Genomic DNA, 144,179 nt, shown 5'->3' with positions numbered 1-144,179 from the left:
TAGTATTTGGCAACGAAGACGAGCAACATAAGGGTACTGCTGAACACAAAAGATGACTACATCAGGGAACCTGCAGCTCCCACTGTTCTTCACCCCTGCTTTTGGTTGCCAGGGAGTATGGTGTTGGAGTAATGTTGACAGCAGCAACAGTGATTTGGAACTTGGTATCTGCTATTCAGAAGATGCCAAACACCACGTGATCAAGGTCACGTAGGTTTTGCTTGTATGAGCTTTCCTGTTGGGGATTGTGATGACATATAGTCCTTTCCTTGCCTTTTTACATTTGGTAACTATCTCACAACTATTGAGTTCAAGTTAGGAAATGGTACTGATTGAAAAGTCACTGCTCCTAAGGACATGTCTTCCTAAAGTGCATTGCAATAATACATTTTATTTGTACAATAATATTTGCATTTTTAAACAATCTGTATTTGTTATGCATATATTATTGTGTATTTAGTTATTAAATGATATATATAATTATTATGTGCAAAATTGTAATTACATATATATTTCAGAATAATCAGACTTGATAAGAAACATATTTTCAGTCTTTTCTAAAATACCTGTACTTTTTAGTCAGTAAAGGACAATGTTATTCCTTGGAAGTATTAATACTCTCCTATCTAACAGGAAGGAAAGTATCGATAAGCAAAGACACACCAGATACCTAAGGGAGATGACATAATTAGTATTCATTATTAATGAAGCTATTGCCTCATTCACATGAAATACAGAGCACTTAATACTCGATTTACCTCATCTTTCCATCAATAAATACATTCCTTTTAGAATGTGATGTTATATGTCCTCACTTGGGAAATCTGTTCACATGGAATGCACTAATTAGAAGTTTCATTTCAGTTTGACTTTGCCTTGCCTTTGGCTTTAGCTCACTTGGTTTTGTAATCCCACTGCACACCACCTTATAATATTTAACACATTAATCTATGTATCTGACAATAATCACAGCATTGAAACTACTGTCCTGAGGATAATAGGAGCAACAAGCAAACTCAGCCATGTAGGGTTTTCTTCTGCTTACCAGTTACTTAGAATGAGAAGCAGCATAGGAACTGGAGTAAGAGTGGCTGGCAGTCACCGCAAGAACGTGTTCAAGAAGCATTTGAACGATACTCTCAGTCACATGGTGTGACTCTTGGGGTTGGTGCTGTGCAGGGCTAAGGGTTGGACCTGATGGTCCTTGTGGGTCCTTTCCAACTCAGCATATTCTGTGATTCTGTGTTAGCAGAGTAGCTCTTACACATGGCTCATGGTCCCTCTTTCAGTTCCTCTTTTACCATGTTCTTTGTGGCATGACTAAAATTTTCATACTGCTGGGAAGAACTGAAGACTGGTTTTGTAAGATGTTTACATGGCAAGTGATTCCTATTATGGGTTGTTTTACAAGCTTAAGAACTAGGTATCCACCCCAGAAATGCCTTAAACAGGATGGACAACGTCTCTCAGGGGAGTTTTGAAGGGAGCTGCACTGACATTGCAGGACCAGGCAGTGATGACAGTCCCAAGTTTCAGAGAAAGAAGGCAGCAGTGTCCAGGAGGAAGGGAAGGAGGTGAGGAGGCACCTGAAAGGGAGGTTAAGGAAGCAGTGGCAGCAGTCACAGACCGTGTCTGATAATGTCTGCCAGTGGTCTGAAGCAAGATTGGACTATAAGGATATGAAGAACAGCTTTGTCCTCTTAAGTGTTGCAAGATCCTGAAAGGTAACAAATAACCACATATCCTACTGTCTCTAGGAAGAATTTCAGGTGATCCTGAATGATCAGACTAAGTGTAACTTAATAGTGTAACAGTTTAAATTAAAGAAGTCAAACATATTAGAAGAAAATTGGATATAAAATATGCTGCTTTCTGCCTTACTGCCTTTTCTTTTGGGGGAAATTTCACACAAACATTTATGGATTGCACTGTCTTAAATGTCACCTTGGCAGCAATGCTTCAATGAACAGGTGACAAATGCTAGATTACTGTATGTAGCATCCTGAAACTCATCTGCAAGTGAGGTAATGAATAAATGAAGGGATGAATTAGGGTGAAATCAAAAGATCACTAAAAAAAGATTAAAAAAATGAAGGAATTTTAAAAAATCCTAAACCAACAGGTAAAGACCTCAGCTGAGACCTGGAAATAACTTGTGGCTGTATAACCAGGAACAGCTTTGTGGTTTGCCTTCACCATATGAAGACTTGTCAATAGCATCTAACCCAAAAATAAGCCCTGGGCATGGCTGATAGCCTGTTTCTGTAAATAGGAAGAAGAGAGGAAGACTCCTTAGGAAGCCTCTTTCAGCAGGACTTTCCAGATACAAAAGAAGTGAGGAGATAGGCCCTCAGAGAGGTCTGTAAATCAACCAGTGATGTATGTAACCACAGAGAACCATTATCCACAGCTCCCCCTTCCCAAGTACTGGCAAATGAGAAGTGATTCAGGCACTAAGAGGGGCTACTTCACGACAGTCTAAAATATCAGACCTGGGCTCCTAATTCCAAAGAGTGTGGGTCTCTTAAATCCAGTCCCGTTTTAGACAAGGCTGTGCCTTTCCCTGCAAAAGTACCATGCAGTAGGATTAAAAGAATTATGATGAAGCATTTTTTTAATCCAAAAATGTAATTAAACAATACCTAATTAAATTGTTGGGTTTTTTGCTTTCCACCTTCCTTTTGAGTCATCAGCATGTCTGCATGGGCCATCCAGGAGAACACTACTATGGGACATGATCCAGTCCCACACTAACTTGATGAAATCTGGTTTCAGCCAAGGCAGTGGAGTCTGGCCACTGAATATCTAATGGCATTTCACTGCTGCTCACAAACGAGGGCCTGATCACACTACTAAACCAGTGGCTTCTAAAGTTTGGTTCAACTGGGTTTTAAGACAGCAACAGTAACATATACATTCACCTTCCATGAACACAGCTTAATAAAATACAAGATATTCAACAGTAGTAATTGGTTTGATAGATCATAGACTCGGAGAGGCAAGTGTTAAAAGATGGAGATAACGGCTCAGTGTCTGGCCAGGAAGACAGGCTGACAGGGAGTGACTCATCTGCCCACTGATGAAAGGGAAATTCATCTGTAGGTTAGCCCAGCAAACTGTCACTGCCATAATGGTTTAAATTATCCCATCACTGGGCTATTGTAGCACTCAAAAAACATTGAAACTTGGGATTATTTGTGGGGGAAGATGGTTTAAAAAGGGAAAGGAAAGAAGTTAGCCATGTTTCCTGCCAAGACACTGATAAATGGCAGTGGTGAGGGAGAGAGTAAATCAGCAGCAGGTATCATTTTCTTATTACTCGGTGCTTTGCATTTACCTTGGATGCTCTGAATTTGTGCTATGAATCAGAAACAGTACCACAACAGTAGTATTTCAACTGGTCTGATAAAGTAAAGAATTATCTCAGCAGTATCTGCCTTTCCAAATTTATTCTTTGGTTATTTACCTCATACATTTTGGTGGCTAGAACCTCTTTGCAGACAGTTTGAAAAAACATCGGTGCTTTTCTTCTGATAATATAGGAAAGATGGGCCTTTCTGAAAGCTCAGTAGAATGTCTCTGATGTCCCTGTGCCTCCTTTTCTTTGCTTCTAACTGGGAAACAACGCCCAAGTGGTCTTCTAGGCAGAGTGACCTCAGTGTGATTGGAGTTTTCAGTATCCTTCCTTGACTCCTTTGGGCTTTTGTTCCACTTCTCATGTTACACAAAAGGGAGAAGCGATCCCTCACATCTCAAAAACCTCTGCTCAATAAAGAAGCATTGTTCCACTTCATAAGGTGGACTACTTCTAGTCTGGGGAGTCTGAAGAGCAAACTTATTTTTTACTGATATACTATCTAACATATTGTCCCTCAAAAATTATTAACCATTCAGACACTACAAAAAATGATGGAATTCACTCTGCCTAAATTCTACAGTCTAGGTTTAGATTTAGGTCACTAAAACATATCTAAGTGGTAGATAGCAACCCAGCCATGCTCTTTCCAGGAAGTCTGGAAAGTCTCCAGGGATTATCAAACTTGTCCTAATGTGCTCAGACATACTGTTTTGAGGGCTGCAAGCTTGACTTGCAACCTAGTAAAGACAGGTGCTAAAATGTGGGAGGTCTTAGGCTCTCAGATGTCCTCAGCAAGAAGCACTTTGAACCTCTATAATTTTCTTGTTTCCTCTACTCCCAGATATCCCAAGTGAGACTACTCACTACCATTTCTTCTTGAAGGGGCCAATTCACAACCAAGAATACGAGAGAGATGAAGACACAAGGGTGAAATTATGATTACACTGCACCTTACACAAATCTCACTGATTTAAGCTTTAGCTGTTGAGTACTAAGGACATCTGCAAGCCAGACAAAAAAGTCAATCAGCCTCCCACAAAAGAATATTTAGGAAAAGGTCCTGCAGTTCTTGAGATCAGCTTGTCACATAACCTTAAACAACAAATTACATTAGATGAGGCCATAGCTACTGTTCTATAGGGATGTGATAAATAAAACAGTACTTCCAGCATAGGTGGATGAAATTTCTCTTGACTAATTTATCATTTTACATGGTAAAAGAATTCATGATGCTTGAATGGGATCCAGTAGCTATGTTCTGGCTTTGCACTGGCCAGCTAGTAACATCCATCAAACCAAACAGCTAGCAAAGAGGATTTCTGATTGTAAATGAGACCACCATGCAAGTGGTTGATGCAAAAAATACAAGTAGGAAGACCACCATAAACGTTAATAGCTCCAGTATTCTTGACTCTTCTCAAGTTTCAGTGTAGACACAGCATCTTGTAGGAAACTTCTGATTTTCTCTGGCAGTAGGTCATGGGGGCATGTCTCCCTTGACCTGGCATAGGTGTTGGTGAGAAGGAACGTGATGGGTGGCTCTGTGCTTTGGGAGGGAGGTGGATAAATTCCACTTGTTTTAGTTGATGTCATGTTCCAGTGGAGGAATTACCCCACAAGCAGTCTGGACAGTAATGTTTCTGTCTTTTTCCCAAAACCCTTAACAGTAAGCCAACTACTATCCCTACTATTCTTGTATCACTCCGGAGTACTTGGGCCTCACACTCCCTCAATTCTCTGAAATTTTGCAGTATTTTAACTCACCTGGTTTCAAGGGAGCTACTTCTAAGCAAATCAACAGAGAATCTGTTGTTGTGCTAGGAAGTCTCTCAAAGGATTTACTGTGCTGTAAGCAACCACTCTATTTTCTGTTTACCTTGCAGGTAATAACAAACATATTCCGTGGAGAGTCAAAATAGAGAAGAAACATACCAGTCAAGTCACTAAAAGAAAATTAAGGCTTACTTTTCCCTGTAAACATGTAATGCATTAATAGATTAATTTCCCATTAGACAAATGAGGTAGCATGCTACGGAAGATGAACTGCATATCAGATGCAGTAAAACTCTAATCACAATTAAAATAGCTGAGTAAACATTATCTGAATCAGAACCAAGCTGCACTAGGGAAGCTCTTCACCATGGTGCTATGTTTGAAGTATAGTTTATATGCCAGGGCTTACTGACTGCATTAAAGTTACCCTGGTTACTGAAGACTCCCATTCAATCACCTGAAATTTGTTGTCTCTGCAGTGGAGAACTGTGTGTTTATTACAGAGTTGGGTTTTGATAAAATGACCCAGAACACAAACACAGATATCTGAACCAGTGTATTTAAAATTGAAATTAAAAAACAGAAACAAAAATCTCTCGATCCATGTCTTCAACATTAGACATGTGACAAGGAGCACAGTAATCAAAGATGCAGCAAAATTGTCATGATCATGATAACATGGAAATACTTACCATAGCATGATGATAAATGACAATATTGGTAACTATGTTGAGACAAATAGTTGAACAAAATATAATTACATAGCTTTAGCATCATCATTTTTCTAAAGCAGTATAGTCATTTGGAAGGACAATTTGAATCATGTGTAATTCTAACTGTTACATGAAATAAAGGATAAAGTCAATCAAGCCTGCTCTTCTGCAAGATCATTCACTCTGGACACATGAACATAACCATACAAATCTTCAGGTTTCATCAGGTCAATCAGAACAGTCAACTAGGATAAATAGTCTTGGGAAGAGTTTAGAAAACTAAAAGCCACATCAGGCCTGCAGTACACATGGTCCTTAGCTTATGTAAAGTATGTGGCCCTTAAAGAAAGTATGTTCATTGGTGTCAACTCAGGTCCAGGATGAATCTATGAAATAGTTTGAAAACCATGGATACAATTGATAGAAGGGTGAAGATTCAGAAGAACTGCATGTTAAGTAATCGGGAAGATATACATGTTATGAGCTTGGATTTTTCCTAACCTCTTCATCCCAATCAAAATCTAATGTAGAATCATCTAGCTCTGCTATTGAGAAGAGAGATTTCTGTGTTATCACACTGGCCTTACCAGCATTTCCCAACACAAAACTCTTCCTTCTGCTAGGATTGCTCATGTGCACCTTCAGTGATGTACTATGGCTTTCCTTGTTAGTGCCAGTCCTAATGGCAGGTGAGGTTTCTGATTTTGACTCAGGACGTGACACAAAGGAGAAAGTTGACAGTTTGGCTAATGTGCTGGAGCGCACCTTCCCTGTGCTTGGGCCACCAAGTTTCTCCTCTCCTTCCCTTTTCTTCTCAGGGGGTGGATGTGACGCAGCATCAAAACTGACATCAGAGCATATTGTTGCCCTTCCTCTGATTTCTTTCCCTAAGGCCTGACTCTCCTGCTCTTCTTTCCCTTTATTATCAATTGATCGTTTTTCCAAACTACATTTTCCTAAGCGAGTCAACGTCATCTTGCCTTCCTCGGGGGGGCAGCATGCTTCTGGCACCTGCTCTCCCTGGAGCTGCTCCCCTGGCTTAAAAATAGTTTCATTGTGAAAAAGAGAAACTTCTTCATTTTTCTTCTCTGAAGAATGATCAAGTTTTGTCCTTGGTCTGAAAGAAAATTTAGCCAGTTTAGCAGTTGGGGGACTTTCACTGTCGAAGATTTCTGGCTCATGGGAACTTACATTTGTTTCCTTCACTACTTGACGTTTACTTCGTTTTCTCAGGGAAATTGTTGCACTTTTTGCTGCTACAGATATACTGTTCTCTTCTTCCCCTAGCACAGAATCTGCATCACTTGAAAGATTTGACAGGCCAGAGGCAGGTAATACTGAATGAAGAGCCTTTGCCTCAGGGTCCTGTGTACTTGTAAAGAATCCACGTGATTTCTCCGTGTGCAGCCTCTGCCACCTTTTAGAAGCATGTTGTGTAATAACTGAATCCTGCACACTAGCACTTGGTGATGCTGGGTCTGGAATACGAGCTTCTGAAGAAGAACAGTTGTGTTCTTCAGTCCTTTTCCTGCTTAACTTGGAAACTTTGTCCTGTTTCAAAGGAGCATGCAGATCCACAGCTGTTAGTGACTCTCGTATTCCATTTCCCTTCATAGGTACTGAAGCGGATCTTTCTTCAGAACAGGATATTTTACACGGGGTTTTTGAAGCCAAGTTATTTGGAGATATCTTGGGCACTGGAGACTTCTTCTGAGAAGTTTCTTCAGCATCAACTCTGCGCTCTTCCAGGCTGTCAAACCATGCCAGGCTGTTGGTATTTTTGTTATTACCATGTGCTTGGTTGCACAAGGTTTCTGGATGAATATCCCTGTCACAGCTGCCTTCAGGCAAAGGCTGTGACTCAGAGTTATCCTCTTGTTGCTTTGAAGGTTCTGACTGAGACCTTTGCTTTGACTGTCCAAACACATCCCCGTTCAAGCATCTTGTGGTAGCACTGAAATTTGTCTCTTCAGGCTGCAGCTGGGATGAATTTTCCATTTGCAATCTATAAAGTGAAAAAAAAAAAGGCCATAGTAAATTATTTTTCTTTCTTTTTCTTTCTTCATTGCATTATTGATACTTAATAGGTATGACTGTTGGAAAGCTACAAATAACGTAGCCCACAAAGGTATAGTGCTAAGTTTCACATACAGTTACAAAAGCTGGTGTTGCAGTCTGTGATCTTTCAGCACCTTTGACAGTAATTGGTAGAATTTACTGTCCCTAATTGATAGATGGACAGAGGAAGTAACCACCTAAACTGCATTTCCTTGGTAAACCAAACAGAAAAAAAATAAAAACTAAACAAACAGTTTTGCACTACTTACAACCATTTGCACTACTTACAACTACTTACAAAGTCCCTCGGGATTTTACATATTCTGTAAATCTATCTGCTAGAACAGGAACCTAATTAAATTTTATCCTGAACCAGACAAAGCCTCAAACAAGTTATTGGAATGGAAAATCTAGGTATTACTTGGAACAGTGGTTGTTGTTGGATTTCTCTCATAATCGCTATGTACACAACATGTCAAAAACTCCATATGATAGAGTGAAAGCATCTCAGATCACTTATAACACTTAATTATGACTGTCTGCGGCTATCAGTATTCTCATGGCCCACCAAAACAACAGAGGTGCTAGAATGAGGGTTCCCTCCAATCTCATTATAGCTGATATTCTGTTTATTGTACTTAAACATATAGTTTCAAAGGGAGACAGTATTCTGTTTTTTTGCTAAATAGTGATACAAACTGTGAGTGAAAAGCAGCCAGAGTCCATCCCAAAAGTAAATACATTTGTCTAAGAGAAATGATACTTATGCATTATAAACAGTTTCTCTGCTATATGAGAGAGAAAACATTACATTGACAAGTATGTTTTAGAGTAATTATCATAACTGTTTACTAACATGTTTATTCTTAAATTTTTTATGGGATATAGACTATGACTTGTCGTGAAGGGATGAGAGATATATGCTTGTTTTATTGAAATAGGGGGAATGCATGGAACAAGTCTTTCAGTACAGAATAGGTTATTTTAAAGAGGACATTAATTTAGTATTCCCTAAGCTGCTTAAGGGACAGAAGAAGAAATCAGCTTAATTTGCAGCATAGGGGGTTCAATGAGATATTGGGAAAACCTTTATGAGCATTAGGTGGAGCAATCATGGAATAGACTATACAGTGGCAATGGAAAATCCTCATCATTAGAAGGGCTTCAGAACAGATAACATGAGCCCCTGCCAGGAAGGTCAAATGCAGACCTGATCCTGTCTTTGTATTTGATCTCCCATCCCATCCTACATTTCTATGATCCCTTGTGAACACCTCTGTTTTAAAACTAGTTTTTGTCTGTCTCTGGAATATATCCTATTTTCATCTGCTTTTGTTGACTCTGTGGTTATTTAACATATCATTACTATGACTTACAAAATAAGTCTCAAAAGTAGTTAAAAGAAAAGTGAATTCTCCCAGCTGTTTCCATCAAATTCAACAACATTAATCTTTTATCTTCCTTTAACAACAAGAAAGTACAAATTTCTTTAGAGCCTAATCTCATTCCAGGAAACAAGTGTTATTTTTTTGTATTTTATTTCCTTTCAATCCTTGTGTTTTTCTCTCAGCCTCAGTACATTAATAGCTTTCTATTAAAAATGACAAATAGACTTTCCAAAGATTACTGCAGTGAGCTGAAAGCTAGAGATGAGACAGTGAAAATTCCAGCATGTCAAAAAAGAAAAATCACCCGAAAGAACAGAATTTTGATCCAGGCTTACATTTTCCCTTAGCAGAAAGGGAAGGATCCTGACAAGCCCAACACAAAAGAAGGCTTAAAAAATCATGAAGCAGATCTGCTGCAAGCAACAAAAGGTTATATAAAATTATTTGATCAGCTACAGAATCTGGCATTTGGCTCTAAGAAGCTCTGCTAAAATTTATCCGAGCATAGTATTGGGATATGAGTTGAGAACTGATTAAAATGCTCTTAAAATATTTGTAAATTCCATAACCCAGAGAGAGAAATGATCTTGATCTCAAAGTGCTACTTCAAAACAATCTCTCTGATTATCCATGTCCTCTAAAGAACAAGTCCCTTCCCAATGCCAGACCCTATTTTTAGACTCTCTCCAAATATTATCATGAAACAACTTCTTTTTCGCTTCTGAATTAGTTTGTTGCTTTGTATAGACCTGTCAAGTCTTTGTAGCTCTTTGTGCAGAAGATCTTGCAGCTCCAGCCGCTCCAATATGAGTTCACACTGTGTTCGGTACTGCGCCATTGGATTTTCGGGAAATGAGGTGTGTAAGGCATTGATGCCTCCAAGAAGTGCACCCCCCTATGTCAACAAAGAGATTGGAGAAAAAAAATAGTAGGAAACTACTTTTATTACTCAGCACCAAATTAACACAGTGCAGATCATTTTATCCAAAATTCTCCCCTACAAATTTTAAAGCTTAAGGTAAAAATATTTATTAATTGTATCCACATAAATAATCCCATTAGGTCTGCTCACATGGGCAAAGTTGCTCGTACACATAAAGCAATTACATGATCAAGCCTGCAGTTTACTTGTCCTGGTTTATTTTTATTGATACAAAGAATGGGAAGTCCACCTAAGGCTTGAGAACATCATGACTGAAAATGAAAATGACAGTTATAAAAGTTTTCCAAATACCTAGTAAAAATTCTGCCCATGTGAGGAACTTTTATAACAGAAGTAGTTCTGACTACTAGAAGTTTTCATTAGCTTTGCCTCATTTCTTAAAGGGAAAGACTTGGGTATTAAGGTTTATCAACACAGGGTGACTTGTCTGGCAGAAATATTTCTGAGTAGTTCTTTAAGAGTAACCATTTGGGAGTAATCCCAGTGACTTGTAAGTGATTTTAACCTGGGACAATTTTGCTGTGCCTTGTAAAAATTAAATAATTTTTATTTGGAACAGAGCATCTTGCACAGTGATTTGTTCCACAACAAATAATCTAGAATAGCTCTGTAGTTAACTGCTCTTTGGGAAAAAACACCTCACACCACAAACCCTCTATTTTGTCACAAATTAGTTAGTGTTTACCACTCCTGTCTAATCTATAAAATTCAGTACAAGTAATGAACAAGATATGTATCAAGTACCATGAGAGCAATAGCACAAGTCGGTGGAGTCTCCAGATACAGAAATTGCTACATGTGGCATCACATGTACCATACATTTTCAACTGTGGCAATTTATGGTTCTCCCATTTTGAAAAGTTTAAATTTTATATTAAAAAAATTACATCGAAAAACATAATTCTGTTGGCTAATTAAAGCCCTCTAACACTGCATACCGCTAAAAATAAGGCCATTCATGCAACCTCTAATGCATCTCACTGAAGTTACCACTTGGGGTTGTTTTTTTGCATATCAATTCAGGCACATGATAGATCTGTTCCACACAGAAGCACAAGTCTGTAGTCTCTGCAGTATTTGCTTCAGGAACTGGAAAGTTCATAGGTAATGAGGTGGGGACTCAGTGTCTTGGTTAGAACAGTTAAAAGCAGCCAAGGAGAACCAGATTCCACGTCTGACACTAAGTTCTAGTTCTTGTGACTCAGAATGAGCCAGTTAAGAAAAGGTTTTGAAAGACAATAAATCTGTAAGTGGGATCCTGATGTGGTGTGTGCATAGAAGGAAATTGCAGAAAACAGAAAATATACTCAAACACTCAAAGTGTTACTACTCTGAAACCCCAAACATCTCTCACGGGGTATGTTCCAGCAGACAATTTCTTCTCATTGTGCATAATTCAGCCTCACATCATAGAACAGGACTAGTACCATCCCATCACTTCACAAGGACTGTGTGAGGATATGTGAATTGGTATTTCTGAAATATTCAAGTACACTGGAAATGAATTCCACAGAAAAATATGTGAAGAAATTGAGAATACTGACATTAGAACAGCAGGCAATAAAGAAAATATTGAGCAAAACACTAACAAAAGATAGTTCCTTTTGGCCTGATTACTGTCAGCCTGTGACCTAAAGATCCAGTGGAAAAAAAGTAGATATATAGCCATGGAGTACAATAATGTCTTGTCCTCACTGAGTTTTCAGTGCTGTACTCGGCCATCACAGTGAGCTCCTTTAAAATAGTCTGTGTGTTTGTGTGTGAAATTCTAAGTGAATTTAAAATATCTGTGAGGTTTCATTCCTGTGCTGGTGCTCATGTCTCTCAGATATCTGCCCCTCTGAGATTCTGAGATATCATTTTGAGTAGAGGAAGGTAACCATATGACAAAATCACATGCTGAGGGCAGAGGATCTAGAACAGAGAAAGAAAAGAAAGAAAGTGTTACAGAGAAAGTCAGCAGAAAGGAAGGGCGTAAAATGCCCAGGAATGGGAAAATCCAATATAAAAAGGAGTAAAAGAAGAGTGATTGTAAAAGGAATAAAACAAGGATGGAAACATGACCAAGAGAAGGAGGGAGACAGTATTAACAAGAGGAAATGAGACAAAGAAAAGATCAAGTGGGGGAATTGAAATATGTTGACAAAGTAGGAAGAGAAATATAAGGGTGAATTCGAGGACAAAATGAACAAAAAACCACAATGAACTAGGTTGGTGAAGAAAATTTTATAGTCTTCCTTCCCAAGAGGGCTCACAAGAAATATCTGAACACTCGCAGGAGAACTGTAAACTTTAAATTTATACTGGCAAGAATATGGCTTATTGTAGAAGTTCCAAAGACAGTGTTGAAGATGGAGTTTGCTGAGGTAAAAGGTGGCAGCCAGTCCTTCAAGAAGGATACTCGTATTTCCCCATTTACAACCTCATTCTACAGACTGACAATTAGGTTGGAAACAGAGGATGTATCTATACAAAATGTTGTGGTTTTTCTTTTTCTAGAGAAGAAATCCATTTCTGAAAATAAACTTTTGCATGCTACTTTCTATCTTTTTTTACTAAAACAAAGAAATCTCTTCCATCAAAAAAGAAACAGTTTCAGTGAATCATTTATACTTTCCAGGAGGAAAGTAAAATTTGAACTTAAATAGCAGAGCACAAATTTGCAGATTCCTAGCAAAAATGAACACATTTGTCTACTTGCTCATAAGAAGTGAAGAGTGGAACAAATACAGTGAGCACACCAACTACTCCCAGGTAGTCTTCTGCAGTCATAATTCAGGTAAATTTCTCACTGACTCTTACTAGACAGATGCTTGTTATGCAAACTGCAGCCCTTGAGGGCAGGGCTGCATAAAAATGAAAGAATGAGCCATAGTTAAAACAATTCTTTTGCTTTTACTCATGCTGATGAGGTAGAGAGACACAGAGATGACATACTATTATATGCATACATTTCACTTTTTGATCTCTTACCAAAAACAAACAAAGAAAATTAGTATTTCAGAGTTCTTATATCCAAAACTGTATTGCTTCAAAATCACTGTCCCATCAAATTCCCATCTAGTTAATTACAGGTTTAATTGCAGTTAATGAACACTTATGTGATATCTTCCACTATTTCAGCAGCTTCACATTTTAACTTAGATGCAGTGCTGTCATTGAAAAGCTGAGCTCTTCAAAACAGTGCAATAATCTTTTCCTACTTAATAAGGTCAGGCCCCGTAGTATTTTTGAGATAAATTCCATTTGCTACACTGTGCAGTAGATTATCTGTGGCACAAATTGCAAGTCTCTCAACCCTCACTGAAAGAACAAGGGAGATCACAAGGGCCTACCTGCCACATATGACTTTGTGCATCTATCCTGAAGAGCTTTGTCTCCAAAAAGGAACATATCTACTCCTGCAAAGGTCTTTCAGGTCCATTGAGCTAATGGGTGCTATATAAAACTTTGAATATATTCATATCAACCTATACAGAAACATAGGAAATGCCATTTTGGATCAGACCAGTCAGCTGTGCAGTGGAGTACACCATCTCTGACAGAGCCAAACCCAAATATTTCAGACATGCTAAAAGCTCCTACGCATAAAACTTTGGATAATCTGCTTATGGTAATTTTTTTCCTACTCCGAAGCATGAAGGTTTATTTCTCTTAAAAATATTCTATCTGAAGTAATAGTGCCTATATTATTTTCCACATTTCTACTAAAAAAAAATCCCTTCTATCAGATTCACATTTCTTTTATTAATTCTAAATGTGCTGCCTTTTCAACATCCTAACAACATTACAGTAAACTAAAATCTAGCTTTCCACATTTATTTAATGCCTTTTTACATGGAAGCATTACATAAATCCACATGATAACTGGAATGCACAAATTTCTGTCCAACCACGTTCGGAATTTGAAGGTTTCTCAGAGTAAAATTAGCCTTCTACAAGTTCTGAGTTTTACTATTACCACCAACATAGTTCAAAATGATTTAATGGCAAAATAAAGTGTAGGTCTTGGCAATTGTTCAGACTTGCTTAAAAAAATTATTAGGTTCTCTCATACCTAGTTAATTAGTGACTACATAACATCATGGAGAAAAAACCCATCAGAGGCTATTAAACATGGAATTTATGGCTCAAAAGCTCTTTAAAATGTAGATTACCAAAACTCAATAGTATGCCAAAACTTCACTTAGACTGTGAAGTCTATAAAAAAAGGTATCAGGCCTTTATTGCTAATCCAGATTTTTCAGTATAATCTCTGTTTAAGGATTTTAACAATCCAGATGGACTAAAAAAGACTTGTCAAGATCCCTGATGACCTTCTTTCCATGAGTCTATAAAACCCTTTCCAAAGAGACGAAGGGATCTGGCACATGTGTACATGAAAAACTGAATCCCTTCAATGGGGTATTGCAGCAATGGCAATGTCTGCAAGAAACCTTACCTGCATAGAAGATTCCATCACTGACACCACAGTTACTGCATCTTCCAAAGTCACAGTATCCCTAAACATCAACCGGGCGTGAGCTATCAAAAATATCAAAAAGTGTTACCAAAGTCAAAACCAATTTTTTGTACTAGAAGGAACAAGATATTTCTTCAAATTTCTTCAGCTCTTCAAACACTTGGACACGGGCATAACTTACACATAAATATGATAATTTTTGATTTTAGGGTCAATTTCAACGGAAATTGGAAGCCTTAGTTTTTCTAGTAAACAATGTGGTGTGACTTTCAAATTACAGTTACACTGACAGTTCGAATAAACATGCTCAAAATTCTGCAATTAAAAAATGTAAAGTTCAGATAACACAACAAAGAGTGTGATATGAAACATCTCTATATAGGTACATGTCATCACCATAAAGTGAAAAAATAAAATCTAGTTTTCATCACAGGTCAGAAAAAATATGATTTCCTCTACACTGGTCTGTATTACAAATTTAGCATCATTTAAAATGCTTTCTTCTACAGTAGCTTAATTTTTTCTTCCTTCCCTTTCTTAAGTTAGCAAAACAAAAATGAATTTTCGTAAACAGATATAATGCAAATAATTTACCACGTGAAGCCTTTCTCCTGATTGGCCATGGAAACACACTCAAGTCTTAGTCATCAGGAGAAAAGCAGACTAATTAATACTATCTACATAATAGTTTAAAAGAACAAAATATTACTAAAAGCTCCAATCACATGAACTAATAAGAATGGAAGAAACACTGAATGTGAAAATTACATGTGAATCCCAGAAGTTAGGAATGTCTTTCACTTAAATGGAGAATGTCTTTCCCCCAAAATGGAGAACAAGATATAAACATCTGACACAGGAAGCACTACATTGCCATTTATGATTGTTAAACAAAATACAGTACATAATTTTAAATTCATCTTGAAAATATTTGATATGTCATTTTATAAAATAAAGTCATGTTAAGACAAAAACCTACTGCTTCCTTTGTTTTTGTTCTTATAAATGAAATATGATTTGAACTCAGAGTTGGAAATGCTGAAGTTGTATTGCAAGATACAGACTTGATTACTGATACTTACAGAAACAAAAAACATGTTATGTTTATGTTTATATTAATTTTGGGATAGAAATAAATATTTGACTCAAATGAAGCCAAGTAAATCCTGAGACTGCTTTTCATATAGGCACATAATTTCTGAGATTTTTCTCTCAAGTATTATTTCTTCCAGTGGTTTAGCTGTTGATTACGTGTGTGAGAATGTCAAAACTAAAAGTGCTTTTGATAATCTAAACGTAACACCTTTTCCCACATTCAAAATCTTCAACTCACAGTCTCTCAGATTAGAAAGATAAAACAATGCAATAATCACCTCTATAGAAAAGCTACTATTCTGCTTACTGGCTATAATTATACCCCTATTCATTTCATAAAGGTTAATTGTTAGCCCAAAAATAAAAATGCCGGGGCCTTACCCTCTGCAAGGCGGATCAAACTCTCCAATAAGCGGATGGTGGTCCGGGCAGCGTTCCTGCAGTCGCTCTGACGCTGCATTTGATAGTAGCGCACAAGGATCAGGTTACTCTCATCAGACAATTTCGGCTGTATGCTTTTTATAAGGCAGAAGTAGGTTTTCATCTTTTCCATGCTCCAGAGCTTTTCTGATTTGCTTGGGTAACCTGCATTAGAACTGCCTTATCAGTAATTCTTTAACAACAGACATCAAGTTTCTTCCTAAGAATTTCTGTTAAATAGACAGGTGACTATAAAAGACACATTACTGTACTTTTGGGGCACACTGGCTGGTCTGTACACTAGTCCTCAAGAACTTGGTCAAATTCCAGTGCAGAATTTTACACCATCCAATCCCTCTCCTATCAAAATCCACAGTAAAGCCTCCAGTCATTTCAGCAGAACTGCTCAGTCAGCCTCACTGCCCACCAGATGGTATAGGCAGTACCAAGTGCTTTGGAATTCCTTAAAATGAAAAATCCTACATGACTGTATGTACCTCCTCTGTCTGTTTTACCTACCTTCTAGGAACCACAAGCTACCTGCCATATTCTGAACACTTTTTGTAGGGAAATACTTAAGAAAGAGAAGGAAGCTAGCTGAAGAAGTTTCCTCTAATCACTTCTTATGGAATGGGGATCAAATTCATGTTCCTAAAGTGGATGAGGAAGGCACTGGTTAAAATTAAATCATATTGCCTTCCCCAAGTCTAGAGCACAAAGTTCCACATTGGGAACACCATTGTTCATTCTTTGAGCCCTGCAGCACATGCAGCTCCAATCTGTTCTGTCTGAATTAGGTTTCCCATTAACACAAGTACAATTGCATGGAGTTTAGAGTCTGCAGATCACACAATGTAAAGGTGCAGGATGGAAACCATCCACTTACTGAGCAGCCTGGGCTGAAATCTCTTGATGATCACAGGGTAAATCATAGTGTTCTCAGCTCACCCCTCCTAATTAATTTCTATCTTAGTCCTACTTGAAAAACAACCATACAGCAGAAAATCACCACAACAAAAATGTATTCACTGATTAGTATGAAAGACTCAAGAATAACAAACCAAAAGGCAGGGAAATAAAAGAAACCAAGAAAAAACAAAACCAGAACCAACCAACCAAAAAACACCTTACAATTCAAAAAGACTACTCTTACCTTTATTTTGCAAGATGAAGGATGAAATGATGCGGTCCCATTCCTCATTCTTTGTATCCAGCAATACTAAGACCAGGTCAAATCTGCTCAACAGAGGACTGCCAAGAGCTATGTTGACAGAGACAGACTCACTAGGGTCATAATGGCCTTTTGGGTTTGTTGCTGCCAGGATAGTTGTCCTTGTATTAAGCTTGCACACCAAGCTAGAGAAAAGAATGGTGAACATTATGGTTGAATTAAATTGGTAGGGAAAATGATTTCAAAATGTTTAAAAATTTTAATGTTTTTACACCATAAAGAGCATAAGAGCTAAACAATGTACACAATTATTGTATTAATTTTTATTATATGTACAGCTTATCTCAGTAGGAGAGTAACAACTAGATAGACAGTGATCAGGCTACGAAAAGTAACTGACTAATATTGCTGCAAGTAATCTCTATATACAGCTAGGTCCTTAAATAGTGAAAACATTACTTTTCAGATAATAAAATAAAATGTAACATACACATATGTTTTATTCCTACGTGTAAACATTAATATGAACCCAAGCAAACAATGATGGTAGCCATTTTCCTCTTTTAACCATGATGCCCTAGCATGTGCTTGTAGATGTGAAGTAAGATTATTTTTTATTCTAGTAGTCCAAATGCACTCTTTTTGGTTAAGGCAGCAGCAGGAGCATTCTAACTTTGGTTTGTCTCTGAGCTATTTCTAGTCATCTCCTGAGTAACTGCAGCCTCATGTCCAAAGTTCTTCTGTAACTGAGAAGAAGGATCACAGAGCTTCCACTGGCTCACACCCAACAGGAAAAAACACTTATCTCCCATGCACTAAGACCTAAATTAACAAGGTGCTTAATCTATCTGTGCTAAGTTACTACTCAAAAAACCCTCATTATATGTAGTCCTTAGAAGTTAGCAACTGAGGCTACATATGCAAGTTAGTAAACAGTGTTTGGGGTCTACGAAACACAACTCACCACAACAAGGAACCTAGCTAAAATATGTCACTGTCTTACTAAGGAGACAGGATCAGGTTGATTCCAAATATTTGTGCCCAGTTGCATTATTAGCAAAGGCTAGTAATCACCCAGGTGAGACTGACATCACTTGACTGCTGTCTGCCAAAGAGAGTGGAAACACTCAGAATAAGAAAAGGACATGATCAGTTAGAGAAGCCAAGATGTGATAGGAGCAAGAGCTGAGCTGAACGCAATATGAAGGAATATGAAAAGGGTGATTCCTTTTGAGTAGCAGGAATTGCAGCAATACCAGCCAGAAAATTATTTGGGCCTGGACAAGAGCTGCATATGACTGAGAGAATGAGATATGAACTCAAAGATCCAAGTGGTGGGCAGGAGTGTGTGTGGAGGAATAGCAGATTTGAACATACAGTACTTTGGAAAAAGAGAGGGACGAACTAAAAGTAAGCAGGAGTTTACGTCACGCCCAACACATAAAATTCAGCAGCCTGGAAGTCTCTTTATCTGTTTTTGTTGCCATGCAGTATTACTGGGCTTGACAGGGCAAGAGGACATAATCTCAAACTGTGCCAGGGAAGGTTCAGGTTGGACATGAGGAAAAATTTCTTCACTGAAAGGGTGATCAAGCATTGGAATGGGCCACCCAGGGAGGTGGTGGAGCCACCACCCCCGGAAGTTTTCAAGCAATGACTGGACATGGCACTCAGTGCTATGATCTAGTTGATACTGTGGTGATCAGTCAAAGGTTGGACTCGATGATCTTAGAGGTCTTTTCCAACCTAATTGATTCTATGATTCTGTGATGTTGGTGAAATGAAGTCCCGCTTTCTGAGTTGCAACAAAAAAAAGTTACTAAGTTCCTCATTTCACATATGATTAGTACAACCACTTGCAGCAAAGGACAAGGAAAAGAACACCAAGTCTTCTTAGGAAAGCACCTGGCCTAAAGTGGTAGATTGAAAACTCAACGTGAAGAGGGTATGTATTTATTCTGATCACTTGCAACCTCTGGTCCAGCGCACTGTCCTTGGAAATGCTGACTCATCTAGTTTAAGAATACTGCTGAGAACTAAACTCTTAAGTACAACAAAGAAAATAGATATATTTAATTAGCATGACAAACCTTGTAAGTATAAGACAAACATCCTATATTGTTTTATTGCATATGTTAACATGCCACTTACCCTGCCTTTGCAACACTGATGGTTTGTTGCTCCATTGCCTCATGGATGCTGGTTCTGTCATGTTCTTTGATACTGTTGAACTCATCAATGCAACAAAGGCCTCCATCTGCAAGCACCAGTGCTCCAGCTTCCAAATTCCACTCCCCGAAGTCCTTCACAGCAGTCACTGTCAAGCCTGAAGAATCAATTACTTTAGTCAGTCTTTTCCTTAAAATGCAGGAATGCACTTGAGTGAAAGAAAGGGACCCAGCGTACTGGCTTGTGCCATGGACAGAAGGCAGAGCAGCAGGGTAGCTCCACCACATACCTCTACCACGAAACTCACTTTAGAGCTACCGGTAATCAATCCCACTAGTGTTGCGGCAGGTTAGCCTGGAGCTGTGGAGCAGATTCTGTTAAACTTGCCATGTTTGATTGTGACTTGTTTTAGGACTTTGTTAAATGAACGAAAGAGATTAGGATATGAAGACTAGGTCTGCCAGATCATACTGAAAATTAGGGCAAATGCGAAGATTGCAAAATTATGCAATGGACCCATTCAGATCCTCTTCCTCCTCAAATACTAAAACAGACAAAATTTTGGAGCTGCAAAGTTTGGAAAAAGAAATATATTTCAGTCTCACATAACACCTTGCCCCAGGAGGCAGAGTCAAATTCTTCCCTTAAACTAAGGTAGTTACATTTCTTTATGAGATTTTGGTTTCCTCTAAGCATTAAGTAAAAGTGAAAATCTAAAGATGCCCAAGGATGAAATGGCGGAAGAAAAATAAAAAAAAGTTACCCAGTAAATCTACACACGATACAACATCGTATGGATGGCAAGTCAAAAAGCCTGCACAACTGTGGAAACAGCCACACATTAGCAAGTACGTGCAGCTCCTTTCAATCCTTCTATTCCCTATTTCCCAGCTTCTTCTCTATCTTTAGCCCTCATTTTTCACTCCAGTGTTCTGCTCAAAATATCCTAGTAGTTGACAAGCTGCAACCAGCCTAAAATCTCCTGGAATTCTATGACAAAGCCTGTACAAGAATCCCGCTCCCCGCCATCTGGTTCAGGGAAGAGAGGCTGCAGAAACCTTCTCGTTGCTGCACAGCCCATCACAGTACCCATTTGTTCTCAAGTGGCCAGCAAAAGGTTACTGGAAATATATATGTTTCCTGAAACTAATAAGTACTTCAGCTTGTTGTAAGGAATCTCCTTCACTGTGTCCAATCTTTCTCAGTTTTTGGGACTTTGCACCAAATAACCCGGGCAGTCAATCATACAGTAAAATTATAAACCAAAAAATAACCACATCAGGAAGTACTAGAGCCTGGTTGTACATTTATTTCCATGCAGAATCTTCACCTGTGGTAGGGGTACACAACTCACACCCCCCCGAGCCCTGGGCACTCTCCGCTCTCTCCCCACAGCGGTGTGAGGGATGTCGCTGATGCTGCAGAGCTGTGTCACTGCGCTTCTCCCTGTGCTCTGTGCATGGCAGCCATGAGATGGCCTCCCTCACAGGGCTCCTGCTGCCACACAAGATGGCCTCCTCTGCTGCACAACGTGGCAATCTCGCTGCACAGGGAAGGTGCATTGTCTCACAGTTTATTACGTCACCCAAGCCCTTCTTGACAAAAGAGGAAGGGGATGGTCTCCTGACAGCACAGCTGTGTAGCAGGCATGCTCCATTCCCTACACAGCCCCTCTGTGGGTGGCCTCTCCAGCAGCAGTGACACAGGCTCACAGCAGAACAGCCATGCGGACAGCCCGTCCCACCCGGGGCACCCAGCACCCCACAAGCAAACCCCCCTTTACTCAGGGGGCTCCCCAGCCAGCCCAGTGCTGCCACACTGCCTCCCGGCACGCCACGTCAGCCAAGAGGTTGATGCCATGGGTGCTGGTCAGGGCAATGCAGCTGCTCTGTGGGGTCAGACTCATGAGCCTACTAGCCCTGTGCAGCCCCAAGACGGGGGTGACACTGGCACTTGGGCTCCCATCAATACCCAGCCCCAACAAAACCAGCACAGAAAAAGGAAAAAACAAAAACAAAAACATAACAAAAAGAAAGAGCTGAAACCACCCCAACCCACAAGGGCCTCATGGCACGTGGGGGAGCTCCACAGGCAAAAAGGTTTGGTCTGTAAGCGAATCACTACTTTCATTCTTATTAAGGGATGTTGAAAGCCTCATGCACCTTCCTGTTTGATTAGATTAGTTGTGTGTAGTTTGACAGTAAAATTGCTTGTTCTGAGAGGTGTTGAGAACAATTTCATCACAAGTGCTGGACTGAGAGTAGTTTTTCACTCTTCTCAAGCAGCTAACATTGCAGTTACTGTTTATACAGTACTTCATATTGCACACTCTTAGCATATTAAAAATGCACCTAGAATTCTTTTAAACACTTGTGAATCTTCCTTTTTATAAGTAAAGTTAAATAAAACCTTAAAATTAACTCATTTCAAGCAGCTTTTTGTCTTGTTCAGATACAGTGCTTCTTTAACTTCTTGCCTAAAGTAGATTGATAAAAGATTATGTTTTGTTCATGTTCTACCTGTGGTTTTAATTTAGTTGTGATATTTTGCTCTGCTATTCTTCCAACCTCCATTTTCAGCTTAGGGCATTTTCCAAGGTGAGTACGGTCTTATATTGTTTACAACTTGCAGAAGATGAACATTTTGAAAGGAAATTAATTTCTTCTTCAGTTCATATAAACCTTTATGGTTAACAACTTTAAATATAAGATAACACACCGGCAAAAGGACGCATCTTCTGTATATGAACCTGAACCTTATAATTCCTTTAATAACAACAAACGTGGTAGACACAGTAAATACACTTCCATGAGCTACGTGCCAGCAGTTGAAATAAATTCACATCTTAGGATTTAAAATTTTTTCTTTGTAAATAAAACTCTTGCAGGGTGACAGCTTCCGAACTGATCTTAGTTGTGACGATCTGACTAGTTGTGGAGATCCGACCAGTTATGTGGTAAGACGTTTCCTTGCCTGAACTTGAATTTTCTTAATGCATACAGAAAAAAAATTGCTATTGATAAGCCCTATGTCTTTTTCCTGGAAATTTAAAAAAAAGAAAAAAAAAAAAAAAAGGCTACGGATCTGCTGCTGCTGCTTTTCCACACCCTCCTGCCCAGGCAGCCCCGACATCAGCTCCCGCCCCGCCCCTCCCCGGCCCCGGCCCCGCCCCTCCCCGGCCCCGGCCCCGCCCCTCCCCGGCCCCGGCCCCGCCCCCTCCCCGCGGCGCTGTGGCGGTTGCCGGCGGGCCGTTGCCGGCGCGCGCCGCGCGGGGGCGCTGCGGCGGGGGCGGCGCGGGGCGGGCGCGCGCGGGAGCCGCTCTGGCCCGCGCTCGGTGCCCGCCGTGCCCGCGGAGGGAGGGCCCTCGCCCGGAGAGCGGCCAATCCGGGCGGGCGCTGGCGGCGAGCAGGGGCAGAATGGGCTGTAGTTGAGTGAAATAGGGAAAGCGGCGAACAGTGTGGAGCGTTCCCGGTGTAAATAAAAGGGGGAGGAAAAAAAAAAAAGTTTGTGGAAGTCGCCGCCCTGCAGCCTCGCTCGGGCAGCGGTGCGGGGGCTTGTGCGGTGCGGGAGCCCGGCACGGAGGACTTTAGTGCGCGGCGTTAACACGCTCTGCCTATTGTTTGTGTTTTTTTCCAAAATATGGCAAAGGTTCAGGTGAACAATGTAGTGGTGTTGGATAATCCTTCTCCTTTCTACAATCCTTTCCAGTTCGAAATCACATTCGAGTGCATAGAGGACCTGTCTGAAGGTGAGTAGATTTTTTTCTCCCCGATACGATTTTGCAACCCCGGGCTCTGAGCTCGGGGCTTTTAAGGCTTAAACTTTGCACAGGCCTGCGCCTACAATTTGCCAGTCTTTCCTCCTTGGCCGCATCGCCGTGCCGAGCCGAGGGGATGTGCCGGCCGGGCGAGGGGATGTGCCGCTCCCGCCGAGCCCGGCGCCGGGGAAAGTTGGCGGCGTCCGCCCGCCCTGGGCCCGCCGCCTCTCCCCGCCATCGGCGAGGCGGCGAGCTGCCGCAAGTTGCGAGGAACTTGTTAGAGTGGAGGTAGCCATGTTGCCAGCTTTGTGTGTGCGTGGGGGGAGCGAGCGGGAGAGAGGAGGGTTGAACCGGGCTCGGCGGCCGCGCATCCCCGCGGGCACACGGGATGCTGGCGTGCAGCCCTGGCCGTACTCGGAGCGCGGAAAACGCTCCGCGGGGATGCGCCTCTTTGGCCTCGTGCTCCATTTTAATACTAAAAAAAAAAAATAATAAAAAAATTAAATAAATCGCGGGAGGAGGCAGGGGCGGACGGGTTGGCCCCGGGTGGCGGCAGCGGGCAGCCGTGGTGGGTGCGCGGGGCCGGGGGCAAAGCTGGGCTCGGAGCGGAGAGCTGGCTGCGGGAGCCCCACCAGGGTGGGGGAGGAGGGGGCTGCCCGCCTGCCACTATTTTTGGAAGTCACTCGAAAGTTACTGGCAGCCGTCAACCCGAGGAGGGGGCGGCCCCGGCCCCGCCGCCCCGCGGGGACCCTCATCCCGAGCCGGGGGCGCCGCCGCGCTCCCGCCGCACTCCCGCCTTCTCACCCCGGCCAGGCGGGCCGCGGGCCGCCCTCGCCCCGGCCGCGCTCCGCAGCGCCGCCCCCCGGCCAGCCGCGGGACGCGCCCCGAGAGGCCGCGCGTCGCCCCGCGGGCGGGAGTTTCGAACGGCTCGGGGCGAGGGAGGGAGTACGGGGCGCTCCTGCCCGCCCGCGGGGCGAGCCGGCGGCGGCCGCTACCCTCGGAGGAAGAAGAGGCCGCTCGGCTGGGGCTGCCTGTGAGCGGGAGAGGACAGCTGCCTGCCTGGCACTCGGCGGAGCCCAGCGCCGCCTGCTCGCCAGGGAGCCCCGCGGGTGGAGGAGAGGAGAAAGGGGGCAGCTGGGTGCTAAGCCTGGGTGCTCTCGCTGGCAGGCTCGCTGTCGCTGCGGTTCGGCTCGCTCACCCCGCCTGCCTCTGCAGCAGCGCGTACTCCTGCGTGCCGGCATAGGGCTGTGACAGCGCGGGCAGGGAGGGAAGGGCGACCGCGGTGGCGGGAACTTAGAGGAAGTCTCTCCTGAGCCAGGAGACTTCCTCTAGGCCTCCGCCGCCGGTCCCGTGCCCTTCTGTAGCTAACTGACCCGTTAGTTGGAGCTGTGCTCCATGCCGGTCTCCAGGTCGCTGGCTGGATCTTTGCAGTCAGCCTGGCCTCATCTGAGGTACAGCCCTGGACCCCTCGGTGGCAACTGCTGTGGCGGGTGGCAGTGCCCGACACAGGGGCTCAGTGTAAGGTGTTATGCTTTTCCTTCCAGTTGTGCACAGCTGTACGTGACGTGCTCCTGACACTCTGGATTTATGTTAAAGTTAATCCCGGACAGTCGGGATGAGAAGAATTATAGATAGTCCAATGCAAAATTCTCAGCTCCCTTTTTCCATCTAAATGCAAGTTAGACTACAGGATAAATTCGGGATGAACAGTGCTATCTTGCACGTTTAAAAATAAGATTAAACACAGCCTTTGTATACTTGATGAAAAGTCATTGCTTTAGCTTTCCTATGTTGCTAGTACATCTGTTTACTGTGCTGTTTTCTCTTCAGCCAGTCCTGTGCAACACTGATCTTAAAATTAAATTCACAAACTCCAGACCTTTCTTTCTTAAAGTTGTTGTTCTGTATCAAGATACTTAAACAACATTAGGTTCACTATTAAATTTATAATTTAAAGCTTCTAAAAAGTCCAGTTTTAGTACTAAATACTACTGGTTTAGAATGAGCTTAATACTGTTCTCCTAGAATAATGGTGTAGGGTAGTGTGATAATCTTAAGCAGTTTAGCCTAAAGTCCTCAATTCTTGTAAGTAGTAACTCCTCCTCAGATGCAGACAAGAAAGCTCCTTAATTGTCCTGGATGAGTACTCAGCAGTACTGTCAACAGCTAATACTACATGCTTAAAAGGTAAATAAAACCTCTGATACAGTACCTGGCTAATTTTGCTGTGCTGTACAGAGTAGTAAAATCACTTCCCAAGCCCTGTTTGTTAAACCCGCAAAACCTGCGTTGATGATAAACATAAGCAAGAAAAATTAACTAATGAGGAGAAAGAGTTGCAATCTTAAAGCAGCCGAGTTCTGTTAAAGTGCCAAGTTTTTTCTATAGTTAAGTACTGTTCCTGCATCAAGAAACGGTGATGCGGACCTTTGGATTTTGCAGTGTAGTAATCAAGTAAATGTAATAGAGTACAGGTTTGTGCTTTTGCATAGGCTATCGGGCATTATTCACAAGGGGATAAAAAGAAATATACCATGTAAATTTTCAAGGTACAATCTGAAGCAACAGTTTCATTAAGAAAAAAGTCTTAGTCATAGTTTTCTGTAATGTTTATGTCTTTTTCCTCTTGTTTAAAACCCAAAAAATCTGTCTCATCTTAAGATTAGTTCCATATGTGTATTTACACATGTGTTTTTGAATCAAAAAGGGAAGGTGAAAAGCTGGCCCAGGAAGAGCTAATGTGCAATTTCAACTTTCAAACACCTGTCGGGGAAAGTGAATTAGGAAAAACTGAATTATAAGAAATGTTTGGGTTTGGTGCATTATTTTAAGAAACAAAATTGATTTTTTTTTCTGCCTATAATTCCATTTCAGGATGTAGATAAAATGCAAGCACCAATGTCTTCAAGAATATGATCTTGAATGTTACCACAATTTTACATACTTCATGGGTTACACAAGTGACTTGTGAGGGAATGGGGACATACAGTTAGTGTGCCTGGTGCTTATACAGTGGGTTTTCTTACTCAATTAACTACCTTCCATAATCTGTGTAATTTAAGGTGTGAGGTGTATATGTGGAAGGCAGGAATTTGGGTTTTGGGAGGTGAGTCAGTATTCAAGGCATGCAGTGCGTTATAGGTGTATTTAGGCATCATCCCTCTGCTGCAGCCATTCAGACAGACTTTGAGAAGGTGCTGAACAAGCTCCCAATTAGTAAATGGGCCGTGTTCTCTGTATAAAATTTGAAAATTAACCTCACCATGAAATTGAGGGATTGTTGTTGTACCAACTGACTAGAGGGACAATGTGGGATAAGATTTGTGAGGATAGGGTCAAGCATCAGTAAATCTCCCCCATGAAAACAGGTTCTTCTTATTTTAGGCCTGTTTACAAAGAAGCAGTTTTAGGCCTCAAAACTGTAGATAGGCAACAGTTGAAGACCCTTAACTGTAATGATTAAATAATGGTTTTTTATTATTATTTTGTTTTGCTACAGATTTGGAATGGAAAATAATTTATGTGGGTTCAGCTGAAAGTGAAGAGTATGATCAGGTGTTAGACTCTGTTTTAGTCGGACCTGTTCCTGCAGGCAGACACATGTTTGTATTTCAGGTAAGTTTGATTTAATGGTTTCTAAAAGGGTTGTGCTAATTTGTTTAGAGAGGACTGTTTCAAACTAACAGGCAGTTGAAAAATAATGGTAAGCTAGAAAAAAATATTTGTCAGCTCCTCAGCTGTGATACACCTGCCTTTTAAGTCTGTTCATAAGCTGATATTTCTTGCCCCTGATATTTCTTGGCATTTTTCATTGGTGGTATCAATAATTAGAGATAGTGACATAAGCACAGTTCCCACAGCTACTGATAATTTTAGCCAGTCTGGTTTGTAAATACATTCTAGATCACTCAGTAATCAACAGTGCCAATTACCTGGTTTACACCAGCACCATCAGGCTCAATGCAATTGGTGGCAGTTTCAGACAGTCAGGAGCACTAGGTTAATGTAGCCAACACTTTCAGAAGATCAGTGTAAAAATCAGCCAGAACAATCAAGAAGTTCACTTCTATTTGGCAGGACACATGTTCAATCATGATGTTTGGCTAAGCATGCTAAATCATAACAAAATACAGTGATTTCTAAAATAAAGACAGAAATCCAGTGGTAGATAGTAGGCATTTAGGAAAAACGTGTGGATGAAGACTGTCCAACAAAGTCTAGAGAATGTGATAGTCCTATAATATACTGCTGTTAAAGCCAAAAGTTAATGAAGGGAAAGAAAACAAGGAAAGAGCAGCACTGAGATGGCTTACTAGGCTGCTCTGGTTTCCATTTTAAGTCAGGGAGGGGAAAAAACCTGAGGTGAACCTGCCCAAATTCTTACAGAAGCTTTTGTTTGTTTGTTTGTTTGTTTGGGGTAGTTTCTTTTGTGGTGGTAATTGTTTGTGGTTTGTTTTTTTTTTTTTGGTGGTGTTGGTTTTTTATTTTTTTTAATCAAACCTGTAATTTTAATTAAAACTAACACTCTTTTCCCTGTGAAATACAAGAATTTTTCTTGTAAACTGAGAGCAGAATCCATCAGATGAAAAATCAGATAGAAACTGAGTATAAGGACCCTACTACTTTCTCAAATAGTGCAAATTCAATTAACTATTTAATGGCAGATGCATGCTGGAGGATGAGCATTAAAAAACCCAAAAGTGCTAATGAATACTTTTCTCACTATTACTGTAGCTGTTTTAAAATGCTGTCAACGTTTGTGAGGCATCTGTGAGTTCCAGGGAAGTTTTGTTTGGTTTTTATGGTTTGGGGTTTTTTTTGGTGTTTGTTTGGCTTTTTTTTTTCTGTAAAGGACAGGTTAAAGGAATAGGATTAGGCTGGAGGTTGCATTTATCAACCACATATGTGCAAATCAGTCTTGAAACATTTTTGTTTGGTTTTGGAGCCAGGCCTAATTTTTTCCACACTACAAATAAAGTAGATGTGTAACAAATGCATCATTTATTAACAGTTCTTCAATTAGCAGGTTATTATAGCTTATGGCATTAATTGGTCAGAAATAGGTGATCCTCAATTGCCCTCAAAGGGGCTACCTTGTGGTAGTGTATGCAGAGGAATCAGCTGGCATTTACATTTCTAATTTAAACGATGTTCTCAGTTACAAAGACTCATTGTTGATGGTGATGGGAAGGAGCAGGAAGCAGGTGCCTAAAAAGGCATGTTTTGGCTGTATGATTAGGAAGGTCTCAAAAACTAAATTTACTGGTCTGGTGGTTTATGTAGAATGGAGTCAGTAATTGTATCCTGGTTATAAATGACACTACAGCTAAATTAGGAGGAGATATGTAGACACCTTGCTTAGATTCTAGCAGGTCCTGTAAGAGATTCCTTCTGTGATATATTAAAGTATCCCTTTTATTTCTTACGGAAGTACCCTTGGTCTGAGTGTATTATGCTTCAAAAGCTCTGGATTGCAAGTGAGGGTAGGGCTGAGCTAGTGTGTACACAGGAGACCACCAAAACCCAAAGTGCTGCAAGAAGCCTTTGCTGATGACTGAAGCCATTTTATTCACCAAACTGAAGCAGCCTGGAATATGGAGAGATCAAGCAAGGGAAGGCGAGAATGGGGCAAGGCACAGAACTGCAGGAGGCACGTAATATAAAGAAAAGAGATTGTGTTCACCAAGGACTGCATAAGGAAAGGACCTTTGCAGAGGTGTATAAAATTTTCAGATAATATACTTTAGATTTTTCGAGATAGGAAAATGGCTGAAATAGCAACTAAAATGGAGTACCACACAGACAGAATACCAAGGATGATAAAACCACCTTAGTTGAAAAGAAGCTGTGTATCAGGTTGGGAATTCAGCCTTACATACAGAAAGATGGAAAATTATTGTGCTTTTCAGACTGACACAAGCAGCCCCCCCCTTTTCTTTTTTTTTTTTTTAACCATTTAAAAATGTTTCAATAGTAAAGGCCCACAGCTTGACCTATTTATTTCTAAATGCCAAGATATGCATAGTGAAATCTGGTTCCTTCTCTCTATGAATGTGGGTATTTGTAATAAAATCACAGAAACTTCGTTTTTTGAGAATACAAGCACATAAATAATTTACTGTCTTTAAGTGGGGATATGACCTTTGCTACCTACTCTGCAGTAATAACTATGTTTTGTGGAAAAGCAAGATAACTTAGGAGAACATACACATTGAGTGATTTCATAAAACTCTTAAGTAATTTATAGCATAAGAATGGAATATTAAGACTGATTTTTATGCAAAAAATAATCTACTGCCTCTCTTTGCCCAAATATCAAACATATATATATATATATAACAAATACCAAAATATCTGCAGCTGCGTGTTTATCACTTGATCATACCAAGCTCTTTTTTTCTTCCACCTTTGTATGATCATTTGGTTCCTGAGCAATTAAGAGCTTTGACATCAAAGGTGGGAAGTTCAAAATTTGAGAGAACTCTTTTAAACAATCTTCAGTGTCTTTTCCATGCAGCAAAACAATGCTGGAGAGATAAGAAGGATTAGAACAGAGTATTTCCTTGGTTTCAGAACTGTGTCATGGGATATTACAAGACAGGAAATGACAGTGGGAACCTGGAAAACTAAAGTCCTACATTAGGGTGTGAGTTTCACAGGGAGATAAACTGAACAGTGTCCATTACTGTAGAATTTAAAGTAATCAAATGCTTCTGGGCACAGAACAAGATTATTGAATTAATATAGTGATTTAATCTGTATTGGCAGTTCTTTTAATTTCCTCAAGCTTCTGTGCTTGTCCTGTTCCTTCCAGACATCTTTTCCATATCCATATGCAAGTTGTAAAGCCATTTGGCCATTTTCTATTTACTTCAGGGCTGGAGGAAGTTGTGTTCTACTTGGTTCCCTGGTTTCTTCTCCTCTCTCTGGTGTCTTTCTGCCTGAGAGGTCTGATCATCTAATCCTTCTGCAAAGTATCTACAGCTTCTTACAAAGAGCAAGACTGCTTTGAAGGCTTAGAATTGAAGTTGCAAAGAGTAGAAGCCAATGCTGCATGAGCTGTAGCTCCCAAATTTCACTGTGCTGGAGCATATAAATACTACAGAAAAGTAGGGATGAGAGGGACATCAGGAATTAATTCCATTCATCCTCTGTCCCTAGGCAAGGTTTGTTACACCCAAACCATTTGAACACACCTTATTAATACCAACTTGTTCTTGCAACCTGGGTGTTTGTTATTAACTTCAGATCTTCACATAAAATTGTAAATATGAAGTGTTTCACTATGCCTTGATTGTTGTTATTTTAAATCCCGCAGCAGAATGAGGCAGCACATTTAATCAATAAATGTCGAGTTAGGAAGCATTTTAAGGAACTGATGTGAGCCACATTTTACAAGGCAAATTTTATTGAAAAAAACCTGCAGAGATGTAGTAAGTAGGGACATTAAGGAAGATCACTTGAGTTGCCTATTAATTAGGTTTGCGTATTGGCTGAAAATGTCAGGTGTCTTGGAGAGATGATGCATTTAACTGCATAAATTTTAACAAATGTAGCTATTAGGAAAGAGGCGAGAGAAAGTAGTTTATTCCTTTCCTAGAAGTCTGTGGGACAGCTCAAACCTCACCATAGCCCATTTCTGTAGTTTTAAAGATTCAGTCTTGTTAAAAACACACATATAGACCAAATCAATCTTGAGGGTGTAAAAGAAAATAATCTTGCTCTAATGAATTACCAAGATGGGCTGAAGAACCATAGCACTGTAGAATTGGAGTGATATTAGTACACCTGCTCAAACAATGGTTCAGCTGATTTTTTTTTATTTTTTTTTTTTATTTAAAAGCAGTTTGGGATCTAACTTGCCTAATCGCCCATGAGAAATGTCAGACAACAATATTACTGTACTCTACATAATTCTGTCTCTACAGGATAGTGTCCTAAATCTAGGATTGATGTTGTGAAAGCAGGTATATTTTCTGGTTAACTTGAACAATTTTAAATATAGTCACTATTCAACTGCTAAAACATACTGTTTAAGATTCCCCTGCTAGAAAGTCACGTAGTATCAATTTTATTTTAATTTATCTTTCCCTTTCACATTTAGGCTGATGCACCTAACCCAGGGCTTATTCCAGATGCAGATGCAGTAGGTGTAACAGTTGTGCTAATTACATGCACTTACCGAGGTCAAGAATTTATTAGAGTTGGCTACTATGTAAACAATGAATATACTGAAACAGAACTGAGAGAGAATCCACCAGTAAAGCCAGACTTTTCTAAGGTAAGGCATGTTTTGTTCTAGTCATGTATCAGAGGTATGCTTAGAGGTTTTTAAGAAACAAAAGCAAACATCAAGTGATTTCATAAAGTGCATGGAATAAGGCATTAAATAATGGAAAATACTTGGGGAAACAAACTACAAGTACCATGTAGTTGTCATAAATTTGGATAATGCTGAGAAACCATCAACAGTTTCCACCATCTTGAAAACTTGGCTGCACTTTCAGGCCGACTGTGTGAAATAAACTGTTGGATTTATTTCTACCTGCACCAGCATTGACAAAGTGGCTCTTTTCTTCAAAAAAAGAGAATAATGCTTTTCTAGGCCCATCAGCCAGGAACTAAGTAGTAGATATTAATTTACCAGAGTTGTTACCCAACTGTTCTAGTGTCAGAGCTGCAGTTTCTGCAAAACTGAAACAAACAAAAAAACCTGAAGAACAAGTTAGGTGTAAAATGAGAGAAGATGGGTAACCTGGTTGGGTGATTATCCAATGAATGGACAACTTGACAAAGGAAGTATGCAGATTAAGTTTTTTAAAAAAAAAGATATCCTTCATGGTAACAACTAGCCCAGGACTAGAATGAAAAGTGAAATGAAATAGTATGTTTTTCTATGCTTAACTTAATTTTCAGGGCTCAGATAGTCAATATGTTCTCAAAATTACATTTCATTTTATTTTGAGGATTCTTGAACTTTTGATATCTTCCTTTCTTTTTTCTTTCTTTCATTTAAGTCATAACATGTTGGTTGTAAATGCCAAAAGGTGGCTTCCTTTAAGCACTTGAATTTAAAAATGCCTAGAACTACTTGTCTTCATTCTCTGCTTATATAAAAAGCTAGATTTGCTCCTATGAAAAAGAACAGCAAAAGCTAGCATGTTTGTATAAGAAGTCCCCCTCAGAATAGAAGCACACAAGTAGAAGGTTAATAAATTAATTGGTGGTAATAAACCCTACTAGGTTTTAAAAAAGTAGCGATCTTGTTAGTTTGCATGAGGGATTGGGAAATACTTAATGAGAGCATACTTTCTAGGAGAATAAAATCAACAAAGCAGACTTTTCCTGTTATCAGTCTTAACTTTCATAACGAGTATTCAGTGGTGATAACTTGCCATCCTCTAGGTAACTGTGATCTTTTACCCTCTCAAGATAAAGAGAAAATGAGCATTTTTTTTGCTGCATAAATAAACAAGTGCAATGTGTTTTCAAAAGAAAATGAAGTCCAGCATGAGAATAAAATATATAACTAATCATGTCCACTGCCACAATGATAGTATCTTCCAAATCTAAGTAATGTTTTTACTTTTACTTGAAAACTTTAGTAGATAAATCTACTTAGTGAAATCAGTCTAATGTTTGGTAACTTAAGGATAGGTTGTACTCTTAAATGAAGATGGGGAGTTGATGGAATTGATAGTTATTGCAAATACTGGAAAATTGATGCAAAATTTTATGAGTACAGTAGTTTGCAGAATCTTTAAGGAGTAAAAGTAATTTCCTTTACTAAAAGCTGGATAAAATAATAAACACTTGCACTTTACTTGTGGAGCTCTTGCACAGCCTTGAACACATGGAGGAGTTAAAATATCCTCCTAAGAAAGCAGTTCTTTTGCTGAGCAGGATATTAGAGTAAATGACTAAGTAATGTGTACTGTAAGTGCATTTCTGATACACAGGTAGTAGCTATATATTCACATTTATATAAATTCCCTTTTTAAACAAATTGTTTTACACAAGCAAGACTATGGGGAGTAAAAGGAGAAAAATCTATATGCATGTGAACTCCCATTTGAGATGTACATATTACAATCCATATATTTTCTTCTTTCTCAGCTTCAAAGGAATATTTTGGCATCTAATCCCAGAGTCACAAGATTCCACATTAACTGGGAGGACAACACTGAAAAACTGGAAGATGCAGAGAGCAGTAACCCAAATCTACAGTCTCTGCTTTCCACAGATGCGTTACCTTCAGCATCAAAGGGATGGTCAACATCAGAAAATTCACTAAATGTTATGTTAGAATCTCATATGGACTGCATGTGACTAACCACCATCGTTTTGGTACTGTATATGTGTTAAACTGTAAAAACAACCAGAACTATTTCCCTCAAATTCCATAAGTACATAGTTTGATGAGCAATGTGAAGAACTTGTTTTAAAACATCCTGTAGAAAGTTTATAAAAAAAACCAAAAAAAACCAACAAACAAACAGTATTTGAGCAAATTGTGGAATATAAATACAACTATTTTTAAGTAATTGCCTTTTTTTCTAATGTGTTATTCTATGTGGTCTGAACCAAACCTGATTAAAGTATATGTATTCTCCCCCCTCCCCCTTTACTTTGTAAGCACTATTAAAAGCTAAAAAAAAAAAGTTTAAAGGTTAAAACATTCAGGCAGAGTGAAGGAATAATGCCATGTCCTTGTCTCTGATACCCAGATTGCCAAATATAAAGTGCCCTTTAATAGCAGCTTAAGAACAAAACTGTCATTAGATGAAGTGCAAAGAAAAAAGTATCTCTGATTAAAAAAAAAAAAAAAAAGACCAAAAATGTCCTTTTGCTCTAAAAGCAGACAGCACAGTATAATTTTAGGTGCAAGATTCTTTTTTTTTTCAAGGCACATACTTGTTACTTAAAGCATGCAATTTGAGATTTACCATCTGCTATTTTGGATTTTAGGACTTTTTTTTTTTTTAAATCTCCTCCTGCTGCTCTTTAGTCAAACAGTGGTTTGTTCAGGACAGTATTTTGTGGGGATTTGAGTGGGTATCTCAGGAAAGAACCCTTTTTCAGCCACCCTAATAGCAATTGGTTGGAAGGATGCAAGCAATTACTAAAAAGTTCTAAGTGTGAAAAGCAATGGTGTGAGTATCCCAAAAATGGTCTTCTGTAAGATTATTATGTACCACTGCTGGTTGGTGTGGTTATTTTCAGGTATGCTTTGTTCTTGTAGTCTTTTTCACTAGTAATAAGGAGTTTAGATGTTGTCTTTCATTTTTTTTTGAAACACCTGGAATTGAAAACTTCTGTTTTCTCTCTACTGTTTAAGGCAACCCTATGCACTGGTATAAATCAAGATTCAAATCCTGTTGTGGCAGGCAGAATACATTACTTGCCCTGAAGCTCTTGCACTGAGATGTCCCTATTACCTGAGGCATCCTTGAAGACAGATACAAAGAACTAAGCAGTAAACTGCAAAGACTTAAGACATCATTATGACACTAACAATTTAGTTATTCTTCCAGTCCTCATTAGCTTTATACATATACTCTTGACAGTATGTGCATTTACATTTTAATCTGTCATGCCAGATTACAGGAATATAATTCTGCTAGTTACAAGTAACAGCCCAAACTGTGAACCCTTGTAGGTTCCAGGCCCTTCAAAAAAAGGTAGATTTCATGATGACTGACAGTAGAGCTCTGAATAAAAATAGAATGCTTTCTCTTCTCTTTCTGCATTCTCTAATGTGGATGAAGATGTGCCAGGCAGTTAGTGCTTCTGTCTTTCCACATTGTTAGTGAAATTATCTTCATTTTGAACATGTATATTTTTTTATATTGGAAAGGAGTTATCTGAATGTACATGCATATGGAAGCTCAGCAGTACATAGGGTAGCTGAATGAATTACTGAAATCCATTAATATTTGGAACCATAGTTCTAATGTGTGCTCCTAAAAATCTCTCTGTAATTGTTTAAAATGATGACTAGCAATTTAAAAGTATTAACACTGTAATATTGGTATGACTTAACAGAATTGGTTCCCTAAACTAACAGTTGTTTCACTTGAGGGCTGAAGTTCTGTGAACTTTTAAGAAAGGTCTTTGGTTTTCAATTATATTGCAACTTTCAGGTCTGTAGTGACATTTTGAGATTTTTCATGCACTTTATTGTTCTATTTATAACTCTATTTTAAAGATCTATCTTAAATGTAAGCATGTAAATAACTTAGTCATCTGCTGAAGCACTGATGGGCTTGTGAAGTCTGCCTTGAACTTAGGCTACAGTAGTAGCATTTCAAACTCTTGCACCTGTTGAATATTCAAATGAAAACATGATCAAGTACAAGCTTTAACCAGAATCTATCCATCAGTAGCATAAAGGCTTCTTAGAAGCCTATGCCACAAAGTGATGAAAGCAGAACCTATTGCTGCTATTGCAAAATCAGCTACAAAATATATAGTCTCACCCAGCAAACCCATTAATTTAGAGAAATTGGAAAGTGAAGCTCTGTTGTTCTGTTAAGGAGCAAAAGAGTCAACTGTGCACATGAACTTGGGTGCAATAAACTTAAAGCTCAACTGTATGGCAGATGCTGCAGTAGAATTTGGCACCACCTTACCCGACACACTAACATGTCCTATATATAGCTGACCCATCAGTTACAGGAGAAAGAATACTGTGCTTGGTGAAAATTGGAGAGGAACAACCCTACCTCATCATCTTTGCAAGATAAATGGCTTTTCTATGCCTTTTGAGAGGTTGGATGCCTTTCAGCTCTTCTACAACTTTGTTCACATCTTAGCAATCCATACACACTGCCTTATGAGTATCATGTTTCCTGATAAAAATCATAATCCAGATGCATGGAATTTGAGAAACCAAGTTCCAGTATTCCACAGGTTCAGGCAATATCACAGCACAAACTTAGTGTTATTAAAAGGTAGAGTGCATGTAGGGCATCTGTAAAGACCTATCCATGATCTCTGTAAGTTTTCAAGCAGCAGGGTTGTCCATATGACACACAGCCATTGCTGACAGCACAGCACTAGAATTTCAAGGTTGAAGATGAATTCGCTTTCCCACGAACTTCTACTCGCAGAGACCACCAAGATACGAGGAAGTGCTACAGAGTCTATTGACAGGACTGGTGATGCATCTTGGTGTATTTTTACCTCAGACAGATAGCTAGTTTCATTAGAAGACTGTCATAATGCTTATCAGAGGTTAGTCATGTACAAAGAAGTAAGTGGATCAGACAAGGTAACATTATGGATGAAAAACAGGAGTGGGGTTTTTATGTCTAGCTTGAAAAAAATTGTCCATCTTACTGTGATTTATTCAGGTGTCACCTTCAGTCTGAATTTCTATGACACTTAAGTTTGATGGGGGCAAAAAGGCTCCAGCTCCATCATAGTGGTGAAAATTTCAGTGGCTTTTACAAAGCCAACCCTTATTACCAATCTTCAACAGCACAGCAACTCAGAACTTTGCTAAAATAAACACAATAACTTAGTTTATAGCCTTGCCAGACAATCTGTTCTTGAGATGTGAGTGACAAAGTCACAAAGAGAAGTCTGGTATTTGACAGTCCATTATTTTCTTTGTAGTGCCTCAACTGCTGGTTTTCTGGAAGTCAGTTCAGACTAGTCTAGACTAATACTGTCCATGCCATCTGAAAATGCTGCAGGGAAGAAAAAGGAAAAACCCAAAATGTACTATGCACATCCACTCCTGGCAAATCTTCATTTACCAGAGACAAAAAAAGAGTAAAGTTAACTAAATCTTGTGACTTCTGTCTGGACAGCTGCAGGAGATCCTTCACATACTTAACTACCCTACTCCTTATCCATAGCACGATGGTCTGCAAGCTTACAGATTATCTCATATTTTGAGAGCCACAGAAGTTTGGTCTGAAGATGATGGGTTAATTGTTGCTGTGGTGGGTAGCTGGGGAGCTCTGCTCAGTGCCAGCCAGGAAGATGCTGCAAACCTGACAACTGTGTATCAGCATTGGCAGTGTGTGTGGGACTATTCATGCTAGGCCTTCCTATTTGTGTTTCTGTTTCCAGTTACAGTTCTCTTTTTAAGAGCTGGTCTTGTAGTGTGTGATATGAAAACTGGGCTGGAGAAGATGGGTGGAGGGATTTTTTCTTAATTTTTGGTCTAGGCAGTGAAGACAATCTAAGGAAGAAAAGCCAGCTGGAGGCACTACAGACGCTTTATTAAAGGCCAAACCCAGGCTTCTACATGGAACTTGACAAGCAAAGGCTCTTTCAAGAGGAGATGGAGGGAGGATACACTTGAACATTTCCAGCTTTAGCTAAAGCTTTTTTGGAGGCATGGCTGGGTACTCACTGTCTGTAAGATAAAGGTGTGACTGGCCTATCTGCAGATAGGGAAAATCAGAGGTGTGTGCACTGCATGAGACAACAGCTACGAGTCAACAGCAGTGTTAGAACTAGCTGAAATGTCAGGAACTTTTAGGGAGTTGTTGGGGTCTCCATCCAAAACTTTCCTGGACTATGAGATAAGGAAGCCTACTTTTCAAAATAAGGGTGTTCTTCAGTTTGTCCCATCTCACGAGAAAGGTGGGGCAGACCTACTCTGATCCAAACTGGAAAGAAGCAGGGACTTCATGGTGCAGTAGAGGGAATCCTGAAGACATCTGATATCCATCCAGAAATCAACTGAAATGCCTGCCATTTCAACAGCAGGATGAATAAGTCTGATGAAGGCTGGCCTGGATGTGTGAAAGACCTGAAACCTTCAGCCAACACGATGAAGTTGCTGCACTGCTCCTGCAATATTTGCCATCCATCCTAACTATAGGTCTTCAGGTACAGATGTATGAACAGACCAAAATTTTTGAAGACAGGTATATACTTGGCTAAATAATCCCTGGCATGCAGGAGGTGAAGGTAAGCTGTCTCAGGACAAAGCCATCTTGGAGCAGCATTATTGGGAGGAAATTAAGAGATTTTAAGAATCTGCAATAGATGAGACATTGTTACAGATGGAACATATCTGACGGTGTTTGATCACAAGTTCAAATTTTATTCCTGCAGGAAGTCTAGCAGACTTCCTACAGAGTTAAGGCCTCTTCAACTTGAGGCCCAACTGTTGATGGAACAGCCAATGAAGCCATGCTCTCAGGAAAATATTTTCAAGGTACATGCTGATAGAAAATACTTCAAGTTCATGTACAATTATAACTGTTCAGGAAAACAATCCCCTGGTGGAAGTGAAGATCAGAGAAGAGTGGCCTAAAGGCTGCATCTGTATTAATAACTTTATCAGGGACAGGGAATGAATCTACAGTGGAAAACTGTTCCCTGCCACTGCCTTGGCTTGTAGCAACTTGGGAATGCCCAGGGACAGTTTGGGATCTACAAAGAGGGAAAAATATCTCCAGTTTCAGTGTCTTGCATACCTCAGGATACTGACACCATGTACTCTATTTATAACCACAGCTGGATGGCTCATGTCAGCCACTTTGGATTGGTTTCTAATGGATCAGAGGAGAGACAGCCTTTAGCACCTGAAGACTGCCTAGCAGGGCGACGCTTACTATGACAGAAAAAAAAGAAGAGGTGGTTTCCCCTGGAGTCAGTTCCCTTCAATGAAAAGAAAGAAAATCGGTAGCAAACTGCTGTTGGCATGATATGGACAATCTCACACAGTGCAAAATGTCAGCAAAAAGGCAGCACTCACAAGGCTCTGCAGAGGCTGTAAGAGGAAAGGCAACAAGGCTGCATTTCATACAGCTCAGAAAGGCATGTTATACAAAACTGGAGAGCTGGAGAAACAGCTGATAGTCTCCCAGACTTTTAAGCAGGCTGTTTTAAATACAGTTCACAAAATTATTTAAGCAGTCCATCTGTGGAGGGACGTAACACCAAACGAAACTTTCAGAAATGTGAACGACCAAATATGCACCAAGAAGCAGCAGAATGACTGGCCCAGATGTCCCTGAGCTCCAGACCTGCCAGAACAGGCATGTGTTGGTTCCTGTCCCTATGGAGTTGAACATACCAGTCAATCACTGCAGATCTCAAACTCCAGGGTAAATGAAGTATTTTCTTACTAGTGATCATCTCATCCAAATATGCATAAGCAGTGCTATGGCTCTGGGGACTGCAAAACAGCTGGTTAAACTCAGTAGTAAGGTGAGAACCTACAGAGAGAGTTTGTTAAGCCTCACTAAGTCTCTATGGAAAACTATGTATCAATTTCTAAAAATAAAAGGAAGCTGAACGACTCTCTGTGATTCTCAGAAGAGAGACTAGCTGGGAAGAATGAAACAGGCCTTTGAAAAAACAGTGTAGACAGAACCAAACAGTGAGACAGATGGTTACCCCATCTTTTATTTACAAATCAGAAAGTCCTACACTGGTCAAATAAATTTCTGGAGTTGTTGCATGTGGGCTGGTCTTCTAGCTGCCAACTCTCATTAAAGAGATTTGCGGGAAAAAACCCAGGTTCCTCACTGAAGTCCTAAACCCGTAGAAAACTCAACAGAAAATTTCTACTAAGTGCTTGCAAGAAAGGCAACCTAATAAAACAAGTAAACTCAGAAACATATTCACTGCGTGGAGGTAAAGTTCTATTTTTTCAAAACAGAGAATAGATTATTGGTCATTTGTAAGGGCTGTTTGCAGCAATAAGGCAGCTTGAGCCTGTCGGTGAGATAGGAAGATGAAGGTCTTCCAGATCTTCAGCAAGAAAGCAGGCATTTTCCTGGGTCACAGTTTCTGAATCATGCAAAAAGTGATGAAGCACAGGCTTTGTTTAAAAAGTGAAGGGGAAGGCAGCAACCTGATTGAAAGAGCAGAGGCCCAACAGCAAATTAAGCTGCAGGAGTTAGGTCAGTGTTTTCTGAAATTCTGCAAGGCAATTCCAGTTAGGACTGGATGGGTTAATGGGCTGCAGCAGGAACATGACACTGAAGAACCCCAAAGGGTCATGGTGGATCCCAAAGTAGATGATATCTAAGATAGAGCAGGAAAGAAAGGGAATTGTGGCACAAGGAGAATGTTAATGATCTAATATGTTGTCCTGGTACAAAGAAATGCTTGTGCAGAAAACTAAGGAAAACTGATATGACAGACAGTTTAGGAAGCAGAATTCTAATTCAGTGGTTGTTAAATAGCTTGTGTCCTAAAACTGTACCAGATGGGTAAAGGGTACAAGATATGTTAATGCACAGAATCTTACCAAAGGTTGGTTAGATATCGGCAGTTTTCTCTAAAAGAGGGATCCAAATGTAAACAGCTTTTAGCACTTCTCCAGGGTTTACCAAACCTCAGGTGTGTCTTTTGGCCTATGTGGACTAAAATCCCAGACCCAGCAATTAAATGTAATCTGGACTGCTTTTTATAAATAGTCAGGAACTAGCTGAAAATGAAATTTACAGATTTAATATTTGTACATGGAAGGGAAAAATATGAATTAGGACTGTCCTCTCATGAGAAAGCATAAACTGGTACTTCAAGGTGTGCAAATATGGTAAGGAAAGTAAAGCAGTTTAATAGTTTTTCAAACTCATGATTTGAAGCTTCTGCACAAAGGGCAAGTTGACAAAAATCAGTGTTAGGTACAGCTACAAACAGATTCATAAGTAAGACACACCTTGCACAGGAAGTGCACTGACAAAAGTGGGCAAAGTCACGCTGAAATGTATGGCAAAATTTCACTCCAGATCACTGTAAGTCCCCTAGCAAACCCGCAATTATCCATTCTGTTCTCAATTCTTAACACGGAAAAAAAAGACTTCAGAAAAGGTTATGCTGAGCCAAAATTTTCTCTCTGGCTTCTCTCCAGACCTATTTGTCAACAGTTTAAATGGAAAATTAGAGGTATATATGTTTCATAACAAGTTCCCTGCACACAAGTGGGTTTATGTTTGACATCACATTCCAGTTCCACTGCTACAGAAGACCCAGTATACACACAGCTATGGAACTGGGAAGGATTTATTCTCTGGTTGTCCCATGTATAAATAATGCTGTTTCCCAGACATAAAATGAAAAGCAGCACTATCTGAGAAATATTCAATTTACACATGCTAGTTGAGACACTGGGATTTGACCCTAATTATTTTGTGATTTTGAACATACAAGTAATATATTCATTTGTTCAAATAAAGCCATTGGCAGAGGTAATCTGACTCTGCACATTGTCCCCAGAAGAGTTTGTAAAAATGCCTAGCATTCAGAGCCAACTGGGACATACTTAAATTTAACAAAAAGGAGAAAGAAAAAAAAACAAAGAAGAAAAAAAACCACTTGCTCTCTAAAACCACCTTGAAATCATCTTTACGAGTAAGAAGTAATTCCTCAACACAGGGGTGAATTTCAACTGCATCCAGACAGAATTTATGAAAGAACAGAAGAAAGGAGATATCTGGTCAGGATGCTAGCCCATCACACAGTGTGAGCTCTGGAAAGATGTCGTATTTGTCATACTGGAAAGCACTAAAAATACAGGTCCAGATCACCCTCTGCAAGTAAAGCATTGAGAGGTGCCTCTAGATGAGGCCTGGAAGGTTCCATTACAGTCCTCCACGGATACAGCTGAAGGGCAGGACTGCCCTTCTGCAGAGTTATATCAGGCCTCATATGCCTCCACAGTAGTTCTCTGCTTCAGCTGTGCTCATACAACCTGAGCACATATGTTCATATCATGTAGAAGGCTTCTATACAAACATATTTGAGTGAGAAAATAAACCTTTCCAGGTGAAGAAGCACATACCTGCACTTGTAGATCCAATTCCTGCGGTAAGCACGGAGCGTGGCATGATCTTTACTGCATACTTCAGGAACTGAGATTTCCCTGTACCTGGATCTCCAACCAACAAAAGATGCGACTCACCTTGGGAGAGAACATTGACGTAGAGCAGACAGTACAGATAAAGACACACATATACAAAAAATGCTCAGATTAAATAATACTTGTAATTATTCACCTGACATTTAGCGCTACATATACATGACAATATGTGATTCTGTTTAAGACTGCACTATTTATTGGATGTGATAAATTATTGTTTAATAAAAGCATCTAGTCATATTCCTGGACACAAATATTTACAGTGAAATATTTTTAAAGTATTAGCAGGTTTCTGCACATTTCCTGTAATGAGAATTCTTACATTTTAGAATACTCATTTCTCAGGCTCATCTCACTCCTGAACTTGATACAGAAGGATACCAGGTTTTAGTTATCATTCCACTACTTGGTTACTTAAATTATTGCAAAATGGACTAATAAAATCAGCACGTTGTTTTTCTTAACTAATTCTTTGCCAACAGTTACATAACTTCATAATTTCAAAACAATAATTTGGCTACTACAATCTCACTGAAGTGCTCTAAAATTATTTCACTGTCTACAAAATATCACTACAACTTCAATCATAAAGTCTATAACTTTATTTAGCTGCTGGAGCATTAAGAAAATCCTGTATGTGTATAGAGAGACATCCTATTTTAGAATTATTATGACCTACATAGATTATGACCTGCATACCACCTGGCACATGGCAGATTTGCCATCTAATAACAACAGAAGGAGAATCAGCAGGCAGATAACTTGGGAGTTACAGAACTAAGTGAGATGTGCTGACAATCATAGATGGAAAAGTCTGGCATTAGGAAGCAAAATGAATCCTTTAATTTTTCCTTTCAATGAACTGTAGTGATTGACATTAAGGGAACATTAAGATTCCATCCTTTGATGCCAATACTGCTGGGAATAGTCTACTAGAAATCATTTAAAAATGTCACTTATACAATAAAAAGTGAATTTATATTTTAGATAAAACAGCTGCCTTTAATATTGTACCTAATGGAAACCTGAAAGTCTGCTTCTACTGGGTTTTTTGGGGGGAAAAATTTATTTGTCTGAGATTCTGCAATAATACTCGGGATTGATCAAAACTGTTCTCACTCAAGAAAATGGGATCATTATGCTTCCAAGACCTTACTGGTTTGATTTTGTAGGGGGGAGGGATGTGGGTGAAGACAGGGATGGGAATGACTGTTAGAAAGGATCTGATACTGTTAGAAAGAATACTAACCTCTGATTCGAGTTCCAGTAGCATCTGTTCTCTGTACACCACCAGCAAGCACCATGGCTACAGCCAGCTTCACCAGGTACAAGCCAAAAACTTGAGGACATAAGCTAGCCAAAATTTCATTCCTCCCTAAAACAGCAAAAATGGCACTCAGCACTGCCCCTGGAGTAAAACTTGGTTTCCCACAGACTCCTGTGTATACTGACAAATAATTTGGGCCTCCTTCTTGAACAAGAGGAACAGAGTAGGGAGAAAATTTTCTTTAAAATTATTTTATTTTTTAAATGGGACCCAAAGCAGTTGTTTGATCCAAACAGTCACAAGCAGCAAAGCCAATCCTATTGCAATTTAAGGAATGTATGGTCTGGATAGCAGGAGAAAAGGGCTCTAAGGAAAGAAATACCATCATCCAAATTCTTTTGTTTCATAGCTAAAAGTGTAGGGGCTATGAAGAATAAAACCTAAAAATTTCCAGACTTCGAAATAGCCCTTGAAAACTGGTGTGTTGTACATTTAAGAAAATAAAGAAAACTTTTAACACTTGAATTATTTTGTCTTAAACCTGTGGACACATAGCATGGTTCATTTTCTTGTTGTTACCTTCAATTTCCTTTTCCTTTTTGACCCTTCTGTGTCACAGATCCCTTTTTTCCTCCCTACCATAGTCTCTTTCCAGCACAATGCTGATGGCTTGCAAGATATGTAACAGAATTAATTCTGTCCTTTAATATTCTAACACTACCAGCACATAAGGGGTCACAGGTTTAACGTGATGTGTTACTCCCATTGCTAGGGAATAAAAGAGAGTGACCAATTTTGAGATCTTAACTTCATGTTTTAAATTTAGATGCAATTACATGGTACTGGCAAAATATGTAAGCCCCTAATAGATGACTTGAGGCATATGTGTTTCTTTTGGAGGTTTTCTGAAGGAATTAACACATCTTCGTCCATCCAAAAGTGAAATTTTAAAAACTTTGGTCAGCCATGGCATAACTCAAGAATTAACTCCACACTTAGGAGTTAGCATCACAAAGTGACTGACACAAAATGCAGTAGTAGCTACCATTATCTCTTGAAAAAAAGCAAATGTACACACATTCTGTTGTGCAATGGCCTATACCTTAGACTCCTCAGTCAAATTTGATCTCTGTCCTCCATTTCAACTCAAATTCAGACTAACAGCCTGAAACAGACATCTTGGGCAGTCAGGGTCCTTCTCATTTCCACCTCAATTTTCTTGTACCCTCTTCATATTTATTTGTTCAGAATGAGTAATATTGCACAAAATCACATTGCTCCCTGCAGGCTTCCAAAAATTGTCCTGAGAATGAAAGATTAAATGGAACCTTCAAAGAAGATCCTGAATTACTTTCTGAACAGTTCTAACCAGAATGATAATAATCTTGTTCCAAAGAGCAGAAGGATGAAATGTTATTCCAAACATTGTATTCCAAACATTCCAAACATGTATCATTCCAAACAGCAGGAAGCTAGCAATTAAATTGCTTTCTGGGAAATGCAGTTCTGAAGAATCTTTAACATTGACAGGATCTACAGTTTCTTATGTGAGCAGGCTAATTTGGGGGATATTCCCACCTCTTTTTCCTCCTGTTTGTCTTTTAAGAAGAAAAACTAAGCCCTTTCCAGGGTTTTATAAGATACAGTGTCAGCCTAAAAAAATTCAATGATGGAGACCCTAAAGACTTCATTGAGATTCCACAGAGTTGAGGAGAAGGCACTCAGATTATGGAGAAGGAGAGAGTTTCAGGCACAACTCCCAGTTACTCCAAGGTGGTCGACTACAGACTACACTAAGTTTAGGACCCAGCACTGACTGTTCTGGAAGCCACTGTGAATTGAGAGGTTCCACTGCACCTAAGTCAAGGGTCTAGGCATCCAAGGGTTAGCTTAAAGATAAGATGTGCTAAGCTCTATGGTGAAGATTCACAGCTTAGTTTGGGATGCAGAGACCGCGAGTCAGATCTCTCGTCCCAGAGGCAACAGCTACGCTGACTAAAGGCTGATCTGGTCCATACCATTTCTTCTAAGAAGTATGCTTCGTCTTTCTTGATTATAAAACACTCCTCTTTTCCCTCACAGTAATTATATTGTTTCTTATTTTTTGTTAATAAATGTTCCACAAAATACTTGACTAGAAAGCTCAAAAGAAGGAAGATCAATGCAGTAGTTTTGGTACTTCCTCCCCCTCAGTAATATTAAAGTAAAAATTTCATATTCTTGTACGGGAAAAAAATATATTCTTGCATTAATGGGTGGTGGGATAGGATAATGGGGGAAAATGTGTTCAGTCACTGTATTTTCACTCCTGATTTCATCTCTATCCGATCAAGTGCCCTACATAAAAGCTTTCAACTACTAACCTGCTAAGGGATCATTCCTATGCCTTTCCCAGAAGTCTTCAAATTCCCTGCGAACTTCTTCATCAATTACAACCCCTGCTAGCTGCTCATTGTTCACTTTAACGTAGTTGGCTTTCAAAACAATCTCCAAGTCACAGCGTGAACCCTCATGGAAAGGTTTCCACCTCTGCATTACCACGCCATACACTGTGATATCATCTCCTGGAGGTAAAAACAAAAGTTAGCAAAATAACATCTGACTTGAGACATGAAGCCATTTTAGTTAGCTGTAATGCATAATAATGCAATGCACTTACAGGAAGTCTAAAACAAAGATAAGGTAGAGTGCTCACATCTGTGGTAGGAAGTTGCTGTGTCTTTCCATTTCTGTTTAAAGGAGGTGAATTCTTACAGCTATACCTCTGTTTGTTTCCTCTTTTAGAAGAGAGGAATTCACAGTAAACTGTAGAAGCTTTCTCAATTAGATTGACTATACAAAAAATTCAGTCAAAACTTATTTGATTTCTGGTAACTTTTATGAACTCCAGAATCACTCATTAACATTCTGGGTACAGTGTTCTTCTGAGAAAGTATGACCAGAAATTAATTTCTTGTGGAGATGTGCCTATCTGAGAATTAGTAGTCCATTCTTCATTCATCCTCCTGCCAGTTAGCTTCTTCTTTGAATGCCCAGTAGCTTTTTCCACCTGCAGCACTCCTTAGATAGAAAGCTGGGTTACCCGGCTCTTTGAATCTAAGAAGGGGCAACACATGCTGGGTGATGGTGTGAACCAATTTCCTCAAGAGGTTTGGTGTTCTACATTAACACGATTTAATATAATTTCTGTATATCACAACCCATTACTTATTGAAACTGAACTGTTAAAAAGTTAAGATGTAATATGGGGGGTCATGACATTCTCTAGAATAGTCTTCAACTGCCATGCTACTGTCCATCCTGGAACAGCAACATGACAGATGCAGACACCTCATTTGACAAGCTCTCTGCACTAACACAGCCTCCTTGACAAAGATTCATCTCAAATGAAAAACTAAAAATGCTTGTGGTACAAACATATGTGATATATGCTGTATCCTCACCAGACTTGCAACTGTCCACCAAGTCATCTTCCAGAACAACCACCATGCAACGAGGGATGCTTCCCACAGACAGCCTTTGAACCTGGGAGATGGGAAGCAAGAGAGCTTCTTAAGAACAGCACCTTTCAAAAGCCTTTCATTTATAGCTGCTCTGGCTTAAAGACCTACACTCCTTTCTTTCCTGGAACTGAGGTCAGTTCTTGCCTTTTATCACAAAACTTACAGTAAAAGAAAGATGCCACTGCTGCCATGAACTTAACAATGAAAGTTTAATGCTGATATTAATGGAAATGGGATTGAGTATTAAATTAGCAGAAGGTGCTCAGTGCTGGGAGATGCAGTGTGATTTCAATATTTTGCTGAAGAAAGCTCACTAAAAGAGGTCATTTGAAAGAGCTGATCTTTTTTTTTATTATAAGTTGAGCTATTATTAGATACTTCAATATGCAAAGTTGACTTTGGGTACTGAAGCGTGTCAATGCGTTAGATAACCCTTCACGGAAGTACATCCTGAGAGAATATTCTCTGTATTTTTCTGGTATTTAACCATAATTTGAGAGTTTGAGATTAAGTGTACACCTAGGTGTCAAGGATTAAATCAACAACCGGAAAAAACAAATATATATATTGACAAATGTGCCAGTAAATCCTGTAATTCTTTTTCTTTTCTCCAGGGCAAAGTCTATGCAATCTGGTCAGAATCTATTTCCAACCAGCAATCTTCCCATTTACACTTAAAGCTTGCAATAGTTTTTAGAGTATCCACTGCACAAGTACAACAGTCAGAAGTTGCTTTTCATTCTGCAGCACAGGTCATACATGCTAGAATTCCAGACTTATTCTCTCTCTAGTGCCTAGGAAGGTTAATCCACCCTTGTATATTATCTGCGTGGCCACAGGCACTTCACATCACTGTCAGTACTGGTAACACACGCACAGTTACTTGCAGAGCTCAGTAGTGAAACGCAAGTGAAATTCAATCCTGGTTTAATTTTACTGTTTTTAATAAGCCCATGGTGCTGAAAATTCCTTCTATCATAGAGATCTGTGTGTCACACAATAAACCAAAAAGTTATAGAAATCTCCCATATGTCAGGAACAATCATTATATGAACATGCAACACAGGGTTTATTTCCTGGAAAGTTTTAAACCCTTACTTTTTTTTGCTATTCTGAACTTTCAAGAGCTTCCTTTCTAATTTCATACATCTTGCATGTAGATTGGCACCACTATCCTCTCCATTTATAAAATCAAAACCCTGAAACAACTGAAGATATCTTAGAAAAGACCTATGAAATAAAGACACTGAGCATATAAATAAACACAGAAACATTGCCTGCAATATACCCTGCTTGTTCTCAATTTTCATACAGTGTAGATTTTCCTTTGCCAGTTTTGTCTTGGTTATGTGCTACCACAAAAAGAGGTCCAATTGTTTCTCACTCCTCCAGCTTGGCTGTACTTCCACCCAGGGCTACCATCAGAAAACAAATGCAAATTCTGTAAGGATCACATGTGCAATAATTGTTGAATTCAATATTGGCTGAAGGGAAGAGACATTTGCAGACACCATGTGTTGACCATACTGCACAGCTACAGCTGGCCTTGGCCACCACTGGGTTAGCTCTAGTCCTCAGAAGCTGTGCTGAACATCAGCATCATGTCCAGTAAGTGCTCAGAGAAACAATGCACACTTGATGTAAGGATTCAACATGGAATGGAATTTCATCTACAGAAATTTCATCTGTGCACTGATCCTGGGTGTTTTGTACAACATCAAATGGAGTTACCCAATAACAGAAGCCTAATCAACATGTCGCTTAATTGTTAACTCTTTGAGAAATCTCTGACCAACAGGCTGCCTGGCTTCTTTTAGTCTTCTCAGGCATTTGATTTAAACAACAGTAGAACCTGTAAAACTTTTCCACTTACCTTAGCATGTAAAACTTAACGATGAAAATGGGATAATCTTAATTCTAATGTAAGCATGAATAGTCTCACCAAGATTAGCAGAGATACCTTATTTCAACAGGAAATTAGACCCCCAAATGTCTTCTTTCATAAGTTAATTATTTTTGTACTTGAGACATCTATACTTTAATACCTTTCCCTTTTTCTCCATCTTTTTTTTTCCTTACCTGTTCCTGAATTTTGATTTCTTGATAGTCCCTGCAGCAGGTAGGAGAAGAGGCTGTTCCAGAGAGACAAGTGAACTTGATTGAGTTGCAGCCTTCTTCATTAAGACAGGCTGATGGACGACAGAATGCATAGTACTGTTCAAAGTCAGCCTTGACAGCAAACACGTGCTTGCACTTGTTGCAGATGTAACTCCGTTCAAACTCCAAAACTTTCACCGAGCTGGTACGTATGACAGTCCCAGTAACAGACAAAAAGTGACCAACATCCTTGGTTTTAGGAATGTGCTCTCGAGTCAGCTCTGGGCAAACAGGCAAACCTGTTAAACAGAAATATGTGCAGCATAAGGCTGTGCATATAAAACATGGACTTACAGTGCAGTTAAACAGAAAGGCTAGAAAACATGCCAGACATATGAACAGTAGCCATTGTTATTACTGTTTCATAAATGTAACTCAGCAATTCATCTGTTGTACCATAAATCTGATTCACTGGCCTCATAGATAGTGAAAATCATCAGACACTGAGCATTAACTGAAAATGTTGCCATTTTACTCTCCCTCTCTTGCCAAGGGCTGAATAGTCATGAACATTTTCCATTCATGGAAGAGGATCCTGATGTTCTCAGATCTATTTATTAATTTAAATGTTCTTTTTGCAGAAGCCATTTATTCTACAACTAGTTTATCTGCCTTACAAAATTTTAGTTATGCTACTTAATTGTAGTTCAGTGTTATTCCATAGTTAAACAGCTGTAGCTCCTAGTCTTGTGTGAATTCTCAAGTCTAAGCAAATTTAAAATTCGCAGTTAGTGAGCATTTGACCTTAAATCCACATTGCATACCAGTAAAGCTCAAGCACAAGGAAGACAGCATAAAAAAAATGTAAAGGAGTTTTGAACACAACCAAAGCAAATTCACTTGTAAGTTCAAGTGAATAGTGACAGAACACTTTCCACCTGCCCTCCTTTAATTCCACCTCAACAGCCAATTCAGTGGTGTCCTGATTCTGTTCCAGCATTCACTCATGCAGCCATCACTTGGCACCACAGTGGCTAAAGTCCTCAGGAAAATTAATCTACCTCAACCTTACATATCTCTGAAATGATCACCTGAGCACAATATTGCCTCTTCAGAAAGTAGTAATGAACTACAAGATACTAATATTTATCAACTTAAAAAGATATTACCTACTCCTAAAATAATTTCTTAGCTTTAAAACAGAGCCAGAAAATAGAGATGTAAAATTACAAATCTGTTGGGAAATGATGTTTCTAAGGGGACTAAAACTATTTGTGCATCTAGGTCAAATCTTCTTAGGAGCTTTGACTGCTAAAAAAAAGATATCATATGTTTATATCAGTGTTTTCAAAACTAAATGCTTTATTTCAGACACTCTGAAACACTCTGTTTTGATGCTTTTAAGCAACGTTTAACCTTTTGCTTTTGTTTAAAGAAAATAATTTAAAGAAAATAAAGCTAATTTTAAAAGGTAAAAGAATAAAGTTAAGAAAACGTAGAAAGGAATTAAATAATCTGTAAAACTGCAAACAATTTTTTCCTAGTTGACTCTAGCAAAGTTATTTACATGTTCTACCAAACCTGTTGAATTTTTTTTCTCCCACAGGTTTACATTTCTAATCAGTTCAGGGGAAAAAAATCCATTATTTCTCCAACTGTTTTGGCATTTTTTTCCCAGCTCAGTATTGGTGCCCCTCAAGAAACTTTGCAAAATACAACATATCTTACACTAGAGAGAACTGCAGCACTGTTGTCAGGATATATGATGATCATCCCTGTGAATTTTGAAGAGACAAGAGTCTGGATGTGAAAAAAGAGCCTTTGTTCTGATCATATCAGACTGCTTGATGAACTCTTTAATTGAGTATGTGCCTCTTTGAATCAACTTTACTGTATCAGTCACAAAAACGCTGAACTATTAGAAGCAGCTTGGCCTTCAGTAACAGACACAGCAGTGCTCAGGCTAATGGTAAGGAAAAATCATTTCATGGTTTTGTAGCAAAATGCAGAAGTTACACAGTCAAATTCCTACAATGCTAAAATTCAGATAACTTCATATTTTACCTTCTTCAGTTAACCCAAGGTAATCATCTGTTATTAACTGCTGCACACTCACACTCCCTGAATCCCTCTTTGAACTCCTAGATGTACTGGTAGCAGTGTGTTGAGATTGCATTCTTATACCCAGCATAAGCAAAACCACTTTTCCTCACTTCATTCCATGCCTGACATGAAGATCCCCTCAGCCCTCAGACAACTCCAATTAGTTGTCTGCTGCTCTCACCAAAAATAATGCCCCACCTTCTCATTCCCTTCTCATCTAATGTAGGAATGGGAAGTGGCACTCCAAGAGGAGAATCCTGAAGGTAATCAAAACCCAGAATCCACTTGAAAGGTAACAGTACCATTGGAAAATTGATGTGGAAAGAAGGCTACAGATCCCTTAGCTTATTTCTTCTGTTTCTTCCAAAGCCAGCCTTTCGGTGGTACAGAACATTAACTAAACTATGTGGACAGATGTTATTTTGATCCAGCTGGACCACTCAAGGATAACCCCCCTGTTCATCAATTTCCCTCCAGCTTAGTGAGAGGGTTATTTGTAATCTGCTAACTTCTTCTGTCAGGCTTGCTTTTATCAGTTATTAAAACTACTTGATCAAACGTTGCTAATTTTGCCTGAGGTTTATAAGGGAATATTCAGACAAAACACCACTGTGGGAGGAATGATCAGCTCCAGTAACAGGCTGATAACAGGAGCAGGAATGTCTTAAAGACACCGCTACTCACGCAGTGATCATCTGCCCCTTGCTGTACTTCTTCTAATACTTCTTGCTAGCTTTTAAAATAATCCTACTTGGAGTCTTTTTCTCATGCTGAAGCTCTGAATGATGCACATGCATCCTAGAACACTAGGAGGAGAGTTTTAATTCATTCCTGCTTTCATAGGTACAGGGAGACGCCCAATGACAAATTTCAGTAAGCACAGAGGCCATCCTTTTACATCACGTACTCAGCAGTTGTGTACAAGCTCCTTAATAACTGAATTGGTAGCAAGCCTTATTTTTTTTAACTTCTTTCCCTCTAAAAATCTTGAAAAAATAGCATTGTGAGAGCCACAGGCTAATTGTATTTCTGATGGATGTGTTTTCATTACAACATTTTTATTGAAACTTACTGGAATGAAACACAGGCCTATTTAACAACTGTAATTTATCCAAGTCCAAGATGTCAAAAGACTGAATGACCACAATCCACTCCACAAGAGGGCAGGGGAGGGAAACACAGGTTGCCACCTCTTGGCTTTGTGGACTATTGCTCCAAATAGTTACGACGAGAAATTATCAGAAGGGATGATGCCACCACTGACCCAGTCTCCCAAAGCAGGCAAAACAGACATTTCAACTCCTGAATCTGCACTCCACACTTACCAGCCCTCAAAGCTACCAGAAATTTCTTATTAATAAGGAATAATGGCATATCAACTTGCAGTGGAAAAAATGACAAAGTTCCCTGTTAACGATCATGCCTTTCAACAGTTCATTCCAATTTTATAACAAGCAATTTTATTACAGCTAAGCATAAAATTCAACAATTTCAAATGGAATTGTTACAAGACAACTCAAAATTTTGACTTTGCCTCTTCTGGGAGGTGGCTGGAGTGAAAAAAGACGATGAGCCAACTGGCACAGTAGCGAAGTCAACCTGCAATTAAACTTACAAACCATATATCTTCCCCTAAAACTCTTCTTTAGACCTTCTGTCTAGAAGAGAAATAATGTAAGACCAGCTGCTGATGTGAGGAGACTTTGCCACGGAAAGGCTTTAGTATAAGCCCTGACCCAACTAATGCCAATCACTGCATGCAGGCCAGTGGCAATGGCCATAGCTTTTTTGGGGGGGTTGGTCTACACACCTCCATGTATCTGCATGTGTTCTTTCCTGTTTAATAGACGCTAAAGATTCCCTACCGCTTCAAACAGTGAAACGGCAAGAATTCAACTTGCTCATTCCCATGGCACCCCAATAGTTTGTTCCAGAGTAAGGAAACTTGACTGGGAGATGCAGCTCACTGCAGCCCCTGCCCCGCCACTCACCCGAGACCCTGGCGTGGAGGTTCTGCTTCAGGCTGAGCTGTGCTGGGTCCGCGGTGTCCTGCAGCGCTGCCAGGGCAGCCCGGCGCAGGGCGCTGTCGAAAATCGGGAGCACCTCGCTGGGGAAGGCGTTGAAATACTCCCCGATCTCCATGTTGGTCTCAAAGAGCGTCAAGGCATCGACGACGACGGGGTAGTGCGCCTGGTCGTCCGCCTCCCTCAGGATGCCCAGGATGTCGTCCCTGTGGTGCTCCAGCACGTAGGACTCGAACACCTGCCCGATGAGGGCCACCTGGTCCGCGCTCAGCACCATGTTGCGCCTACACGGGGGCGAGGTGAGGGGAGGAGGTTACACGGCGAGGCTTCCCGGTGCGGGCACGCGCCGAGCGGGAAACTTTATCTTTCTCTCGGGGAAGCCCATGGCGGAGCCGGGCGGGAGCGGGGCGCGGCTCAGGAGCTCGGGCAGCGGCACCTCGTTACAGCGGCACCTCCGACCCGCTGCTGCCCGGCACCGGCACCAGCGCCGCGCCGGGCTCCGGAGCCGGGACGGAACCGCCTGCAGTCCCTCACTGCCGGCTCCCGCCAACTCGCCAGCCCGCCCCGCCCCCTCAGAGGGTCACGCCCGCCCGCCGGGGCAGGCGGAGAGCGGGCGGAGAGCGGGCGGAGAGCGGGCGGGGAGCGGGCGGGGAGCGGGCGGGGAGCGGGCGGGGCGCTCCGCCCGTGAATGCCACAAAGCGAAAGCTCGAAGGCACCCGTTCCGTCGCTCTGTGGGCGGTGACAGGAGGAGGAAGCAGCAGCGGCGTGTCCGCTCCGCCCCACCGGCGGCAGGGCGGGGTTCTCCGCAGCGCGCAGTCGGCCGCCGCCAGGACAGCAGGTTTAGAGCGGTGGCGAGGCAGGGGTGGGCCGGACCGGGCCAGCAGCACGCTGCCTCCCGCCCGCCTGCGGAGCGCTGCCCCAAGCGCGTCCCGTGCTGCGGGTGCGCCCCGAGCGTCACCCCCGTGCCCGCGCCCGCCGGGCGGAGGCGGGCAGAGCTCTGCGGCCGCCCCGCTCCCGCTCGGTACCTGCAGCGGGCGCCGCCGCCCCTCCGGCCGGGTTCCCGCCACCGCAGCTCCCTCACCGGCAGGACGAGCGGCTCCGTCCCCGCCCCCTCCGCGCCGCTCCACGGGCGGGCCCGGGGGCGCTTCCCTCGGGTGCCTCAGCGGCGGCGGGAGAACCGGCCCTGCCGGGAGCAGCTGAGGGGCGGTGGGCCGGGCTCCGCGCCAGTCAGCGCTCCGTGGGCTCGGGGGGGGAACACTGCAGCTGCTCGGCCTCTCGGGAAGAACAGATCCACCTACGGGTTCTCCTTCCAGTATTGCCGCACTTTGTTGTTTGCCTAAATATCTCTGTTCCCTCGCTGCAAAGAGGCGCCGCTCCTGTGTACAGGGGCGGAAGGGGGGACTGTACGGCAGGGGCAGCCCCCAGGCAGCTGGAGCTGCTTTTTACAAGTCCTCCCCCGCGGTTTGCAGGCACCACAGAGTCTAAATTGGACTTCTTAAAAAGCGGACTGCATAACAAACCAGCCATTTCTCCCTCCCTCGAAGTCTGAGGAGTTTAGGGATTATATTGTTAATATAACCAGAAAATAGGGTTTCCTGGAGGCACTAAAGCTTTCGCTTTTGCCCAGTGTTGTTTTGAAAATTTCGTGCCTCTGTGTTCTCCCCCCCCCATCGTGTATAGTGACGCAGTGACATGCTTTAGCTATTTGAAATATTTTGTCTTTTAATTGATTCTATTTCAAAATTGTGTTCCAGGCATAAGGAGTGAAACCGGTTCCCAGTTTCTCCAGCAGCATGTCTGTCTCCTCCAGTTACTTTGCAGCACGTGTGCACACTTCTAACAACTCTGTGCTTGCATGTTTGAGTTCTGTCCTCACTGGGTTCAGTGTAAGTAGACTGTCTTCTGAATTACTACATGTATTTTCTTGGTACCTCTGACAATGTGTTTGAGTATCGTTCTCATACACCCATTCAAGTCTTGCAACATCACAGAGCATAACTTAATCTGCGTAACTTCAAAGTGTTGAAGAATTCTACAAGTTCTCCACTGAGTTCCTCAGTCCCAGGACCTCCCACTGTTGGCCTGTATTAATGGTGAATTATTGATAGGCAATCAAAACAAAAATCACTGCTCATTTAGAACACTTTTTGTTTTAAGATATTACAATATCACCAACATATGCTCTCTAATAAATGTACACAATTTGTATTTTAATACAAATTTTTAGGGTTGGTGGAGAGGAAAATCAACACTTTTCAACCAACCAACCGCAACAACAACAACAGCCCCCCCCAAACCCCAATAAACTTTAGATCCCTTATTTTCATGTTATGATGTATGACTTCAATGTGTAAAGTAACTGCCTTATCAGCCCTAATAAAACTAAGTTAATAAATTTGAATGTCTAACATGTTTTTTTTTTCTCCAAGTCATATTTGAATGTGTTATCTTAATGAATAAGAAAGCTGCAGTGGTTCACCTCTTGACTATATTGAATATCTCACTATCCATGAGTTCATCCTCGTGTGGAACTTTACAGGTGCTTTAAGTTACAGATCATATTTCTCTGAATTGCTACTTCACAAGCTATTGGAAGAGGATTTCTGCATCTAACTCCTGCTGGATGAACCCCTGGATGGAACTTCAGTTACCTCTCCTGCATTGTTTGCAAATATATTCTTCTTCAGGCTATCTGTAGATGTTTCCTAAACCCTTACCTGAAGGAAATAGTGTTTACAGTAAAAGTCCAAAACTGCTTCAGGTGGTTATAAAGAGGAAATGTTTTAACTCCTAGGTATGTCTCTAGAAGAAAAATACATTGGGCTTTATAAAATGGTCCTGTTGTAACAAATTTAATAGATATGGTTGCAAAAGCACTGTTGTAACTAATACTATGCCACTTTATGCTAACTCTGTACCTCCTTACTCAGAGTTGTCTGTTGAGCTTGGAAATGCTGCACACATGTGTGAGGAGAGACTTTGCAGAATTGTCTGCACAACTGACTGGACTCACGAATATGCACACTTCTAGGTTTTTCCAGAATACCAGATACTACAAAGATCAGGAGCACAATAGCATAGTGATCATCCAAGTTACTGTATTAATCCCAAAATCCAGATATTACCTTCTTTTAGGAATACATTTTACAGACTTCTCAATGCCATTTGGTAGAAAATAAATTTTTTCCAAATTTCTTCTTTTTTTTTTTTTTTTTGTTTTGTTTGTTTGTTTGTTTGTTTGTTAGTTATTTTTTTTTTTTTTTTTTTTTTGGTTGGTTTGGTTTTGGGTTTTTTGTTGTTTTTTTGTGGGTTTTTTTTGGTTTTTTGGGAGTTTGTTTGGTTGTGGTTTTTTTGGTTTTTTGTTTTGGTTTTTTGTTTGTTTGGTTTTGGTTTTGGTTTGAATAGACTGATTTGGCAGTGGTACAGCTGCTGACTGTGGCAGACACAGTAACTGTGTCCTTCTTAACTTTCTTTTCTTTTCTAGTAAAAAAACAATGGGCACAGCTTTTACTGAATAAGTAAATGTAGATATTATCATCTTTGTATTAGTGTTCAGTTATTCATTCCATAAGTACAAATGCACAAATGAAGTGGAGGACAGGAGAAAAAGGCTGATCCCTTGCACAGCATGCAAGAAAAAATACGCGACACTCACTTCAGAACATTGTAACAAAATGATCTAGTGAATTTTATTTTGGGTAACAGCCAAGAAATCTGACATTTTGCCCAATATGGCTTTCTTCTAAAATTAAAAAGTTGCATATACCTACAGTTGAGTCCACCAGCTACCGAAAATCTGCTGTATACATCTTTAATCCATGGCAGCATCACCAGAATACAGCTTTCAGTGGCGTTTTCAAGCTGAATTATAAGATAGAAGTTTTTAAATGTGCATTTAGAAGATTTTTATATTATTTATATGAAAACATACAAATTTTTCATTTATACATATACTACATATAAAACTCATTTTAATTAGCAAGTATCTTCATCTGGGTATTTATCTTTGTGCATATAGCAAAAAAAGGATGTAGTTAGGGCTTCAGATGAAATATTAAAGTTCAAGACCTTTGTATATGCTAACTAGAACCTTATTCAAATAACTCAAACTTTTTTTTCTTGCTTTTAAAAGATAAGAGATTCAGCTTAAAAATACATTCATAAAACAAAGACTATGTTCTCCCTGAGACTACCAGTGTGAGTTACTTTGTGGTAATCTTTGAATGAAAAAATATAAAAAAGACAATAAGCTCTGGTTTTCTATATGCTACAACAAATTTCTCGAGCAACACTGACATCATAAAAGGTACAGACTGGAGAATCATGCTCACTAGCTGAAAAAACATTTTCATATATCAGATTAAGAAGAAGAAAAGAAATTAATATAGACAAAGGAAGGTGACTAATTTTTAAGGAAACATCTGTACTGTAGTATGAATAAATGGGAAAAAGTTGGGTCGTTGCTTTTGATTGTTTGTTTGGGACTTTCTTTTTTTATTTCAGACATGAATTTTATCCAAAGCAGGACTATATGCCCAAAATGTAGATTCTTGATTTATGCAGAGATACTTAGCAGAGTTTTCTAAATATATCGAGCATTTGTTTTTGTTAATATTCATAAAAGAAATATAGAACGTGTGAAAACAGTTTCTGTTTAAATTCAGTGATAAAATATTTGATTATAATGAGATGGCAAAGCCTCATGAGCAATAAGTGAGGAGTCAACCCCCAACCCCAGTGAACAGCTCCTGGTTTGTGGCTTTTTTCATCCTCTATCAGAATGACTCTGCTTTGAAGGCCAGCAGCTACGCTAGTTTTATTTAGCATTCTTCCTTTTAAACGTTAGAGACAATTTTAAACTGCTACAAAGTAACAGAATTGGGATGCATTAAACATATCCTGCTCAAATCTGAGAGAGAGTGCAAGATACATACCTTTTCCTTTTACAATTTAAGTTGTATTTATAGTAACCATGCAATTATGTTATTCAGGGGGAAAAGCCTTACCTGAAATCAAAGAAAGCATTTATAGGAAAAAGGGGGAAAGCATTGTTTGTTCTACCAAAATTTATTATGTAGTAATTACAAAGTTTAAAGATTCTTCCATTTTAAATAAAAATAATAGTTATAATTACACATATTGTATAGTATCATGTCAAGTGATTTCAACAAATATAACATGAAATACAGTGCAGTTTCAAATCAGAAAGACAATTACTTTCTCATTCACAGTGTTTGACAAATTACAGGATAGCTTGTTCACATGAGGGTTTACTTAAGGTCATGCTCTTATAAACAGTCCACATCACGCTGTGCCACAAAAAGAAATCATCTCTCAGAACGTGAAGTATCGGGCAAACCACTCCTGGCGTTGTGGATCTGGTGAAGCCACTGGTGAGGCATCAGTCGGAGGAGGGCTAAATTCACAGAAAGAAAAAAACCACAATTATCCCACAACTACACAAAAGGTACAACTATTAGGAGAAAAAAAAGAATCACAGAGAATATTCAGTAAGGAACACAGTCTGTTTTTCCATGGATTAATTATCAGTGTGCCCCAGGACATGATTTAATGTCTGCCTATAGAATCTGTGATCATCCACTCCATTGGAGAGCATCAGCAGCACAGACAAGTCAGTTCAGAAACCACATTAGAGACTGGGCAAAGAATGTTTTGGAAAACATAATTTAGAATCTCATAAATAACTGTAGGTTTTCAGGAAGAATAAAAAGAGTTTTCTTGGAAAAGCGTGACTGTAGAGGGTCCTCTTTTAGCATCCTTTTCCTGTGGTAAAGTTAATTTTGAAAAATATGATGCGAGCATCATATTTGTAGACATGTGCTCACAAAGACTGGCTGGCAACTGAACAGAAATACACACTATTTTAATAGTTAACACCGATCATGAATATCACTTGCATTGTTGCTCATGCACACAATTAGAATATGCTCATATACTAGGAAAAAGAAACTACTGTGCTACAAACAGGATTTGGTTTCTCTTTTAACATTCTCACAAAATGAGCAGGAGAGAATAATTTATAGTAGTTTACACAATTAAATTTCCTTTATCAATAAAAATTGGTAATAAAAGTAATCTTGATTATTGGATAATACAGGGCAAAAACCAATTTGGAGTGAAAACTCCAGCATCACAGTTCATGGGGTCATGCACATGCATGTTATAGATATCTGAGCATACTCATGCACATCACATGCACAGGAAAAAAAATTAGCAACAGTACTTTTTTCTTTTTTAAATTGTTTTCTTGAAAAATATTGTTTTCCCTTATCTATTTTGGATTCTATCATTTGCTTCCCTTTATAATTAGCAGTTGCTAGGTATGTGATCTTTTGCATTACATCAAAGGAGAGAGCAAACAACCAACAGTGGAACCACTAATTAGACATCATTTTAAGTTGTCAATTTAGAGGTAAGAGATCAGCACCTACTAAATAGAGAGTACAGCACTTCGGTGCATTTAATATGTGGGCACATCAAGCTAAAAGATTAAAATCCTGCCTCTAAAATGCCATTTTTAAGTTATTCAATTCAATAGGTTATTTTGTGAAAGAATTATTTGAGACTTTAATTCTGGTTTTGATTACTGGAAGCTCAGCATTAAGCACCTAAGCCTACACATTTCCTGTTGCTGTAGGAAGGTTATTCCTATGAAACAATTTGATACAGGTGAGGAAAGGGGAAACATAAAACATTCACGTAGCACGGAAAATAATTTTCTTACATAAAACTCATTATCACATAATACTGAATAAAAGAAATTCCGTGCTCGTATCAATTCCTAAATGAAAATCAGTAAATAACACAAACATTTAAAACAATTGTTCATATATGTAAACAATTGAAAGCACATGAATCCTGTTAGGGTATTTATAAAGGTTTTCAAAGTTCAAGGCTTAGGAAAAAGTGAGAGAATACTTCATATTTCAACAAGGTCTGCAATAAAAAGGAATACTATAAAGAGGTTATAAATACAATGTAAAAATTAAAATGCCGTAAGAGTACTTGTACCTCTGAAAGGCTGATAAAGCAAGTGGGATTCAGCTCAATAGGAATGCAAAATTTTTCTGAGTTAAGCAAAAAAACAAAAAGAAAAAAAAAGATTGGTGAGGCAGTGCTCACCTCAAAAACGTCTTGGGCTCTTTGGGTGGCATTGGCTGTGGTAGTGGTTTGCTGCTGTTGAACTCAATATCGTGGATGGGTGAGTTAGGAATGGGGTCCAGGCGATTAGGATGTCCATTGCCCACCACTCCGCTAGATTCCAGAGCACTTAGATTGGGGACACTCACAAACCTGTTTGTTGATTTATCGTTCTTCTTCTTTTGCTGCATTAAAAATAACAAATGTAAGGAAGCCTTCTTGCACCTGGACAGACAAGGACATTGGCAAACTTAAAAGTTTTATTGATGGCTGGTTTGGAGGTTTTTTTGAAGGAGAGATTGGGACAGACTGGCCCCTTTTTCCAATTGTAGTTATCCTGTTTGCTTTGACGAGACCTGAACGCCACAGATTTTCACAGAAAAATCAAATTTCTGATCAAGATGATTAAATTATTGTGACTTAGCATAATAATCAATGAGTATGTCATAGGAGGTCTTCCAATATAATATTTTGCTCTATTTAAACATTGGACATTGACAATCTTGTGGAAAACTTCCTCTCAGTCTGCTAAACCTTTCATGTTTACTCAAAACTTTTCTTGATATCTGCAAACCTTTCACAGCAATCAACACCCTCATGGTCAGCAAGCATTACAGCAGTATGGCTGAAGATATAAATATTACTGTACAGGAGTTCAGTTTCTTGAATAAGGAAAAAGCCAGGCTTTGATGCCGTTATAGCTGTCACTTCTGGACACCAGGTGGCACAACTGAACATTTTTCTTTTTGTAATACTCTCTATGCTTCTCCTGATAGCATTTCAAGGGACTCAAAATACTGAAGAAATTTATTTTTATATCACTATTCTACATTCCAGAACACATCACACAAAATAGTCAGTATTCAACCTCTCTATAGATGTTTTAATGTAGAAGGATGTTTCAAATAATTCTATAGCTTTTTTTTTTTAAATGGCTGTGTGACAAGAAACCTTGTGTATTTTCTGACTTCTATCAAATATTCCACATCCACAATAAAATATTAACATTAAAAGCATCTCATTTCTAAAAATAGGATTTTTTAACATACCCAGAGCAATGAAAAAATACCTCATAAATATAATGAATTATGTATTATTTGAATATATAATAAATAATTTCCTTCAATTACCTACATGCAACCCTAACAAGGCAGCTAGGAGAAGAACCCTTAAGGGCTTATGAACTACACAAATCTGAACGAACGTGAAAGACGAGTGCAATCTCGTGTTGTTTCTATATTACATTTTCCAGCAGAATTCCACTTGAAACAGGAGAGCTGCTCTGTTCAAGGGTGGGCACAAGTTCAAATAGAGACAGACAGAGAGTCCTACTGTTTGTTTGCACTTTCTTCTCTGTAGCTCTCTGCTGGCTTTGATTTCAGTGCCCAGCCTCTCTGGGCTGGCAGATGCAAATGCTACTAATTGCAGCCACATTGGTGGATGTGGTTTGTCAAAATATAACTAAAAACCCTCAACAATTTAACCAAATGCTATAATAGAAAAAATTCTTTTCTAGGCATCACAATGAAAGATCATCAGCTACAAAGGATTAAACTAAGATTGTCCCATACACTTCTGCTTTAGTAGCTGAAGAAGCAAGAAATATTATGATGGAAGAAACAGTTTGGTAAAAGTAACCAACTGCACATAAAATACACTTGCAAGGCAATATACGTTGCAATTAAAACAGTGTGTTAAACAAACTGTAGTTAAATCTGTGTGCTCCACAGGTGGCCCATTTCTGGAAAATATAAGTTATCCACATAAGTGCTTAGAAAAATACTGCAATTCATATAACATTCTCTATAAAAAAAATCTGTGCTTCTGAAGTGGTCAAATCTGGAAAGAGAAAATTGTGTGTATTGTTTCCATGAAATTCATGCAAAGTATTAAGAAACTTCAGATGTAACAATATAACACTAAACAGATCCATTGCATAAATTAGAGAAGCAGTAATACATACTGCAATGGCTGTAATTTTGCATTAATGTGCAAAGCCTGTAGTAATTCATAAATTCTGTCTTTCCTTTTAAAAAAGGAAAAGAGAATGAGATTTTCAGTTTCTCTGTAATTCATTCTCCAATAACACAGCACATGCTTTGACAAAATAAAGTAACATAGTCCACGACTCATGAAATGAGAGGTCAGAATGTTCTGGCATACAAGACAGTTTTAAAGTCTAAACAGTTTTGAGTGATAGAAGCATATTATAAAAATATATGAATTATCACTACGGAAATCTGATGTTAAAAGTACTTTTGCCAAACACTTCAGATTTCACACAAAACAAGCTTATATACTAGATGGTTACATTTCACATCTTTATGAATGAATGGTTCAGACAAACTTCCAAAATTTTCATAAAACCAAAGCATTCAAATTGTATCTGGATGTCCTGGTATTGTCTCTACTGGGTCCGAACTAAGTTCTTTTATGCAGTTAGGATAAAAATTAGGCATCCACAGATAAGCTTGTGAGATCTGCCGGGCTCCTGAAAATCACAGGAGAATATTGACATTTTGCAGCTGAGCTTGTGCAGAAGTGTGAAATACATTGATCTGATGTGAAACTACAATAAGGCTTGGCTAAATAGCACAGCCTGATCCCAAATAGTGGAGCCAGAACTCCTTTTAAATAATGGGAGCCTGAACCCTGATCACTAAAGCACTCAGGCATCTGAACTGCTCATGTTGTGCCCCTTGGGTTAGCCTCTGTTTCAGAACCTTCCAGAGTTCTTCTGCCTCTACAGCTGGGACAAAATCTATTCCCCTTCCATACAGGTGAAATAACCTATCACAAGGAGGAAGGAAATGTCAGAGGACTCATTCTTATTCCTGAAGTGGTGAAAAGAAACAGAATTAAGGTACCTTACTACAGTCTATTCACGTTCCTCATGACGGAATGCTGCTGGTATTTGAAATGACAGGAAGGCTACTATGCTTACGTGTACAGTAGCCTTCCCTGGCTGCTATTCAGCAGGACGGAGAGAACTGGAAAAGGTGGCTACTGAAGTGCTTTGACTTGTATAGGTGGTGACAACAACTGAGAAGGCTAGAGACTGACTTCTGCCTCCTGCTGCCTCCACTGTCCATACCTGGTTTGTCACTCCATTGCTCCAGTCTTACTCTACACCTTTCCTCATTCAAACTTAGCCTATGTCCTTCTCATACTCTTCCCCTTCCACTTTTTACCCTTATTCCCTTCCTTTTAGTGTCACCTGTCCCTCTGTATTTCTAATGCTCTTCCATCCTGAGCACTTTCTCAAAATTGCTAAGTGCCCTTGCACTTTCCAAAATAACCAAGAAAAATTATGAAACTAAAAAACAGTTAGGGGTGTCACTGCTTTCTATTGTATGCTACAGTTCTGCCCTCTGTTGCCTTTCTGTCACTTTTCAATTTTGATTTTGCAGTTTTGTGAGAAGGAACTGTGTTTTATGTCACACACGTCAAGCAAACCAGGGCAACAGCATCACTGGATCTCTCAACAACACAAAAGAAACAGACCTACACAGAAATAAGTAGAGACAAATGGAAAACTATGTTTCTTGTTTTGAACATGTCTTTTAAGAGTGATTTATGTACAGATGCAGGCACACACACATACACATATATTTCTTCCTTTTACTGTATCTTAAGTTTAGATGTCTTTTTCTTTACTTTAGCAATGAAGTCCATGGAACATACCTTCACCAATGGATTAATAACACCAACATTAGGGCTTGCATTAAACATTTTGTTGTAGTTAGTCTCCCTGTCAACTAGTTCCAGCTGATAGAACTTTTTGTCCTCCTAAAAAGAACAACAAATAGAAACTTCTTTTTATGCATTTTCAATCAGTTAGTGGCCAAATCTGCCTATAAAATGTTCTCAAATAAATTTATGCTTACATTTTAAAATAAACTGGTAATTCTAAAACCTGCATTTCATGTTTTATATATTATTATATGTCATAATTTAAATAATTTCTATTTCCGTAGTTCTACGGTCCTGAAAGTGAGCATAGCCTAATGTGTTATGTGCTAGGAAAGACTCAGTATAGTTAACTTTTGATCTTTAATTAATTTTAATTTCCTCATTCCTTCTTGCTTCTTAATTAAGATCTAATCAGACTAGCCTGAGTTATGGTGCTGTGCTCTGAATTTGGGAAGCTCAGTGGATCAGGATATTGGTCTTAAAAATCTCAGAGAAGAGACTATTTCATATATGGTTTGCATGGCCGGCTTAGTCCAGGACTGGAGACAGAAGACATCTGATCGAGGACACACCCAAATATTTCTGTAATAATGTATTATGTTTGATTGTGGAAAACACTCTGTATCTTATTAGCTTTACTATCATGAGTAATTGGAACCACAGGAATAAAGTGTTAAAGAATATGAATAACATGCTAGCAGGATTGGTTCTTTATACACGTTTCAAACACTCTGAATTAGATTAATTTTTGTATCTGTCAAGATAGTACACCAAGAGAGCATAGAAGTCTTACAATCAATTTCTTTATGAGCTGGTCCCGCTCTGCAATTAGGTCTTTCAGTTCTGAGATAAGCTGCAAGTCTTCTGGTCTTGATTCTCTGTTTTTATATTTTTCTTCCATTTCTTCTAAACTTTATAGAAAAGAAGAATACCCTCTTTAGCCTGATCCAGCGTTAAATGATGAGTGAACAGTCGCATTTTTGATTAGTACAAAAGACAGTTCAAGGAGTAAAACCAGAAGATATCTTTCTTATCATCCTGAAGAAAATTAATTTCTATGTTTTCATTCAGCTTTAGACAGTTAAGAAACAAAACAAAACATAAAACCCCAATAACAATAACTTTTTCTCCAGCAACTAATAATCTGGGCAAAATTCTAAAAACTTAACATCCTTCCTGTGCATGCAGTACTATGTGTTTGAAAAAGGCCTCTTGGAAGTCAGCCTGAAAATAAGGCATTCAAAACCACAATATGGACAGGAGAGTTACAGAAGACATAGCTAAAATCAATTTTTATGTAAAATATAGGGACTACATAGCACTATATTTAATATTAATGTAAATTTAAAAAGGTGGCAATTCACTTTCCTAATGAGGAAAAACAACAGTATATTTTTCTTTTTTTTTAATTTTAAAAGAAGACTACTCTGATAAAGATGCATGCTTGTGATAATGGAGAAACTGGATAGACAGAAAAAGCTGGCAGCATCTTCCTCAGTTCATGTGGAACATACTGGAACAAAGATATCCAAGAACACTGAAGACTAACAGGTAACTAACTCCTCTCCACAAAAGCAACTTAGTACCATTAGAGATGAAATAAAGGAATGAGCTGCAAAACAAAAGCAATAACACTTGGATATTAGGATATCTAGATTAAGAGAAATGTAACAACTGATAAACATTTGAAAAAAAAGAAGAAATTTGAAATGCCTGGTGGGAAAGCATTAAAGGAGAGAAGTGAAATAAGCCAACTCAGAGGAATTGTACAAATAACTGCGCAAATATCCTTTTTACTTAAAGAACAAGTTTTGAAGACAGGACAATTTCAAATGACCGTGTCTCTTTTAAACAAATACAATGTTCATGATGCTAAACGTTGTTTCCAAGGAAAATACTAAAATACTTGTCTCACATATTCAGCCTTCATGTAGATTAGAGAGCCAAGTTTCAGAACAGATTCAGGAAATTTAACAAACTTAATGAAAAAAGAAAAAAAATCCCAATCAAATGTTGAGAAAAATCTATGAATTTAAATCATCTAACTCAAGTCAAACTTAGTTCCACAAGACACTTGGAAGTAGACATAATTTCTCACTTTAAATAAATATTTTCTCTTCAAAATCAACTATATGATTTTTACTTTGATTTGCAACTGAAAATGCAGCTAATATTAAATTGTATTGATAACCTTCAAATAACCTGTACATATTCTGATGAGATTATATAATGTATTTACATAAAACAGTATGAATGAGAACAACATGACTGTTTTTACTTGCAGAGAAGGCATTTCACTCAGCAGAACAGAAATAGCCACAGCTGGCTTAATTTTTGTGTATATGTTTTATGCTGGGTTAAGCTATTGTATACAGATCTCCAGAGTATAGCACATAGTTATGCATAGCTGTCATTTAATTTTCAGATACTTCAAAGAACTGGGTTTATTTTTCTATTTCAAATAGATAATTTGTAATTTAAGGACTCTAGTTGCACAGCCTGATTAATGACATCCACTCTCAATTATTTTAAGACAGATTCTCCATTTCACAGAAGTTCTTGAGGCCATGCTTTAGGTGAGGCTGAACCTGGAAACAGTTACTTGAGAAATAGCTACATAAAACTCCTCCTTTTTTTTTTTTTTAATTTGTTTGCTCTTTTACATAGTTTCCTCTTTGGACAGCTTCTTGCTTCAGTGTAAGTAGAGAGATAACACACTGGAAGCCAGGTCAGGGCATCTTGGATGATGCTTCTGACTTTAGGCCAGCAGCTGCTTCCTTGCAGCTCTAAGTTGAGCAAGAACCAGGAGTAAGGAGCCAGCCAATTCAGAAAATTTCTGGACACTCCAAAGCAAACAACTAAATGTGAAAAAAACCTATGGTAAACAGTTCCAAAGCCTAGTTCTGGTGCTCATAGGCCCCTTTCTCATACAAAATAAATGCAGCAAACAGGAAGTAGCTTACACCTAATTTACTGAATGGCAAGTTACCACATTTATCAGGGCAGCACAGTGTGCATGTGGATGATTACAAGGCAGTGAGAACTAGAATTTTATACCCATCTTATGTGAGGACAATTTCTGAGTGCTCATTATCAAGAAAAAATTAGATGCATTTGGGCTTTATTGTTAATTTTTAACTGATATTTACTTTGAAGACTTAGAACCAATTCTTTTCTCTGCCATAAATCCTTTGTGCTGCAAATACAAATCCCTCAGTGACAAATTTGTGGCAGGAAGCCCTCAGTGCAGTATGAAAACTGTGACCAAATTGGTTACACATCACAGAGATACAGAATGATGTGAAAGACAGGAAAACAGTAGCTAGACAACATACTAACATGACTTCTGCCCAGACGTGGTCTAATCTCAGGTGGCATTTTGACTATGAGAAACACTAAGTATTCTCTTTATGTTATGCTCATACAATCCATTTCAGACACTAACTTTCCTTTTCTTAGCAAACCTGAAAATGTTTGCATTAGTCATGCTATAATCTCACTTCTCAGTAGCAAATTTTATAAACTGTTTATAAACTTGTAGAAGCTCTTGTGTTCTCAAAAAAGATGTATTGAAGTTTGAGAAAAAGTATTTGAAGTAATGTTTTCTCCAATTTTCTAGGACTTTTTGGTCTCAAACCCCTAACAATTTATCTCACTACATTCCCCTAAAGCTTACAGAATTGTGTTGCCTAAAGAATGCAAGACTGGGCCCCATACTTGATTGAGGTATTTGTACATCTGCACCTCTGCAATATCTTCAGGAACTTATGGATACACTCAAATGCAGCTACATACAAATTTTTTTAATGCAACAAAACTTACGAAATCTGTAAAGCTGAATTAATTTCCTTGAGCAGCTCTTGGGTCTTATTAAAATCTGCCAGCATGCTTTGTTTCTCTCTGATGTGATCTGCTGTCAAGACATCCAGCTCTTTCTCATGTTTCTTGCTTAAATCTTGCTCATGCATCCTGTTTAATTTATTTTTTGTTAAAAAAAGAGTTATTCTAAAATCAGACTTGTTTGTTCATCATGATTTTCTGCCACGCTTCTAATGGCTTTTACACAATATCAGAAAACAAATCAGAAGGAATTACTCATTCATCAAACCCACTACTTACTGTTCTCCAATCTTCTAGCTTATTTCATGGAAAATGCATCTCCTTTAATGCTTTTTTAAATAAACAAACATAATGAATTTGAAAAAAAAAACAACACCAAAAACCAATACTTGAGCGAACTGTTACTAAAATATGCCAAAATGTATCACTGAAATGCAGCTTACGTTTATGGTAATATTCACTAAGTTTACTACTAACAGGCATAGCTTTTCCTAAAGAAGACTAAATGATATGTAACATCACTTGATTAAGAAGATAAATTAAGAATTGCAAATGGTAAAATTTCTTAAGTAAAACGATAAGCGAAACAATACACATTTGAGTTTAGAGTGAAGAAATTCATACCTGATCTGTTGGTTGGATTCACTGTGTATTCTAAGAATTTCTTTCCCTTTAAACTCTAATTCCTTTGTCAATGCACTTATATTTTCATGAAGATGCAAAATCTCTTTGTCCAGTTCAGCTATATGATGGTCTCGGTGTCTCAGTTCATCTTGCAGTTCTGATATTCGGCATAAAAATTCTTTCTCCTATAAAAAATATAAATATAAAATATTTATATTTTATATATAAATATAAAACATTTAAATATAAAAATATTTTAGATAGACTTGTGTCTCAGAAGCACAATACTTGCTTCTGTATTGTGAGCTGAGCAGAAGTTTTCATTCAATATACAATTTTTTCAGTTTTAGATGCTGATACAAATTATAATTAAAATGAAGGGGTTCTTTTTTATTGTGTACAAGTGCAAAGAAAGAAGAAATAAGAGTTATGTAACAAGCAATTTCCATTTGCCAAAAAAGTTAAAACCTGTCATTGTCATTGCCAGTTAAAATTTGTGTAGCTCATCACATTTTCCTTCTGCCCACACACACAACAAAAAAACCAGGTATTGCTAAGAACCAGGGGCCCAGGCATTTAGCGTTTTCTGCCTTGTCAGCACACACTCCAGAGAAACTTTTTTTCCTTTACAGACCCATTCAATGGGAGAAAATTACTCAAGATGTATGCCCTGCACGAACAAACACTGATTCAGAGGTCTCTTATCTCACAAATATATACAAGGGTCATAAATATTTTGCAGCAGAATATGTACTAAATAGTTTATGTAATATTTATATTGCTTTCAATAATAAAAGTCATTCTTTTTACATAAGAAACTACAATAAAGTTAATATCTGGGAAACGCAGCTGGAGCCCATTCAACTGGCTTTGATAACGCTTCTCATCAGTTAAGAAATGTCTGTAATGAAAACAATCTTTTCCAGAGTTTTCTGTTTCCACCTATTCCACTTCTTACAGTTTCAGAATAATTAATAACCATATAGTTTGTACAGAGAGAAAATCAGTAGATATTTCAAAGTAGTTTTAGGTGTAATTGTGCCTTTCTGTCTCCAGGAAATACAAATATATCCCAATGCACAAATTTTACAGGGCATCTTTAAGAACAGACCATTAAAAATAACTATCTACCTCTCTCTACATAGACTATGTTAAAGTTATAGGAAAAAGTAGTGGAAAAGTTACATCCACATATTTAAATATTTCAAAAAGTAGACTACTCTACATCTATTTCAACTCTGATCCTGTGAACTGATAAGCATTCTAACACAAGAAAACACAATTACTTGCTTTGCCCTCAGTACAACTCGAGCTTGTGCTTAGCAGATCATTATACTGAGTCCAAAAGTACAGGGTATGTGGTTGGATCAAACATTGGCTCTTGTAATTTAAACTTTTTTTTCTGACATCTCCTTTAGATGTCAGACTCTAGGCTTAAACAACACATGACTGAAAATATATCCTCCTAAATCCTTCATGACAGTACTACATTTTTGGCTCTGGTGCTAACACTTTTAAATCAGCAAGGAAGAGATAAAGAAGGGCTCATCTCTGACTGCCTCTGTTTTTCTGTAAAGGCTATGTCCAGCTAAGCCTGCTTACTCTGTTAAATATATTTCTTAAACTACTTCTCCTCCTTGGTGCTGGACTACTATTAAATCAATCTTGAAAAGCCTATTGTATAGGCAAATAAAGAGGTAGTTTTCTGGTCCTCTTACTTCCAAGAGTCTGGATTCCTCTCAATAGAGATTAAACTTTGAATTTTTAGTTACCAGTGGAAAAACTAGTAGTGTATAAAATGAAAATGAAAGATAAAAGTGAATGAATTAATTTCCTACTGAAAGCAAAGGTAGTCCATACTGTCTCTGGGGTTTTGTTCTAGGGTTTTTTTTTGTGCCTTTATTTTTTTAAGAAATAGTTGCAAGCTGTTACATGATATTCTGTTTTCGTTATATGTTAATTAATCTTTTCTAATTTGTCTCCTGAGACAGAAAGAGACAGATATCTCTTAAGTATGAAACAATCATGGTTGGTTATAAGTAACCACTTTTTTTTCCATATCACTTAGACTTCAAAGAGAAACAGCTCTTTCCTTTTAAGTCCTGCTGGCAGTTGAGGATAAGTACAATTTTGCTAGAATGGGCACTTGCATCCCACAGCAAGCCACTGTGCTCCCAGAAGGCTGCACATTTCTGAGACGAAACTGCCTTGATACGGGAGACTTTAGTAGGCTTTGAATGAAGTTTGTAGAAGGAAAAAACGCTAAGCAAGAAAGTTCAGGAAACTGGTAGGGATGCATTAGCTGCTGGTGTCAGGTGACTTGGAAGGATTACATGTTTGTCACTTGTTCACAACAGATAGTGATCATGCCGTCTTACACTCAGTTGCCAGCCATGCCCCTTACCTGTCGCCTGCCAATTTCTATGCTTCTTTCCAGCTCCAGTTTGGCAGCTACCAGTTCCTGTTGATGGTTGTGCCTCAGCTGGTCAATGGCTGCTGCATGTTGATGATTGAGCTCTGAGCGCAAGGAAGCTGGTTACCGGCAACAAACAGAAAAGTTTATTTTGGAAATCTTTACAGTAACAATAACAGTCCAGCTCCCTCTAGTATTGTGACTGACCAGCTAAGCAATTGTCCTGTCATTCTATTCCTGTTACTTTCTGAAATGTTCTCCATCAGGAACTTTGGTCGCTTACTCCTTCCAAAAAAAACTAGATAAGATAGGATAAGGGTGAGATATTTCAAAAGTGAACAGTTTGGACTTACCTGTTAATGCTTATACTGATTTTAAGAGGGACATTTAGGTCAACACTGAATGACTTTCAGATACACTATAGTGTTATAACACACACACATACACACATATAGATGTGCATCTATATTTGCATGAGTAGAAATAAAGTTTTTGAACCCATTTTCAAATTTGAAAATAGTATACCTAACATAGCTTTTCCTTCATCCTCCAGCTCAAATCGTAGAGTCTGAAGTTCCTGTTCCATCTCCAATTTAAAGCCTTCCATGGCTTGTTTATGTGTTTCTTTCAGTGCATGAAGTTCTTCTGAGTGCTTCTGTTGTAAACGTTCTTCTAATTCCTACGAAATCAAAATTGACAGAATTTATTCTATACAAACTTAAAAAAAGTATAAAGTATTACACAATAAACAACTGAAAACAAAAAGCAGGCATTGATTTACTCTAGAAATTTTTAAAAATGCACTAATTTACCTCATATTTTCTTATCCTACTACTACATTTCTTTTTTCAGTGGCTCATGGTTATCAAGATGACCTGGACACAAAAGCCCTGTTCTGCTCACAGCTGGAAAAGATTAAAAAACCAATCTATGGATATATGTATAATAGCAAGCACTGTAGTGAAGTGCAGATCCATAGATGGGGTTAGTGTGCACACAACACACATTTGGAGATTTTGCTCCCTGAGGACACCCACGTTTACTCCCTACTGAATTGTATGAAGCATAATGTTCCTGGTGCACACCTTCTGGTTTGATTTTGAACAAAAGGAATCCACCTTGCGTGCTCCAAGACCAGTCTACAATGTGAACCAAAATACATTAAGGGTGGCTAATGGGAAAACTGACTGCAAAAGTGCACTCTAGATCTGAACTTAAAAAACCTTAAGACATCCCCTCATTAAGTACCATGCACTGCCAACTTTCATTTTTAAAGATATTTTAGTCAAGGTTTAAAAAAAATATCTTGGGTGAGACACAAAAATTATCTTGCAAGTCGCAGAACATAGCTTATACAATTTTTAACGTAATGAAAATATAAAATACATGCAAAATTAAGTAACTGTAATAGAAAATTCTTAGAGTATACTATTAAGGGTAACAATGTCAAACTACCATAAAGAAATACATGTGTTGATAATAATTTTACACATATATATATATATATATACACACACCTACCTATATACATGCACATAAAGCAAGACATGAAACAATGCTAATGTCAGAGATGATTTTAAATATGCCTTGCTCAGATTTAACTGGACAACAATATTACTGTAATACATAATCTGAAACAGAAATTTAGTAGTTATGTGGATACTGTTCTTTACTAATTCCAACTGTGTACATAAAATGCTACAATGGCAACATTCTCTATAGAATTTGGAATAACCATATGAACATGCCTTTTGTTCTTGCTCTTTTGTTTCTTCCATGTTTTGAAAGGCAAGGATATGGGCTTCCTGAAGGGACTTATGCCTTTGCTGATGCTCCTCTTCTAATTCCTGGATCTCCTGAGTCAGCCTCTGTCGCTCCTGACTGAACTGGGCTTGTAGCTGTTGTAAAGAGCTCTGTGACTGGGAAAGCTGCATCTCCAGATTCTGCTTCAGTAAGGAGATCTAATCCACAAGAGAACAGCAAATATCTGTTAGTCATTAATACTAAAATCAACTGTAAAGAAAATATTCAAAGAAGACAACACTTGAAATTTTAAAGCCATTGTTAGCTGAAAGACAGACAAGCAATGTCATCCATGTATGAATTTGTTGTTAATATTATATGTCAGAGATATAATAACTACATTTTAATGATTTTGTAAGGATTATCACATTGGTTAGTTTACACTACAGCACTGCCTGTAACACAATTTTTCATGGCCAGATTCTCAAAAATTATTTCTAGGTTTTATATAAAAGATAATAAAAATGACACTATCAAGGTCTGAAATCAACCACTTGATTGTTAAACTATTCTTCAGGGGAACATCCATTCTCCAAGGATAATCTTGTGCTTGGATAGGTGAGGACAGCCTGCGACATCAACATTGATGGATTTTTGTATCCTTTTTCACAGATATATCACAGAATATTCTGAGTTGGAAGGGACCCACAAGGATCATCGAATCCAAGTTTTAGGTGAATGGCCCATAGGGATATTGGACCCACAACCTTGGCGTTATTAGCACCAGGCTCTAACCAACTGAGCTAATCTCATATATTATGGTCCTATCTTACTGGTAGTTTTCTCATTTAGAAAGAAATGGTATCATAACATTCTATGTCACAAATAAAAAGTAACACTTCTTTGTTAGCTCAGTAAGACTATGAGAGTGATTTTTATGCTTGCTCTCAAGATCTAAGATCTAAGCATTCTGAATCACAAATAACTCATTTTCTTAGAAATACCTGATTTTACAAATGATGTTTTTCATCCAAGTAATATAGAACACTGTATTCCTTCGAAAAATCTAATTTTATCTTTATAATAATATTATACTTTGTTCTGCACATCAGATACCATCTTTTCAGACTGAAAGTACTAAACTTGTATTCCCTTTAGAGCTAAACACAGGAGAGATATTCTCCAATTCTGGAAACAAGATTTAACCAAAAGAGAATTTTGCTACAGTGACTCAAAGGAAGGAAAATAAAATTGCCCTGTGACAAAGAATTTGAATCAGTAAGGATACTTTTCAAGCCTCAGAGCATTACATAATAGGGAATTATAAATTAAAGTCTGATAGTGTCATTTGGTTCAGCATATCGTAAAACTAATTATGACAAATTAATAACGACATTGCACATCAATTTATTGCATTAGAGAACATTAGTACCCACCACTTAACAAAAAATTAATAGCAGCATACCAAGTACAACTTGCAGCATAAACATTATTGTCAAACACATGAGTTTAGTTTTTTTCAGAAGAACACAGCTGAAGCAGATTTGAAACAAAAAAGCTACACAAATAAAAATTAGCAGTAAAACAAGAAGAACAAAAAAGCACTGAGGTGATGTTTTTACAGAATTATATACTGTAGTCCCCAAACCTACTTTCTAGTTGTAACAGGTCAAGGTAAGGCTCATAATTTTACACAAGAAGTTACAATTTGTTTTCCCTTGTGTGTCACTTTGCATTTATCTACACTGAATTTCATCTGCCATTTTATTGCCATGTCCCTTGGCTTTTTACAGCCATTCTATAATTCTTCAGTGCTTTTCCCACCCTGAATAACCTTTTATAAGCTGCAAAGTTTCCCACCTTACTTATCAACAACCTGCAAAAGAAAATATGCCGCACATCTGTTTAACTCCACTGAGAATCTTTGTTCACTGTGGTAACACTCTATTTAATACCTATTTTTCAACTAGATATTTATCTATACAAAACCTTCCTCCCTTCTTTGTATAGCAGAATTTTAGTTTCCTCAGAAGCCCCAGAAGTTCTTGGCTGATCTCTTTCAGCAACTATGGCCAAAGTTGCCAGGCTGGTCAGACAAATCACCACAGACAGTATTTCAAAAAAATAACAACTCACATACTGTATTTTTTTCTCTTTACCCCTAGAAACTTACTCCTCTGATGTGGTGAGTTTGCACCATGCAACTGCCAGCATGGCCAGCTTTGAATTTTCATATACGCATCATCTTCTAGTCATGCAATGTGCTATTGTCTTCCTTCTCCAGGAAAAAATAATCTATATTACCTCAACTTCTATCTACTCTTAATTCATTCCACATTCACAGCTGGGCCCTTCTCTCTTTCCCCACCTTTCTGAGAGTTCACACCTACCTGGGTCCTTCTCTTCATCTGTGAGCCCTGCCTTTATTTCCTGGTTCTCTTCCAGACTACACCTAGCAAAACGCAGACCCTGTCTGGAGGTGTTTTTCCCCTGTACTTTTAGACAACTTATGCTTCTTTAGGTTACTTCTGTTCCTATTTAACCACCATCCGTAAACTCTCGGGTTTGTTCGGATTTTTTTTTTGTTTGTTTCCCTGAGACCACAACTGCAACTTGGCTCTAGAACCTCTATTCCTTCTCTTTCATCCATCCCATACTCCAGTATCTCTTCCCCTCCTCCTCCCCTCCTTTTCTCATTTTCTTCTTTCTAACTCCATTTTTAGTATCGTAGGAATCTGCACTTAGGATAGGCTTAAGAGATTATCCAGTTCAATTTATTGCACTAGGTGGGAAATTTATACACAAATTACGGTTTAAAAATCTCATCTGAAGGAAATTCCACAATTTTCACTCACATCCTGTTCTTCCTCCTCCAAGTGCCTTTAGCAGGAACACTGAGACACATTCACTAGAGGAATGCTATGCCCACTCTTACTTGTCCCTTTCACCATGTTTCTCATGTCCCTCAAGTTTCTCACCATTGTCCTGGTCCATTCACCACGGCCACCAGGAAGTACAAGTCTAGGGGAACTCCTGCTCAGTCCTGCAGAACCTCAGGCCATTTAATCACCACACTCTAACAAGCCTTTCATGATAATATTCAAATGGAGTCAACCATGGTAACTTAGCCAAATTTTTAAGATTACATGAAAAAAATGTATTTTTGGCTTGAAGTTAAATCTATCTCTCATTTACGTTCCTGCTCCAAACTCTGATAATTCTTAGTATACCATTTATAAACATTTTGAGCATGGGCCAAAGGCAAAACAATTTTCTTTTAATTTCCTTCTTGTAAATGCAGAAAATATTTTAATTGAGATGACCAAGAGTAGACTGACATCTGGCCAGGAAGCCATCTTAGAAGAGACCAGGAATACGCAAGAGCAGTTCATGCTTCCACCAGATTAAAGTGACTGCAAAACCACAACCTGAAATGAGTCAATGTCTGGAGATGTCCTATTTGCATCAATAGACTACACAGAAAATAAAGGACAATGAGGATTAAATGATTCTAACAAGTAAGTCAGATAAATCTACCCATCTAATAATTTTTTTGTTGTTCAAAAGTAAAAAAAATGTTAAAAATCTGAGTCTTTTTAGAAGACCATATAATTTTCAACATTAGTTTGATTATTCAGTACATACACATATCCTTAAGAGAAAATTTTTGAGAACATTAGTGCCTTCCTTTGCATGTCTTTGTACCACTCCTTCTATACACCTCTGTACTGAGGATTCAAAAGAAAACAGCTCTCACCGCTACTCTCTGAACTTCCAATACTTTTACCCACGGTTTTCAGTGCACTAAAAACAATAGTGAGAATTTTAAAAATAAAATTGAAAAAAAGAATATTTTGGCTACAATTAAGACTTGCACTGCAAAACTGCAAATACAGCCTCAATCTCATGCTTTGTAGAAAGCTCTTGCAATACACGTTTGCGCTGCCCACAAGCTTGCTTGCGTTAACAATGACATAAAAATGCTGCTTATGTTATGAGCACGTACACAGTGTCTGATGCCCAATGATACATATACAGTCACACAGATGAATGGATGCAGTACACAAGCTTTTCATAACTAGTGGCACACGTTCTCCTCTCAAATATTACCATGTTTCCCATTTCATGGGCTAAAGCTCCAAAGCAGTATTACAGGATAGGCAGGTTGATTAGTGCAAGCATGCCCTGTTCACAAGCTGTAAGTGCAAATCACTTACATTGCTGATAGATTTATGCAAAGCTTCACCGAGACAGTGCCGCTATGAAGAAAAGATCACAGGAATAAAGGGAAACATTCAGAAATCAACTAAGTAAAAGAAAAAGGGATAAGGCAGGAAGGGTAAACATAGAACATTAATTATAATTTGATCAGAGAAAAATAAGTTGAAAACCATCTGGAAAAAAAAATGAATACATTGCTTTGACTCAGTAGATAAGCTACTGAACACAGAACAGAATGATGTGGTTTCCCATGTTATGTTTTGGACACACAGAATAGCATTATCTCTTTCACATAATGTTACTAGATAGTCACATACTACACAGCTGAACACTTGAAGTTATCCACTTGTTTTCTCTTCTCCCTTATGGTAAATAATTTTGGCAGAAATCATTAAGTATATCAATTTGCATTCCTATTAGAAAAATTAGGGCGCAATCAACAATCAGCTGTGCCTCCCAAATATCACAAGCATATCAAACACATCATATTAAAGAACAAATTTCACTGCTAAAGAGCAGAAAATTAGTCAGCAATGAAGACATTTCTATTAAAGTACTTTTATTTTTCTTGAAATTCAGAATGAGATGGGTACATAAAAGACTCTTCTTGCAAGTCTCCAGCAATAAAATGACTTAATGTACCACTTATACTAGTGTTGATTACTAATAAAAAGCAAAAAAACCCCAACATATTGCCAAGTACATGCTCTATGAAATATTATTGATCATACAAATAACATACATCATTTCACCGTCCCTGGAGGTTTTTAAGATGAGACTGGATGTGGCACTTAGTCTAGTAACCACGGCAGTGTTGGATCAAGGGTTGGACTTGATGATCTCGGAGGTGTTTTCCAACCTGGTTGATTCTATGATTCATTTATATTTTTATATATATATACATATATTTGCCTGTGTGTTTTTATATATTAATCACGTGGATAAGCAAACACACATGCATAAAACAGTCATCAGAAATTAAGTGAGAGCAATTTCAAAGCCAGCATGACCACTTTCCCCTTTTGGCATAGGTCAGTCAAGAACATGGCTTTCTCCAGGAGACAGCAGGTATTTTGATACCAGCCTAGAAGCATACAGGTGGGAACTATTATCTAATACTTTGTCAAAATACAAAAAGAAATTGTTATTCATCCTCATGAATCTACAAAAAGGCACAACACAAAAATACATTATTGTGAAATATCCAAAATGAGCTCGTTAAAATAGTAAGAGAGTTATAAGCAATAATTTTCTATGCAAGAGCATAACACTAGGAGGCATCATACACCAGCAGACAAGACAACAGACTGGCATCTAACAGCTCGGATTTCAATACAGGATTTTGACAGTGCCAGTCTGAACAAATCAGTCTAATTTTGCTGTGCTTCCTTTCCCATCTGTTTGGTGCTGTTACAAGCAGGAATAATCTCTTGCAAAATAAATGTAAAGTCTATAGAACATTTTGGACTTAATATTGGTGGACATATCTAGGCAGCACTGCGGTACAACTAAGAAGTATTTAGATTTTACAACTGAAGCAGAAGGGTTCATATTGTTCTACACTGAAGAGAAGTTCCAAGTAAAAATACTTTTAGGAAGCTGTATTCTGAGTTCTACTCTATCATAAAAAAGGCCATTTAAGACAGTTCCCCTCTGCCACTTGTAGAATAACAGATTTCTTTCACCAAGAAAGAAACTTGTCTTGCTTTGCTGTCAAACTGATCTTACAATTAAAAGTACACATAACATGGAATAACCATTTTAATACATGTGATTTCACCAAATTTAAAAGTTTTCTAGAGAATTAAAATGAACTCTTGGTGAAGGTTCTGCACACTAAAACTTTCCAGTTAAATTTGTCACAGATTTTTTAGGCTACATCACTCGAAGTAATCTTTCTGCAACCCACATTTCCTGACTGTGAAATGAGATCAGTAAATATCTTATCCAAAAAACATTAACTACTAACTGCTCAGATCTTATTAGCAAAAAGGAAGTCCATGCAAAGACCAAAAAAAGTTATATTTTAATAAAGTTGAACTTATATATTTTGCATTCCTACATATTCTAAAAAGACACACAGCAATGCTGAATACACAGTAAATACAGCTTATTTATTTTTAACAAAACCTGAAATACACAATCTGGAAGTCTAAGTATATCACTATTCAAAAGCATTTAATTATAGGGCAGCTGGCTAAACATCAGTCTGGTAAAAAGACTGGAAAAGATGACTTAGAAGTCAAACAAGAAAATCTTCAAGTATGAAAATAAGATGATTTGCAGTCAACACAGCAATGGAATAAAGACCTTTGATAACAAACCTGGGCAATAAATGCTCCTGTAGAGAAATAATACTTAAGAGAAATTTTTAATGGTATTCAATCTATTATCAAATGAGATTTTAATAAAAATGTGTGCTCGTACAATATTATTGAAGGATATTTGAAAAGATTAAAACTAGCCTACTTTATTTCAAAAACAGTGTTGTTTGATCACTGAAATCAAACATGAATTCACTAGGATTATTACTAAACCAGACCAGAACTTATTATTTTCATCCTTTATTAGATAGTAAATCATTTTCCTAATAACCATACACAATAGAATAGGACTATAGAATTATATAGGCTTGTCAACTGGTATGGGGGCTGATTCCAGCCAAATATGTAGCAATATAATCAGATGCAGCTCCATATTGAAAAGTATGCAGGACACAATCAGAATGCAGAACTCCAAAATAACGCTGGTTTCAGTATTATTAAAAAATTCCATAAAAATTCAAAACAACCTTATGAGTATTTCCACAACAAGGTCCATGTTCTGGAGAAAAAGTGTTAAAAACCAAAAAGAATGTAGGCATAATTATTACTGTCTGTATTTCTATGATGGGGAAAGTGATGAGAAAAAAAACAAGGGAGAAGGTGGGTTTAACTATCACTCTATTCCTACAGGCTGGAATTCAAGGTTTGATTTGTGATGTTACTGTGGTACAAGAAACCCTTGCTCACTTCTCTTCGAAATCAGACTTTGTAGTTATGGGGTGTACAAGTGAATCAATTTGCTTCTTGGAAGTACAGGAGCTCCTGAAAACACATCACTATGTGGTATGCATGTATTAGCTAACCTGACTTTACTTGATTTTGCAGTCTCAATTTACAGAAGTACTATCTTCTACACCTTCAGCATATGCACAGATAAGCCTCAGGTGTAACTAAGAGAACTTCATCATGATCCAGAGGGACAGCAGAGAGAGATGCAGCAGAGAATACAATCTGTATCTTCATATGCAGCGTCTTTAGAACTCACTGATCATTGCAGGCTACTCGGCAGGACCGAAAGACCTTGCACACAATACATGGGACAAGATTGGTATTCCAGCCTCTTTTTCAACATTTCTCATGAAAGACTCCAATTTTCAACTTAGTTGGGCCCATCTTGCTGCAGCAAAGCATGGATTTGGAGATTTGAAACTATTCAAGGTTTGGGTTTGCTTATTGTAATGAACAGTTGCTTGTTTTCCATCACAGGGGAAACTGTCACAGGGCCCATACTTGGTGATGAAACAGTGTCATTTTTCTCGAGGAGGACATTTACTGCACCAGTTACCCTGCTTTCTGCAGGACACCAACCTACTGAATGCACAGAAGTTCTCTAATTTGATTGTTTCTCTGGGCTAAAAATTACTTTAAACTGGATTATAGAGGTTTGACACTGAGTTTCGGCATTAGTCTTCGTATCGCCCAAACATCAATTATGTAACACTTTTTCCTTACTGACAATATCAATGTCAAATTGTGTCACAATCCAATTTTGCTGTACGGTTTACTAAATTTTCAAAATACTGCTGGCAAAATGGAATTCTTGCATAAAACCTGAGACCTTAACTTGGAAAGGTCCTACTTTATCTGTTTTATCAAAGAAGATTTAGATTGGCTACACAGTCTTTGCTTCACTTTAAGAATGACCTCCCATAGATGCTGCTTACCTTTCTGAAAAAGAAACCCTATGTGCCTCATCAGATATCAGTAAAAGAAACTAGTTTCTGAGGTGCCTAGCAAAGAAGCTGAAGCAACCTTTGGTTTAAGTCCATTTTATCCAGCTAATAACGACAACAAGAACCCTAAAACTCTCCCTCGAGATACGTCTTTCGTTTGAAAAGAAAGACTGATTTGTCAGCAGATGTGCAGTCTCTGGCTGTGCAGTGCTTACACGACAGATGACTCCACAGAGATTTGGAAAGCAGCTGTTTCCTACTACAACATTTTGTACTTGGCTCGAGGCTTGTGACACGCTAGAAATTGAAGAGCTACATCAAAATTTGTCCCCTATGACTGGTAAGAAAAAGCAGCATTTAGAGCATTTTCTCTGTCTCAAGACCCAACAGTTTTCTGATGAGGAAAATGAAGTATATATAGGCCATTCTGAAATGTGTGACCATCTCTGGGATCTAATTGGTCCTGATTTCCTCCTGGTTTTGTAGCAACCATGAGGGAAGGTGTTGTCTCCCGGATATCATAGGGTGGGGAGCTTATCTTGTTGTTTTAAAAAGATGGAGCTCTTCTCTTTTCCAGCTGTAGGAATCTGTCAAACATCTAGGCAAAATCATAGAATGGCTTGGGTTGGCCTAGGTGTTTTGCATGTTTGTATCCATGTGGATTTTGGAATACATGCTTTTAATCTGACAAACTGTAGGTTTAATGATCAGGGGAAAACCAGGACCATTTGAACCTCCTGATAATTTTTAAAGGTTTTGGAATGATACTAGAGCTTCAGTTCATTTATTTGTCATAAAGCTGTCAGGATCTTAAAGATTATATACACGCCTTGACTAATTCTTCCTGGATTACAGAGGTATCATTGCCCTTAATCTAGAATTTCATTCATCTGCTGAATCTCAAACAAATTTTGCCCCACCTGGTAAGTTCCTTCCAAGGTGTGCTGTTTTTATAGGTTTTGAACCAAAAGGAAAAGCTACTTGAGCATGTATGGAGCAAAGAGGCTAAGGATAATGTTTTAAAACTAGATTCTTACCAGTGTCTTTATCTTACATTTAACAGAAAAACATATACAGATATAGGATTAAAATTTTGTTTGGGGGATTGTATTACTGTTGGATCTGACTTAGATTTCTATTTTCCAGCTTTGGAAGTGTAAACTTCCAAATATCAAATTAAACTCTTTACTCATGCATCATTTATTACATACAATACTAAGAATTTAATGTTCTTTTCATCCATTGACATATAGAATTACAACAGTCTTTCCATCTCCTCCAGATTTACTGCCAAAGGAAAACTGGTGACATTAAATTTCAATTAGAAGTTTAGGATCAGATAGACAAGTTTCTTTGGATATGAAGATATCAACTTCAAACATAGCCTACATAAATTTTTAAATTCAATTAAACACAACACCATGGGAGAAAAAAGTAAAATCAAGAAGAAATCAAAAGAGAGATGAAAAAGAAGTCCAGTAAAACATTTATTATATAACAGAGTAACAAACTCACATTTGTTAGGATTCCCACTATATCCTACTGAAAATACTTTGAAAGCACTGATTTGTTCTGTTGCTTTTGTTTGTCTGTATTGCTGAGCAGCTCTTAATTGTAAATGGTCTTTAATGAATTTCCTCTGTTATATTCAGAATCTTTTAAACAAAGAGTAAAATGACAAAGGCGCAGTGTGGGCTGAATGGGCTCATCAAAACTACAGGCTCATAACAAACAGCTGAATGTTAGGCATTTGTTATCATTCAAGCTTCAGATAAAACTACAGTGACCAATGTGGACAGAAAAATGCACCAACTAATCTCTGTATAGAATAGGGAGGCCAGAACAAGGGGGATTCCCTATTGAGAAGAAGACAGTGATGAAACAGGGGAAAGCACCCTCAATAGCTGGTGCTCAGGACTGCAGCGACTCTGGACTGTGTGATTATCCACATGCTCACATACGGTAATTTCTGACTTGCTTAAAGCATAGGTTTCCCATTTAGAATACAGGAATACCATTCTTCTAAATCAGTGGTGAGTGGAAGGATGCACACAGACATTGGATCTAGGAAGAAACTCCCAAATCTCCACTGATTCTCTGTGAGGCCGCATGAGTTGCAGCACAGTCCCATTAAGACCACAGTTTTGAGAGCTGTAGTAACTTGTCAAAGTTTTCAAGAGTCAAAGACAGCGTGCTCCTTTGGAAAAACAGGTATCTACAGATGAAAGAAGGGCATAAAACCTTATCCTGAACTGCATTCCAGGTGCCCTCTGTTCTTTTCTGCCTCTTTGCTATGATGTTTCTTTTTATTCTTTTGCATTTCAGCATTTTAGATTTTTAATTGCTTTTTATATCTTGCCCAAAATCCCTTACCATCCACTAGATGTCATGGTAACCTTACAAGTATTCTTGAATACAAGAACTGCCAAAGTGAATTAGAGGGAGTTACTTGAAATTTACCTCCACTCTGTTTCTGACAGACAAGCCTTTAGACAGTGTGTTCAGGACAATATCAAGTGCAAGGAAGTTGAGTAAAAGGATTCTGTGCCGAAAGTTTATCTCCCTTCTTCAGGAAACTGATAAAGGGTATATACATGTTATTTCTTGCAGAAATTTCCAGCACCCATTTGAGAACAATTCTTCTCAAGCAAGGATTACCCAGGCTGTGGAACAGGCCAGTAATCCTTGTGCTGGGGAAAGAAAGGAGCATTTCCTGATTCTGATGATGTGGATGCACATCAGTTCTACAATTAGCACCTCCACATGGGCAAGTAAAGACAGAGCAGTAACTGCCTCTGGCTTGAAGGCTGATCAACAGTCATTTACAGGTGTGTGCAGGAGTTCAGTGACTTTTCTCAGCATTCCACTTCATGAACAAGAGTATACTCAGGATTTTAAGGTCAGCATTTTAAGACTGAGTTTGAACTTTTCCAAAAACTAGAATTTGAATAATGTCTACATCAGAAGGAAATATTTATATTTTGATATGTCAAACTTCCTCCTATTTACTTTGACAGTTTAAAAAGGAACACACCATCACAAAAAGAAACTGAATAGGAAACTTGAACATATTTTGCAGAAAAGTAGGAAAAATAAACAAAAGCTACCAAAGCATATGTAGTATACTTTTGTCAATTCTCACTGTACTACTTCTGATGTTTCCATTAATAGAAGACGTAACTTCCACTGTGAAAAGTTGGCCAAGTTTAGAAAGAAGAATGTCCCACTAATGCTTGGTCATGTATGAAGCTACATAAGAATGGAAAAGCTACTTATGGGAAAAAATGCCGTCAAAAACATTTAATTTACTGTAATGTGTTACTGAAAAGAAAGGAAGGAAGATGAGAGAATGAATATTTGTTCAAATTTAGAAAAGCCCATACACAATGAAGATAGTTGATTCAGTTTACAGGAAGAAATATTTATCACAAGAAGAATCAGATAAGAAGAGTACAGGTCTTAAACTGTATATTTCAGTGCTCAGAACTGAACATTGCATAAGACACACAGGCAAAAGAGAGAACATGCTCATGTTTTAAAAAAAAGAAAATTCCTCCTATTTTGTCCATGGTTGAAGTTTTCTCAGCAGTAAAACGTTTTTAAGAAAAGTGTTAAAACCCCACTATACAGATAAGAGGAATGGAAACGAGCAAGCACATCCGAATTCACTGCATATTTCATGACAAAAGTCTCTCATGGATTGATGTAGAAGTACTTGGTGCCATTTACAGGGGAAAAGAAGGAAAAGCACTTTCTTTTTTTGTCTTCTAGAATAATATCTCATATCAGTGATAAGACCTACACACCTGGTCCCAGACACTGATCTAGTTAAACTACCAACCACATTTAACTGTAGATGGTAAGTGATGTATTTAAGCACCTAATCTGCTGAATAGCATTTTATCTCAAGAAAATTATTTTACTCATAACAAAGCTATACTGTTAGAATAACAATAATCCTACGTGCATTCTGTGAGGCACCACTTAGCATTACTGGTAAAACTATTACCTAGCTTTATGCATCAAGCGTGCAACAAATAGAAGAGGCATACATTTATAGATTAGTATAACATAATTAAAAAAACCCAAACCAGCTTAGTACACTTTACGGGCATAAAGTTTTTTGACTGAACTGTTTGGGATTTTTTAATTGTTAACATTTATAGCTGTCTCTTCATTCAGTTTTTCCAGCACCAGTCAGCAGCATTCCAAGGTGGGCATACTCTGTGTTGTATTTTTCTACAGTTTAAGGAACTATATTTAAACTTGCTTTTTCAACACTTCGATTACATAACCATTCCTGTACTTCAAGTTAGGCCATACACTTTGTAGCTTGTTTTTAAATCAAATCAGAGATGCATCAATACATAATAGGAAATTAAGTACCCATATTGATGAGCATTTTATTTCTGAATTCAGTCTTTCTGAACAGCATTTATGCAACTAAATGTTGAAGCTCTAGACACTTTCTCAACATAAAGAATGCACATAGGCCACATTTGCTGTCAAGGCAGGAGTTTACAAATGATTTAGCAGAGACTCTGGTCTTGCATTATTTCGAAAAATCATTGTATAATACTACCAGTATAGACCAGACCACTATTTCAGGTATAAAAATCTGAATTGCAGAATGAAGAGCTGGGTCCCTCCACTCTTCCAAATTTTTACATGGGCTTCATGCCTTTCAAATGGGTTTTAAATGCATCTTCCCACGAATGAAAACCAGGGCTGGGTGTAACAAATACACAATTTTACAGCTCTACTTTAGTATCTCAGGCTGTTCTAGTTCAGTGTAGAGTTTCTAAGGCGTCTTCTCCAGGACCTGCTCATTTCAGTACCTCCTCTAGTATCTGGAGGAGGAGATAGATAGTATCCTAATGAAGTTTATGGATGACACCAAACGAGGAAGAGTAGAAGGTGGAGAATGACACAGTGGAGGGGACACAATACACTGAAAGATAGGGCTGCCATCCAGAGGGACCTATAAAGGTTATAGGTTTGGGCTGATGGGAACCTCACAGAATTCAACAAGGACAAGTGCAAAGTCCTTCCCATGGGACGGACTGAACCCCTGCACCGGTCCATACTGGGTTACAGATGTGCTTCACACAACCTAGTTGATGGTAGGCTAAATGTGAATCAGCAGTGCGGCCTGGCAGCAATGAATGCCAGCAGCACTCTGGGCTGTAACAGCAACCAGTAATTTGAGGGAAAGGGATCAGTCCCTCTGACTTGGCACTTGTTGCATATCACCTGGAGGGCATATTCCATTTCCTCCTCCAGTTCATTAGTCTTTGGTGCAAGACACATATTGATAAACTTGATCATGTTCAGTGGAGAGCTACCATCAAGATGGCTGGGACTGGAACATATATCCTTCTGAGGAAACTGTTCAGTCTAAAGAAGAGAAGGTTTTGTGGGACTTAACAGCTTTCCAGTACCTATGAGGTGGTTATAGAGAAAGTGCACCCAGCCTTGTTACAGTGCTGTACAACAGGACAATGAGAGACAATGATCATGAGCTGATACAGAGAAGGTTCTGCCTAAATTTAAAGAAAAACCTCACTCTGAGAATAATTAAGTCCTGAAAGATTATTTAAAGAGCCTGTAAAGTTTTTAGAACGTATGTCAAAACTACAGAAATTTTACTTATAGGTAGAAGTAAAAAAAGTAAATGAAGCTTAAGGCTTGTGTAACTTGATACTTAAAATCAAATGAGTCCAAATCTTATTATGTTCATGTTGTAAAAGAACTTTGAAAACCTCCAGGTTTTATGAGTCTAAACCACAAGACTTCACAAGCTTAAATTCTCCTGTCAGCAAAATATATTGTTATATGCTCCTATAAGAGGCTGTATAATCAAATGGGTGTTCAGTTATTAGACTTCTCAAATTAGACAGTAAATTAAAAGCCGTTCCCCAATAATACCCTGAAATCACAGTCATTTAATGAGTTGCAAAATCTGTTTCTCTTACTTTAAAACGTATTTGTTCATTATCAGCTATTCCTTCAAACTGGAGTCAATAAAACCAGTCCTATAGAATTTATGGTTTGGAAAAAGTACAATGCAAGTATTTTCTTTGAGTTATCTAATGTAACTGAGATTATAAATATGAGTTGCCAACAAAAAACCTCAATATTTATACAAAATTATCCCAAAATATCCCAGACATTTTGATTTTTCAGTGACTTGTACAGTGTTATTCTTGTACAGATAGGAAATTATTATTTTTGTAAAGATAAGGGATAACTCTAAGTCCAACCAATTAGCATTGGTCGATATTTAACAGCAGAACAGGTGAGCAAACAGAATCAAAAAAATGTTGTAGTGAAGATGTGAGATTGTCAACATCCTCCCACATCTCCCCTCAAAACTGTAAAAAGTTTTACTCACAGTTAATGTAAAGAAGAACATTCATATAATTAAATTATGTTCATATATTATTTAAAATATTTTATAATGACTAGGTTAAAAAGCACTATGCTAAGAAATTTCTTTTCAAAGTCAGATATCACAACCAATTCAATGCAGTTAATTAGGAATAAACCACCTGCAACTAAATTGTAATGGCTTTTCAATTCTCAAAGACACCGTAGTTACCTGGTCTAAAAGATCTTCAACCTTTTTTTGCCATCCATCTCTTGCTGCATTTTTTTCACGTTCTTTCAGCTGCAACAGCTGAGTCATGGCAGCCTTCTTATCCTCTTCATGCTGCAGCCTCAGCTCTTCACGAAGCTTATTACATTCCTGTCTAAAAACAAAGGTCAAATAACCACAATGCAGTGGACCTTGTGCAAGAAGTGAAAAGGAATTAAGATTTCAGTAGTAATTGGAAAAATCTTATATAATAGCAGAAACCTTTGCTTTACATCTCATTTGAAAGTACATTTGCATATAATACATAACTCATTTGTTATTAAAGAATAAAAGAGGAAAAAAAATACTCGCCGAAGATTTTCTGTCCATTTTATTTCCAAGTCACGTGCCATTCTGTCAACTTTGAACTTTTCCTCTTCTCTCATGGCAGCAATCATTGCCTCGTGCTGTTGTCTCTCCTGATCTAGTTCCCCCTGCAAACACAAACTTTACAATAGAGACTGATCAGCAGCAAAAACATATTTTAAGCCTTAAATGAATATATTTATAATAAAAATAACAGTTACAACTGACTCATAAAATCTGAACTACAACTTCTTCAGTGTATAATTCCTCATTATGCACAATTAATGCCTAAACATCTGCTGATATTTCATACTTGTGAAACAGAAGTCTACATTACTATAAAAAGCAATTTTCCAATAGGTCATTCTTCAGGTAGCCTTTTCAAATACCATTACATCGAACCACAGAACAATTTATGTTGCAAAGAACTTCAAAAGGTCATTAAGTCCTGTTCACTGCAGGACTAACTCCAGAACTACAGCAGGTTGCTTGGGTCCTTGTCAAGAAGGCTTTGATTGTTTTTTAAAATTTTTAAAGCATCAAACATTCAGTATTCGAATTTCAAAGCTTGAGCTATCTGTATTTGATACAAAGTTCATATAACTTATTTCTGTTTCTTGATTGGACAAACCTGCTAGAAACAAGGTTTCACAGTCTGAACACAGAAAACACTATCTTTAAAATTCCTATCAATTTCTGTTCAAATTTTACCATACTAGAATAATATTAGGTACTACCTAGAAAGCCTTACATGAATTTTCTTCAGCAGTGCTTGCTTCATACATGAGATGCAAACATGTCTCTCTAAATTTAATTAAGACTTTTTAAAATGTAGCATTTTTATATATTTTAAAATCTGTTAAGATAAATGTTAGTGTTAGTAACCTGCTATTGAAACTATTGAAATATTTTAATAGGTGAAGAGAGCAATACAAGTTCATAAGGACACTTACAGAAATTACAAAAAATACAAAGAAAGTTATAAATTGTAATATGGTGCACACCCAATGACCACAGCTGAAAGAAATTAAAAAAATATACCAATATCCTGTTTCCAGCTGGTTTTGTTATGAAAATAAGAAAACAGGTTCAGTGAAATTTTTTTTTTTTAATATTTGCTACTCCAAACATTTCTGGGATCTTGTAAAATGTACATTATTTACTGAGGAAAGAAAAAGGAAATGTTTACTTAGCATTACAGTCAATGAGTTATTGACAGACTAACTGACTGTTCTAGTTTCAACTAAGCCAATTAAAATGACAATACATTTGTGCCTAGACAGATTAACTGCTTCAATGGTTCAAAGTGGTCACATTTTCTAGGTGACAGTCTGCTATCTTTCAAGATATCATAGCATATATCTTTAAAGTATCCTCAAGTCTCTACTGAAATTCTAAATTTGAGACTAAAACGAAGACTGTGCCCATTACTCAAAGAAAACATTAAATATGTTTTAGTGAATTCTAGCACTAGTAAGCTCTGGATCTTATTTTGCAGCAAGACATGAACTGTCTGGAATAGCAACATTGTAACACATACAGTTTTTACATTCTCGTGAAATTCTATCCAGCCTCTGAACATATTTTGCCACAGTTACTATTTAGATTAACCACAGAAAGATGCAGCACTACCTGTTAAAATACTAAAAATGTTTTGACAACAACAAAAAAAAAATCCACCCCAAAACAATCAACTGAACAACCAACCAAAAAAAAAGAAGAAAAAACCCCATCCTACTTTTCAGGTTTTTTTTTCTTCTCTGCTAGATATAGAAATCTCTCTTTTAATGAAGCCACATGAGGCTCCTTCAATAACGTGTACACCAGAATACTTCTTGCCATTTTAAAAACAAGACCAAAATCACTGTGACTGTGCTTTGCACAACTTATTCTCCAACATTACGGTTACCTCAACACTATACAAGGAATCCGTGGTCTCTCGCAGTCTTGCTCTAGTTAATTCCAGTTCTTTCTGTAGTATTTCCTGAGCTTCTTGAAGACTGGAGATATGTCCTTCTGCAGTCCCAAGGCCTTGTTCACTTTTTCGTACTAGGTCTTGCAGACGACACACCTATCATAAAACAAAGAAAGTTGTCATTTCCATAATTATTACTAACGGCAGCCAAGCCAACCTTGTTTCATTTTCTTCCAGTATTTTCTAATTCTGACCTAAGCAAATTTTTTAGTTGCACAGCCTGTTCTCCTTTAATATCACTTAACATTTCCATACTTGAAAACAAATTCCTGTAATATTAGAAAATCAAAGACAATTAAAGGATTTCTACAAGTAAAAAAAATTTATATCCAATGTGTGTTTGATGCACTTTGCAAGGTTATATAAAAGATCTGAAATTGCCTCTAACTTTACTGTGAGAAAGCATGTTTTATACAAATTAATGAGAACTATTTCAAAATACATAAACTCTAATATAATACATAAATTAACCTGTGTTAAGGTATAAGTTTCTCTGTTTTCAGATCGCTACCTGTCCATAAATTAGCCTAGTTAAAGCTCAATCTAATACCTGTAGAGTATAATGTGGTAATTTCCTTAACTGCCACGTAACACTTCTTTTCTGCCTGCTTGTGCTTCAGGTCCCCATCCGTAAAATGATGATACTATACTTCTTTGTTTCAGATAAAAATATTAGAGATTGAACATTGTTCACCAGCTACAGGAGAGATAAAAAATTTTAAGTATGTAGGCTGGAAAAACAGATTAACAGGGGTCAGGAGGAACCAAAGAACAGCAGCTAATTGGAACTGAAGTTTTTGCAGAAGCAGTAGTCTATGCCATTGCCTTTGTATGTTGAGATGAATTTCATTCACAATGGCACAAGTGTCCCTGCTTTGGTTTGCAGGCATGAACAGGTAAGAGTTACAACCACTCTTTCTGTTTGTTAGAATAATGATATGCAAATACTCTTTATAATATACCCAGGGGCACCACCCCTCCCTCCCAGAACTCTCTCCCTCTGTAGGCAATCATGGAATTCTAAAAAGAAGGACTCCTCCTTTCCTCTCAGAAAGGAATCCAAATTTTTTTTGGCATGACAGATCTCAGAGAAGAACTAATGTAAACTTGAGCACCTGTCTCTGTGCTCCTTTGCATTACATTCAAACAACTAGTAATTCCCTAAAAAGCACTACTACGTGACAGAGGATTCCTACATGAAGAATTGTCCTCAAAACTGTATTGATATCCTGGAAGTGTACCACTACCTACATATCTGGTAATAGCAAACCACTTGCATGAAACTTGAACAGCAGTCCTGTAGGCTAGGGGAGCATGCAGGAATGCCACTCATAGGGCTAAAGATATATTCTGCTGTTAACAAAGCAATGCTGGAGGCTGTTTAAAATGATCCTTAGCAATATAATCAGAAATCCTCTGCATGGAGACAGCAAGTCCTTAGACTGCTCTGTCAAGTGACACAAACAAAGCATCTTTCTAAAAGGTCTTGGCTGGTCTACAGTGAAAGGAAACAAACCTATAGAGCAAACAGCCAGCCTCATCCTGATATATATGTGAGAAAGCCACTATCTCGACTTAACCTGAACTCTCAAAAAAAATCTCTGTCAAGTATTTAAGATTACACTGTTCTTAAATAGCTTAGTACTAGGAGGAAGCCTAATGAGGCTTGAATCTTCCTCGTCCTTTAGCCAAGATAATTGCCACCAAATAGTCTGTCAAAAAGAAAAGAGGATGGCATGGGTTCAAAAGCAGCTTTCTCAGCAGGGAAGCCAGAACTAAGCTAACATCCACAGAAAGTAATAAGTACATGCCTACTGTTAAATGACTTCTGTAACTTTAAAGAAACCAAAAAAAGGATGCAACAGTAGAAACATAAGAGCTAAGCTAATGATGTGCCAGACACATCCAGGTCAGTGAAGGCATTGAGAAACTGCTGTCTGTTGTCAATAGAGATCTAAGGGTAAGCTGTGGTTACAAGTGAGGCACTTCTTTCATGTGCTCAACATAAACATATAATGAAATTAAACATATCTCCTCCATAGCACGTGGAGTGGATTTACAGACCACTGCAAATTTATTGCCTGTACATTTTCTCTCATTCTTTCAATATGCAATATACACTATATTATATTTATTCTGGCATATGAATGTATATAAACTCAAATACTAAATAGAAGCTGGCCCTAATTCACTATTTTAGTTTATGTTAATCTTCTATTCCTTAGCTATGCCTCTGTTTTTTTATTTCAGTGTGCTGATAAATTTTTCAAGCCTGTACTTCATAGCAGTTAGGTAACGAAAATTCATTCTTAAAACATTTGAAGTTATTTCCTTTAAGGAAAGAGCAAGTTTATTGCTCAGGAATCCAAGAGAAGCTGAGAAAGAACAACTAAATTTAAGCCTACAGTGTTGAGTGACAATAGAATGACAACAGTGCTCTCCTCAGATCTAATTCAGCAACAAGAAAAAATAGCATACAACAGAGAAGTTACAGCTAAAAAGAAATAACTAAACTTTCTTTAATATTGAAATGAAAAATAAACTTGTGTTTGATTTTGTTATCATAAATAACTAATATACCATATTTTCATCAATCTGAACGCAGATAAGCATAATGTTAAAAGAGCAGGAGCAGTTCCAGCTTCAGTTGCAGCTTTCTAAGCTTGGATGCACTGGCAAAGGCAGACACAACCATCAGAAGGAAGCTCTGTCTCCTGTTTAACTGGTACTCATGAGTGACTCATCAGCAGCGCTGCTGAACTCCAAAGATGGGAGATTCAGCTGCTCTGCTATTATATAATCTCTGTCATACCTATCTATCTGGTAGGTACTACTCTGGAAGTAGATACTAATTGGGCAGGACACGTCTCCAGGATGAAGGACCACCGCCTCCCTAAGATCTTGCTTTATGGTGAACTTGCCACTGGCTGCCGCAAGAGAGGAGCCCTGAAGAAAAGATACAAGGACTCCCTGAAACAACATCTCAGCCTTGACCATATCGATCAACATAACTGGTCTACTCTGGCTTCTAATCAGGAGGTCTGGAGACACACCATCTATAATGCTGATGCTTCCTTTGAGCACGCACACAGGATTACCCTTGAGGAGAAAAGACAACGCAGAAAGAACCATGTCTTGTTGATACCACCTAAGGAGTCTTTCTGCTGTGCCTTTTGCAACTGGACCTGTCTATCTGGCACTGGCCTTTTTAGCCACCAGAGTGCTTGTGGAAAATGTGGGTAGAGCCCTTCCCAAATCTTTGTTTGCGAAGCCTAGCTATGATGGCAATAATTTAACACATTATCATGTAAATTAATATACTATTAATATCACAATATACATTAACACATAAAGCTATACTTCAGTATGTTAATCTATACTTTCTAAAGGGCAGTCTCGCCCACTAATTACATTGAAAACAAGCAGTTTTGTTCTTAAGCTAGTTTAGCACTTGTGCAATTTGCAAGCCACCAGAATTAGACACCTGTTCTCTCCAGAACTTGCACTGTATAGAAAATAGTAATGAAAAATGTTGCTGCAAAACAGTACTTAAATTCATGCTTAAGTCTGTCCTAAAACACACACTGAAATCCTATGTAGGCCTTGCTGAACAATGAAGCTGATGAATAATTTTCTTGAAACAAGGCAAAAGTTCCAGAAAAGAACGGATTAATGTTTTTGATATCAGTAGAATGTATGTCTATATAAACATACTATACTATGAAAAGGTAATAATTTCAAACTCAAAATATTAAAACTGTCTTGAAATATGATACATTTAACACTGCATATAACAAAACATTGCAAATAATTTGGGTCTTACTGTAAGTATTTCATGTCATCTTTTGATGAAAATATATGAAGAACATTTTCAAGTCAGGTAGCTGACCAGAATTTCCAATATGTTAATTGTAACTAAATATGGGTTTAAATACTGTTAATTTTCTCTCTGTCTCTTGATATTTTGCGTAGAGATCTGTGTATCTAATCAGAATATAGCAGAGTTAAAAATGAAAAGCTGTTTACATCAACAAAGCTCCATCTCCCACTTTGTTAATTTTGTAAAGGAAAAGAAAATCAACGCTCAGCAGCAGTCAAATAATTCATCATCTTTGAAGAATACTCCACTTTAAACAGAAATAAGGCACTAAACAGACCGAACAGCATAGTCCTACCGCTGTCCTGGACTCTCAGCACAAGATCACTGTTGATGAAATGTGGTCTAGCACAAAGGACACACAGCTGAAACAACTAAGTTAACCCTTGCCTCCTGATTGGCAGAAGTCAGTTTTGTTGTCAGCTCTTCCTTCATGTTTTCCAGCTGTTGTCGGAGCTGATTCTTGTCATCCTCCAAATGTAGTTTCTCCTTCTCAAACTGCTGCTCCAACTCCTTCAGAGATAAGAAGGATGGAAGAAATATTAAATAGTTGCCATACAGTCATTGCAAAGTAGAGATGTCCCACATGAAAATGATTCTTACTGGCATAAATGTTCTTTATCTCAACCAAGAATCACCCTTTCCTTAAACTCATAAAATATGAATATTTATTTCCTTTTATGATGAATGTCTTAATTTTCCCATTTATTTTATAATGTAACATCCCTTATTAATCACAAAATAGAGACAAACACAACTTTCCTATCAATTACTTCTCAATTAATTATCAAAATCATTAAAACTATATTCACTTCCAGTTTTTCAATTTGAGTTGACAGAAGGTTTCACTTTTTATAAAATTACACTGATAATATGCATGTCCTTCAGCCTTTAGCCATCTATTTCCTACACATAACCCCCACAGAAAATAGTAAATCTTAAAATCCAGAATGAGCTCTGTGAAGTTTTTCAGGCTGTTATGATTAAAAAAAAAACCACCTACACCATATCTACAAAATTTACATAGAACCAAAAGAAATCAATAATTAGTTTTCAAGTTTAACTACATGGAAAGAATCAAGTAACACCTCTGTTTTCATTCAGTCTTTGTGGTGTAATAGCCAAATTCTGAAAGTAACTGTTGAATGAATTATATTTGTCTTACGTGAGCCTATGTTGTGTGTATATATATATATATGTTAGAAATCTTTTTCAAGGAAAACAATAAATTTACACTTCAGCTTTATTAATATTCAGAATACATTTTCAGAAGAACAACTTCTTTCACAAAATTCTTTAAAGGAAATATGTTAAAATTAAGAACTTCATCACATATTTCAGTGGAATATACTATATAATTTATTATACCACAATGTTTTATTGAAGAAAATTAAGGTTGCCAAGCAATGTGCTCCACAGTCATGTCATACAGGACTTCAAGGTTTTCTGTGCAGCTACAGAGGCTCCTTAATTAACTCCTTCCTAGGGGCTCAGCTGTAATGCAAGGTTTAGCATTGATTCAGTGTCTCTGTGCAACCCTGGGCTCAGATTTCTGAGAAATCAGTAATACCTCAGAAAACAGCTATGAAAATTTATAGAACAGAGACAACCCGAAACAAAAAGTATAACTGCAGATATCAATAAGATTGCAGAGACAGGGGGGGAGAGAGAGAGCTCTCAAGTATTAAAGAGGAAAAAACAGTCCTAAAAAGATATAAAACTCTAGAGAAAAACAGGGAGCTGCACAACGGAATTGCAGTGTTATCCACCTGACTCCAAGAAGCCTTCCTCACCCAAAACCAGAGACTCTTCAAGTGTTTTGCAAGGGGTGTAAGCACATTAAGCCTAGTAGCTTGTTAGTTCTAGCACTGTGTTAGGGTATGAGGTAGGTAATAAATAATGTCTGTGTAAACTGCTCGCACAATCTCTTCCTTCACAATGTAAATTGGACAGAGTGACAAATCAGAGGGTTACACTGTCACTAACTCTGCTACACAATGTAACCCAACAAGTGCCTGTTATTCTCACCGGTCCCAGATCAGTCTCCTTGTGGGACAAATGGTCCTTGCTCAATGAAACTTGGATCAATTTATCTTGTTCATGCTGAAATCTGCTGTCTGTTAAATTCCACTAGTGCTATTTAGACCCTATTCTGATAACAGAATAAATAGTTCTTTGATGATACTTGTCAGTACAGCTGTGCAGTACTGCAAAATTATGAGCGACTCTTATTTTCCTAATCCTCTTGATGCCATTTTTACAGCTCATTTTATAGATGGAAGAATTGAAGCAAAAAGAAATATTTAAGCTATTTCTTGAGTCCTACTCTAATCCTGTAGAATTCTCTTCTGTTCTATTTTTTTCAGAACTTTGCACACACCAGATGCATTTCCCAGGCTTCCAGTCCTAATAAATCTTCATGTCCTCTATCCCAAGGCTTCTGGTAACCATGCTTCTTCCTTATACTAAATTCAATTCTTCTCTGCATTTAAGCCTGTTTTCTTCCTTGGATTACTCAAACACCACAACATGAGACAGGTTTGACAGAGGAGACAGTGAAATCTGATTAAGATTTAAGATCAATGAAATCTGATTAAGATTTACCCAGATCTTGATCCTAACATCATTTCATACTTAGTTTTCCTTTGTTAAAATAATTTCAGAGTTCTCACATTTACAGAAGTATTCCTTACTTCAACTAATTTAATTATTTAAGAAAAAATATTTTATTATATGCTTTGTTTTATTCTCTACATTATTTTAGTAACAAACAAAATGAAAGAAAATAAAAAGAACCCCACATTGTACTGAAATAAAAGAAAAATATACCCAGAAACCCCTAAGAGACATTGTCTTAATAACAGGCATGTTTAAAGGTACAAAGAAAGTAAATTTGAAAGATCAGATATACATATATCTCGAAGAACAACTTCAATTACTGCGTAACATAAAAAAAAAAGGGGATTTATCAAAACTAAAACTAAGAAGCAACACATTAGTAAAACAATTTACAAAAACAAACTCAACCTCAGCCTGAGGTGTGCACATCACTAACTACAACTGTGTTGCTTGGTATGTTTCCTGTGAGTACATCAGAGGAGCATAACAAAGCCTTGAATTAAACAATTAATCTTTATCCCATATTTCCTGTATAAGGCAAAATTTGTGTATAAGGTACAGACAATCAGATAAGGAAATAATTCACAAATGATCCTCTCCTCCCGACAAAAAAAGGCCAATTTTGTGAAACGAAAAAAGGCCTTTCAGTTTCAGGATTCCAGTAAAAGGATCCTGTACAGTGAGCACAATTTTATGATGTAAGCTAGGAACTGCTGTTGTCATCTTCTGAGTACACCTACAGCCAAGTCCTAATATAGTGCCATTTTTGTCTTTCTGGACTGTTTGTGAAAATTCTAAAAAAAAATGTTATAATAATATAATCTTTCATCTTCTTCAGAAGAACTGATCTTGATTGATATACCAACCCTTCTGAATATGGGTCACAAATCCTAGGAAGAAACAACTACTATACTTGAACAGATAGTTGTATAATTTGAGAATTTCTCTTCTGTATGCAGACAAATGACAATACAAGCGCTATTTTTTTTCCAAGATATTTGTTATTTAAATGAAAGCTAAGAAGTTTCTTCAGAGAGACCCAGCAGACCTGTAGGTAATTCCAAATTAACTTGCTATAAAACAAAACCATGCAATACAAGATTCAAACTGTGACATTTGATTTTTGTAATATGTTTGATTACTAAGAAAACACAAACCTACCATCTGCAGTTTCTTCTTATCCTTATTAGCATTACTGTGTGCAGCCTCAATTGCAGTATGGTGTTTCCATGCCAGCTCTTCTAAGGTCTTGGAGTGAGCCTCCTTTAACTGTGCAGCCTCTCCTTCCAATCTTGCTTGCAATTTTACCAGCTCCTTCTCATAATATTCACGTTGTGTTTCCCTTGCTTCATTCACTTTCTATAAAATACAGGAAAAAAAAAATCTATTAAGTAGTAAAAAAATTTGAACAGCAGAAAAAAAATACAAAAATATTACTGATGAGATAAATCTACAAAAAATTAACTTCCATATAAAACAAACTAAGCAAACATGAAGTACTGACTACATAATTCCATAAGCAAAAAGGTAGTTTCAACAGATCCATGCAAAGCAATATATCCTTACTAAAAATCTACTTTTTCCTCTATTTAATCTGGAAAAACACCAATCAGGTATCAAGCTTATAGAGAATTTCAGTACAGTACTTTCAAACATGTTCAGTGCATTTGCAGCAAATGCCTTTTAAAACTGTTCTTTAGCCATTTCACATTTGTCCTTCCTGAGACACTTTAGATACTAGGCATACACACACCAGGTCATAAATCAAATGAAATTGTTAAAAGATGTCCAAAGGAGTCTGAACTTCCCTCTAATCTCATTTTACACTCTAAATTAATCAATGTTGCTACATGAGACATACTTGAAACATACTGGTCCTAGTCCAGTCACGCCAAACAAAAATTAAAACATAATCTTTTTTTCCCCTGAGAATTCTATGTCTTTTGTTTTTATTCAGCTAAAGCCAATAAGCTGTTTAACCTTCTCCAATGCCAGAATTTGCTGCCTTTGTCGCTCATCCAGACTCTGTGTTTTGCTTTGTAATAAGTTTCTTTCCTCTTCCAGTTGGGACAATTTTTCCTTTAGTCTAGATTTTTCTGATTCCAAATCTCTGATTGTAACTTCTTGAGTCATTTGAGTAGCTTGAAGCATTCCAATGTGACCTAAAAACAAAACAGCTCTTTAAAACCTCACATCATTGGTTTCATGCAATTGAAGTGCACAGTCAGACTCCAGTGACAGTACAAATCTAGTGGAAGCTTGCATGTAGTATCTCCCTTGTCTTCACTGCAATACTTCTCTTCCTCTCCACTTCTATCTTTTTTACTTTTACAAAATGTCCAACAATAGAGTACTTGGTGCTGGGGCTTCTTTAGTTTCAATTTTTCTGGTTCAGAGTTGCATATTGACTCTCAAGGTAAAGCAGAAGTAGGCAACACTGTGAACACTGACAGTCTATCTGAACTTACCCACCCTAAAACCACATGATTTCACCCCATGAGAAGCTACACAATAGAAAGCAAAACACTGACATCTAAAGGTAAAAATATTGTTTTACCAAACTCATAATTTAGCCAGCATGCTAGATACATAGCTTTAGCTCCTGTAAAACTTACAGAATTAATAATAATACTACTAATAAACTTTGTTTATTTTGGTATACGGGTATGACTAAAAGATGTAACAAAACTCATTTTCTCTATAGTAAAGTATTGCAGGTTAGAGGCTTGCTTTTTATTTTTATTTCTTTAGATATATTTTTAAAAACCAATCAACACAAAAACCCCAACAACTTCAAACTAGACAATAAAATCATCTGTCCTTCACATAACCAGTGGAAAAAGGTTTATGACTTCAGAAACTTTTGCCCTTGTTCTTTTTGATGTATATTTGTATTATTGAAAATACTACCACTACATAACTGACTATAGCAGTGAAATTCCTGTTATTCTGGGAGAGGTTCTGGAGTGGATTGAAGACTATTCTAGGTTTGTCCAACTGAAAGATGAGAGGTATTGTTTAATCAGAATAATTTTTTATTCCTTTTTTAGTCACAACTCCTAGGTAAGACTTCTTCGTTTCCTCTCTCATTATTATAACCCTCAAAAATGACAGATTGAGTTTTAATAAGAGTATTGCTTTTAAATTTAAGTCACTAAGAAATAGCTAAGAAAGTGGACTGCATGCTACTGTTTCTCACAAGACAAAATCACTGAGCCTCATGATTCATTTCTACCCGTGCTTAAAAGGAAGATGTGCCAAAAAGGAAACTGTTTTAGCCTTTGTTGTCTGTGGACACTGATGTGAAGGGAATAACAGTGGGATATATAATGAAATTTGAAAACTAAAAAAGCTTCAAATATTTTCAAGCTTAAAGTATTTTCATAAAAATGCACACCTTTACTTGTACTAAGCCCTGAAGAATTCTACAGATCATTTTGGTATTTTTGTTTGTAAAACTAAAAACTGAAGAGAAAAACTTAAGATAATGGGTATGCTTAATTTCTACAACATTTTGAAAAAAAAACACAAACTTGTTTCAAAAGTTCGGCCATTTAAGAAAGATACTTTCAAACCCAGAATTTCAGAATGTAGCAAGGAAAGAAGAATTTTTAGTTTGTTGGGAAGTATGTCATGTATATTTTATTGTAAGCACACACTGATCTAGAGCTTTTGTCCTAGCAATACCGTCACACAAGACAGGTTTCCCGTTCCTCACGCTCTACACAAAAGGTATGAAATGCAGAAGTTCCAAGCTGGGAATCTCAGGATAAATGGGAGAAGAATGTATTAATTGCCCGAAATAGACTCAATACAGTGTTCTGAAATTGCAATATGATGAGTAAACACTCTGTATGGTAATTAAGTATGAGAATTCAGGCTCTTTGAAGCAGGATTTTTGACAGTGTGAGCTGAAAATCAAGGAGATGGCAGTGGGCCAGTGTCAGAAACCATTTTGAAACAGGCTGGAAGCCAATTACATTACATGGGGATGGTTTGGTGGCACCAATGTAAACAGGGATCTTGGTTCTTGTTGCACAGTGATGTACTGTAAAACAAAGATGTACCACTGACAGTGCCACTGAGCTTGGCAACAGCACAGACATACAGGAATTTCTGGTAAAGCTAAAAGCCTCAGTGCCAGAGGAGACCAGAGCTGGACTCAATCACAGGCTAGCTGACTTGATGCCATTAGTAATATGGAAGAACAGCCTGGATATTTAAGTTTATTTCCACTTTATTTGGGGTGGCCTGGTGAACTGCTCACACGCTTCTGCCTAAGGAACGAAACAGTAAGGGCTGAAAAGTGTATGAGAACAGGGGCTTTTTTCCCCCCAACCATCTCAGGTCATCAATTTTTCTATGAGTGCCTCACAAAACACCTTTTGGGGGGTCAGATTCCCATTTGAGATACTCAAGGAACAGGTGGCAAGCCTATTTCTTTCAGATGTTTGCATCCAACAGAACCTTGCAGTCTTGGGCCCCTGCTGGCCACTATATTGTTCAAATATGCAGCCTACACTATTCCCAAGCTTGTGCTAATTTGTGCGGAAAACAATCAGGTATCACTACAATTGGTCTTGTTGAACAAGGTCAAAGATAAACCAGGGCCTTTTTTTCAGCCCAAGACCCTACCTATCATATAGTTGACCAAGTTCAAGCTCTTGGGCCAATTCCCTACCACTCAGCAGTTCACTAGTGAGACATGGCCTAAGAGGGAAAACCTGCGCATGTACAGCCAGGTCTTAAACAATTTTTTATGCCTTTCCGTATGCCAACAAACACAAAGGAGCAAAAAAGAACAGCTATAGAGAAAACCCTAAGAGATTTATTATCCGATAAGTATTCTGACAGTAGGTAAAAAGCAAAGTACCACAGTGTCAGCAAAAAGAAAAGGCAACTGAAAAAGATGGAGGAGCAGGAAGCATGTTTCAGTGACTATGTGGAGGACAGACACACAGTATAAGCATTCTGCACAAATGCAGTTCCAAGGCCTGGAAGATATGTACATGCCATTCAAATAGAACATTTGGAGAAATAAGTACACAAAAAAAGAGTCTTAAGTACAATGCATGCAATATCAAAAAAGTTAAAAAAATACCAAAACTTGTCACAAATTTCTATGGAAAGCATTAAACAGTCTTCAGAAACTCTAAACCTGCACAGGGTTGACAGGAAAAGGAAAGGTTAGAATAAAGGGATGAAGTTCATTTCCAGATTAAGTTACTGACATACATACTGGCTTTGAGAACAAGATCAGTGGCCTGCTGCTGTAAGCGCTCTCTAGCAGCTGCGAGCTCGCTTTCCACTTCTTTGTGTTTGCTTAACAATGACATCTCCTCCTCCTTCACATCATCTAGCTGTTTTTGAAGAACCTAGAGGAAACACACAATACCTGTTATCATCACGTAAATTTAAATGAGCATTAGGTTAAAAGGCACAGAAAAGACCTTTCAGCAAACAAGTTTTCTTCATACAAAAGCTGAAATAGTGTAATATTACTGCTATATTGATTTTGTGTTATCTGTAATACTTTAAAAATATTTTTGGAAAAACAAGTTAGTGGATATATGGCATGACAATAATGCATAACAGAAACATGACAATATTCAAAATATATGAAAAAATATAAACTGTAAAATGGTCCACAGAGTTTGGGGGCCAACTTTGGAAACCTAGTTTCTAATATGTGAGAGTTCTTCACATTAAAAAATACATCATATATTCACAGCAGTTTACAGTGTCCTTCATTGCAACTCTGAGCTTTTAGTACTGACTCAGATTTAAGCTGCACATGGAGACATATAAATGAGAGCTGGGCATTTACTTAAACCAAATATTCCTCAGAGGTCGGTACTGGGACCAGCACTTTTTAGCACCTTTCTTGGCAACACGGACAGTGGGATTTTGTGCACCCTCAGCAAGTTCGCTGATGACACCAAGCTGTGTGGTGTGCGGTCAATGTGCTGGAGGGAAGGAATGACACCCAGAGAGACCTTGACATGTGGGTCTGTGTGAACCTTGCAAAACTCAACAAGACCAAGTGCAGAGTGCTGCACCTGGGTCAGAGCAATCCCAAGCACAAATACAGGCGGGGTGGAAAATGCATCGAGATTAGCCCCAAGGAGAAGGACTTGGGGACGAAGAGCTCAATATGACTCGGCAATGTGCACTCACGGCCCAGAAAGCCAACTGTATCCTGGGCTGCACCAAAAGGAGTGTGGCCAGCAGATCAAGGGAAGTGAATCTGCCATTCTACTCTGCTCTTGTTAGACCCTACCTGCAGTATTGCGTGTCCAGGTGTGGGGCCCCTAACACAGGAAAGACAAGGACCTGTTGGAACAACTCCAGAGGAATACGCTCAGTGGCCACAGGGCTGGAACACTTCTATGAAGACAGGTTGAGACAGTTGGGAATGTTCAGTCTGGAGAAGGTAAGGCTCTGGGGGAGGCCTTCAAGAAGCCTTCCAGTACCTAAAGGGGGACTAAAAAGCGACTCAGAGAAGGACTTTTCACAAGGGCATGTAGTGACAGGACAAGGGGGAATGGCCTTGGTTGAAGGAGGGTACATTTAGACTAGAGATTAGGAAGAAATGCTTTCTTTCCCGTGAGGGTGGTGAAGCATTTGAAAAGATTGCTCAGAGAGGTTGTGAACTCTCCATCCCTGAAGGTGCTCAAGACCAGCCTGGATGGGGCTCCAGGTCTAGCACAAGGTGTCTAGCACCAGCTGGTCTAGCACAAGGTGTCCCTGCCGATGACAGGGGGGCTGGAGCTAGATGATCTTTACTGTCCCTTCCAACGCAAACTATTCTATGGTTCTATGATTCTAAACTTCAAATATGCCTTAAGTCTGATGCACTGGTTCACAATAGCATATCTTGGATAGCATGATGATGTGTTCACAGCCATGCAGGAAGGAAAAGAAAATCCTGTTCTGTTTTAAAAGGAAATACAGATTTCTTATCATTCAAGTTACTGAAATAGTAAAGGGTCATTTCAGAAACTAAAGCAGAAAAGAGAACTGAGAAAAACACTGTACAGGACAGGTAATGAAACATAGACACTAGATGATGCTTTTGAGCATCTCAACCACAGTGATCAGAGTAGGACCTGACTTTAAAATCTGCTACCAATACTCTACTAGACTCTTCCTCTTGCAGGAATGATCAACATACATTGGGTTTCCTCTTCACTGCAGCTTGCCAGAAACCTACCTTCTCAATGTAGTCAACTGAAGGGCAAGAGTTCTGCTTCGCTAACTGAACAGAGTTGGAAATGAACTCTTGGCAGGTCCCCTGGGAAACTGGAAAAATGTATTCTGAATTTAACATCTGATAAAGGCAGCAGCCTTCCTTCACTATGTTGTGTAGCCTTTACACAAGAAGGAAGGACAGTCCAAAAGATGGGCTGGAATTAGTAAATGAGAAAAGCTCATGGCCCATCTTAGCTCTACCAATGATGCTTCCAAAATTACTAGGACCATCACATTTAAGGCTTTGTAAGTTGAGAGTAACTATAAATCCAAGACAAGACACTCAAGTTTACCCACAGAAATTGCTGTTCTTCAAACCTGAGCCCAGTTACCAAAAAAAGGAGCAGAATTTCAGAATCTTTTTATTCAAGTCTAGCATACCCATTCCTATTTGTTGCTGACCAAAAAAATCCCCAGTCTTTGTATTTCTGGGATGTCTTGTCTCTCTTTAGGGATAAGAAACTTTAGTTTCCAAATGTACTTGGTTAGTGTGGCAGGGTTTTGTTAGCCTAGGGGGTGCTGCAGCAGTGGCTCTTATGAGAAGCTGCTAGAAGCGTCCCATGTGTCTGACAGAGCCAATAGCAGCCAGCTCCAAGACAGACCCACCACTAGCCAAGGTCGAGCCCACCAGCGACAGCAGGAGCACCTCTGGGATAACAGATTTAAAAAAAGAGAAAGCGTTACTGCCAAAAGCAATCACAGCCAGAGAAGCAAGGAGTGAAAGTATGTGAGAGCAACAGCCCTGCAGACCCTGAGGTCAGTGAAGAAGGAGAGGGAGAAGGTGCTCCAGGTGCTGGAGCAGAGATTCCCCTGCAGCCTGTGATGAAGACCATGGTGAGGCAGGTTTTCCTGCTGCAGCCCATGAAGGACCCCATGCCAAGGCAGGTGCCCAAAGGAGGCTGTGACCCTGTGGAAAGTCCACACTGGAGCAGGTTCCTGGCAGGACTTGTGACCCTGGGGGGGACCCATACTGGAGCAGTCTGTTCCTGAAGGACTGCACCTCATGGAAGGGATCCACACTGGAACAGCTTGTGAAGAACTGCAGTTCATGGGAAGGACTCACATTGGAGAAGTTGGTGGAAGACTGTCTCCCGTGGGAGGGACCCCATGTAGAGTAGGGGAAAAGTGTGAGGAGTCCTCCCTCTGAGGAAGAGGAAGCAGCAGAGAAACGTGTGATGAACTGACTACAACCCCCCTTCACCATCCTTCTGTGCAGCTGGAGGGGGAGGAGATAGAGAACTGGGAATAAAGTTAAGCCCAGGAAGGATGAAGGGGTGGGAAGAAAGTGCTTTTAAGATTTAGTTTTACTTCTCATTATCCTACTCTGATTTGATTTCCTTTTCCCCAGCCTGAGTATGTTCTGCTCTTGATGGTAACTGGTGAGTGATTTCTCCCTATTCTTATCTTGACCCATGAGCCTTTCATTATATTCTCTCTTCCCTGCCTTGAGGAGGGGAGTGATAGAACAGCTTTGGTGGGCACTTGGCATCCAGCCAGGGTCAACCCAACACACTAAATAAAATTGTGTTGGAGTTTAACTGGGTAAGCAGCTAAGTATGACACTGTTGGTTGCTCACTACCCCCAAAGTAGGATGGGAGAGAGAATCGGAAGGGTAAATGTGAAAAACTTGTGGGTTGGGATAAGACAGTTTGATAAATAAAAGCCACACACACACAAGCAAAGCAAAACAAGGAATTCATTTGCCACTTTGCATGGGCAGAGAGGTGTTCAGGCATCCTCAGGAAAGCAGGGCTCCATCACACATAATAGTGACTTGGGAAGGCAAACACTATCACTTTGAACATCCTTCCCCTTCCTTCCCCCACATTTATATGCTGAGCATGGCACCAATAGAGTATGGAGTACCCCTGTGGTCAGCTGGATTCAGCTGTCCTGACTGTGTCCCCTCCCAAGTCCTTGTGCACCCCCAGCCTCCTTGCTGGTGAGATGGGTTAAGAGGCAGAAAAGGCCTTGACTCTGTGTAAGCACTGTTCAGAGACAACTAAAATATCCTTGTTACCAACACTGTTTCCGGTACAAATCAAAGACATGGCATCCTGCAAGCTGCTATGGAGAAAATTAACTCTACCCCAGCCAAAACCAGTAACATACTGAAAATGTGTGCAGTATTTCAGTTACTGCTTGTGAAAACACTGTTAATTAAACAATTAAGTTTAAAGTATAAATAAATGAAAAAATTTAGAATATGATAAGCAAGAATGAGTGACATAAAATTAAGTTTACACACTCCCATTACCTCAACCTACCAGCCTCATGTAAAGATAGAATAAATAGGAAAAGAAAGTTCACAACCTTGGGAATAGCACCATCAGTCTCACCTGAACATTGTTTTCTGCTGTACCAAGAGCCACTTGAAGTTTTTGGCATTTTTCCCTTAGACTGGCAGCTTCATCCTGGACCATTTGCAATTCAGTTTTAAGCTTTCCCAGATTCTTCCGTAACATACTTTCCTGGTTTTGAAATTCTTTTCTCAGCTCCACTTCTTTTTCTTTGCAAGCATGTAGACTTTCTGCTGTAAAAAGCTGCGATCTTTTCAAAGAGTCAAGTTCATGTTCATAGAAGGACTGAGCTTTGCTGAGTTTGCCTTCATAGTCCTCAATGAGTTTTTTTCTTTCCAGCCTTAACTCTTCAACTTTATTGTTTAAGTCTTCCAGCTCCAGTCTATGCAATTCCTCTAGTTTTTCTTGCCCCTTACTTAAGGTAGCGTTCTGACTCTGATGAGTCTTGAGAAGTTCTTGAATCTCAAGCCTGTGGGCAGCTTTTAAGTCTTCCAGGGCTGTACGCTTGTCCTTCTCATACTGCACTTGCAACTGTATGAAACTTCGTAGCCTTTCCTCAAATTTCTTTCTGATCTCTTCTACTTCCCTTGACATGGTCACTACACGTTGGACATGCTGAGCTTCTGCACAAAGCTGCATATCTTCAACTCTATCCTTATATGCTTCAAATTCTGTCAAGGCCTGATGTTTCATCTTTTTATGATCTTCTAGTGACTCTTCCAAAACCTGAATCTTTCTCTTGAGATCCATTTCTTCTGCCACTTTACTTTTATACTGCAAGATCTTCTCTCTGGTCTCTGCAAGAATTTGTTGAATTTCTTCTTCATGAGCATCTTTAAGGGCTTGGATAGCTGCTTCGTGTTCATCATTTTTAGTATTCAAAGCATATATTACCTGCAAACATGAAATACTATATTAGAGAAAAGGCATTCTGGTTACCTGCTAAATCCTAAGAAAAAAACATGTAAGCACTCTGAAAATTACTTTGACAATCTGGCTTGTTTTCATCATACAAATAAAACACCAAATGTTATTATGGTTGTAACAGCATAAACGCTGTATTAGTCATGATATTCTTACACATCTTGTAGAACAGTTTTTCTATACTCTTTGGACCTGTAATTTTCCTGATGAAAGTTCGCATATTGCTGCTCTAAATACTACTAAAAGCATAGTCAACACATTTTAAAACCGTCCCAAATTTTTTTAAAATTATTAAAAGCATAGCCTAAAAAATAATTTGAACAGAGGTCTTCCGTTGGAGAATGACACATGCAGCATATATTACAACAAGAATATATTACAACAAGAAATTAAACTGGAACAAAAACCAAATCTCAAATCCCTCCTTTCCAAATGCTAACCATTCTTAAATATTTCATTTCAGAACATCAAATAGCATCTAAAAAGCAAACACTAGTTGTTTTGGTTTGGAAGCTTGATGGTTGCCCGCACACAATTTCACTTTTGACAGCTTCTCTAGTAAGCAGTAGGTGTATGCAGATCTCCTAAGGTCTAAGGTCACTCGCTACAGAATTCAACAACAAAGTAAGTCAGTTGAACAGAAAAGTTCAGGGCAGAGCAGGCAACAATCTAGGGAGCCCAGGGAGTAAAGCAGTTCAAAAGGGCTGTGAAAACAGTAAAGCCACTGACTTTCAGCGGAAGTTTTAAGAAAACCAGATATATCCTCTGGGATGTTTCAATTGCACTACAACGCAGTAGATCATCATCTTGGTTTTTAACTAGGAAGTATGGGTAAGTATGTGGGTATGTGTGTGTACATGTCAGTGAATAAAGTATTCATGCAATAGGTGGTGTTAACACAATCTTTTGTGCTTCAAGAACTCCAGCAAATACCCCCGCCCTTCCCAGATATCTTACTGGTAGAAGAGCTATAATAAATAGCTTAGTAATTTAATAAATAAAACAAAACCTACACACATCTGGGGGAAAAAAAAGTCTTCTGACTGGTATATATTGTATATCTTAAAAATTAACAAGAAGCAACAAAAATGGACAACAAAGAAGCAGCAGGGGATTTTTTTTTTTTCCCATGAGGACAGAACCTAGGCCAGTCCTCCATTGGCATTCAACCAGGCAACAGAGGAAGACGGTGCTGACTTGCCCTCAGGGCTGGGAAATATGAAGAAGGCTCAGAATTGCTCTCCTGGCTCCAAGCACAAAGCCTCTATGTTCCACCTAGAGAAGGTATTTACAGTCCAGTGTTCAGAGAAGCTACAAAGCTCAACAGAGTTCTCATAAGTGGAAAAGTAGCTTCAAGATTTTGGCCATGTAATATAACATGTTCTGTTTTCTGGTGGTATTTTTCTTTGGTTGGTTTTTGTTTGTTTTAGCAAAAGTCCAAATACTGTCTTCTAAATTTTATGCCTGAAACAACAAACATTCCCCATTCTTTTACCTGTGACACAGAAAGCTAAAAGGACAGCCTTTAGATTAAAATAGAAAAGTAGAAAACACAAAAAGAAAAAAGCTCTGAAACACTATCAGATGTAATGAAAAAACTAAATAACCTCACTCAACTTTATATACCAAGGAAATAACTTAGAAATATCAAAAAAGGACACTTTAACTTATTCTAATTCAATTTTTCTAACACTGGTACATGCTATTTAATGACAGAGGAAAAAACATAGGTTTTCCATAGCTTTGGTAATGGTTTTTAATATTGCTTATATCTCTGCAGTCAGCAAGCATACTTTTGGCTTTCTTCCTCCCCAGAAAAAAAAAAACAAAACCGAAAAAAACTCCTACTGTGAAGGAGCTTCACAGTTCAGACACTCAAAAACTCCACCAACAAATTGCAAAAAATGACAACAAAACCACGTGCGATTCCATTAGGAAAATCACAACTATCACTGCAATGTCCTTCACCCAAGGTTTCAACTTTTTATGTTCTCATTGTCTTTGGTGATGCCAACAGTACCTTCTAATCACAAAGCTCTCTCCTCCCTCCTGTCACCAACATACAGTTTCAGCTATTGGACCTAACACTCCATTTGGGTTTTTTTTGGTAAATGTACATACACTATCTTGCACGAACAGGCCTTAGTTTTTGTTAAAGAAGCCAGACAATGTAGTTTAAAAGGTACCATAAAAAAGAAATTTCACACTTAAGATCAGGTTATTATAATAAGCATTTGCAGAACACTAGGTCAAATCCCGTACTCAAAACAACCCTTGACTCCTGTTTTTGTGCATAGAAATGCCATAATGTTCTTCACTGCAGGCAGTGTCTAAAGTTATGCAGTGCTATGATCTGCAGAAAGTGTAAATCAAAGTATTTTCAAGGGTATCATGATTTAACAGTGCAAACTTCAGTGAAAATTCCAAGTAAAAAATAAGTCTATAAGCAATTCCAGATTCAGAAGTATCTTTAAATTTTCATCCTTGACTTGCTCCCCACAAAAAGCACTGAACATTGACAAACTCAATAAGCACCACTCGTTCCCTAAATGAAGGACATGAGCATCTTATGGAACATGTACAAATAAAATAAAATGCATGCAACTGAACGTTGTGTCATAATATATGTTGTATAGCAGCCTGAATTCCAACTCTATGAAATTACTATAAATCTCAGTATTTTTAAAGAAATTGAACAGTTCTATCAGATTTTATCTTTGAGAATTTGATGGACTTGATGTATTAGTATAGGAACACAGGAAAGAAAGTCTGTACTAATTTAAGCAAAAGCAACCCAACAGCATTTCAATGAAATGAAAGAAGAAATTAAATGTATTAATTTGTTCCAAGGTATTTCAAAGTTGCAGCTAAAATAAATAGGTCCTTCTCAAGCAAATTTCTAAAAATTGAAAAGCAGTTAAAAGGTTGCAAACATTGAAGGTAGGTAGATAAAACAAGTTTTGCACACTCTTTAAATCAGAGGATGAGCCACTTGCTAAGCATGCTTGTAAATACTTTTTAAAATGCTTTAAAAAATACTAGCAGCTTTTTGAGTACAAATGCATAGTACTAAGAAGCATAAACTGCTCATTTGAGTAATTAATATTTTTCCAGCTTCACTCTAAATGCATATACACATAGTAATTCCTATCAAATGACAGAAAGAGAAATAATTGTGCTTTGCTGTATTTTCAGTCAGCATATCATTTCAGAGGTACAGACAGAACTATACTCTCTCCAAGGATACCAAGTCTGCTAGCTAAAGGTCTTAATACTCTTTATAGAAAACAGTAACAATAATTAACTATTAATAAGAATCTACTGAAATACCATGTGCCTTGGCCTGAAGAACTACAACAGAGTTAGTAACAATAACAGTAATAACCTCGTTTATGCCAATAATTATTGAAGTGTTTAGTCATAGTCTGTGTAGTAAGGTGAAGCAAGTCAGTCACTGCATCAGCTCTGGTGCACTGAACTACATGGAATACAAACAAAAATACCTGTTCCACACTGTGACTGAAAGATTAAAGTTTGACTATTTGGTTGAGAAATATTTTTTACTCCAAACCACATGTTATGATTTGGAGAGATGACCACCTCTTGCATAGTCAGCTGCACTTTGGTCATCTGCTCCTGCCAGCAATTTAGTTACGAGGGAATGTTTTTCTAATTAAAAATGTGTAATTCAACTTAATACTAGCACTGGGTGCCAAATATATTTGGCAGCACTGAAAACCATATTTTACGATTCCATGAAAATATCTCCAAAACTGTGTCATTCATCATCTCTAATTTTACATGAAAAAAAGAGCTGATACCTATGAGAAAAAACCATCAGTACAGATCTTACACAAACACCAACCTTACAACTCTGCTAAACCTTCATTTTAGACTTAACATGTGGGTCTCTGGGTAAGAGTGCTGTTCAGCCTCATTCAGGTAAAGTGTGTTCCCAATGCTGCTGCCTGAAACACTAGTCTGAAACACCAGAGCCTCTGGAGACATCCCAAGATTTTGCTGATGCTGCCAGCCTAATTGAATGAACCACACAAGCACAGTGCCAACAAGGAATTGCTTGTGCATAACCTGTTAATGATTTGGAAGACATGGACCAATGAGTCTGACCAATCTTTGCTCTCTGGGGAAAAACAAGAATTGCTACACACAGAAACTAGTAAAATATACTGGTAAAAACAGTATATATACCTATATATATGTGTATATACATATACATATATATATATGTGTATATATATACAAAAAACAGTAAAAAGTGCAGCAGAATGCAAACAGAAGAGTCCAGTCTACAAAATTAACAAGAAACATTAAAAAAAAAAAGTCCTGGCATTATCATGAATTAATTTTATGTAGAAATGAGATATGATAGTCCAGACTGATCATAGTCTTTTTGTTGCAAGGGGTATTGCATTAATTTTCCCCTTTTTCTTCCCATTGACCAAATAATGCCAAGTAACGAGAAGTATGTTATATTTAAGCATTTAAGATTTATATATTATGACCAACAAAGGGTCGATTTAAAACAAAATAAATAAAATAACCAGTTTAATGCCCAGAAAAAGTTTGTTTTACCGGACAAATTTCTTCTCCTTAGTACATTATAAAAATATAGTAATATAGGAAATATTTCAAAGCTACTTAAAACAGTCTTTCAGAAAAGCTGACCACAATCACAAAGCACATTCTTACAAATGCATTACTACATACAAAGTAAACAGACAATTATAAGATGTGTACAAAAAAAAAATCCAAATCCCAAAACCTTTGTATGTCCATCTTTCTTTTCTTTCCCCCTCTTTTTTCCCCCCTTTTTTTTTGTTCCAATTAAAAAAAAAAAACCCTTTATCTGGAAAGATCTTTTGTTACCTCATGGAAAATACTGCAAATAAAAGATGCTTTGTCAATCCAGATCTCTGTGTTGCTGATAACACAAACAGAAACAAGCCTAGAACTTTAGCCCAGGATTGTTTAGACACCACAGAAAAGGCAGAAGGAAAGCCCTTGTTCATCAGCTATGTGGTTCACTGCAAGCCTTCCTAAATAACGGGGCCAGTGCATCAGGGGCACAGCATTATGAGCAGGGACAACACAAATATGGTCTGCAGCTGTAGTGTCCCCTGCCAATAGCATCTCCCCAAAAAAGATGGCCTAACTATACTGGTCTTCCTTTGAGACAAAATCCACAGAAGGCATGAACTTGAATTTTTTTCCCTAAACCCCACACTTTCACAGAAAATTTATTATTAAAATATCCTTTATGCTATTCAACAGCCTTCATGTGTTAGCCCAATTTATGACTAAGTAAAATTTAGTACTTTATTTATTCCTTTAGAAATTCTGAAAACATACTGGATTATTTTTATTACAGCAACTAGCTCTCCAAATTAATCTCTAATGACTTCTGTTTACAATTATTTACTTAGAGAATGATACCATGAAGCTCAGCATTAATTCCAGGCATTGAACATTTACAGATATCCACTTCTACCTAACCTCCAACCTTTGAATGAAAACAAATGACAACCATTTTTCATTTTCGCACTTGTTGCTAAAGATTTACACTTAACTTTCTAACTAAGAGAAATCTTGGTATGTCAGAGGCCATGCACTGTTCACTAACGTCTACACTGATAATAAAACACGGGGGGAAAATTTATTTTATATTTTCAGGTTTCCTGATGTTTAATACCATATACCTAAGGCATAAAGCCTCACAGGGGCACATACAGCTAAAGACGCTTTCTTCATGCTCCTAAATACATGCTCCTCAAGTACCTGTACCTGATGCACTAATAACCCATTTTTACTTTCAGAACTGCCCAGTACAGACCAGTATCACATTTAACTACTTGACTTACAATCCTTTCTGTGTTTTGTTTGTGTGTGTATGGCCCACACTGAAATATTAACTCTTTTAATTATTGTCTAGAAATCCCACTGTTTTAAAAGATCCACTTGCATTTACTGCCCAGCATATTTATAAATTATTACAGGGCCCGTACCTTAAAATTTAATTACCAGAAAAAGGCATGCCACATTCCAATTACTTGTGGGGTAGGAGATGTCCTCACCTGAAGAAGAGATGCAGAGCGTGCCTCAGCACAGGGACAGTGGTTAGTGTGGCCAATTCGGTCACTCCCTGCAGCATTTTTTCTTTCTCCTAGAGTTGTACCAGACAGCAAATGAGAGGCTTTCTGGGAGCTAATCAGGAGCTTTATGTTACCATAGCCTATCTTGGAAACATGCACTTTGTCCTAATCCAGGAATAGGGATAACCTTTATCAAGTCAAGCAGGTGATAGAAATCAAAAGCATGCTGGCAGGTAAAGCTACAGCTGCAGAACACTCTGTAATCACACTCAACAAGAGAAGCGCATTACTTGCACCTCTTTTTATAGCCCAACACACTGAGCAATAACACGCTGTTCACAAGTTCAGAAGACGTGCAGTCTGCTGCCAGTCAAGAGTGGTTTAAACCTCAGGTCTCAGGGCCAGGACACAACAACATGCAATCTTCCAAATGATTTTAGCAATCACTAGTGAACCAAGGAGTTCACCCATTACAAGGGGTCAAGTGGGCAATCAGGTTATGTTGCTCCTTCTGCTCTAGCAGCTGAGTGTTTCCAAGACTGGGTCTCACCAGTGAAATACTACCTTAGGGGGATAAAAGGGGATTTGACAGAGGCATTAGCACAGATATGAGGCTGACAGAAAGAGACACTTGGGGGCAACTCCATTCGGCAGACCAAGCGAGGTCTTGGACTGGATACAGCGTGACCACTGGAGAACAGCTGGCATCCTGATATGGGTAGTAGAAAATTCTTATATGGCTATCTTGGATGTGCAGAAAATGGACAAGTGGGGTATTTTCCTCACACCAAAAAATTATAGTGGAGCAAAGGAATTTCATAACTATACCCAGTTTTCTGAGGAAGAAAAAATGGCAGATATCCCTTACAAATATTTATCAAAATAAAATAAAAAATAGAAACCCTTAGATCTAGCCTTTCTCCCATCCAGAAAACAAGACAGTAATTATGGAAAGCACATGATGTTTGACGGAAGGGAAAACAAGTGTATTGGGTTTCTGTGGCCAGGTTTTGGTAGCAGGGTGGGGGGGAGAGGGGGCTACAAGGGTGGTTTCTGTGAGAGGTTGATAGAAGTTTCCCCCATGTCCAGTAGAGTCAATGCCAGCCGGCTCCAGGACAGACCTGCTGCTAGCCAAGGCTGAGACAACCAGAAATGGCAAGAATGCCTCTGTGATAACATATTTAAGAAGGAAAAAAATGTTACTGTGCAAATGAAAATTGCAGCCAGAGTAGAGTGAGAACATGTGAACAATTATGCAGACACCAAGATCAGTTGAGAAGGAGGGGGAGGAGGTGCTCCAGGTGCCACAGCTGAGGTTCCCCTGCAGCCCATGGTACAGACCATGGTGGAAAAGCTGTGCCCCTGTAGCCCATGGAGGAACACAAGAGTGCAGAAATTCACCTGCAGCCCACAGAGGAGTCCACACTGGAATGGCTGGATGCCCAAAAGAGGCTGTGACCCCATGGGACGCCCATGCTGGAACAGGGTCCTGGCAGGCACCTGCAGACCGGTGGAGAGAGGAGCCCACACTGGAGCAGGTTTTCCTGGTAGAACTTGTGACATGTGAGGGAGCCATGCTAGAGCACCCTGTGGAAAAGTGACCCATGTTGCAGCAGTTTGTGAAGACTGTTGCCTATGGGATGGACTCACATCTGAGAGGTTCATGAAGGGCTGTCTCCTGTGGGAGGGATCCCATGGGGAGCAGGGGAAGGACTCCTCTCCCTGAGCAGCAACAGAAATGACAAGTGACTGTAACCCCCATTCTCCACCTCCCTGTGCCTCGGGGGGAAGGAAGTAGAACCTGGAAGGAAGTGGGGGAAGATGTTTTTAGGATTTTGCTTCTCGCTATCCTGCTCTGATTCTGATAGTAACAAATTTAATTAATATCCCCACTTTGAGTCTGTTTTGCCCATGACAGTGGTTGGTGAGTGATCTCTCCCTGTCCTTATCTCAAATCATGAACCCTTAGTTATATTTTCTCTCCTCTGTCCAGCTGCAGAGGGGAGTGAGAGAGAGGCTTTAGTGGGTACCTGGCATCCAGCCAGGGTCAACCCACTACAAAGAGGAAAACTTACTTGACAATATGCAATTTGGATTTTGGAGAACAGGTGAAGTTGTTATTCCTACTAAGTCTAGAAGACGGAAGAGCAGAAAAAATGAGAATGGTAGATAAAACATGTATTAGATATAGGACGCAGACCCTATATACTGAAAGCTCTTCTAATTTGATTTTCAGGATGTTCATAGTAAAGTTACTTAAAAAATCAAACGAATAACTTAAACACTGATGAAATACAAGTTCACTTCATGAAGGTTTTTTAAATAATCATGACCCGGCTAAAGCATGACAGACAGATACAATGCTGCACCATTGTATCTGGGTGAGACATCACCCCTAGTGCTTTGTATGACCTGGTACTTAATCCCCCACTTGGCTACTACACAACATCTATTTCTGAGAGAAATGCTTGGCTGTTCTACACTGGCATTGCTGGCTTTAATGGAGTTACATAAATTTGTACAGAGCTCAGCAGTGCAATTCCATACATTCATACTGCGCTGTTCTCAAATAGAGCTACTTCCAAGCAATATATTACCTGCATGACTAAGACATTTTGTTTTATTAACTGCACATAAATTTGCTTTCTGTGCCAAAGCATAAAACCAACTTGCAAAGTAAGTCAAAACAGAGTTTAGTCTAAGTTTCAATCTGATCATGACATCAAAAATATTTTCATGGTGACAGATTTCAATACAACCCAAGGAAAGACTCTTATGAAAGAGCAAAAAAGTGTTTAGAAAAAGCTTCAAAAGTTAGTCAGAATGGAAGCAAATACCAGCAGAAAATAGTTTAAATGCTTCGTAATGGCTCCTTGAAAATCAGCACTTATTTTCAACTTGGCCAATATCTGTAAGTCAAGCTAAGTGGCTCTAAACCACCTACCTGCTTAACCAATAAGGAGAGCTCTACTACACAAATGTTACTAAAATACAACACGGAATACTTCAACACTATGACTTCAAAATTATTTGATTCATTCCAAATCATCAGCATTGTTTCAGAACTACATTACAGAAAAAATACAGATGCCATATTTCCATCTGCTTTAATTACTCACACACCATAGTAAGCTGCTCCTTTCCTTTTCTGGTTTCTGTATTTAGTATCATCAAATTACATCTTAATAGTCAGCCACAGTTAATGAAGCTGGAATTTTTTTCCAGACCTTATCTCATTCAGAAATTTCCCTCACTCCCTGCATATTTTTAAGAGGAAAAAATATTTTCTAATTCACCACTGCATTACTTTATTCCTTTTCTTAATAGAAAGCTATTCATATTACTCCTTGAAAGAGCATACACACAAGAAAAACAGCCTTTTGGTGCAAAATATACGAGTGATGGCACTGAAGTGAATTTTCTTCACTAGGATCAAATGGTTTAAAGGATGACATTCACTGAGATTGAAATGATGAGAGCCTAAAAGGATGAAGAGAAATTGAAATTTTCTACAAAGCATATATCAACAACAAATCTGTCACACTTAGAGATTCTCAATTTAGAGTAAAAAACCAATCATATAAAAAGAGTAAGATTAGGCAGTTGATTCCGTTTATTGTCTAAAAGCAAAGCTTAAGTTTTTTTATTTTCTAAAATCAATTCTTATTTTGAAAAGGCCACTATAAAAAATGTCTAACAGTCATAAACAATTATATTGACATAAATTATATTTTGTCTCCTTTTTTTTTGCTAGGCTTGGCAAAATTATTCTTCATACAATCACATCTGTACTTTCACCTCCTTTATTTTCATCAGAAAGAAACATTTCAGTCAGGCAGTTATTTGTACTACACAAAAAAATGTCATAAGACTCAAAAGAATCCAAAATCTAAATAATCACCATCCCATTTCCTTCAAAATCTATTTCCTTGTTTCATCATTCATGTTCATTTACATTATAATTCAAGACTAAAAACTTACTCTTAAATCTTAATCTATTCCACCACCAAATCTAACCTCCTACTAACTTTTACCATTTGAAGTATCATGTTTTCAAACATTTAGTTTCCACTAGATGTTTATGATTAAAAACTGTCCGGTCACTGACTGATTTTGGATTTCTCCACACATGGCTTAGCCCAAAACACATAGCTTTTAAATAACTAAGGATATGCAAGGCAAGTTGTCTTACTTTTTAGGAAAAAATAATTTTTGTGGAAGTACTCACTAATATTGGGAACTGACATTAACTATTTAGAATGAAAAGGATTTGTTTTTTCTTTTATTTGGCAAGGGGAGGAAGAGGGGAAAGCAGGGGTGGTAAAGACATTTCCAGAACTGTGGAAATGTGAAGGAAAATGAAATATCTCCATTTCTAAATCTGCTCTAGAGGATATCCAAAGCAATATTTCTGAGTGCCATCACCTGAAAATGTCACAAGTACTTTTGGAAAATTGTAAATGAAGCTGACACTAAAGAAAGATGATCTCTGTTCCTCTTAGTTTGCTTGTAAACCTGAAAGCAAGGCATAGTCAGCATTATTATCACTCATACATGCTATTCAACCTTACTGACGAGTCCTCAAGTGTTGAGCTGATGAAAACATTAGCAAAAGGTTTCTTGTATTCAGTTTTCTAAAAGAAACAGCAGTACTGTATGACAGAGAAAAGGTCTTCCCAGTTTCCTCTTCCCCATCAAAACAGAGTTCATTTTTGCACTCTCTCTGCCTGCAGGTCTTTTCCTCTCAATGCATGATCTATTTTGAGTTTTATTTCTGCAAGAGCTTCTGCAGATTCTATGCAATTCCAGTATCTAGAGGTTCCTCACAGCAGAAGAGACCACACAGAGAAGAATATACCACTCAGTTCTATGGAGCAAAGAAGAAATCTTCATCAGTGTTTTCAATAGCAAACAAGTCCATTTCTTGCTCATAATTGTCTCTCTACTTTCCAGGCCTGTTTAAGTGAAGGAAAGGCACAGAGCCTTCCAAAAAAGTATGCACCTATGCAGGAAAGTGTATGCTTTTCACCTATTAGTGAAAAGCATACACTGCAAGACTCTCAACTTGATATTTTCATCTACAGCATTTTTCACTTTCTAGAAGGTATTAACTACAAATCATCTCTGGAAGCTTTAGCAGTAAATGATCATTTTCCAGAACAAATAAAGGAAATTCCAGCCAGAATTTTGTCTATTCATGGAATTTTTAATAATTGCAGAAGAATTTGAGCCACTTCCCCAGAAATATTATACTATCTTGAAGTAATTTCTCTTCCCTTCCTCTGGAAAAAAAACTATCCAGATTTTATCTAAAAAAAAATTCATGTTCAAACTAAGGACTGATCACCAATTACACTCGTTTCTTTTTTTTTAATGTAGGTTATAGAAGCAAAACCATAAATTAAGTACAAGGTGGCACAGTTCACTTTTGCTCAAATCACACCAGTTGAGACTCCAAGTTTACTGTCAAAGCCAAGCCCGAGATGAATCTAGGACAAGTTTGCAGTGGCCTACTGGGATACTTTCCAGGTATCTATCATGCAATGAAAAAAATTTGTTATTTCCCAGCTACATTTCAGTATTTACACAATACTAGCTATTAGTTTTGACACTTGACACCCACAGTTTAAAGGTTTGACACACTATTAAAGAAACCATGTATGCAGAATCACAGAAAAACTGAGGTTGGAAGTTCATCTGGAAGTCATATAGTCCAACTTCCCTGTGCAAAGCATAGCTACAACAGACAGTACTGGGTCTTGCTCAAGTAGGTTTTGAATATCTCCAAGGAAGGAAACTCCTCAACTTCTCTGGGCAACCTGTGACAAAATTCAACCATCCTCACAGCAAAACAAGTGTTTTCTTATGTTTTAGTTTGTGCCTATTGCCTTATGTTTTCATGAGACATCACTAAGAATATGCCTGCTCAGTCTTCTTTACTCCCTACCATCTGGTATACACATACACTCACAAGATCCCCCCGCGAGCCTTCTCTTCTCCAGGCTAAACAGTCCCAGCTCTCTCTGCCTCTCCTACTATGACAGATGGTCCAGTCCCTTCATCATCCTAGTGGCCTTTTGCTGGACTTACTCCAGTATGTCCACACCTCTCTCTTACTGGGGAGCCCTAGAACTGGACCCACCACTCCGGGTGTGTTTCACCAGTGCCGAATAGAGGGGAAGGATCACCTCCCTCGAACTGCTGGTGACGCCCTTTCTAACACAGTCCGGTATGCCACTGACCTCCTCTGCCAAAGGCACGTTGCTGGACCATGTTCAATTCATGGTCTGTCAGGACCCCGGGGGCCTTTACTGCTAAGCTGCTTTCCAGCCAGTCGATTTTGTGCTGCCCCAGATGCAGGCCTCCACATGAGGTTCCTGTCTGTGCACTCCTCCAGCCTGTCCAGCTTCGAACAGCAGCACATCCATCTGTTTTATCAACCACATGTCCCACTTTTGTATTGGCTACAAACTTGCTAAGTGTGCATTCTGTCTCATCATCCAAGTCACCAACAAAGATGTTAAACAGTACTGTCCTCATTATCGTCCTCTAGGGCACACCATTAGTGACCAGCCCCCAGCTGGGCTTCACACAGCTGACCACAACACATTAAGTCCAGAGTTTCAGTGAGTTTTTAGTCTACCTTAAGGTCTACTTGTCCAGCACTCACAGGCACACAACAAAGAGTAGAGAAGATGCAACCAATTTCAAATTTCCTTAAAAACAGTCCAACAAAAAAAAAAAAAAAAAAGAATAAATATATTCTTTCTCCTAGTATGCAGCAGTTCCTTTCACCACAAGTTTTCTAAACCATTTGATAAAAATTAAAGAAAAATATAAGAAAAAAAGAAAGATTGTGTATATTTAGGTGGGAAAACTGTAATATCTCCATTAGAGACCTACAAGGAAACTGATGTCCTGGTAAAAGCATACAGTTATATTGCTTTGTCCTAAAGCATCTCTTTTTTCCATTCATCCCAATAAATACAGTAAGTAGAATCATGACCACTCAGTTACCAGTTCAACATCTGTATTTTCTTGTTATGGTTATCCAGTCGAATCTAAACGTCATCAGTGATATAATCCTCTGGAGAGCTACACTAGTGAATGTGCTTAAAAAGTTGTCTCATGCAATTGCAATAAAGGTTTCTACAATTTCTTCTACAAGGAGCTTATTTTAAGAGTATTTATATTGTAAATGATTTGCCTCTTTTACAATACTTGCTTTATTTCACATGAAATGGGAGACACTAACTCTTCTTCCAGCAATTCACTGTACACAGTAGGTAAGACTGTTCAGAATTATTCACTTCCAACAAAAATTCCCCACACCTGATGGGTCAGTCCAATAAGGAGTTTAATCAAGACCTCAAGTTTTGGCTGCGATGAACTACCTTAAGAAAAAAAAAAAATCTGTGATAGCTAACACGGTAAAGATGATTAAAGGAAAATCAAGAAGTCTTCTTTCAGCATATATATTACTTTAATTCAGCAAATGAGAAAATAGTGGCAATCTTAAATCAAGGAATGCATATAAATCAAACACACATAGATTTACAAGAAAAAAAAGAAGATTAAAAAAACCAAATCACCGAGCACTTGTGTGCAACTTCACCTTAAATAATCAGCTCGAGGCCTCTGGCGTTGAGGTGGGTACAGGTCTGTATCACGCACTTGTCAGTTTTTATATATTCAGTGTCTCAAACAAACATGCCTAGTTCCGACTACTAGTGCAAAACTCTCCATTTTTTACACAAAAAGGGAAATGAATAAAAAATAAGCTAAATTGGTGGCATATTGCAAAATGCACAGTTGGTTAACAGAAAAATTTAAGAATGATCTATGTAACTCATATACAAAGAACACACTGATAGAATGCTGAGAAATTATTCCAAGGCACATTTTAAGACTTTTCTGTGTACCATGCAACTTCCAGTACATCAGTTGTAATTTGATATCATTATAAATGTTGTCTTAACTTGGTAAGAAACAGCATGGAACAATTTATTTTCAGACTAAAATATTTAACAGTCAACAGCAAATTTGCTAAAGTTTTCAGATACTTTTTCAAAGTGGAATTCAAATTTAGCTAGCAAATACCATTTATGCTTTGGTTTGTTGGTGTTTTTTTAACATCACTCTTACACATTAAGGAAAAGTATCTTCAGCAATTGATGCACCACTGTGCCCATTACACAGTCAGAAAAGGTTCAAAGGAAGGTGAAAATTTTTGATATTTAGCTTTTTGTTCTGCTTTTAGCAGATTGTCTCCCTAATTCTAATCTATACTTTAGAAGAATTTCCATTGCTTTCTACCTATAGTTTAAGGGTTAAAAAGACTGCATACAATACAGCTTCCAAAACATAATCTCTTCCATGAAAGTGTAAGGTTATTTATAATAACATTAAAAATTAACAAGCTTGATGCATAACGACAGAGCCATGTACATTTCAGAAATGTCTCCTTTTACAAATAAAAAGTTAAATAAATGCTTGCACTTGATGGTTTGCCATAGACTTTTCATAAAGTTCTTAATATACCTCCTATATTTTGCATAATCTTCAATCACAGAACCAGATATAAAATACACTGGAACTCAATGCAGAGTTTCCAACTAATTCATTGAAGTGCCACGAAAATTAAACATTAACGATTCCAGTGTATCATAATAAAGAAACAACATCACCCCCAACCCAAACATGAACATCTAAAAATATGCAAAAAGCAGTAATGGACTGGTTACTAAAGTAAACCCCTGCACTTACTAAGAATTAGATTTCCTTTGTACTCCATTACAAAAACTCCAAACCTTGAGGTCCAACAGAAGCTAAAGAAACCCAATCATCTCAGTTTCTCAGGCCACGTTAAAAAAAAAAAGAAAACTGAAGTTTTCAGTGTTTTGGGATCATATGCAAGGATTAGCCCTCTAATGAACAGGAATAACACAGGTATTCATTCTTCATTCAACTGGTAACAACTATTTCCTCCTGTTACAGACTTATTCAGGATATACCTGCAACAACAAATCAATACCCTTGTGCTGGGAGAGGTGTGGCAGTACCAACACCCAATCAAAAGCCCTTTTCAGTTTTGGCATGTTAACCTCTAACAATAAGGTTATGTCAGAAACAAGCATTACAAATCTGTAGCACAGTTAGCTTTGGGCGATTTCCCAAGACATTAAATCTTGAGAAGCATAATGAAGAAAAAAAAATAAAAAGAAAAAAAGATTCAATGACAGATGTACAAATTCCCCAATCTGCTTTCCTGAGAGAAAGAATCACATTTACCCTCTAATCACCTAGCTAGAATATAGTTGACATATCTGCTATATGATTAGACCTTAAATTGCTGCAAGGAAAACAGGATAGACCAAAGGCTACTCTCAAGTTGTGTTTTAGTCTCAAAGCTGCATTTCCCTTCACATTTATTTCTTGAATATTTGCATATTTGATTTTTGCCTTTCAGGTATACAGATCCCTAAGGATCTTCACTCTTCACTTTCTATATATTTCCTATACAAACAAATGAATTTTCTCTCACCAGAGTGATATTAAGTTCAGGATTTCCTAAACCAAGAAGTAGTAACACCTAAGTGGTGAAAAAAGGTGAAAAAGGTAGTCATCTTACAGACCTGTATCATTCTTTTTGATTAATCATCAAAATAAGTGTTTTTTAAGTAGTATGTTGTTTCAAGATGCAATTTCCTCTTGTTTTGAGGGCTTGTGAATCTTAGATACTGTGGGTAACATCCAGAAATAGAATACATACCTTGAACGAATTTCATGACAAGACAATTGTATTTCCAAGTTTTTAAGGTCCTTAAAAGCTAAAAATGCAGCTATTTCAGAACAGAATAAACCCAAATACAAATCCTGTAGGAATAAATCAAGGGATTCTTTTGTATGTTTCCTGAGTCAGCTTTAGAAAAATCAAACATGAACCCCCCTTTCAGAGTCCCAACAACGTGAATGAAGTACTGGTGCTTATTCAGATATACTCAAACACTTCTTAATTTGCTAGCTGACAGAACTCCCTGAAAAATGCCAGTGCTTGTGCTTGTTTTTATTTTCATTTCTTTGTCCTTTTTTTTTTTTTTGGCCTGGCTTTTGTGAAGACACTACAAAATGGCACGGTACACACTTTCAGAGAAATAATTCACTGCACTTACCTTCACAGTGTTCAGCGTAATCAATGTTATAGCTCACCACACTGACTACATAAAAGGATTGGGAAATTGTAGTTATATAAGTCGGGCCTCTAACGAGATCTTGCCACTAGGGAAATGTACTGGTTTGCATAAACCAAGTAAAACTCGGCTGCTGTTGACAATAATGAAGCTAAAACGTCGAGGCAGCCCCGCACTCGGCACCCCGGAGAGCAGCAGCTGCCGCCCGGCTGGCCACGGAGCAACACGGGGCAAGAGAACAATTCAACAGTGCCAACACAGCCGACAGGCAAAGCGTCAGACAAGGCTCCTCTTCACAGGGGCAGAGCCTCACAAGTCTTCCACAAAGCACACAGACAGCCTCAGCCTTCGCTAACATATGTATGTCAATCAGTTCTTGCAGATAAACTTAAGACTACTCTCCATTCTTTGACAAAGCTACTGGGTTTTTATGCTTCCCAGACCAGAGAACTTTATTGCGTTCTGTAGCCTTAAATAAATTATTCCTTTTTCTATAAGAATCCCTTTTCTATACATAAGAACAGACAAGGCTCAAGCAAATCCAGAGTCAAATATACCACATGAGTCAGGACTTCATTAAGACTTTCTCTACAAAAATTTCATATAGGCACACACAGAAGCTACAGTTTACGATCATCATGTAACTCTTTTCGATATCCTATAGTGAACAGGCATTTTACTTCTGTCTCCAACTTCACCAAAGTGTTTTGAAAGCAGGAAATCTAGTTTCCCTCAGGACCAGCGAGCATAAGTCCATAAAAAAACCCAAACAAAACCACACACAGAAAAAGACAAACAAAACAACAGCAAAATCCCAACCCAAAACATTTTAAAATTTCCATTAGAGGAAAATCATCTATTACACAAACAGCTTTGTCAAAAAAAAACCCAAAACAAAACAAAAACCCAACAATCTGGGATTTGAAATCTAGTTTATCCTACAGTATCAACTCATAGCTATGAAAAAGAATGCAAATGAACAGAAGCTAAACTTGTTTCAGGCTCTTCACTTGTACAGAAGGTGCAGGGATACTTACTAATGTAGTGTCTGTCCAAACATAATGGTAAGAATTGCAACTGCTTGCATTCGGTATTTCGAGGTAAGACAGAACATACCTAATACACCAAATTGCCATGTATACCTTTTTGATCCACAATATGGACCATTCACAAGATGTGAAGCAGAGCATGGAAATAATGAAAGGCAAGAGAAGAATCATGGGAGGAGAACGAATGGCCACAGAACACTCCCAGGTCAGTTCAAAGAACATGTAAACTGATCTTTGTGTCAAAGCCCAGTCTCAGCACAAAGCAAATGGACATATGCTTTTAAAACAAAAGAAAAGAAAAAAAAAGGGGACAAAGAAAGGTCTGACTGAATTTTATGGCATAGGAATTTAATGGAACTGTAAACCAACACTATATTGTTAGATACAATATGGAAAGCTAGTGAACAACTTAACCATAATACCATTCTGTGGCACAACACAAAAAGTATTTTTTTTTAATAAATAAACTATGTTGGCAATATAGGTTAACGTTGAGAAGAAACACATATACAGATTTTCAAGCTGTTGCGCTTTTTCTAGCCTATAAACATATAATTGATTACTTATTACTACCAGCTACAATAAACTACATTTTAAGAGTGAAATCTACACTTATAATTATGCAAAGCAGTTAAATCAAAAAATTAAAGTCCTTTCTTAACCTTTATTACAGAAATAATTTACCATTATTTTCATTTGCCAAATTTTGAAGGGACAAAGACAGTCACAGATTACTGTAATACATTTGAGTACGACCTATCCAAACACATCAGCATACATATTGCAAAATACTAGATCTAAGAAGGCAGTGTCAGACACCCTTTACTAAAAGTTATAGCTTTCAGTCATGTTTTGAGCAAAAATATTGTTCCATTAAAAATCTTTGGATTATAGCCCACCTGCTTATAAAGACATTACAATTCAGGTTTCTAGAAGTTAAATTTTAGGAAACTGGATGGAAAGATTACTTTAATCTCATAAAAATGAAAATAGAAAGTAAGTATTTCTTATATTCACCTCATACTACTTTTTGTACTTGAAAGGTTGTCTTTCATCTAATGGCAGCATCTTGAACAAGAAGGACTTCATGAACTTTTTAACAGTAGCTATTTTTAAAAGCTGTCATTTTGAGACTAGCCAAGTGACAATCGCAGCAAAAGGTTGTTCTTCCTCCTACCCTTCTAGGTTCAGTTAGAAGAGCCTGACTGAGGAAACAGAACCAGGTAATACGCATTAAGTAGGACAAGATGGTGAATAGCTTTAGACTGGTTTTGTTTCTTCTGGTTATTTTTGGAATGCAATGCCTTTGGTTACTGGTATGACATCAGTCATTAGAAAAATACATAGAAGCCTGGCTTACTACTGCCAAACTCGAATCAGCCAAGAGACATATACATCTGATTTCATAATGTTATGTTGAGATTTGCTGGGTTTGTTTAACAGTAAGCCTGCAAACAGTAAGAAAAAGTTAGTGACTATTTAAGGTAATGCTCTCCTCCTTAACACAGTTCAAAGGAGAATGAAGCTTTCAATGGAGAATTGGAAGGGTGGGAAACAGCAATGTCATTGACAAAATTACTGGTTTTATTAAAGCCAAAGCCCGAGTTCAGAGAATGAGATATTGAAATAATTTCAGTGCTTAGAAGCTACTTAAGGCTAGAAGTTGCTATACCAATACAATGACTTACTACAAGTAACACTTTTGCACATGTATTAGATGCAGTAAGCCTCTAATTGTACTTCTAGACATGAAAAAACAAAGTATGTGTGACCAATAGGTTGCATGACAATAATAAATATTCAAACATACAAACAGTGTTATTGTTAAATACAGTTTTACTGCATTTGAAGAAAGTACAACACCACTATGTCTAAACTGTAATCTGACTTCTTCTAAAGAAGTGGCAAGTCTCATCCATTTGAAACAACTTCTTTGCACATTCATGGTATTCCCGATACCAACCCAAAAAAAGCCCCAAAAAGACACACACAAAAACCAACCAACCAAATAAACAAAAAAACCAACAAAAAACCCAAAACAAAACAAAAAAAAAAGAAAAACCAAAACCCAGCTGTCTTCTGCTGATACAATTTTATAAGACTTGTCAAAAATCTCCTTGCAGAATTGAGTACTTCAATGTCCTGTACATATGCTAATTTATAACTGCACAGAGAAATTAATCTATAAATACCTTGTACAGTTACAGGGAGTTCAACTATTGATTTCATTTTTCAAATACATAAAAGACTCTCCACTTTACAACTTTTGCATCTGGAGGAAAGCATTTCAGTATTACACTCAATTCTCAACTGACATATTATTGATTTTATCTAAATCAAGAAAATTGCAAAAGACTTCTTTCATAATGCAGTACTTAGCTTAAAACAGTAATAACAACAAAACCCCAAATCAAAATAAATTCAAAATATTTCTTATTTTTTTTTCACAAGCTTTATATCATCCTATGTAAAAAGCAGCTGAAGGTTGACAGATTTTAAATTTCATGGATGTTGCAATATCAGGTTTCATTTATGACCTGCATGTTCTTTCTTCTTTAGTTTTTTAAATTTTGACATGTTGATAACATTGAACTTCATACTAAAATCCCTATCTTTCAGGTTTTTCCTTAAATATCCTTAGTGTGCTGATGCACAGTTTTTAACAGCTGAAGTAAGTGCCAGAGCAATAACATTTAACAGTTTTCCAGCTCCTTGTAACTATATTATTTGATGTAGCAATGAATAAGAATGAGGATACATACAGAATCATAGAGTGATTTAGGTTGGAAAAGATCCTTAAGATCATCAGGTCTACCTCCAAACTAACACTTCAAAATCCACCACTAAACTATGTTCCTAGGTGTCAGGTCATATTATTCATCCTCTCCCCCAGTTTATTTGTTGCTTCATTTTGAGTATTCTTTCGGATGTTTGTAAAATGTGGAGAAAAAACCACCGAAACCAAAATGATCTCAGAGAAGTTGATATATGCACAAGCATATTAAAGAGGCATTTTTAGACTAGTAGCTTATGTGAATGTGTGATCAGACAGTTTTTCAACACCATCACACTTTCAATTACACACACATACAGAACATATCTTTAGAACATAAAGCTGTCAGTAGTCTCAAAAGAACTACAGGTTACTAGACAACCATTAAACCCATGTGGGTGGAGAGTAAAGGAATTTTACTTGAGTATATATTTTTTAATATTAAAAATATTTCATTCTTGTCCTACTTCTTTCTTCTTGATGTCTTGTGATAAAAGACTGTGAAGTCATTGACCTAATTCACACATATCACAACACTGAGCTCTGAAATATACCCATACCAGGTCCATGTAGAAAGTATGTCTCACCTCTTAAGTTTGCAATGATAATGAATGGAAGAACCATTTGAGACAGATATATGGTCCTGAGGTCTCCTAAGTATCACAATAATTAACTTATTTCAATTAGTCCTGATTGGGAAATCACAGAACTAAATAAGAGTTCCCAGACATCATATCAGCAATGTCAACCTTTTTCTTTTTTTTTTTCCCCTTTTCTTTTTTAAAGATGCCTGATCTCTTTTTTAGAAACAAAGAGCGTACTAACTAGAACACCACATACCATAATTCTTGTCCTACAAAATGTGGAAGGAAGCCACAGGTGCTTTAAAGCAATTCCCAGTACATCAGCCAGCAAGTATTTGGATAAAGACAATAACTGATGGTTTTATTGAAGGCCTGCAGAAGATATTGAAAGCCTTGAAGTTCTACTTCTTCTGAACTCTGCCAGATGGTATTAAAGACATGACATTTTTACCCAGTCCCATCTTTGCCCTTATACCATTATGGGTACAGAAAACTTTTCTTCTATGAATACTCCCTGCTAAGATCATAATTACTGCAGAACAAGGACACAGAACACCATGCAGAAAGAGTCTGACAGGGAAGATGGAGAGACTACACTAGCATGATTTAAAAAAGAAAAATTTTATGACACTTACTTCAGAAATATCGTCTAACTTTCTCAGTTCCTACCTTCAGTCTCTCCTGTCTTAGAAGACTTACTTCAGCTATCTTTGGAATAATTAACACAAAACAAAATTGAGTATCTCCAGAGAAATGTAAATGAATTGAATATCTAATATTACATTTTCATATCTTTTAGTTCTTGAAAACCATTTCTTAATGTAATAACATAACATTTATTCCCACACTACCAGTCAGAAGCATATGAAAAATACTGACATTAAAATATGTACTTAAATCACACCCGCCTCAAAATTTCAGTTCTTTTCATGCAATCCTAGAACTGTTAGCAAATACTGGCCTACTGCCAATGTTAACACACACTGGAGAGATGACATAAGGCTGCTTAAAAAGCTAAATCCAAAGTTTTCACAAAACTGTTAATGGTATCAACCATCACATGATGACAGCTAACATCAAAACAGTTCTACAGGGATTTTTAGATTCACATTTCTTCCCTGGTTTTAAGGGCTCTTTTTTTAAAGTTTTCTTATAATCCTATGCACAATGAACCCTCTGCAAGAGGTTTAGTTGTTTTGTTCCCTGAGGCAGAATACTTACAAATAAAAACTGACAAAGTTTCACTGGAAACATTTTGTTAAGAATCATTAATATAAGTTAAAACTTATAGCTTTTATAAGGTTCCATAGAACTGCATTCTGCAATAGCTGAGAGAAACCTTTAACCATCCCAGAAAAAGAGCACATACAATAAGAAACATAAACATCTGAATTGAAGATCATCAAAATTACTCTTCGTTCTTTGAAATAAATTTACATCCCCTAGCAACTCACTGGGTTAAACTACATTAATGTCTATTGTCTAAGTACTTATCTCTAACACAGTCAAAGGAGAAAATTATGGTTTTTTTAAAAAAAGTATTTTCCCAAATTTAGACAAGAAGCTGTTGGAAGAGTTGAGAACAGAGTCTTGTCTCAAGAGTCTCAGATTCTAGATTCTTTTTACTAAACTGGAGTATATGTGCCTTGGATAACTTTGTAGCCTTAGTATTTGAACTGACTTTTTTGAAACCTTTCCAGAACTGAACCATCCAGCTCTAAGCATGTACCAAGGAAAAACATTAGAAATTTGTACAGCTTTTCTTTTTACTAAATAGACAGAAATTATAACTGTAGGATGCAGATCATCTGCATAGCACTTACAGACCCTTCTTCCAGAATCATACAATGGTTTGGGTTGGAAAGGACCTTAAAGATCACCTAGTTCCAATCCCCCCTGCCATGGGCAGGGACACCTTTCACTAAACCAGATTGTTCAAAACCCCATTCAGCCTGGACTTCAACACTTCCAGGGATGAGGCATCCACAACTTCTCAGGGCAACCAGTTCAAGTGCCTCACCACCCTCAAAGGAAAGAATTTCTTCCTAGTACCTAATCAAAATCTATCCTCTTTCTGTTCAAAGCCATTCCCCTCTAGTCTTATCACTACATGCACTTGTAAAAAGTCCCTCTTCAGCTCACTTGCAGGCCCCTTTAGTTACTGGAAGGCTGCTGTAGAGTTTCCCCAGAGCCTTCTCTCCTCCAGGCTGAACATCCCCAACTCTCTCAGTCTGTCTTCATAGGAGGGGAGCTCCAGCTCTCTGATAGTCCTTGGGACTCTTCTCCGGACTTGCTCCAGCAGGTCTAGGTCTTTCCTATGCCGGGGACCTCAGAGCTGGACGCAGTACACCAGGTGGGATCTCAGGAGAGCAAAGTAGAGGGGGAGAATCAGTCACCTCCCTCAACCTGTTGGTCACAGTTCTCTTAATGCAGCCCAGGACACTGGGCTGGTTTTCTGGGCTGCAAGAGCACATCGCTGGGTCATATTGAGTTTCTTATCAATCAACGCTCCCAAGTGCTTCCTTCTCTTCAGAGCTGCTCCAGTTAATGCCCAATGTCTGCAACTAATATCATACAACAACCAATACTGAAGATTCTCATTTTATAATCCCAGCACGGATCATGCAGTTATTCCGTAAAAGATTTATGTTGATGTCACAAAGCTTGGACAACAGACTTTGCAGGCACATTTAGGATATGGATTTCTCTATCACAAATGTTCAAGTTAAAAATTACATCACAGAAAAAATAAAAAACAAACCCAACCCCACAACAAAAAAAACCCCCAACAAACCAAAAACCAAGCCACTTGAATTCCTCTGGCAATACTAAAAACTAGTGCCATTCTCTCCTACTGATGCAAGCGTAGCAGTAACTTGCTTTTTGTTTCTATTCCAGTTGTCTTATGCATATATATTTAATTAGTTTGCATATTTTCATCTGCAGCAGGCATAATTCAACACTGCATTGGCACTCCTGCATGCATATATGCACAAAAGCATATATGCAATCTCATAATCGCAGTTTATTTCTTGTTGGCTTTAATCTTCGTGTCAGATGCTCCTTTATCCCAAACTGCTACACAGATCTTTCAAAATGCCTGAAAATAAGGAGCTTATACTGAAGAGGAAGACTTAAAATTGCTTCAGTTACAATTTACTGCAGTCTTTGAACATGACACGAACTATCATCTTATATTTTAAAGCTGCATTTCTAACTACTTGTTTTAACTTCCCCTGTGAATTAAGCACATTAAAGTTAAATCAAGTAAGTCTTTCTCTCACGCGCAAAAGTAAAAATATAGTAAAGCACTTCAGAAGTGTTATGCTTAGTGAAGTTGATTCCTACCTTATTTTGCCTCACTCTGAATTAGAGATTAAATCCAGTTATTAAACAAATTCCACCTTTTACTTTGTGTTCCTGTATTGCTTTGACTAAAACATCAGATTCTCTCTAAGTGATGCAAAAAAGTAAGAGAGGAATCCTAATTTTGGAATTTTACATTTAATTCAAGAGTGACCTGCATCTTCTGTAGGGAAAGCATTTTCTTCTGCTCCTAATCACAGATCATAATACAAACTGTACAAGGATAGGCAAAAATAAACTATTGAGTCACATTCCTTTCGTCAGAAGACAGAAGCTGTCTGAATAACTTAACTGTGTATATTCCTTTGACAATGCATATTTGGATTTCCTTCAACTATACTATATTAGTGGGTTTGCTTTGACCTGGTAAAGCGCCTGACTCAAGCTCTAAATCCACAGAAAGAGTTAATATATCTTCAACACACTCTTAGAGGAAAGTTGGAAGTCAAAAATAAATAAACGGGGAAAACAGTTGAAAGGTGTGTGAGAAGTATCTTACATGTGACATTAAACGACTTGAGAAACACAATTAAGAAGTGGCTTTCCTAAAAATAAGTTCCTAAATTACTGAAGAGGAATTTTATACACACAAGGTAGTGAGCACTTGACAAAGTTAGAATAGTAGAATTTGGTCAAAAGACCTTAATAGAAATATCCTAAAATCTTTTTTGCAACAACTTACTTCAAGAAATCTTCTGCAAAGTGAAGTTAATTCTTCTCTGACAGTTAACTCTCACCTTGAGACATTAAGTAGTGGGTATATATTTTTTCCCTGTAGCTTGAGTCCTTTATTAAGATTCATTTCTGCAGCCAGCTATTAAATCAGGCTTCAGATTCTAGAGCAGATTAGAAAGTTTAGATTATACTTTACCCAGAAGTTTCTATACTTCTTTTAAGCTTCTCTTTCTGAAAGGTCAAGTAACAAACAGAAATGAAGCACCTGAGCACTCTAACTACAAAACTGTCAAAAGGTGTACCTCTACCTTAATGAAATTAATCTTATACAGCACTTTTAATCTTTAAAGTCTTAATTTTATTGTTGCAATAGGTGCAAGAGAAGTATTTTTATATACATCCTGGTTTACATTTAAAAATACTATTATTCACTCCAGGCCTTCACTCAATGTAAAGATCAGCTGATTTTCCAAGTTTTCTCCCTAAAACTTGAAAAAGAACACAAACACACAAATTAAAATATTGCCAGAATCTGCAAGTCACTGGGAAACACATACAAGATTCCAGTCCAGCAAAAGACTAATTCACTTGAAAACTCCTTTTACAAGCATATAGTTCAGAATTATTTTAAATACACAATCAGAAGACAACTCATTTGCACTACTCTGAAGTCTTTGTCAGGACAGACATGCACACAATATATAGAATTTTAGATGAACTCAGTATGGGTCATAAAAAAAATTGGAAGAAAAAACAGTATTTACTTTCACTCTTTTTACATTTTCCAATACAGATGTTCAAAATATTTCATCATCATGCATTTAAATCCATATTTAACTCACATCCTCCTCAAGATATCTGATGCATAACTGAGAGTGCACAGGGCACATGCCCAGTGATGTGGAACTCATGGGTATGCACAAATGACTCCACAACAGAGGGGGAATGCTATTCCTGAAATAAACTATAAACTGCTGGATAGTTTCCTAGAGAAAGTAAGGGAATATATCAAAGACACACACACAAAATCAAATTAGTCTTTGAAAGTATTACTTTGCATATGCACTAGGCCTTCAGGTAAAGCCTAATACATGTTTATGGTCTCCAGGTGCTTTCTGCACCTTTCAGGAAGCACAAGTCTGTAGTAACACCTTTAATGTTTTAATTTGTGATTTGTATGCACAAGGAGCAAAACCAAGGAGATTGCTCAGCTTATTTTAATTCAACTTTTCTCCTTATGAAATTAGAATTCCACTGATATTAACATAGAAAGGAATTGGACTCTGAATTCTAAGACAAAATACCCCTCAGTCATCAGTTTTCCAACACATGAAGGTGCACAGCGTGCCATGATAAATACTATTTTTAACTGGTCGATAGTGCATCAACTGTATATAAATATGAACTGTCTCTGCTGTGAGGCTGCCAGCAGTCTTCATTCTTAGTTCCAACGAAATGTCACCTTCATCCATTTTAGCATACATTTGAAGAATACTAGCAGTTCCCACAGTGCTTTTAAATTACCTTTAAATGTTTTAGCTATGTAATTCTCGACAGAAATGACTTCTTCTGCTTTCTCTTTAACAAAGATAATCTGCCCCTCATTCCCTAAACAAGGCTATTCGCCTACAACTTGAGCATCATACAAGAAAGATTACAGCACCAAAGCATTCTTTTAAGTTATTTTAAGTAAATCACAGCTGCAATCACATCTGAAACGCGGGGCCTACCAGCCTTACCTTCCCTAGCTTCAAAAACACCTCGTAGCTTGACTCCAGCCTCTATGAAAGATACAATGTATTTTCTAGGCTAGGGATGACACAATGAAATCTGTTCAATCAGCAATACTAGACCAGAGATTTTCTCACTCTTCGCACTCGCCATCTAAGGCACTTAAGCTATTGCCAGACACCTAAAATAACACCACTACAGCAAACGGAAGGCAAGCAACACTTGAATTTCACAATTTAAAGAGATCTGGAGAAAGGCTTAAAAAAGAGCTAGAAGAGAAGCTGTAATTTTCACAGAATAAATATCAAGTACCAGCCCAGCAGCCAGGGACCCGCTCCTACACACCGGGATAGGTGGCCGCACCAGGTGGGATTCGGACACAACTATCGGGGCCGGTACTGCGGCAGCTCCCGTGAGCGGTCCGCCTCCAGCCCCGGGCTCCCGCTCCGCGGGACCGCGGGGCACGCCAAGCTCCGGCCCCCGGGGAACAAGGATGCTCCGCGGGGCAAGCCGGCCGCTCCAGGCGCAGCCTCCGAGGCACACACCCGGCTGCATCCCTCCTGGATTTGCCACCAATCCCAACAACGAGCCCCTCTCCAGGTCCATCCCTGCCCGCGCGATAGCGAGGCGCAAAGACACCGCGGAGCGGGAAGACAACCGAGGCGGCAGAGAACTCGGCGCGTCTCCCTCACCTTCGTCAGCTGGGCGATCTTCTTGCTCATTTTGAAGTGCAGGTCCGGGCTGTGCTCGGCGCCCAGCCCCGCCTGTGCCGAGCCCGAGCCGAGTTTCCCCGCGCCGGGCGCGGAGCCGCCGCCGTAGCCGTGCTGCGGCTGCTGCCAGCCCATCCCCGGGGTCGCCATCTTCACCGCACGGCCCCCGCCGCCGCTCGGGATCCTCCAACGCCGCCGGCCCTGCCTCGCACCCGAGGGCCGCGATCCGCTGCCCGAGGCGGCTCCTCCCGCCCCGGGCGCTTCCTACGGCCGCCGCTCCCGCCAGCCGCGCCGGGCTGCGGCGCCAAAGCTCTGGGGGCCGCTGCGAGAAGCGGCGCCAGCCTCTCCTCTCCTCGTCCTGCTCCCGGTCCGCTCCGCCGGCAGCGGGCGGAGGGAGGCCGGTCGGTGCGGTGGGGCGCGGAGCAGGAGCAGCAGTCCCCGGTTGCCGGGGCCGCCGCCGGGCTGCTTACGCCGCGCAGCCCCGCGTCACTCTCCGGCCCCGCCCGCGGAGCGGCCGCGGCTCTGGCTGTGGCTGTGGCTGTGGCTCTGGCTGTGGCCGTGACCGTGCGCGCCCCCCAGCGAGCGCGGCCCCGGCCCCGGCACCGCGCCGAGCGCCACCGGCCCGCCCCCGCGGGAGCCGGGAGCCTGCCGCCACTCCTGCGGGCGGAGACGGGGGCGGAGAAGGTCCCTGCCGCCGCGGGGGCTTGGGCGAGATGGGGGCCGGGATGGGGATCAGGTTTTAGTGGTAGGGCTCGGGGCAGCTGTGCTGGTCGCCTAAGCCTTTTTCTCGCGGGAAGGCCCCCGCGTGCGGCGGGGGGTGGCCAAGGTGGGGCTTCCCAACACTGGGAGGGCACAGGGAGCGCCATGGTGCGGTGTGTGTGAGTGAGTGAGTGGAGCGGGTGAGGTGTTGCTGGTCCTCGGGGATGTACTGGTATGTACTGGTGTGTGCTGTCCCCTCACAGCAGCAGGTGGTACGGGAAAGGACCGAGTTAAAGTTGTGGTACCTGAAGTAAGCACGGGACTGCACGATTACCTCAGGTTTTGAGGGAAGTTGGAGGTCGGCCTCTTCTCCCAGGCAACCAGCGACAGGAGGAGAGGATATAGTCTTAAGCTGCACCAAGGGAGGTTTAGGTTGGACATTAGAAGGAATTTCTTCACAGAAAGGGTGATTAGATGTTGGAATGGATTCCCCAAGGAGGTGGTGGAGTCACTGTCCTTGGAGGTGTTTAAGGAAAGATGGGATGAGGCACTTACTACCATGGTATAGTTGACATGGTGGTGTTAGGACAAGATTCAGACTCAATGATCTCAAAGGTCTTTACCAACCTAATTGATTCTGTGAAGAAACAACTCAGTGCTCACAGATGCTGGGGTGACCTGGCTGGTGAGTGAGGAGGCATCCACCTGAGCCAGCCAGTCTCTCCTATAGCCACAGACACTGCCTCTACAGCCAGTGGCCCGTAGGCTGATGAGCATGGAACAAAGGTTCCCCCCAGAGGGGATTCACAGCTGGATTTAGCATGTCCTTTAGCCTGGGTTTGCCTGCTCTCTTCTTCAGTTCCCATCCTGTGTGACTCCTGAGATCCACCACCCTCTTTAACAATTTAACATCTCCTTGCTAGGCTCTGGCCATGTGAGAATATATATATTAATGGGATTGGACACGTCTGATTCCCTGATTAACAGCCTCTGCACACATATTTTACAGAGTCTTTGGTACTCTCTGTTGAGTAGTTTATCTTTTTACTGCTTTTTTTTCTGCTCTAAAAATCTCTTCTTTGCCTGCATTCTTTGTAGGCAGGCAGAAATATTAAAGAGGCAAACCACAAAAATACACAGCTAAGTCTGAGCAACAGACTTCTCAGCAACAGTATGGAGAAAAGTATCACTTAAAATTTGCAAATATTAGAAGTAGGTGGAATAGTAAATTATAAGACGAAATCTGTATTACAGAGCAGTATGCCTTGCTTGCTAGAGATTCATGCTTATATTGTATGGTAAATAGCCAACTAAACATGAACTGCCAGTGCAAACCTGAGGTCATGGGGTAAATTAGGTTCTTTGATGCATAGACTTGTCACTGTCCAAAAGGTACAGTTGGTACTTTTGTACAGATTGATTGTGAGAGTACATGGGAAGTACTTTCATAGAGTTCTGGGATCTGCAATTTTCATGCGTCAACACAACTGGAAAGGTATTTTTAAAAGGGCCAGAAAAAGTAAGGAGGTTCTGGGAAAAGTCTCATATAATGAAGAAAATAATTAACCCAAATTATTTTGAGTAACAAGGAGTCTTTGATTTAATCAAAGTGATTAAAGACGTGACTTAATCCCAGTTTTTCAGTAGCTGTGTTGCGCTAAGCTCAGAATTTGCATTGTCCGGGAAATTCTGACAATGATTTTTTTTTCTCTTCTGAAGTGGCCCATTCTGGCAACAGAGAACAAAGGACAGATGGTGCCTACCCAGCCATTGATTCATGCAGATGAAATACAAGGGGAAGAAAGAATATTAGGAGCATCTGTTTCAAATCTGTGTCCATGGATGACATCCATGAATAGCACATTCAGTTTTATCAAATTAAAAAATAATTCAGTCGCAGAGGAGACTGTGATTTTCATGTCTAGGAAGGTCAAACTACTAATTAAAGCTGTAGACTGATTGTGAAGGCTTTGTCACGGATAATGCTTGTGTCTGGCTGATCGTGCAACCTTAAGCGAGCTTCTTAATTCTTGTGCAAAAGGGCATGTTCTTTAGTGTGCTTAATAATGCCCCTGGTATTAAAAAATGGCTGGCTTAATTTACTGTTAGTCCTAGAAATCTCAAAAGTTACAGAATATTTTCATTTTAGTTTACACATTTTAAATATTCTGGATAGACTTATTTTTCAAGTTAATTGGAGTGGTTTGGGTTTATCAACATTTCTCCTGAGACAAAAAGCCTTACTTTATTTTTTCAGTTTCTTGCACATCTAAGGAACAACATTTGCTGTGGTTCATATTGGCCCCAAATCATTGTTTTGAAGCATTTTGAAGTGATTTATATATGCTGTGCTTATATATGTTTGACAAAACAGTCAAATACCTTCAATTTTGTCTTCCTCTTGTACTGAGATGCTAAATAGTAAGTTTTGTCTAGGTGCTTTTAAATTTTAAAAAAAGTGATTAAATATTCTTTGTCAATATTTCATGTGCCTTTTAGTAGTAGTTTGCATATTCTGATTTTTTCAAGCTTCTCTTTACACATTTTAGGCCTTTAGAGCTCAGATGGTGACTGCTAAGCTCTTTTCCATTCAGGCCTGCATATGTAGGATAGAGCCTGATTTCTTAAGGTTACTGCTGAAAAGGGGCTTAATGCAGCAGCACCGCCAGGATCCTAGTGCTTTTTCCTTGGGTGGGATTTCACATCTCATCAGTGCAGTAGGATCTGTAGGTCTAAAGGTGTCCCGGGGCTTGGGCTGAGGCCATCCAGAGGCAAATGAGGAGGCAGCGCTCAGGGTTTGCTGAAAGGTGCAAAAAGCGATGGGACAAGGCAGGGCTCTCGATGTGTATCATTGCTCTGAAAGCTGCACAGTGAAACCGTTGGTGTCTCTGTCACCACGGGGTTATGTAAGTGAGATACAATTTGTGTCTATCTAGTGTCTCCATGTGACTGTAGGCGCCATGTGGGAGTGCTCTTGGTATATGTGTACAGACCCGTTTTTTAATGCATTTGAAATATGCTTTAAGATTGCAATTTTTTAGGTATTTGCTATGGATACATAGCAGCATGTGGGGAAGACTTTGTAGTTTTGCTTTTTCTGATATAAAATCACCTGTGGGAAAATCTACCTGTGCCTTTTTTTGTAATCTACTGACTATCTATTTATTTGCATATTCGCTGTTCAGATGTTCTGCTGTGTGTGTAACATTTTCTAAAATTATGAAATACCGTCACTGAGAATTGTGAAACCAGGAAAGAATTTCATTTACATTCAATCCGCTGGAAATATTATGGATTATAGATTTCCATGTGCACAAACCCTCCTTTATTTACCTCATCACAGCTCTGACTAAGATAAATGTGTGCAATCACTGTATGCCTTCTTTTCAAGCCGCAGGCACAAAACTCCCTTTCTGATTCTTTATAGACAGAAAATGTTACAAGGGCTAAGCTTGCTTTGTGATAATGTCTTTTGACAACTCTGAAGATGTCAGGAAGTCGGCAGCTTTTTCTGAAAGGATGGTTAACGAGAAATTTGACCTACTGGTCTTTGCAGGTTTGTGCTGTTTAATTTGTAAGCCTGCAGCTACAACTCTGACCAGAATTTAATTTTTTTTTTGTGAACGTGTATGAAGAAAGTAACTAAATACTTAAAAATACTTAAATTTAGTAACTAAATACTTAAAATATGGCGATTCTTTAAAAAAGTCTTTATTTCTCCCAGAATGCTAACGAATGATTTATTATATACGTACCTTAAGTTTATATACAAATTTAATTATTTTCATAAAGTAAGAATTCACCTTTTAAAGGAATAGTATAAAATATTCAAAATAACAGCAGCACAGTTTAAACATATCTGTCATTCCTGGTTTAATTTTCTGGTCCAAACAAACCTGGTGGAATATAATAACTGAATAAGCCCATGATGTCCTACTTTAACATAAAGACCTCATTGCTAAGGCTGAGGTTAATCTAGGATGCTGAGGTTTCTGTGTAAGAAATCATAAAAAAAATTTTGTTTTGAAAGCGTGCAAGGGACAAGGGCTTCTTTTGTTAGCTGTAGATAATGATATAGAGCTGTAGATAATAATATGTGATATATATTTTCACATCAGTAAAGGAGCACCCAAAATTGTCTTACTATGGTTGCATATATAATCATGAAGGATATGCAGGGGGGAGGTGAAAAAGCAAACAAAAATAAAAACTAAATATCGTAATAATCTCATGACCTTTTTATTTGTGGGTTAGCAAGACTGTGATTTATATAAAGTAAACAATCAGATCAGCATTTCAGGATACTTATCTGAGTAGTACAATCAATTACCTTTTTGCCTCTGTATGCAAGTAAGCTTTCAGGCAATATGAGGCAGTGGTACAGGGTGACAAGTACAGATTTATGACTCTACCTGGTAGATTTTTAGTCCTTACATCTTTTGAGATTTATAATTTTATGGCTATACACTGATTTTGCCTTCAAAGCTTGAAAGACCCAACCCCTGCAAGTCTTGAATTAATATGTGTGGAAACCTGGTGTAAACTGAGTATTTCAAATAAGGAAGCAGAGAATGGCGAACACACATCTGATACAGATAAAGCTGTTGTCTTTATTACATCTGTTTGCCCATCTAGGAAACTGTTAGTATGTGGAAAATAATTTAGGTCACCAGTTCCTAAAAGGAATGATACAACCTCATGCATGTGTCCAAACTGGACAACCGTCAAGATATGATGGAGGAGAGAGTGTTTGGCCTGCAACTTGTGAACAAGTGTATTTGAGTGATTGGGGTTTTTTGCTGATTCTTTGGAAAATAATTTTCCAGATTCTGTAAAGATGTGCACTGGCACACAGAAAAATTCCCATGAGCAGCTACCTCCAGATAATTCTCTCTTTCTTTAAATCCATTTATATCTTTTCTTGCATAACATTTAACAATGTTAATTCCTCACATGGAAGCATGCAGTTGGGGGCATATGGCTTTTTATTAGAAAAATTAATAATATCAACATCAATTGGTTTTAACAAGTAAAGATTTTCATAATATTTTAGTTTCAAGCACAAAACAGTAGTTAAGGATTGAAAAGTCCACTGTAAAGGAAAAAGACCAGCAAGAAAAGTGCAAGGCTCTATCTTTCTTCTGATATAGCTCTCTTTTTTAATTATCCTGATGTAACTTTGTTTTTAAAGCTTGATCCGCTTTTTTTTTCAGCAGAGAAGTTATATTTTAAAGAAAATAAGAAAAATTACAGAGAAAACACAGATCTGTTTTACAAACAAAGTTTAAAAAAAAAGCAGCAGGAGAAACAGAAACAAAGAAAAACTAATGCCTTTGGAAAAATATCTCGCTGCTTACACATGACTGTCATTTAGAGACAGGAGTCACATAAAGGAAGTGTTGGCTGTTTCACTCAATGCTGTTCTGGAAATTGCTGAGATACAGCTGGGTAAAAGATGCTTCAAGAGTCTAAGCAGTATAAAATATTTTTTTTCTTGTTTTAGAAAGGATCTGATACCTTTCTGTTCTCTTTAGCTGCACAGATGGAGAAAAGTGGATGAATCCTAGTGTTTCTATTAGTTCTCCTAACTTTTTCTTTGTCAAGTACTATTTCAATCTAGTCCTTTGTTAATTTATCAAGGCATGAGGCATTTGCCAACATCAGGAAAGCACCCAGACGTTTAAAAACCCATCTAAACCAGAGAACTAAACCTATCGGTGCTCATCACTGGACAGAAAATTAATGAGTCAACTGATCATTACAAAGCCAGAGCTCATGCTAAAAATTCATGTAAATGTTAATAGTAGCTGTACAGAATATTTTATGCCAGTCATCTGCATCAAGATGTAGCATGTAACCCTGTGGAACCTCTCAGGAACAGGCTTTTAGTAGTCACTTCATTTTCAGCTTAGAGACAGTATTTTGGCTGGCAAAATATATCTTTTGAAGTAAGCCTTCTTACTCTAAATAATGTTTTGTTTCGGCTTTTCTCAAGGTTTTTTTTTTAATAAATGGTACTCATTTGGTCTAAGTTGCCAATAAAGTCCTTAAATAGGATATAGTAGTCCTTATAGTCTTTCATGTCACCTGTAAAGATTTAACATGTAAGCTACTGCTTTAAGCTGCTTCATAGCAGGTTTTCTCATTTTTTGTTGTGCTCCATTTTTAAATTATGTATGTTTTTTCAGATATTAAAAATTAGACCTAAAACAGTGAAACTGGCAGCTCAGCTAAGAGCAAGTACTTGAGAGGAATGGTGAGTGGACAGGAGGAAGGGAACAGAGAGGTCTTGTTGTCTAAGTTTGGGCCCTCTGGGGCAGGGTTGGCCTTTTTGATGGGAAATAGGAGGCCAAAGAATTTGATTTTCAAGCCAGGCCTGCTCAGCAGGACTCTCATGGTGAATTTAGCAGACATTAGAAGAACTGCCATCCTTTCCTGCATAACCTGTGTAAATCAACCTTGATGATTTCATTCCCTGAAATATGTCAAACTAAATCCTGATCTTAATGTTTCGAATCAGTCTTTTTGGATTAGTGCTACAAATAAATTTGGGGATGCAGAGAAACCTTTGTTTAATTTCTATGTTCAGACTCAATATGTAGACACATTTCTGCACATGAAAATGCAACTTTATCAATATATGCTAAATTTAGCATAATTTTGATTATGTGGAATTGTCTACTGCAGAGGAAAAATCCAGTCTTGCATTCCACACTGGAATATAAATCTAATCATCTGCCTAGGACACTTTTATCCATGTATGTCAGAAAGCGGTTTTGGTTTTGCTCATGGACAAAATAGCAGATAGGACAAAAATTGTGTATTAAGTGAAGTTGAATTTGAAGGTCTTTATCATAGACTGTTGGTCTTTTCCATTTTTATGCTCCTCTGACAATATCTCATTAAGGAGACTGTTCAGAGTAAAAAATGAATACATTTCAGGTAATTCAATTAATACATTCATATTAATCTTCGTTAAGATGAAAGCCTTCCTATTGAAAGGCACAGTGACCTTTGATATACTATTGGAGTTTCTTCCAGGGATGCATTAAGTAATTTTGCTGACTTCTGTAATGTTCCTCTAAGGATGGAACTAAATGGAAGGGAGTGCTGTGAGTGGGGCTGTGTTGTTTCTAATACAAGTGCTACAATCATCTCAGAAAGGAGACCAATGCAAGGAAATCTGCATGGCCTTTTAGTAGCAACTGGTAAAGATTACTTTGGAATATTAGTATGACTTGCTCAGCTCAATCCTGACATTGTTTTAATATGCTGGATTTGTTGTACAGCATGTAATGCATTTATTCTCTTTTTGGAGGAAAAGCAGATTTATAGGCTAAAATATAAAAACAATTCTGACCAATGCAAATATTATTCAGATTATTAATATATGATGAAAAATCCCAAACAAACATGATTAGAATAAGACTTACTATGCTGACCTTCCTGAGAAAATCTGTCTGGCTGCTGATGTTTGTTTGATTTTGGCATCATTATTGCCAGCTGATATTTATCACCTCTATTATGCATCTTTGGGGAAAAAATCCTCAGTAGGAAAAACGCAGCTAGAGAGACTGTCCCCAGTTTAAGTGTCACTGCTCTCAGCAACTTGATCTAACGTCGTATACCTGTTCATTGGTGGATGAAAGGCTGGACATGACTTGGCAATGGTCAACCCAGAAAGTCAACCATACCCTGGGCTGCATCAAAAGCAGTATGGCCAGCAGGTCAAGGGAGGTGATTCTGCCTCTCTGCTCTGCTCTTGTGAGACCCCATGTCCACTTCTGGGACATAAGAAGGGGGTGGACCTACTGGACCGAGTCCTTAGGAGGGATGCAAAGATGATTAGAGGAATGGAGCACCTTTCCTATGAGGAAAGGCTGAGAGAATTTGGTTTGTTTAGCCTGGAAAAGAGATGGCTCAGGAGTGACCTAATTGTGGCCTTCCAGTACCTGAAAGGAGCCTGTAAGAAAGATGGAGAGAGACTTTTTACTAGAGCATGTAGTGACAGAACTAGGAGGAGTGGATTCAAACTGAAAGAGGGTAGGTTTAGATTAGATATTAGGAAGAAATTCTTTCCTGTGAGGGTGGTGAGGCACTTGAACAGATTGCCCTGAGAAGCTGTGGATGTCTCACCCCTGGAAGTGTTCAAGGCCAGGCTGGATGGAGCTCTGGGCAACCCAATCTACTGGAAGGTGTCTCTGCCCATGGCAGGAGGGTTGGAACTAGGTGATCTTTAAGGTCCCTTCAAACCCAGGCCATTCTATGATTCTATGCTTATAGGAGCACTGGTTCAGATTTAAGCAGGGCAGGGATTTAGTTCACTACATTCTATGCTGGGATTCATATTGTCCCTTACATATACTCGTTCAGCCTTCACGATGCCTATAAAATTCACGTGGTCTTGCAACAGGCATAATGGATGAAATGTAGATTTTTTTTCTTCAAGGTCGTCAGTGGAAGGTTGGGTGGGACCGCTGAAAGCCACACTGAGTAGCACATCTTAACTACAGTGCAGGTAAAGGCACGAAAAGGACCAGGACTGATCAGATTTCCCTTCTCCCTCAGTACCAATGGGATCACTTGGAAGCAGCCACAGAAATGCTCCAGTAGGAAAGTTCAAACAGATGGCTGGTGTAGCTCTGATCCTGCCCTCAGGGTCATTCTGCAGAGCAACACAGACAACATTTGTCATCTGTGTTTCTCACTAAGATGGTATTGGAAATGGAGAGATTGGGTGCTTGAAGGATTTTACTTTGAACGTAGCTAATTAATCTCCAACATTTGTTCAGGATTTTCTGTTCCACATGCTTATCTCCAGTCTATTCCTTGACACATGTGAATTCAAATTGCTGTATCTTGCCAATGTATTTGAGGGGATTTGGGTATAAAGATTTGGAGACTAGGAAGGATTTTGGTCATGCCTCAAAAAGGAAGAAAGATAGACTGGCATATTTCCAGAAAATTGACAGCGCTGGATTTATGGTTGTGCTAAAATTGTGTTGAAGCGCTAAAAGCTTTGCACAAGTGTCAATATTCAAATAAATTTTTTTTTTGGTAAAGATTTTATTACCTTGAAATAGGGAAAGGCTTCTTTTGAAATAAATGTATTGCAAACTGCAATATTTAAAAATTTATTTGCATATGCAGGTTCCTGACTGAATGCCTTTTATAGAAGTGTTCCATAAAAGTAGTGGTTAAGGGAAGATGAAGAAGAGCACTTCTAGTTTATTACTGATCTTCAATTAACCCATCAAAATCAAGAAGCATATGTCTTGAATTTGATACAGTAACTAAAACCATCAGGGGTAGGGGAAACAGAGCAAAGTTTATCTGCCCCAAATAGGATAACCTGCTATTACTTTAAGTTCTGGTAACTGTGGTTATCTAGTGACTGTACTGTTACTATTCACAGTGGTGGTGATTTGAGACCTGCCTGCCAGACATCCAGCTTTGAATTGAGTACTGGAAACTACAGGATTGTCAACTATCTTGATTAAAGTGCATCGGGCCTGAAAACATCCCTTTTTGCTCTAACTCCAACCAGCAACACAGCTTGAGTGCAGCA

General features: G+C 38.4%; 3 protein-coding genes and 1 long non-coding RNA gene across 15 annotated transcripts; 2 read left to right on the top strand and 2 right to left on the bottom strand.

Annotated features, from left to right (window-relative positions):
- Window positions 1-5,570: 5,570 nt before the first annotated feature.
- Window positions 5,571-54,211, bottom strand: MCM9 (minichromosome maintenance 9 homologous recombination repair factor). 6 transcript variants are annotated; one of them, XM_051792123.1, is made up of 13 exons: window positions 54,168-54,211; window positions 53,110-53,426; window positions 48,998-49,314; window positions 46,859-46,940; window positions 45,779-45,979; window positions 43,398-43,523; window positions 42,071-42,190; window positions 19,533-19,707; window positions 17,364-17,566; window positions 16,172-16,375; window positions 14,675-14,757; window positions 10,040-10,185; window positions 5,571-7,849 (listed from the first exon to the last, which is right to left on the bottom strand). In XM_051792123.1, exons 2-13 carry the CDS (start codon window positions 53,417-53,419, stop codon window positions 6,322-6,324), a joined length of 3,495 nt encoding a protein of 1,164 aa, XP_051648083.1. In that variant the 5' UTR covers window positions 53,420-53,426; window positions 54,168-54,211; the 3' UTR covers window positions 5,571-6,321. The 6 variants fall into 6 exon arrangements, 4 of the variants coding, with proteins under 4 accessions (XP_051648083.1, XP_051648084.1, XP_051648086.1 ...); XR_007905241.1 differs by lacking the exon at window positions 5,571-7,849 and having other exon boundaries at window positions 10,074-10,185; window positions 16,172-16,244; XM_051792124.1 differs by lacking the exons at window positions 5,571-7,849; window positions 10,040-10,185 and adding an exon at window positions 13,578-13,703.
- On the top strand, window positions 22,884-33,851 carry ASF1A (anti-silencing function 1A histone chaperone). The gene is made up of 4 exons (XM_051792306.1): window positions 22,884-23,298; window positions 26,807-26,922; window positions 31,412-31,588; window positions 33,424-33,851. The coding sequence occupies exons 1-4, from the start codon at window positions 23,190-23,192 to the stop codon at window positions 33,634-33,636; spliced, it is 615 nt and encodes a 204-aa protein (XP_051648266.1). The 5' UTR covers window positions 22,884-23,189; the 3' UTR covers window positions 33,637-33,851.
- A 2,606-nt stretch (window positions 54,212-56,817) lies between the features above and the next one.
- On the bottom strand, window positions 56,818-134,062 carry FAM184A (family with sequence similarity 184 member A). 6 transcript variants are annotated; one of them, XM_051792127.1, is made up of 19 exons: window positions 133,895-134,062; window positions 105,840-106,694; window positions 101,488-101,623; window positions 98,229-98,410; window positions 97,410-97,607; window positions 94,020-94,142; window positions 89,687-89,848; window positions 87,780-87,905; window positions 87,436-87,582; window positions 76,834-76,875; window positions 72,622-72,834; window positions 71,399-71,552; window positions 70,865-70,992; window positions 68,461-68,645; window positions 67,819-67,965; window positions 64,790-64,907; window positions 63,988-64,092; window positions 60,286-60,488; window positions 56,818-58,558 (listed from the first exon to the last, which is right to left on the bottom strand). In XM_051792127.1, exons 1-19 carry the CDS (start codon window positions 134,060-134,062, stop codon window positions 58,477-58,479), a joined length of 3,474 nt encoding a protein of 1,157 aa, XP_051648087.1. In that variant the 3' UTR covers window positions 56,818-58,476. The 6 variants fall into 6 exon arrangements, with proteins under 6 accessions (XP_051648087.1, XP_051648088.1, XP_051648089.1 ...); XM_051792128.1 differs by lacking the exon at window positions 76,834-76,875; XM_051792129.1 differs by lacking the exon at window positions 63,988-64,092 and having other exon boundaries at window positions 133,895-134,054.
- On the top strand, window positions 61,872-72,785 carry LOC127473099 (uncharacterized). Of its 2 annotated transcripts, none has more exons than XR_007905280.1 (3): window positions 61,872-63,166; window positions 65,418-65,547; window positions 72,662-72,785. It is a non-coding gene; the product is annotated as an uncharacterized LOC127473099 (long non-coding RNA). The 2 variants fall into 2 exon arrangements; XR_007905279.1 differs by having other exon boundaries at window positions 65,415-65,547.
- Window positions 134,063-144,179: the final 10,117 nt, after the last annotated feature.

Source organism: Manacus candei, unplaced genomic scaffold (assembly GCF_025592945.1).
Source record: "Manacus candei isolate 608988 ecotype Guabito, Panama unplaced genomic scaffold, ASM2559294v1 h1tg000034l, whole genome shotgun sequence".
NCBI classification, from domain to species: Eukaryota; Metazoa; Chordata; class Aves; order Passeriformes; family Pipridae; genus Manacus; species Manacus candei.
The sequence above is the reverse complement of the archived record's forward strand: the minus strand, read 5'-3'. Positions and strand labels throughout refer to the sequence as shown.

What these genes read in the sequence shown, in the direction of transcription:
- ASF1A (XM_051792306.1), top strand. Translation starts at nt 23,190, where the DNA reads ATGGCAAAGGTTCAGGTGAACAATGTAGTGGTGTTGGATAATCCTTCT. An exon ending in CATAGAGGACCTGTCTGAAG is followed by an intron (nt 23,299 to 26,806) that starts GTGAGTAGATTT and finishes GTTTTGCTACAG; the next exon opens with ATTTGGAATGGAAAATAATT. An exon ending in GACACATGTTTGTATTTCAG is followed by an intron (nt 26,923 to 31,411) that starts GTAAGTTTGATT and finishes TTTCACATTTAG; the next exon opens with GCTGATGCACCTAACCCAGG.
- MCM9 (XM_051792123.1), bottom strand. Translation starts at nt 53,419, where the DNA reads ATGGTGCTGAGCGCGGACCAGGTGGCCCTCATCGGGCAGGTGTTCGAG. An exon ending in TAGGAATGATCCCTTAGCAG is followed by an intron (nt 43,524 to 45,778) that starts GTTAGTAGTTGA and finishes TTGCTGTTTTAG; the next exon opens with GGAGGAATGAAATTTTGGCT. An exon ending in TGATGGAATCTTCTATGCAG is followed by an intron (nt 10,186 to 14,674) that starts GTAAGGTTTCTT and finishes TTGTTGACATAG; the next exon opens with GGGGGTGCACTTCTTGGAGG.
- FAM184A (XM_051792127.1), bottom strand. Translation starts at nt 134,062, where the DNA reads ATGGCGACCCCGGGGATGGGCTGGCAGCAGCCGCAGCACGGCTACGGC. An exon ending in ATTCCTTGTATAGTGTTGAG is followed by an intron (nt 87,906 to 89,686) that starts GTAACCGTAATG and finishes TTGTGTTTGCAG; the next exon opens with GGGGAACTAGATCAGGAGAG. An exon ending in AATTCAGCTTTACAGATTTC is followed by an intron (nt 64,908 to 67,818) that starts GTAAGTTTTGTT and finishes TTTTCTATAAAG; the next exon opens with TTTAGAAGAAATGGAAGAAA.